This window comes from Sander lucioperca, chromosome 8 (assembly GCF_008315115.2).
Source record: "Sander lucioperca isolate FBNREF2018 chromosome 8, SLUC_FBN_1.2, whole genome shotgun sequence".
NCBI lineage: Eukaryota > Metazoa > Chordata > Actinopteri > Perciformes > Percidae > Sander > Sander lucioperca.
In genome coordinates, this window is record NC_050180.1 from 12,047,919 (window position 1) to 12,192,097 (window position 144,179).

General features: G+C 39.6%; 5 protein-coding genes and 2 long non-coding RNA genes across 9 annotated transcripts; 4 read left to right on the forward strand and 3 right to left on the reverse strand.

The window, feature by feature from the left end:
* Positions 1 to 34,815: 34,815 nt before the first annotated feature.
* On the reverse strand, positions 34,816 to 38,433 carry LOC116037716. The gene is made up of 3 exons (XR_004101936.2): positions 38,146 to 38,433; positions 36,208 to 36,279; positions 34,816 to 35,510 (listed from the first exon to the last, which is right to left on the reverse strand). It is a non-coding gene; the product is annotated as an uncharacterized LOC116037716 (long non-coding RNA).
* On the forward strand, positions 38,399 to 40,541 carry cxcr4b (chemokine (C-X-C motif), receptor 4b). Its single transcript, XM_031281694.2, has 2 exons — positions 38,399 to 38,498; positions 38,861 to 40,541. The coding sequence occupies exons 1-2, from the start codon at positions 38,415 to 38,417 to the stop codon at positions 39,980 to 39,982; spliced, it is 1,206 nt and encodes a 401-aa protein (XP_031137554.1). The 5' UTR covers positions 38,399 to 38,414; the 3' UTR covers positions 39,983 to 40,541.
* Positions 40,542 to 44,002: 3,461 nt separating this feature from the next.
* dars1 (aspartyl-tRNA synthetase 1) lies at positions 44,003 to 72,444 on the forward strand. Its single transcript, XM_031281692.2, has 18 exons — positions 44,003 to 44,192; positions 46,615 to 46,717; positions 49,305 to 49,334; positions 49,695 to 49,752; positions 52,491 to 52,583; positions 53,833 to 53,935; positions 58,456 to 58,558; positions 59,095 to 59,175; positions 61,605 to 61,664; positions 64,153 to 64,264; positions 65,831 to 65,965; positions 67,406 to 67,553; positions 69,044 to 69,190; positions 69,460 to 69,502; positions 70,083 to 70,163; positions 71,311 to 71,422; positions 71,618 to 71,689; positions 71,891 to 72,444. Exons 1-18 carry the CDS (start codon positions 44,170 to 44,172, stop codon positions 71,980 to 71,982), a joined length of 1,596 nt encoding a protein of 531 aa, XP_031137552.1. The 5' UTR covers positions 44,003 to 44,169; the 3' UTR covers positions 71,983 to 72,444.
* On the reverse strand, positions 70,073 to 71,412 carry LOC118495578. Its single transcript, XR_004898033.1, has 2 exons — positions 71,198 to 71,412; positions 70,073 to 70,669 (listed from the first exon to the last, which is right to left on the reverse strand). It is a non-coding gene; the product is annotated as an uncharacterized LOC118495578 (long non-coding RNA).
* Positions 72,130 to 77,107, reverse strand: LOC116037715 (protein lifeguard 3-like). The gene is made up of 12 exons (XM_031281695.2): positions 76,920 to 77,107; positions 76,286 to 76,567; positions 76,122 to 76,189; positions 75,916 to 75,980; positions 75,755 to 75,808; positions 75,529 to 75,579; positions 75,343 to 75,382; positions 75,107 to 75,144; positions 74,893 to 74,980; positions 74,442 to 74,537; positions 74,267 to 74,320; positions 72,130 to 73,013 (listed from the first exon to the last, which is right to left on the reverse strand). Exons 2-12 carry the CDS (start codon positions 76,557 to 76,559, stop codon positions 72,864 to 72,866), a joined length of 978 nt encoding a protein of 325 aa, XP_031137555.1. The 5' UTR covers positions 76,560 to 76,567; positions 76,920 to 77,107; the 3' UTR covers positions 72,130 to 72,863.
* A 1,703-nt stretch (positions 77,108 to 78,810) lies between these two features.
* Positions 78,811 to 86,673, forward strand: pnkd (PNKD metallo-beta-lactamase domain containing). Its single transcript, XM_031281773.2, has 9 exons — positions 78,811 to 79,003; positions 79,567 to 79,682; positions 79,980 to 80,092; positions 81,678 to 81,736; positions 82,130 to 82,222; positions 82,737 to 82,900; positions 83,376 to 83,462; positions 83,693 to 83,808; positions 84,786 to 86,673. The coding sequence occupies exons 1-9, from the start codon at positions 78,852 to 78,854 to the stop codon at positions 84,957 to 84,959; spliced, it is 1,074 nt and encodes a 357-aa protein (XP_031137633.1). The 5' UTR covers positions 78,811 to 78,851; the 3' UTR covers positions 84,960 to 86,673.
* A 1,484-nt stretch (positions 86,674 to 88,157) lies between these two features.
* Positions 88,158 to 98,647, forward strand: gmppaa (GDP-mannose pyrophosphorylase Aa). 3 transcript variants are annotated; one of them, XR_004101944.2, is made up of 14 exons: positions 88,158 to 88,393; positions 89,070 to 89,167; positions 89,512 to 89,615; positions 89,947 to 90,139; positions 90,685 to 90,744; positions 90,831 to 90,961; positions 91,094 to 91,108; positions 94,831 to 94,965; positions 95,240 to 95,337; positions 95,423 to 95,469; positions 95,548 to 95,640; positions 96,463 to 96,631; positions 96,931 to 98,023; positions 98,242 to 98,647. XR_004101944.2 is itself a non-coding variant. In XM_031281755.2 (13 exons), exons 1-13 carry the CDS (start codon positions 88,354 to 88,356, stop codon positions 97,029 to 97,031), a joined length of 1,284 nt encoding a protein of 427 aa, XP_031137615.1. In that variant the 5' UTR covers positions 88,158 to 88,353; the 3' UTR covers positions 97,032 to 98,645. The 3 variants fall into 3 exon arrangements, 2 of the variants coding, with proteins under 2 accessions (XP_031137615.1, XP_031137616.1); XM_031281755.2 differs by having other exon boundaries at positions 96,931 to 98,645; XM_031281756.2 differs by lacking the exon at positions 91,094 to 91,108 and having other exon boundaries at positions 96,931 to 98,645.
* The last annotated feature ends 45,532 nt before the right edge of the window (positions 98,648 to 144,179 follow it).

Genomic DNA, 144,179 nt, shown 5'->3' on the forward strand with positions numbered 1-144,179 from the left:
AAGCCTACACATCTTCCGCCGAAGGCTGAAAACACATCTCTTCCGACTACACCTTGGATAAAAAACAAAAAGAAAATCCTTTAACCTGCACTTTCACATGTCTCTTTGCTTATTTAAAGCTAATGTACTTGCACTTACTACTTGTCTGGAGTTTGAACCTTCAGTTGAGAGGGCTTAATTGTAAGTCGCTTTGGATAAAAGCGTCAACTAAATGACATGTAATGAGATACAAATATTTCATCATGTTAAATAATGCACACAAAAAAACATGCTCTGGCCAGCCTTACGTTTCTTACAAGGCATAATAGCAAAGACAATTTAGTTGCAAATTAGGAAACCGGCTTGAATTGCAAAGATCTGAGATCTTGTTCCAAAAAACTGGTTCAATACATTTTCACATTACTCCATGTTGTGTTTTACCCATCCAGATTATCCAAATGACTCAGTAAAACTGCTTCTTGAAGCAGGAAGCATACTCTTAAAAAGGAGAAGAAAAGATTTATCCTTCAGGATTTTGTGATTGGACACAAACACACCTTTTCCAATCTCTCCAAATTGAAATGTTACATATGTGATGTGCCTTCTGGTCTATGGAGTGGCTGAAAAAGTGTCCACTTTTTTCTTGACAAGTACATTTCATAAAAATCGAAATATTTGTTGATTGATGTGATTGCATTCACTTCAGCCCCAATGTCAAGGCAACTTTTTTTTTTTTAGAGAGATACAAGCTGATTGTCACAGCTGGTGCGAAAGGCAGGACCCAAATGCAGTTTAAAGAGTTTTATTAAAAGATAAGCAAAAACTTACTGGAGCAATAATCAATACATCAGGGAAATCCACGACAGGGAATGCAGAAACAAAAACGGAACGCACAGCAAAAAGACGAGACGATCCAACAAGAGACAAGGGAAAACCGAGGCTAAATACACAAGGTAATGAGGGAACGAGAGGCAGGTGACACAACAGGTGGAACAAATCAAAAAAGGTGGGAAACAAAGACAGGAAGAAAGCTAGACAAGACAAGGGAGACAAGACAGACTACAAAATAAAACAGGAAACCAAGCAAAACAGAAACAAGACTACACAATAAAACAGAACAAAATACCAAAAGTACGGCCACCAGATACTCTGGTGGCCGTACTGGACATTGAGGGCACACAGGCGGCCAGGCAGGACGTCGAGGGCAGCGCCCCTCCGGGGGCCGATCAGGTCGGCCAAGGCGGAGCCCCTTGGGAGGCTGCGCAGGCGAAGGGTCAGCTGGGCTGGAGTCAGGCGAAGGGTCAGCTGGGCTGGGGCCAGACGGCCAGGCAACCGGGGCAGAGGTTGACTGGGGTGCCCACAGGACACGAGGGGCAGGAGTCAGCCTGACCACCACAGGCAAAGTCTCATGGGGGCAGAACAAAGGCAAAGTCACTAGGAAGGTCTCTGGGACGCCAGAGACTGACAAGGCCTCAGGGGCAGTCACTGGGACGCCGGAGACCGGCAAGGCTTCAGGGGCAGTCTCTGGGACGCCGGAGACCGGCAAGGCTTCAGGGGCAGTCTCTGGGACGCCGGAGACTGGCAAGGCCTCAGGGGCAGTCTCTGGGACGCCGGTGACTGGCGAAGTCACTGGCTTACCTGTAGACGAACCCTCTGGGAGAGCGGTTGACGTAGACTCTAGGAGGTCTGTCAACGTAGACTCTGGGAGAGTGGTCATCGGAGACTCTGGACGACTGGAAGATTCTAGCAGAGCGGTCATCGGAGACTCTGGACGACTAGAAGACTCTAGCAGAGCGGTCATCGGAGACTCTGGACGGCTGCACGTCAGCGGCGGTTCTGGAAGGCTGCACGTCAGCGGCGGTTCTGGAAGGCTGCTAGCAGGCTGAGGTTCTGGAGGGCTGCTAACCAGCTGGGGGATCTAAGAGGCTGCTAGCCAGCCGGGGTTCAGAGAAGCTGCTAGCCAGCCGAAGCTCAGGGCGGCTGCTAGCCAGCCAGGATTCTGGGAAGCTGCTAGCCAGCCGGGAATCTGGGATCAAGGACAACCTGGTGACACGAGGGAACTCGGAAACTCTAGGAAACTTGGGGAAGCTAGGAAGCTCGGGGAAGCTGGGCAGTGCTGGGACACTGGGCAGCTTGGGGACACTAGGAAGGCTGCTAGCAAGCCTGGAATCTGGGAGAGTGCTAACTAGCCTGGACTCTGGGAGGTTGCTAGCTAGCTTGAATTCAGGAGGGCTGCTAGCTAGCTTGGGCTCAAGGGGGCTGCTAGCCAGCCGGGGCTCAAGAAGGGTGCTAGCTAGCCTGGATTCAGGGGAGATGCTAGCTGGCGGGGAATCAAGAAGGTTGCTAGCTAGCCTGGATTTAGGGAGGTTGCTAGCTAGCCGGGGCTCAGGGATGTTGCTAGCTAGCCCGGATTCAGGGAGGTTGCTAGCTAGCTGGGGCTCTGAGAGGCTGCTAGCTAGCCTAGTTTCAGGGGGGTTGCTAGCTAGCCTGAATTTAGGGAGGTTGCTAGCTAGCCCAAGGTCAGGAGAGCTGCACGCTAGCTCAAGGTCAGGAGAGCTGCACGCCAGCTCAGCAGAGCTGCACGTCAGCCCGGGGTCAGGAGAGCCGCACGTCAACCCGGGATCAGGAGAGCCGCACGCCAGCCCGGGAACAGAAGGGTTGCACGTCAGCTCGGGAACAGAAGGGTTGCACGTCAGCTCAGGCTCAGATACACAGGTTAGCTCAGGCTCAGATACACAGGTTAGCCCAGGCTCAGGTACACAGGTTAGCTCAGGTACACAGGTTAGCTCAGGTACACAGGTTAGCTCAGGTACACAGGTTAGCTCAGGTACACAGGTTAGCTCAGGTACACAGGTTAGCTCAGGTACACAGGTTAGCTCAGGTACACAGGTTAGCTCAGGTACACAGGTTAGCTCAGGCTCAGGACAAAAAACAGGCATGGAGACGGGGAAGCGAAACTCCTGTGCTGTGGCCTGCCAACGCACCTCCATAAGGTGCCTAGCGAAGGTGGGGGTCCTCCTCATGCAGGGAGCGGAAAAACCCGATCAAAAGTTCCCCATCAGAGTCCAACGGATGAAAAACTGGCAAAAACTCCATAACTACTGGGTCCCTAGAATGGTCAGATCGTACTGTCACGGCTGGTGCAAAAGGCAGGCAAGGTAGGACCCAAATGCAGTTTAAAGAGTTCTATTAAAAGATAAGCAAAAACTTACTGGAGCAATAATCCAATACGTCAGGGAAATACACGACAGGGAATGCAGAAACAAAAACAGACCACACAGCAAAAAGACGAGACGATCCAACAAGCGACAAGGGAAAACAGAGAGGCTAAATACACAAGGTAATGAGGGAACGAGAGGCAGGTGACACAACAGGTGGAACAAATCAAAAAAGGCGGGAAACAAACAAAGACAGGAAGAAAGCTAGACAAGACAAGGGAGACAAGACAGACTACAAAATAAAACAGGAAACTAAGCAAAACAGAGAAACAAGACTACACAATAAAACAGAACAAAATACCAAAACCCTGACACTGATGTGATAAGTCTCTTCTCAGTTACTCAAATAAATGTTTAACATTCACCATCTCTACATGAAAAGCAAGTGCTGTGTTAAGACAAAGCTCCCTGGGGGATGACTCATGATTTATTTTGCAGACAACCTGAAGGAGATTCTGCAACTCTGGGAAATGCCTTCAAATTCAGCTTTAACTCTCGCAAGTTGCCACAAACAAAAGGCTTCTCAGATCAATAGAGTATAGTAATATAGATATTTATGTGAATGATCAAAATAGTATCCCCCCGACTTAGATTTGAGATATCTAAGCTATATTTAAACACTGTAGAGAAAGATGTAATGACAAGACTTTATACACCATGCAGCTGAATGAATGACACCTGAGCTGGTGGAGATTTTCAGGAGAGTATTAGGAGCTGCTGCACTTTGGCCTCTTGAGAAATTGAGGAAACAGGAAAGACAAACTTTTGACTGAAAAAAGTGTAAAAAGCTATTAAGGGATCTCAACTTCATCAAACACTGTCCAGGTGTGTTAAATAAAGCTTTGCACTCAAGGCAAAGCGGTGGCATCTCCTGTGTCTGTAAGCACATTAGCGGTCAATGAAATCAATGTGAAGCTGTACCCCTACAGTAGGTGAGACAACCCATACCATTGTGGCAAGAAGGTCACAATTTCCAGCTCCCTCCCCTTAAAAGTCAATGTGTCTGTGTGAGTGTTTGATAGAAAACCCAAAGCTGCTTCAGGTCTATCAAAAAGCCCACCATGTCCTCTGAATTGTGGTTATATTGCATTCTCAGAGGAATATGCAAAGCCAGTGTCTTATTTCACTATATTTGTAACATAGTAGCTGAAAGCTCAAAACTCCCAGTCTGCCCCATTTTAGTATTTCTTTCCCGCCAGGCACTGATCAGAGTTTTATACATCAGTGAGTTATGACGGCTTCTACTTCGGTACAGTCTGCAAGATTAATAGTGTATTAATAATTATGATTCTGAATCTAAGCCACATTGTTTCAGAGAGAAAAGTCATTCTTTAACCTACTGATAGATATGAATTGCTGGTGTTCACTACAGGAACAAACAGGCATCCTTGTGGTTGCAAGCTTGGCTCCCACACAAAATATCTGAAGCAGGCAGCTAGAAGTCTTGGCGTAATACTTGTCTGTGTTGGTGCTCAAGTAAAGACAGTTGTTGTTGTTCAGTCATGCTTCTTTAAGCTAAAAATAATCTCTAAAATCTGATATTGTTTGTCTCCTTCCAGTTTTCATAAGATTATATGCTTTTATTCTCCCCTGGACTACTGTAATGTACTTTATGCTGGTATCAGCCAGAGCTCCCTTCACCCACTCCAACTGGTGCAGATCTTTGCCGCCCGAATTGTAACAGACACTAAGAGATGCGAACACATTACTGCCGTACTGACCAACTTAAACTGGCTGGCTGTAATTTATCGTATTAACTAAACTTGTTGGGTTAAATTTAGGAAAGATTATGGTTTGGGTTAAAATAATTAAGTTTGTTATGTAACTTAAAGCTTTAATGCGTAACTTTTTTATAATAATGAACGTCTGTTACATTCAAGCCATTGCCAAATGAGTTGATACAAAGCTAATTAAGACTATCATCTCCACAAAACAAAACTGTATTTCTTAGCATGGCTGTGTTTAGAACATGTTGTCGTCCAGCGAATTTCGCGCGCAGAAACTCGAGTAAAGGTTACCTCTTCTGAAGAGTCCATCATGTTTTTTAAATCCTCCGTGTCTCCTTGGCTACGTACCAACTGCGTGGAGGAGGGGTGGGGGTGGTGCGCGATCACAGAAGGCTTTTATCATGTGGATGCACCGACAGAATTGTTGTCATTACTTACAGAAACTACGGACTATAGCTTAAATTAGGTACCTGAGTTAGGTACATAAGTTAAGCATGTTATGTACTTAATGTAAGTTACGTGCGTAACATAAGTTAACATAACTTTTTTTTCCCTCTGGTTTTTATGTTTTTGTAATCTCTCTGTTTGTATTTTATTCTATTGTGTTTTGGTTTGTATCTGCTGTTTTTCTGAAAATCACTTTGTAACCTTTTTAAGATAAATGCTATATAAATATAGTTTATTATACTATTATTTTTTTTTTTACCCCAAGGTTAATGCCATGTAACTGCATTAGTGAGTGTTAAATTTGTCCTTTGTCACATGTCAACCAGCTGTCTTTGACAACTTGGCAAAGGAAATTCCTAAACATATCTAAAACAAACTGTATTATGGATTCAATTTGTATCTACGTTTGCAACCCAATGGAAACTTCCCCTGTCTAGGAGGAGTCTCCTGAAGAGACAAACAGGGACAGTTCAAAGTATTCTTATGTTAAAAGTCAAATCTTCAAAGTGTGTTTAAATCATCCCTAGGCTGAACAAAGTAACAAGGGAGTTTCATGCGGAGTCAGAAAAATAGAACGCCTTTAAGCACAGTCCCTTACTCTCCTTGACAGGTGCGTGTTTGTTTTCGTTTGGAACAGATTGTGTTTATGGAGCTCCTTTAAAAAGAAATGAGCCTTATACTCCACTTTTTGCCATATGCACCATTACAGAATCCAATTTTCACATTGCTGCCATACTCATATTGTTGTATTGCTTGTCATCATCTCAGCAGTAGATTTGCTGATGGCTGTTTTGGAAACTGAGCACAAAGTGTGTCCAAATTGGTCCAGCACTGTCTTACCAGGCAGAAACATTAATCTATGACAGCTTTCGTACTATTTGCAGGTCTCAGTATTTCCTCGTGCCGTCAAGCTCGTTCCTGAATCATTGACTTCAACCCACAGCCTTGACCTCACTGCTCCAAAGACCTGAAACCAAACAGCAGAGAGCAACATGGCAGAATTGATTAGAAACACTACCACAAGTACCACTAGTTTTGTAAAACAAAATCATTAAAAATGATAATAACCAAATAATTAAATAATTAAATCCTGAAGCAATAGTATGAAATTATTATCTCTTTATTCTGGTTGTTTGCCTACATTTCTCTGTAAGGTTTATTTTGCATGGAGAGCTAATAAATCTGACATTTACTTCTTAAAGCAACTGCTGAGAAGAAGACATTTTGACAAGTTTGAAGTCAGAGCTGAGCCAAGCTGCATGGAAGATCTATCGAAGATGTAGATTTGACAGTTCAACAGTGGCAGATGATTCGGCAGAGTTGAGGGGGGCGGGGGTTCATTATCTCCTAATTACAAAAGATAGTGCAGAGGCTTACTGAGCCGGAGTAGGAAAACACCTGCAGACCCAAGTGTGTCTCCCCAGATTTCAGCACCAAGCCTGTAAAATGCTGCATAGTAACCAAAGGACTATAGGATATACAGGATATTGCCAGGCACCTTTGGAGATGAGCAAATGAGAAGCTAAAACCAGAAGAGAAAGGGAAGGTGGTGATGTATGTCGTCAATTGTAACTGGAAAATTAATTTAGCCAGTCTAATCAGTAATTGAATCCACCTGTTTTTGCTTTTTTTTTATTTATTTATATCTTTCCCCTTTGACCAAAACCAAATTGTCCACCAAACAGATTCAGCCTGTGCAATTATGACCATGAAACATCTGCTCTATGGTCATGGTCTATGAGAAAGTGTTAGACACATCTGGCAAAGAAATAGCCACAGGACACAGTGAACCCTACCAGCTTGAGTAGATGCCATGCTGCATTGTTAACAAGGAAAGGTTGTTTGTTTCTGGGGCCAGCCATATTAAAGTAGAATGAAAAGTTTTTTTTTTCCCCCAGCAAATTCATACAGCAGGACCATGCTTCTGTGAGTGGCTGACACTGTGACAAGGATAATATAATTTGGTGGAGCTAAAAGTCTGAGGGGAATAACGCAATGTGGCAGCTTGTTCCAGATGTTTGTATTAATGCACCCAGTCACCTACAGAGATAGAAGTGTACAGGAAAGTGCTCTCTGTGTGAAATGTCTGACTTTGCCTGCATTACTTCTGCAGCATGCTCTCTGGCCTCAGTAAGCAACAGCTATGACAAGCTCCCTCCTCTCTGCTACACACCAACCTTTAACAAAAAGAGCACAAAAGCAGTCTCAATCTGAGCTGACCTGGAGAAAAAAAACTGACTCATCAGTTGTCCATTGCAATAATTATTTGATTGATCTTTTTTTAAGTGGGATCTGGTTATGATAGAGACCGCATGGTGACAGAATGATTCTTCATCCACAAGTAAGATTGGAAGAACTAAGTCAGCTGTACAAAAGGTTTAAAATTGGATTGCAGTGTCTCATGTGGATATGGGCTCCTGTCACTGAATTGAGAGCAGCCCCTCCTCTGCTACTGCTGCATAATGAGAAGATACTGTGCCATCTAGTGGGGGGCTGGAGAACAACACCTTATAACACTTTCAAAGGAGTAAACAAGAAGCTGTGTGCATCCAAGCATTGCATTTATTTGCCAGCCACTTCTATAAAACACATCTGCCTCTCTAAACAACACTAAATGATACAGCTGACAGGTGTAATGAGGCAGGACCAGAGGACAGGAGCACAGTACTTAATCAGAGTGTGTTACTACTCTACTACTTTAAAAATTTGAATTGTTTTCTAGTATTTTCTTAAACCTGTTTTTCTGTACCAACCTAAAAGAGAAGGAGATGGATAGACTTCCAAAGAATAGCTCCACTCATCACAGAGCAATACATATTGCTTACCAATAGAGCATTTCCTTGATCCAACAATATCAGCCAACCTCCAGTTATGCTGCTTTCTGCACTACATAGCTCAAGCATTCTTGATTTGATTGCGTTTACAGGGCTGGGTAAAGGAATTAACTAAACTCCTTTTTCTGTACTACAAACAGAAACACATGAGGTTTTATACAGAGGTATATGGTAGGACATTGACATCAAAATTCCTGCACCCAAGGGTGGTAGGCAATTCATTTGGTTTAATACCAGGCTAGTTCACAGAGTGAAATTACATATCATGTCAGCGCTGTAGCGGGACCTATTCTCTATCGCTTAGTGTTTATTGCATAAGCGCCACAAGTAAAGCACCAGAAGCTATAGAATAACAAGAGAAGTATAACAGTGCACACTTTCTGCCAGATATTTCCTCTTTATACATAACCACAGTGGATTTCATCCCATGAGAGGCAAATGGGAAACAGCAGACAGACCATGGCCACAGAAATAGACAGTGACCCCGGCCTGATCGGTACATCCAATTAGCAATCATGGCAAAGCCACAGCCTGAGGCTAATGGAAATGTAGATAAGATCGTGTACAAATTGGAGGTAGGATATAATAAGGGACTGGCAGATGGAGACCAGGAGCTTTAAGATGCTATCTGACACACATGCCGGCTGGCCCTGCTTCTGCTGACCAAGCATTAACAGCAGCCCTCACCCACAGAGCAAGAAGAAAGAGAGATAATATAATGATGTCATATAATAATGCATTACACTGGTACCAGTTCAGAGGATTGTAGATAGTGTTCGTCAGCACACCAATTGCTTTGTATGGCTTCCAATTTGGTTGAGTCAAATAAAACCCTGGCAGTGGGGAATCTATTCATATGTGCTCTTCTTTTTCCTGCACAGAGGAATGAGGAATAATCAGAGAGGTGTAAGTCTCTGGGTGCCAACTCTTTTCCATTACAATGTCTAAATTCAAGCCGCTTCGGCACTCAAGTGGAGACCAAACTTTCTGCCTTCTGTGTTGTGTCTCAGAGCAGCATGCATATTTCATGTTAATTCCTTTCTAATTGCATCATTGAGCATGAAATGGAGAATTGCATGCGGCTTGTGTGACTACAGGGCAGGAGTTAAAACATGCAGCATCCTGCTCAGCAGAGTAGATCCTAGATCGCTGAGACCGACTCCCTGACTAATAAAGCTCTGGGCGGCTCAGCTCGGGGAGGGTGGGTTCACTCTGCATGCAGTCATAGGTGATTTGTCAGTATGTTGAGAATGTAGGAATATATAAGTGTGGGGGCGGATCGGTCTCTGTGTGTGTCTGTGAGTGAAGATGGTTTTCTTTTAATTTCATCACCTCTTATTATCCTTTGTGTTTCTTTGCTTTCTTTTTTGTTGTTGTTGTTGTTGTTGCATGTATACAAATAAATGATTTTCCTTTTTATTGTTGGCTGATGAAGGTTTCTTGTGTGTTTGCTTAGTTTCCAGAATAGTAAGGTGTCCTTAGAGTATCGATTCAGTCACTACAAAATCACTCCTCATAGCCAGTTTGCTAAACTAGGATGACTGTCGGGATCTAAATACAGTGTTAGTTCTGTAATGATCGAGATGTGGGCACTGTAACCTCAAACAAGCTAATGAGTCCCTATACCTGTACCTTGCATTTCAATACACAATTAGAAACTTTTTCGTTTCATTTGACTGGGATAAACTGCAAAATGTGTAAGTAGAGTGTTACATCTAATGAAGGTAATTAAACAATACGAATTAAGCTTCCTAAACAAACAGCTAATTACCTTAACTCCAGCTTCTGTGAGAAAAAAGAGTTGCTTCATCATGAGCGACTGAGGTGAGGTGGAAAGATTAGCCAATTTCTTCTGGTTTGATGCAGCCTGCATATTCCACACTCAGCCGCCCAGCTGCCTTATAATTAGAGAACATCACAGACACGACACAGCTAAGGCAGATATTTACTTCAAGCAGCTTTTCATTTAGCCATGTCTGAGCTGCATTTAAATATTTTCCGAGACTCTTTGTTGCCAAGCAACATGAACCTGAGGTACTTTATGACATTCTAGTTAGAGAGTTTTCCCTTCAGGCTTTGACAATTCACATTTGAGATATACACTGACATCCCCGTCTTTTGACCTCAACAAAGTCAATCTTCAAAATTAGAATCCTGCTCTGAGATGTGCTGCTGATAACAGTGGCGCATGAAGGATTTCCTGTGATTCTCATATGTAGGGTATCTTTTCCTTTTTTTCCTTATAATTGGAAATGCATCGAAAGGAAAGAGGTTGTGAAATCATGTTCAACAGAAAAGTACAAGTCAATGAAACTAGGTTGATATCTCCCAGGTAGAATATTATATTCAAAACATCTCCCTCTCTTTCTGACAATATAAATACTCAAGAAAAGGTTCCCCTAAAAGAAAAAAGAAAAACGTTTATGTATTTTTACCCTCGCTGCTGAGGTTCCTGTTGCTTTCCGTTGGCATGCCACTAAATTCAAGCTCAGGGAATTTGGCAGTGAGCCAGGCGACATGGACGAGGTCAGATAGTGTGACTGTCACGCAGAACTGTGTTGAAAAGTGACAGTTTGGTCAAGACTCTCTCTCTCATGGGGTGAGAGATGAACCGAAGTGGGCCTCTCACATTTTTGGAAGCTGTCCAGATTAATTAGAAGACATCTGAGAATACAGAGTGCTAACCCCGCCACAGCTGGCTTTTCATCTGGCAGGGATGCCATCCCGACTGGATATCTATGTGGGGATCTTGGGGAGCAGGAGGGCTGCATGATTTATCAGGAATAATTTTGCAGCCTACCTGCTGAATTTATAAACAACATTGATCAATTTGACGTAGCTTTTACAAATGGCTGCAGCTTCTAAAAATGACAGATCATTACAATAAAGGTGCAGGGGCAGGACGGTTGCTAATATGGATCATGGCCTGGAGATAAACTTAGATAGATTCTGAACAGCATCATTGATTTCCCATGCATCAAGAGGACCAACAGCACGAAGATAAACAACACAGATCTTTACAAAGGGGAGAGGCTAGAAAAATAGTGTTGGAAAAGGTACACTGGAACAAACCACAGCCACTGCGACAAAGACAGCACATAAACCTTTTGTGATTAAACAGAAAATGCCTCACTCTTTGTGTTTTATAGCACCGGCTCCGTGACAAGCATCTAGCCCACAGTGCTTCTGCTCAATTCTCTTCTCTGCATGTCAACTCCTTAATCTTTGAATTTTAGTACTGCGTGGTGTTGAAGTGCAAACTCATTACACCGTCTGCACAGATGTAAAGGCTGATATTTCGGGTGTCTCTTTTCTGCTTGAGAGAGATCTTTTGCTGAAGAACTACATTTTTCTTTCGGGCTTTGATTCAGAATAGAAAAATATGACCAGACGGGGCTACACACGTATGGAATAGAATAGAATGAAATGGAATAGAATAGATCCTTTTTAAGTACAATGTGTCTTCAACCCTGAAGAGAGTTGAAGAGTCTGAGAAGTGGGGCAATGCAGTTTCCCTTGCATGCAGCCAAATGAACTGTAATTGCCTGGGGAGCTGGGAGTCAGACTCTAGGGTACAGAGAGGAAGGCAAAGCTCATTCAGTACTCTGATCAGCAGTGATGACTGGCAGTTCATTGTTAACATTGAGAAAACAAACAACTCCTGCATAAAGAACCAACAAACAATGAGCTGGAAGACACCAGGGACCAATGATATAACCGCGAATGAGTAACTAAGCGATGGGCAAGAGATTTAAGATTATTTTCATAATGGAAATGCTTTGGGCTTGTAATTAGAAAGAGAAAAGTGTGATATTAAAATGTGCTTGGATGATCACAGAAATATAATTGTGCATTAGAGTTTAAGACAGCATATGTAAGATTCAGCTTGAGATATTTTAAGTAGGTCAAAGACATGGAAGAATTAATTTATGATCTATCAAATCCCCGTTTGCTCTGTATTTAGCTCAGCGTATTATATCTGGGTGGTAAAGCAACAGCTCCTTTCCTATGCTGGCAGCCACGATATACACCCAGACTCAAACAGCCATATTCACTTCACAGCTGCATTAATGGATTTTTGGCAACTTAGGGGCAGCGCAACAGCCTGTAAACACAACACTAACAATATCACCTTAAAAAGTTGATGTGCCAAGCACGTCAGCAAACAACAGTCTAATATTCACCCAGCTTTTACTTCTGTTTTCATCTACAACTCCTGAAATAAATATCTTTCTATTTAGCTAAATGCTACACTGTGGTCACCAGCTAGCTGCTAACTGTGCCTATCTGCTATTTGGTGCTGGGCAGGTAGTGAGTTATTTTTTCTCATTGAAAACAGCTCCCTGCTGAAGACCAGGTTGATGAGAGTGAGCCAAAACAGAAAAGATCATAAAACCCAAACAATGAGCTGAGAGACGCTAAAATGCTCCACAGAGCTGAGGTAGACTGTAGAGTCAGGTGATAATTATCTGTGGGTTTGACAGCTTTTACATTACACATAGCCATTTTCATTGATAGTAGAACAATATTGGTTAGTGTAGCTTTAAGTCAATATAATGACAGGTGAAAACATTTTGGAAATTGAAAAACATCATGGTGTCAGACATTTTGCATTGTACTGTTTGACTCTGCAGGGTACGTATCTTCTGAAGAAACATTGAAAAATGTAACCGCTTTCCTTCTTCTAATATAGGTTGTTATAATGAGGTGAGAATTGTTTTTTATATACGATCCTCTGAGAGAATGTTGATTTGTGTTTTTTCTCTCAAGCAGCCTGATCCAAGAATGCCGATATTGTGTCAGTCGGAAATTTGTTGAATTGTCCATTCATCCAATAGTCAGGTTCAGAGGAAGATGTCTTACCAAGTATCACTTAGAGTACTGTATGATTTGCTATGGGTATGCACGGTCCACACAGGGTGATTTCTTCTTATTACAGTGACCTACTGACTTTTCCTCTACATCCACCTTCGGGCCAAATGTTCCACTTGTACACCTCTCAAAATCTAATGGGCAGATTAGTGAAATTTACTGAACTTTTTCAGCCAGCGAGTGTCATCAGGTGCCCCAGTTAAGTAGCCGGCTGTTGGCATTAAGAGTGCACACCGACCTCTTCATAATATTTTGTGTCTATGATGCTGTAAACATTTAATATGCAAATAAACAGAGAGCTGTGTGGATGGAACTGGCTCTCCTGAGTGCTGCATTTGTTGACCTGCCGGGTTAAGTGCTAAAACATGCTGCATGTGTGTGTGTGTGTGTGTGTGTGTGTGTGTGTGTGTGTGTGTGTGTGTGTGTGTGTGTGTGTGTGTGTGTGTGTGTGTGTGTGTGTGTGTGTGTGTCATTTGGGAAGGGTATTGAGGCAGGCTGTGTTTAAATTCATTTGGCTTCATTAATGAGCTGAACACATTAATTTTAAATGTGGCTGAGAAGCTACATGGAGCATAAGGAGTCCCCAGTTACTAGATATCTATTAGTGCTGAACAAAAAAACAAACAAAAGGATAACCTTTAAAAACATTCATCAGCGAGTCTGCAGTGGTGCATTTCGGCTCCCAGTGAACTAAACCTCCGACTCCGAGTTCGGCAGAAGCTCTTTCCAACTAGTTGCCTTTTCCCTCCTACCCACACATGCAAGCTTAGCTCTCTCAGTGTAGCCTCAGTGCAGAGACAAATGGCTTCTGTAAATTACCTAAACACGCACTGCCAATAATGGCAGAGTAAGCATTGCAAGAATGATTCACTGTAGGCTAAATTAATCTGAACAATACTGTTAGAGTGGCAAACTTTTCTATTACTATTTTCAGTTTTTTCCTCAGTGCTTGTCATTTATTACTTGACTTAACATACAGTAGTGGTAGTCCTGAATGCTGGCGATGCATCACCTTTGTTTATTTGGATTTTCAGGTTTACATATAATCTGTATGCTGATTTCTGGCTGTTATGTTTCTCTTATCCTAACCATGTGCTTTGTGTTGTCTAAAGATAGCTATAAAAAACATAATCATGCTGAGAGGTGACAGCAGATAATGTAATAAAAAAACAATGAAAGATGTGTTCAACATACAAATCACAACACAAGACACACACACACACACACACACACGTTTATCCTAGTGTTACATTTACAACAAAGCATCTGATCCCATGCAAATTAAGCTCAATGGTGTTTTAAGCCCCCAACGTCGACTTCAAGGCAGCACTGCGACCGTTGACTTAAAGGCACCTAACCCTAACCTTAACCCTAACCATAACCATTGCCTAATCCTAGTGCCTCCCAGGCAGCGCTGCGACGTTGGGGGCTTAAAACACCAAACACCACAAATTAAGTGAAATGTAATTTTTAGGAGACAGGGTTGCTCGTTGACGGATGGACAGTCAGACCTGGGAAAAGGTATGAGCTTTAAAAAAGAATAGGGTAGTTTTCCCCCAGTGGACCTCATCGCATTTCAGGATGTCTTCTGGAATCGTTTCAACAGGAACCTCCGTCACATTCTCATCTTCTCCTAGATAAATTGGCTGCCAGCCAGCTGGTCTGGATCATTCGGGTCTAAATGAAGAGTGAGACAGAATAGACAGTCTTGTCAATTTGTTCCCAATATCCTGGCTCACAGGGCTCCCCGACCTGCCCACTTCAATCCTCCACACTATTAAGAGCATCTCAATCCTTGCAGAAAGGAGTGGAGCTATTAAAGCAAAGTCGTGTCAAGACATTCAGCTTTAATTATTACCATATCAAAATTAAAATCTGATGTTCAGTACCAGTGATGCCAGTTGCAGTCATTTATTAGATGCGATGGAGTGACTTTATTATACAGCAAACTGTGATGCATGGTTTACTACACAGTGGCTTTGGCATATACCTGTCAGAAGATTTTCCATTTCATTCAGATAAATGCTCATGCAGGTCCTCCAGCAGCTTGTCTTCATCACTTTATTCTCCTTTTGGAGACTTTATGGCAGAGTAGCAAATGGAGGCAGCAGCCAGACAGGATTTAGAGCAGGAGAAATGAGCGCCATTTCACCAACAACAACTGATATAAATGCTGACAATGTAATTTAAATGCTTGTGTAACCTTTGACAGAACAGTTTGGTAAGACAACTGGTCCCCAAATAGCTTTGCTGACATTAGGAAAAACAATCTGCATTTACCTTGATTTGTGTAAACCCATTTTTGTGGACAAACTGCCTGTACCAAAAGATTAATGAGTTAATCCAAGCCATTCACTTATCCTCTCTGTGAATAAAGGGAGTAAATTACCATGACTGTGGGTGTCATTGTGTACTTGGGGTCTTTAGTTCTCAGGATGCTGAGTAAAATTAGGGAACTTTATCTCAATTGTGGCTGATCAATTCTCAATTGGATTACTGAGTGTGTCAGTGGTCCACTTACAGTAGCCACTTAAGGTTTATTGATGTTTCAGATGGAGCTGGGTAATACTTCATCATAATGTGCTGTAAATTCTTAACAAATAATGCGTCACTTGGCCGTTGTGAAGTTATAAATACGAAACTAAACTGAAAATGTAGCAACTGCATTTTGTTTTCATGTGTGGAAAAAGTGATATATCATGATATGGTTCAAAACCATGCAAAAGATATGAACAATAGCTGCCAATATTACAATTTTCATTTGCCAGTTCAATTTCCTGTCCTCCTAATAATACAACCCTGTCTGCAAATTGCTTTAGGATTTCAGTTTATTATCATAATCGCATGATGCCATAATGAAATGGAAATACAAATTCAAATAGCCAATTGATATCTTATTTTAAAGTTTTGTTCACAAGAGTGTCAATAATCTTATTCAGCCCCAATTTCATGATTACGGTTGCATGGCTGTTTATCTACACTGCCAAAAATCAAGTAGATAAGGAAATTCTCCCTTTGCATTCTTATTTTCAAACAGGGTGGTAAATCAAACTGTGTAGGCGGAGATGTGCTATTCAGTTCTTGTTTATCCCAGTCACGTTAGCCTGAGAAGCTTTACATGAGCTGTAGCAAAGGGCAAAACAAGCAGAAGGATCAGAGAGAAGAGAGAATACAGTATAAGGAGGACAATGACAGATTGCAGCAAGTAGAGTTCACACCGGTTTTTGGATTTAGTCTGCGACTATCAGGCTTTTTCATATAAAAATGTGGTCAGAGAACAAATCTGTGGTCATACTAGTCTACTTGTCATTTTAATTCCGTCATGTGTTACTTACTAATATAGTAAGTAAGTAGTCTTGTAGCTTCGAGGAACAGCAACCAGAACCTCCGAGCAAGCAAGCTAACGTTGCACGCTGAAAATGGCAAGTTTTTATGAAAATTTGGATTGTGCAACAAGGCAGGCCTGCTTGGTTCTTTCGGGGAATGATTATGAAGATTTACAAAGAATATGTTTACGGCATTGACTCTCTAACTGGGACGTTTTGGGACCTATTGGCGGGGATTTACTCAAGAGAGTAAGCGAGCCTCAACAAAGCGTACCTCCTATGGAGCCATTTTGATGCTATCAAGCCATCACCTGCCGTTAGCATCCCATTGACTGCCATTCATTTTGGCGTCACTTTGACAGCGAATAACTTTACATCTGAAGCGTTTAAAGACTCCATTTGTCCATTGTTTATTTCTAAAGAAACACGACAATGTATAAAAGGCTCCATTACCTTGTATTTCACATTATGGCTCCGCAGCAGGTGTTTTTGTAAAAATAGGCTAACGATTGTGTCATAACCACGCGACTTACTGTCGCATAGTAGAGGAATTACGTACAGTAGAGGAGAAGCTCGCAGGCAGTTTTTACTTACATTAGCTGTTTAAGTTTAATTACTAATGTTAACTAGTATTTTAGTTAGCAATAATTAGCCTGTGCCTATGTTATCTCCTTACATATACCTACGCTCTCCGTCTCTGCAAGATTCGGAATGATTGAGATTTCTCTTGGCACAGCTACAGAAGACTTACAACTTTCAGACAGGTTGCTCATGTCACATCTACGTCGTTAAGCTCAGTTGGAGGCTGCGCAGTAACGTTCAGCCCTCACTGGAAAAGTGCTTCTAATATACTTCACTGCTCTCTGTTGCAAGTCTATGGCGTCGCTTTGTCCATGTCTATGGATTTGCTATAGACAAAATACACACGTCAATAAACTGTAAGAGCAAATTACATTTAACCATGTATCCAGCTAATTTAAATAGCTCACACTACTGTAATGTGTAAACAGGTAACTTCATTTGATATTTTATGTGACATTTTCTTTGGCGGGGTGCAAATGTTCCACCAAAACAAGTTCCTTCCTGAGACCATTTTACAGATCCCCCTTTTTTGCGACTGGAGCTTAGCACTGCCCAACACGATTAGGATTGGTTTAAAGAAATGCAAACAACCCCTGACCGTTTTTTCTCCTATCCAGATGTGTATGTGTGGAGGGGCCAGACCTTCCTCCGCAGCGCTGTGGAGATAGGTCTGGCAATGTGAGACTATTTTCGGTGTGCTATTTAGACAACACTGCTCTTTTTCAGTCAACTACATTCACTGTAGTCTAATTGAAGGAATGAAGGTAGATCATGTAACAATTCCTGTTATTGTTACAATCTAGAGCCTGCCCGCACTTTTTCCTAAGAATGCCTGTCAACATTGCCTTTCACTGCTGTGTGTTCCTCTGAAACTCAACAAGGTTGGCACTTTACTATTGTTCTGCTTACAAGCAGAGCATTTGCTAGGTTTGGGCAGTGTAAGGGCAACGTAAGTTGCGTAAGTTCCCTAATTTTAATGATACAGCGCCTTACCCAGCAGTAGCAGATCATTTTAGGCTGAACAATTGAGACATTTTTACAATGGGTATTTTTGTGATATGCTGAAGAAAACGTTATCTGCATGTTTTGGTAACACTTCATAATAATGGTACATGAATTATCATGAATTCATGCATGACTTCATGCATGAAAAACCGTGCATTCATTCATGTAGTACTTCATGAATTATCAGTAATGTACAAGGATTACTGGTATCTCATGCATGACTTACATACATTAATTTATGCATTAATTAATGTATTTGAATAATCATGACTTCTGATTTATTAATGATGTTCATGTCTTCTTCATAAAAAAAACTGACCAGTCACAGAAGTGTACATATATTCTGAAAATTGTTATTGTTGTAATCACTGTTAACTAAACATTACTTCTTCATTACTTCATCATGTTTGTGGAAATACCTTAATTGATGCATTAATTAACATATTGTTCCTATATTAAGTCCTTGAAGTCATGCATGAATTCATGATAATTCATGTACCATTATTATAAAGTGTTACCCATGTTCCCCCCAAAAAATTAATGGGCTAATGTGACAACTTGGAGCCAGGGTTGCGGTACTCTACTAACGTCTAGCCTTCGATGATACCATGTTTTTACCGTTGGAATGCTTTTGTTTTTCCAACAATCTATTAACTGGCTAGCTAATAATAATACACACAAGAACTTTCTGGCCTCTTAGTTTGTTTACGTACCCTGGTCCTGAAGAAATAATATGAACTGGCAGAGAGCAAGTTTTGTGTTCTCCAACTGGACCTGGAAACTACACCGAAAAATCACTGTGCTGTGGATGAATGACTCATCTGCTAAAATAGTTAGAAAAATAAACTTGAATAATTTTTTTATTTTAAAATGTATGTATGCATAGGAAATGTAATTCAAACAATTAACACCCTTGTAATATTCAAAAGCATGCATGATGCACTGGATACAATGGACTGCATTAGCATATGAGTAATTTTTCTGTTTTTTAGTGTTTATTTTGTTCTTTCTTACAATGCTAGTGTATCAGTCCATGTCATTGTTGTCATTGTCATTTCTTAAACAATATATGGTACAGAAAATGGTATTATTTTACCACTATCTTTAAATAGTCACTCTGTTGCTCAATCTGTTGGTCCTTAATTTGTGTGTCAAACCTGCGTATTGTAATTAAATTGGCCCACCCACAAAATTGTGTGGTAGACACTAGGCAGTCTCTTTATAAGGTTAGCAGGACTCACACATATGTGTTTTTTGTTTTCTCTGAATTTGATATTGTGCCCAGGAAAGAGTGACAATTAGGCTATCAACAGCAGCCATCTAAACCAATCACTTTACATTCATCTTAACCTCATTTATTTCCAACAAACAATTAAAAACCATTATCCCCTTTAAATGTGAGTGGAAATTATTGGACACAGTTACAACAACAACAATGGACTATTTTCTCATTTGTGGAATAGTTCATCTGTTGCTTTTTACTGAACAATCACTGATTCACAAAGGGGGTAATCTGATATAATGAATGACTACATTTGAGCAACCATCCACATGGAACTGTGTTGGAAAGTGAAATAAGTGACTGTACATCTGTGGGACAATTCATCTGTGTAATGACGCACATGTTTCCACTAGATGGCCCTTGCACCCAGCTGTGCTGCCTCTTCAGGAGTCATGTTTCATTAGCACTTGATCTGATTGCTCAATTCTTGCCATAGAAAAGGAGAACAACTGACAATAACATGTCACTTTTCCATTAAGTTACCTAGAATCCATATTTTAACTTAAAAATATTAATATGTAAATATGTAAACATTAACAACTTAGATGTATTCTATAGTGTTATTTCTCATTATTACCACAAAGTATGTTGCATAAGGGATGCTTTTTATCCTGCTTCATGCATGAAAGCATTACAAACTACGTAGTAAGTCAGAAATAGCCCTCTTCATTGAAAAACAACAACACTGTTATACAGAGTACATTATGTTCTAACCATTTGAGGAAGTGGTTTGCTCACTAGACTGTGTCACACGCAATCCTCATTTGATGCTTGATATTGAAAGTGTTTTCACTAAGCAACTTGTAATTCACGAGCTAAATAACCAACTGCAATTGTCTACCCAAATGAACAATGGCCTGTGCAGTGGCTGACAAATTCAGTGCACTAAAGCTAAGAAAGTCTCTTTGTAGGATGGGAGATGTCAGTCACTATCTCATGTTAGACATAAATTGCTCTCTCCGCAATGAGGGATCTCCCTCTCAAGGCCTCTCATAAACATCTCAGAGCTGGACGGCTTTTTTTCAGCCTGTGGGCTCTCACTCACAATATTACAAGGTTTCTTTTGTTTCTTCTGGCAGCATGGCACCCTAGGATCCATCCTCAGTGGCCCACATGGGGATACTGGGTGTCAAAGGACTGCTCAGCCTTGACGTGGCTTCAAGGCACAAGCTGAGCTGTACTGGTGTAGCTGGTACCGTTCCTCTGGGTGATTTATGGTCCGGACAGGATGATAAAATAATGTGGAGGCCCAGATATTTTTCTATAGGAAACAGTAGACAGCTCTGTGAGTGAGAGAGGGATGATATATATTAGGTGGGGGTGTTCAAAGCCAAAAAGTAATCGACCAGAGGGCAGGGCGTGAATGGGTGTGTGTGCAGGTGGTGTGTGTGGGCTGTCCGGCAGTTATCCTTGCTGGGTCAGTTTACCTCTCTGTCCCCAAACACACTGACCCTTTACTATAGGATATACCTCCTCTCCTTTCACCCCAGCTTTTATGGCCCCATGTAAATCTCTCTCCGGTAACACAAGCTTGTCAGTCCTCCTCTAGCCCCTTTCTTTTCAACACATTTATCCTCATGGAGAATTCAAAGAGGCACTGCTGCAGGGAGGTGGTATGTGGGCCTACTCAACTTGGGATGATCAAAAAGGAGAAAGTCCAGAGCGAAACCTTAGACATGGGAACTGCTGGACACTCGAGTGGGCAAGAAAGCCCAACTCAGATGAAAGGCAGTCGTCCATCAATAAGTCATTAAAGCAGACATGTGGACCCAGAAACAAGAACGCTGACAATCACGGCTGTCTCCGCTCCAAGTGTGAGCTCGCATGCAGGGAGATTGCAAGGTGAGACTAATGCTTGTCCTGAAATAAATAAAAGATTATATGAAAACGGAGAATGATTCAAATGAGGAAGTGATGAGCACCATCTGGTGGATTTTGTTTTTATGGCCTTGATTGCCCTGTATTCACTCTGCGTGTGATGAGGAAGACGCCTACGAGCTCCAGGGGCTTTCTTTTTGTAATCAGTCTCTATTGCAACATTGGAAAGTCAGTGCAAAGAGGTCACTAACTGCTCAGACAGGACTCCCTTTAACAACATGATGCTTGGCAATAAAATACCACCCAGAGCAGTCTGTCAGCTTTACGTCTTCAGGGCTGTTTGTGCTCTGTTCATAGAAAGGGAGAAATACATGGATGGAGAAGCAAACCAAAACACTCGATGTATGACAGACTGCTTTCTCCAGCTGGCGAAGGCTTACATTATTTCATTAATGTGCAATTATTTGTGTATGTGTTCGAGTGACCCTGTGATGTCAAAGTAAGACAGCAACCTTTTAGGGGCTATAATTGTATCACTGAAGGTCCAAACAAGCATGTCTGACCCTGATCTGTCTTAGTTAACTTATAAGAGATATAATAGTCTGACAGGGGTCACAGCAGGACTTAGTCATGCTGCAAATGTCACATGTTGAAACCAGGAAGCTTCTGGAGAGCATATATCAAAATTTAATAGGCAGTAAATTCAGCTACTTTAGTGATAGTGACAGCACAATGTTGGGTTTATGCCATAAAATCTGTGTGCTGGCAGGGTAAAACCGTAGTAAAGGCGCAGCAGTTGCTATACCATACCAAAACATAGTTGATGATGTTTCTCACCTGATATGATTGCATTTTCCTCAGCTATTTCAGTAACAATGTGCAATATCAACCTCAGGACGCCTTAATAATTTAAATAGTTTTGTAGCTGCTGAGTGTTGTTCACATCACCTTTCCAAATTGCTTTGTATTTTCTCAGTGTGACTGCCGTGAGGTGTTACGCATGACTTCAAAATTACAGAGAAATAACTGCACTCAATAGGGCTGTGCGCCGAATCCTAATCATCTGATAGACTTCAGCTCTAAGCCAAGTAACGATTTGGAATGGCTTTGTTGCCCTGATTGTGTGAAAGACTCATGACCAAACAAAGTCATTGTACAAATGTGTCCCCCTTTCAGCCATTAGTTGTGTGTCACTTTACAGGTCTTTCATGGCTCTGTTCTTGTTAGGTCTTTAATGACTTGAAATTCCCTGAATAAACACAGAGTCAGGGAAGAGGTCACACAGCTCTCCTTTCACTCTTTCACGGCAGGTTCGGTTTTGTTTGTTAGTTTGAAGGGTTCTTACCAATTTGACACAGAAACATTTGCCTAATTCTGGATTAGGGGCCTCAAATAAGCCAAAGCTCCCATAATGTCATACTATGACTTCCAAGTCTTTGGAAAATCTCTTATATTCAATACATTCATAGGGAAAATAATAGAACAATGAGTGATACGACTCAAGATATACATCTGATCTGTGGCACTGTATTTGGTCATCATTATGAGTTATGTGATGTAGATGACCTGACCAAGCTTAAGTAAATAAATGCTCAGGTCACTGACCTTTCACCTGTGAACAAAATGGGTTGTTGTGCCATTTAGTGAAAAACTCTTCTTTGTTTCTGAAATGGCACCAAGCAGGGTGCTAGAGACTATTCAATACTGAAGTTTTTTTTTTTTTGCCAACGGCAGTGGCAAGCATTGTGCAAGAACACAAACACAGTCAAACCAAGCAATGGTGAAATGATGACTTTATTTTTATTTTTTTTAAAGGGAATAAAGGGTCTGTACTCAACATACAGAACATTGATATAGCAGCAAACACTTGTTGTGTAAAGATATAGTGAAGTAATGGCGGCCTAAGCAGAGAATGAAACCACACTCCCTCTGTGTTTGTTCTTATCTGAGCTTCTCTGTTAATTGTTTGTCGGTATCAGACGATGGTTTTTTTATGTGGCCGTTTTTTCATTTTAATGACGATGGCCAATGTTAAGAGAACAAATTGCTAACTGTGGACAGAAAACATTTAACATGGATACAGTTCGTTCATCCATACATTGGTGTGGACGTTGTGTGTGTTAAGTGATGCATCATGAAGGACTGACAGTAGGACAGCGCTGGTCTTTTCCTGCCTAGTGAGCAGCTAATGGTGCAGAGAGCATATCCCGGTGGGGGAGACAAACACTGTGGCCCTGCTACGATGCCAGATGTGCTGTCAACTCAGTATTGTCTGCAGCAACAAAGCACACACACCGGTCTCTGCGCTCGTAGGGTATTCACATTCGGAATAAGATACTCTGCCATTAACGTTTCTGCTGCTTGCGCCTTCCCGCCTACTCTAAGCACTACCAATCTGTCATTTATTCTCATTTTCAGCTTTTCTTTTTCTTAAAACAAGTGTCAGTGACATAAATCCACTTTTTTTTTTTGGTGCAGTTTCCCTCATTTCAGAAATGTACAAGTAGTGAGTGTAACAGCCTGGACAGAATATGGCAAATCAATGCATTGGTATCAATTAAATTACACATAATTAGAGACATCTCTCGAATAAGTTGATTTGTGTTGAAAACAGGTGAAATGATCTGATCTTTTTTTCACCTGTTTTGATAAGAAAGATCTTAAGTCTCAATAAATGAACAAGTTAAGATGGAGGTTTATTTTTGCAGTGAACTGAAGTGACCACACACACACACACACACACACACACACACACAAAAAGAATATGTTATGAGACATACACACAAAACATACACACAGACATGACACACCCAAGCACACCCAAGCACACACACACACACACACACACACACACACACACACACAGATACAGACACACAAAGAAACATAAATACTGAGACATACACACACACACACACACACACACACACACCCTCCCCCATTACTGAGGGAGGGGCAGCCATCTGCCCTCAGCAGCAGCACCACCACCACAATGAACAGATCAGAGGAATCCACTAATGAGCACGACTTTTCTGCTGTTAAAAATTCATTTGGTGCTTCTTGCTGTCAAACAACCTGCAGCCTCTGCAACCACATTACCCACTACATTACATTACACATTCATCTGAGGAGGTTGTGCTGTTTGTCTCCTAAGCACTGGCTTAGTCATTGCTGATAACTGAATCACCTGTGGCTTTTTTTAAGCAACACATCACAAAGGTCAACTCAGTGCTAAGACTTGAAATTGTTTGTTGCGTAAGATTTCATGACAAAACACTCTGTAGTCGTGTCGACAAGAGAGAGCTGGTGTTTTGACACAGTCTGACGCCAGCATGGCAGCATGAGGAGACAAAAACAAGGCTCTCTGCAGCAGTCGATAGTTCATCTTTCCAAACCACTCACGCAATCCGAGATGAGGGAAGTGCGACTGGGGCAGACGATGGCTGCTGTATTGTCCCGTGATCCGTGGCAGAGTGGGGGTGGAGGTGCGGGAGGTTATTGATCTCACTGTGGACATCTGTAGCATCTAACAGGAGGGCTGTCAGTCATCAGAGAGGGGAAGTGAGGGCAGAGTGGAGTGGTTTTATGTGCGTAGCCTACGTGGGATGAAGCAGGTAGACAACAGTGGTGAGACAAACAGGTTCACCCAGAGTTCTCCCTGTTTCTATACCAGTCTGACATAAGCATCTTGTTTTAGCTTCTCTGTCATATTTCTGTTTATTTCCACTTGTCTCTCGCTGCAGTCCTCCCTCTCTACCGCCATGTCTCCATTGCTGAAACTTTTTGTAATAGAGAGTTTACATGCACACAAGGAGTTAAAAATATGTGTTGTATTAAAAAGCCAGCAGTAAGAGAGATAAGCGGAGTATCTGCAGCTTCCATTTAATTATCAAGGCAGTGGAAAATGGGCTTGCTTGGGCCAAAATTCATAGATGGTGCCAACACAATGTAGTACTGAGTTAATGCTTCACATTCTTTGGAGATACAGCCAAGCCCGCTGGCTACATATGCGTTTGTAAAAGATTTTGTCCAGACGTTTGCCTGAAGTTAGAGAGATTATCTGCATTATCTGAAGAGAAAAATGTTGCAACATCAGTAACAGCAGTACTGACACTAAAAATATAGTTCAAATACTTCTCCTCTTTGCTGTGCACATGTTTGTGTTAGGTTTAGAGATGTTTTGAGGGCTCAGAATGAACGCATGTTATGTGAAACCACATCACATTATTAAAGGACAGAATAGAGACAGCTGGAAGACGGATCAAACACACTTCTCAGAGATTTGCATTATAAAAACATGATTTATGACATTTTGCTGCCTCGGTGTTACAAAGCCGGTGTATTGTCATTATCTATGTGGGAGAAATAGAAAAGCCCCGCAGATGATTTAGAAACTTGATGATGGGAGAAACTATCTTTCTCAACCTATTATGATGGCAGCCAGCCGCTGGGCATTCAAACACAGTAAATGTAATGAATCATGGAGGATGAGAAAAGGAGACCTATAAGGAAAAGTAGCTGTGTATGATGCCGGGACAGGGAAAAGGTAGAGAACAGTGGGTGTTGCATGAGTCATCATTACTGGAGCCTTGTCAGAGACTAGAGTCAATGTTAGGTGAGTAAGACTAATAATAAGTCTGAACAACAGAAAGGTGACTGAGCTCAAGTTACAGGTGCAGGAGAAAGTCTGATGTTTTATGTTTACCTTGACAATTCGTGCCTGTGGATACATGCATGGACTAAGGTCCTGTTAAACTGCTTGCGTGATAAAGTGTGATTACATTTCCATATTAAACCAGTTAATATCTCTTTCTGCCAACCCAGACATAACAAAGAAACCAACACCTTGTCTCTGTTATTAATAATGAATCACAAATCAACCAGGACCATATTCTTGAAGGAATGTGATGGTTTAACATTTTGGAAAATATGCTAATTTTCCTCCGCCGACAGTTAGATGAGAGGATCAATACCGTTCTCGGTTCTACACGTTAATTATGGAGCCAGGAGACAATTAGCTTAGCACGAAGAGTGGAAGCAGGGGTAAAACAGCTAGCCTGGGGGTATAGATCTTTTCACCTAACTCTTGGCAAGAAAATAAGAATAAGCTTATTTTCCAAAATGTCAGATTATTCCTTGAAGAATTCAAACTTTAAACATGCAATAACCAATTTTGATTCTATTTTTTTTTCATTAATTTGTTGCCACTTGTGGGCCTCGGTAACACATTGTTATTATAAAATATCAGCCGAATCGCCAAATATATAGCCGCTTTAAGTTTTTAAATACAGATTTACAAACACAGGAAAGGTGAAAGTCTTTTTGTTTCCCAATTGAGAGAGTTGTTATGGTAAGAGCTGATTCAATCCAGAAAAGCCACAGAAGTTAACTTCAGGGCTTCCATCTCTATGTCCTTTAGCCATAAAACCCTCATTTATTAGAGGGAAAGGACATTTTGCTGTCCCCAAATTCCTTGTTTCAGCAACAAACAAAAGGCAGGTGTTTCTGACTGACTGAAAGATTTTGGTTCTGTAATGGTTCAGTAATACAGTCCCTGTATTTTGTGTTACTTGCTTGTAAAACTTTGGATGGAACACAGCATTTGTTAAAAGTAAACACAGAACCTAACCTCCCTTAGCCTTGTTATTTCACTTTTTTAGAAAATGAGTTTGTGTGTGGTTTTCTTGGGATAGTATGTGTGTGGTAGATGTATGGCTAAAGACAGTGTCTTTATGATCATCTGTAAAACTGATATATGCTGCATTGATATTTCACCGGAAAAAAAACATTTATATAAAAAACAGCTAACTGATGTCACATGTCATCTGATCTTGTGACATTCCCCATGTACATGGAAATGTGTCGATGAAAGGAAACAGGAACTTGTGTTTTTGTTTTTGCTAATAAAATGTTGGGTGTGACTGAAGTGCCATGTCTACAGTTTTTCCAACAATAGAACCTGCAAACAGCAGCAGAAGACTCAAAGTCACAGGACGGACATGAGGGGTATTACAAAAATCATCATCTCTAGTGCTCAGCTAAGAAGGCACTTTTCTGAGTGCCCCAGACGACAAGTCTCTAGACATTTATTTCCCCTAAGACGCTCAGGATATTCAAAGCTTAATTTACAGAGCATCCTGTCTCAACATCTGCTAATACATATATGTGTCAAAGTCTCCTAATTTTGTCAGATAACATAAAACCAGATGGAAAGCTCCCAAGGGGGACAGGGCCCCTCTTTAATTATATTACTTTGTGTGCACACACACACATACTCTCACACACACACACCCATACACACACATACACACACACACACACACACACACACAAACACATCAGTCCAAGACATATGCAGCTAGTGAAAACCACAGAGAGTAGTTCTTACAGATCCGAAGCTGCCCTGAAGGCAAGAGGCCCATGATGGATCAGACATTGATTTGATTTGAAGTGAGTGTGAAAGCCGTCGTCCGTGCCCTCTGCCAGAGAGGTGAACCATGATTGAGCAATGGCTGTCTGGAGGGTTCACTCAGGAAACTGTAAGTGGACAGGCTGGACCTGCTGCTAACAATCACCTTTTGTACAAATCGGCTGGAAATGAATTGTTGATTCACAGAGTGGAAACAAAAAACGAGTCCCAGCTGCCAGCTATTCAACCACCCTATCTCTGAGCTGTTACTTCTTCTTGGAGACACAAATAGACACATGCAATATATATGTATCCATTTTTTTTAAGATTCTTTGTTTGAGCTTTTCCACCTTTAATTTTTGACAGGACAGCGAGATGAGAAAGGAGGGGAAGACATGCAGGAAACCATCACAGGTCAGATTCAAACCCTGGACCTCTGCGTCGAGGCATAAACCTCTCAGTACATGTGCGCCTGCTCTACCCACTGTGCCAACAAGGCCACATATGAATCCGTTTTATAGCATGCAAGTCATTCAAGCTGTACTTAGCAAGAGTTTAATCTCAAAGTACAAAATATTTTTACAGTTAGCTCACATGAGAGAAGAGGGCCCTATATATGAAATTCTTCTGTTTATATATAATAAAGTCCTTGTGTCATCTGGGTTATTTGTCTGAAATCTTGGCCACCTACACAAAGTGATGAATCACAACAAAAATGTGTCTAAACAGAACTAAGCAGAGAAAAACGAACCTGTACCTGCTACAGTTAGAGCTGTTGCCTCTCTTGTCCCTCTCCTTTTCACATAAAGCATCACAGACAAATTAGTAACATCCTGTACGCAGTGGTGAATGAAGTATTCAAATAAATTATTTAAGAAAAGCATCCGTGCCGCTCTACAAAATGCTTTGTGCAATACTACATGCAACATTTTGTATGTTTAATCTGAAGATGATTAAAGCTATTCATGATAAGTAAATAAATGTAGTGAGTAAAAGTAGAACTAGTAGAGAAGACATAGTAGCAGTAAAATGGGAATACTCCGGTCTCTTAATATCGTACCTAAGTACAGTAGTTGAGTAAATGTTTAGCCGCTTTGTGATCGCAGGAATTTTTCCCAGGGACCTTTTAAGGAACTCGTTTCATTTCAACAGAGGGACCAGTGTCTAAATTAAGTTCTAAGGACATTTTCCAGGGACATTTTACCCTCCAAAAAATACCTGCTCAGGAGGTAATACTTCCTCCTGAGCTTCTCGGGATGTTGTGTGCAAGGATGACTGTCGCTGATTGGTCAAACACAAACAGCGCTGTTTCTTCACGTTGTGCAGTGCTTCATGCATAAAACAAGAAAATAGAATAGTATAAATTGAGGACCTTTTTAGGATGAGGAATGAACATTTCTCTTTGTTTGATGACATTAAAACAAATAAGGCTTTGCTGTCGGCTTACAGACTTATTTTTAAAAAGAGAAAAAGAGAGAGATCGTGCGAGCAAGCTGAAAGAGAGACAGAGATAGAAAGAGAAATAGAGTGCGGTGATGCTGTGAATGAAAGAATTAAACGTTTTCTGATTGTTTCACAGCAGTTACATTCTAAATAAATAGGAATAAATAACCATCAAACACCCAACAGATGATTAACTGTGGAGACAGACACTCTTGGTTTAATTTTCCTCCTCTGCATTTCATTTTCATTTCAGAAAAAAACCTTTTTAGATGAAAAGGGCGGGCACACTAAACTGCAGGCTGCAGAGTGTTTTTTACCCACCGGACCACTAGCAGCCCTTGTCCCGTCATTTTGCTTTTTCATGCGTCAGCAGAATTATTTGCCATTCTTCACGCGTCTTAACCCTTGTGTTGTCTTCACTGTTGTCCATGAACGTGTCATTCCGGGAAAAATGTAAAAATGCGCTTTGTTTGGAACTTTTTGCGACTTTTTTATGCTTTTTTTTAAAGTCTTTTGCCGCTTTTTTAAACTTTTCTATCTCTCTTTTAAACGCTTTTTTTTTTAAATTCATTGTCAATAAACCTAATAAAATGACATTATACCTAATTTTTGAGTTTTAAAAAAAGCAGATATTATGAATTATTTTGACTAATAGAATAGTTAAGATCAGAGGATGTTGAGTGAATCACAGACTGGTTTATTTCAAAGTTTGGTTGGGATGCTGTTTTGAAACATTTTTTTTTTCAAAAGTCATGAAATAAAATAAAACAACCAAAATTCAATGGAAGTAATCAATAATTTTACCTGCGAAGAACATGGATACATGGATGTATATGTTGTATGGGTTCCCTACAATGTACATGCATGCGTCCAAGTTATTTTGGGGCAATTTGGATGTAAGAAACCCATATTTCTGATATAATAACTTTGAAAACGGGTCAAATTTGACCCGAAGACAACACAAGGGTTAAGAATGCTGTGAAAACGCATGAAACAATGAGCTGAAGGGACCTTTTAGTTCCTTACAAAGTAGTTTTAGGGACTTTTAAGTCCGAGGAACTTTGGGATGAAACTGTTACATTCAACCACTGGTTTCCTGACGTCATGTAACTAGACCAAATTACACATTTCCTGACTGCTTCTAATTTACTAAGTTAACCTTTCATGCGTCCAGTTGATGTGTTAAGTACTTTGCATTTTCTTTCTACAAATGAATCAGTTTTTTGTTTATCTCACTTGCCATAACAATGACTCAACCTGCAACCAGTTCACAAAAGCTTTAATATTTACAGTTTGAATAACCTCAGGAAAACCCCTGTGATGCACAGGAAATGATGTGCTTTGCACCTGAAATTTGTCTGACAAAACCCGAGAAGAACAGAAACTAAATCTTCTTCGGCAGAAAACATTCTGACACAAGAATCATCCCGGTACTGTCCGTACAGTTTGATTGACAGGTGATCTCTGGTACAGAGCAGAAACACAGCAGCAATGTGGAGATTTCAATGACTGGCCTGTGGAGGAAGTAGGGCATGACGGTTGCTAGTTAGTGTGCAGTTAACACTTCAAAATACACAAGGTTTACCTAGGTACAAGAGAAAAATAAACAGTAAATCACAGCGGAGCACAGCGCTGACTGAAACACAAACACTGCTCTCGCTGTCATACTCATTGTTTTTCAAAAGAGAGTGTGTTTTGACCCATTCGGCCTGCTGAGGCTGAAGGGAGAGCACAGTATCATTTCCAGAGGCATAATGAGAACAAAGCACAGCAGAAATAAGACTCAAAACGAACAGTGAAACAAACAGCACCTGTCATATCCTGATCAATAGGCTTTCCTGTGGGAATACAGTGCTATTGGTATGCCGACAGAGTGACCAGCGCCCGTCCTATTTCCTGTCATAAACAACTCTAAAGCATGGGCCTGCTAAATAATCAAAAAGCTAGAAAACCGGATGCTGGTGTAGGCACAACAAATCCAGATGTATTATTTACTCCGCATCTTTGTTTACACAAAAACACAATAATCCTCACAGATTTGGAGCAGTGGGGGGTAGGAAAGGCAACACTCCGAATCAGCGGAGGGATCTACAGTCTTTGCAGTAGAAAAGAAAAGCATTCAATTGTGTAGAGAAAATAAAGCCAAAGGCAGCCGAGTACAAAGGGCCGCGGGTCCCAAGCGAGCGCCTTTAGGATTCGACCGAAGAGTTGACTCAAGGAGGAAATCATAGGGCTGAGGGAGCACAGAGGGTTGGTTTGTTTAGCTATAAATCCTGGTATTTTTTAATTCACAGGGGGCACTTCCTGTCTGCCTCGATACAAACATGAGGAGAAACAATCCGAGACTTCTTTTCATTGGCATTGTGGTGTTCTTCTTTTTGAAATAATACACATTTCAGACTAAGAGTTTCCTTTGTTTCCACATTCCCCGTTTTGCTGAAAAGCTACAGCATCACTGGCAAAGGACAAGACATTCAGCAAAATAATGAGTGTATCTGCATTTACTCCAGGTAAAACAGAAAGTTGGCACATCATTTGAATTGCTTCACAATAGGCTCCAGCTTGATGAGCAGACTATGATTAACTCATGTGACTCATCAACTGAGGACAGAAAAACAAAAAGAATTGTGTTAAAAGACATTGATGTGTTTTTACTACCCACTGCCCTTTCCTCGCAACTGTAGGAAGAGGAAAATAAACTATTTGTTTTCTGTAAGCTCCAGGCAGTCAGTGTAGACGGTGTAGACGGTGTCATCTTTCAGACAAGGAGGCACCACAGGGGCGATAAAGCGTCCCTTTGGCCAGGGCTGATAAATGTTCCTTAGCCTTATGTCACTCGTCACAGGAAGCTCCGTCCATCGACGAGGATGCTCATATACACAAGTCCAGCTTGTCGTTTTTCCATCACAGTGTTTGAATAATGAATAAAGTCTGTCTTCTTGTGCTGAGTGGTGCCATAAATCAGCACTAAAAGCAAAGTGCCGAAGGCGATAGTTTTATTTTACGCACGGATCCTCTCTGAAAAGGTTCAAATGTTTAAGTTTACTTGAATAATCTGACACTGAGAGGTAATGCAAGTGTTGCCATGTTTACTCTGGTGCTCCTCAGAAAAAGATGCTGAGTAGCAGAATGATATAAACTTCTTTACCCTTTTCTGCTAAAGTATTCTATGAAACAGTCTCTTATCTCATGAGCATGATTTTTTTTTTAAAGCCACCACTTTTCTAAAATAAATCCAAGATGAAGTTAAAGCACATTATTCAAACGCATACCGTCACTAAATTGCAGATTGAAATACAACTAATCATACATGTGCCTGATTCTCAAATCATATTCATGATTAACACATAAGGTGTAAAAAATAATGCTTTGTGCTGGCCATCGTTTGTGAGAAAAACTGCTGCTGACAGGTCATTTTAAAAGATTCTCTGTCAGGACTCTTGAGGGTGGAAGTAATGAGTCTAAAAAGTAATGTCTGGCTTGGCAGCAGGTTTATTTCCCTCTCTCCGTCCTCTGGTCATTTGACTCTGGAAAGCTTATCTGCTGTCATCTGGCCCATTGTCCCCGTTATCTGAGGGGATCAGGGCTGAGCTGAGCCTCTCTTTGCGTTTGAGTCTCCTCCACCACTGTCCACACAGGACAGATGGAGGAGGACCTCCACCTGCAGAGAGCCTAAAAGAACACTTACTGTGATCTTCTGTCGTATACAAATGCAGCAGAGGGATCTCCCAGTGTCTGGAGAAAACTCATTCAGAACGTGATTGAAAACACTGTGACAGTTATATAACCTTGTTGCTTTGGGAAAACCTGAAAAGAACAGGGTTATTTAGTGAACATTTGAACTGCCATGCAAAGAATACATTCAAATCATCAAAGCAGGGCAGTTTGCATTGCATTTGTATAATGTATATACACCCAACAGATAACCCTCCACGGGGCACTGCAGGCCGTTTGCCAGTGTTTTAATACTGTTGCAAGGTGAAACCACAATGGAGACGTTGGTGAAAAAGGAAAAGGAACTCCAGTTGCATTTATCATGGACTCACAGAAAACACCCTTCCTATGCAACAAGCTGCATTTCTCAACCGGCCTTGTGGCTTGCTTTGGATCTTTGCCACATGTGGATATATATTTCTCCAGTAACTGCTCGAGGGCAGTGTCACCCATTTCATTTTTATTGGTACATGCCCTCGTTGTCTAAGTCTGCAGGGACTCCATGTCAGGACAGGCAGCAGTAGGATTCAGGGTAATCAGCATGAAAATATTCAGGAGTAAAAAAAAAATCTCCTCTTTCCAGTTGTTGCCCACCAACGTTGTCAGACGTCAGAGTAGGCTTGCTAGTATTCCAGTAAGAATAAATACAAATAAACCACTTCTATATTGCTATCCTACTGGCACACAAAAATAACTTTAGCACTACAGTTTGTCAGAATGATGCACTTACGGGCGCCTGGATAGCACACCTGGCAGAGCAGGCGCATATATATATATATATATATATATATATATATATATATATATATATATATATATATATATAGAGGTTTACTCTTCAATGCAGTGGCTGTAGGTTCCACTCCGACCTGTGGCCCTTTGCTGCGTGTCATTCCCCCTCTCTCTCCCTTTTCATGTTTTCAGCTGTCCCATATAAATAATGGCCTAAAATGACCCAAAAAATGATCTTAAAAAAAGAATGATGCACTTATTTTAATCTGACTATGGACCATCAGAAACAGATATTTAACAATATCCACTAAGTTAGATACTCTACAAACTCTTTCTGTAATTGAAGACTCCAATACATCTTTGCTCAAATGAGTTTAGGTGTCATTCCTTGGCGCACAAAACTATTGCAAAGACTTTGTTCAGTGCACCCTGGCAAGTTAACTCTTCATGGACAAATTTGAAGTCAAATTATCTTCAGGGAAGTAACTCATGCATCCATCCAACTTGTTTAATGCAATTCTTATACATTTTTCATTGAAGAAAATTGCTTGAAAAGCTAGATGATTAGAGCTTATGTCAGTAATATTAATGTAATTTCTGTTGAGCACACAGGCTGTTTCTGCACACCCTTTCGCATGTCATACTGAATTCACTGGGGTATTGTGAGCTTGATTGAGGTCGAGGAAAGAGTTTTTAAAAGGGCCAAGAGCACATGCAGCAACGCAGCAAAGGAAGTTTATTACAAGAGGGTGCCTTCCAAAGATAAGGCGCAAGCTTTGTCTTTAAAGTGGGTCTATTGTTCCAATTCAAGCTCTTTTTTCAAACACAAACATTTAAGCAAGCAAGCCGGATGCTTTTACAAATATTTCTTTCTGTGTGGAAATATAATCATTAATATTTGTTTGTGCCAACTTTGCAAAGAAAAAAAATAGTTTCCAGTGGTACTGACAGCTTCTACGTGCCACTTAAATCAAGCCTCTTTGTGAGATTATGGTCACTTCTTCACAATATTTGCATTTATGATTAAAGTTGTGTGATAAATTGTGTATTATTAGAGAATTGTTTGTCCAATGTCATGTTTTACTCGCTGAGGCTTGATGCATCTTGACAGAAGACAAAACCCAAACACAGATCGGAGAGAATGAAGGATGAATATCTCACCTTGGCTAAGGACCGGCGACCCCCCTACCAACCTTCTTCCCTGAATAGACCTCACAAACCAACCATGGTGAGATTGAAAAACAAAAGCACCCTGATAGAACCTTGACTGATAGATAGATAAAGAAGTTATGCATTCCAGTGTGAATAATGAACATGACTCTATGCACAAAAATGCAGGAACTTTCAGATCATCTTCAGTCATTTAAAAACAACAAAATCCACACCTCAACCCCCCTACTACGTTACAGAGCTCAGGATGCAAAATATATGCCACAAAGTAGATTTAATACTTACAGTACCACAGATTCAGTGTGAATAATAGCAATGGGCTTGCAATATGAGATGAAACAAACACTACTTTAGTAAATAGAGGATGTTTTAGTGCTGCCTGTCAGTGAAAAGGAGCACTACAAATATATAAATATTACAACAAAAAACTGTCACACTCCCACAAATGTCTGTCTACAATAGATTGGCAAGCACATACAGTTCTTCTGTGCATAGCTGAAATACACAAACCACTTTTCAGTGCTCAGACAAGAGATTACTTTTAAGAGATTAATGGTATTTAAGTTACCCAAAAAACGTGTGTGCATGGGCAACACCCAAAGTCAGCTTCTACAACAAAGGCTGGATTTTTTTGAAAAAAAGAAAGAAAAGTAGGTGATATTTGAACAGAGGTATCATTATGAAAAATGATCCCGTGCTGACTTGCTGAGGGGGCCTGGGATGAGTTGGAACTGGAGGACTTGGTGTTGACTGAACAGCGCTGCTCATTCTTCTCTTTATCTCTCTGGCATTCTTCTGCCTCATTTCAATAGCCATTCTTCACTGAAGAGCCCCCTTCGCTGCCGTTCACACTTCTTGTGATTTGTATTCAAAGTAGCTCACAGATCTTTTGTATTCCGAGCCGATAGCAATCTGAATCCTCACACTGACAGTGGAGGCTGCAGATATCCTGCTAAAGCAAGAAAAAAAAGTTCTTATTTATTATGAGGAATGAAATCTCCTTTGTTAAAATCCTACAAAACGATAAGCTGCATGTACACACAGACTCTGCAGATGATGAAAGGTGCATTGCGAAAGCAGATTGATTGCAGTGCACTGATTACACCTAAAACGCTACAAGACAGGGCACAGATGTGGCACTGGAAATGGTGTGGAAAATCACCATATTTAATTCCATGAATATGAGAAAACATTCATAACTTTTGTGTCACCAAAGTCCCAGTATTTTGATGATCTGGGCTTTTTATGTTGAAATTCCAATTCCAATTTCGGCATTTTCCTAAATGTTTCTAAACATTCAATAAGTTTTGATTCATGCACTCTTTGGACGTTCTTTAAATAACTTCATAAATAAGAAATTACAACAATGAATTGATTGAATATTTTCTCATTTCACATTTTGCTCACAAATGTATGTTTCATGTAAGGGTGGCAAATTGATCCAATACCATGCAACTGCACCATTTCAGTGACCTCACAACCCCAAACACATAATGTTGAATTCAAAAACAGCCATCAGGAATTTGAGGGAAAAAAGTATGAATGCTTCAGATGAACATTCTGAAAATGTAAAAAAAAATAAGTTGTGCTTGCAGACAGATAACAGAGAAATTGTCTGTGTCTGAATGACGTTGATAAGAGCATCATACCAATACAGTGGCCTTTCTCTGAGCTGCAGATTCCCCCTGTTCCTCTCCTCAGGAGTCCAACTGCAGGAGGATCTGAAGAAGACACACACAGGATTAGTCTACAACCATCTGTGTGTGAATGCTGCTGTATAATTGCTGATTTTTAAATTAACAATTCATTTATGTTTTCTTATTATATTAAAGTAATAATCACTGAGCTGCTAATTTGTTTTTTGTCTGCATTTTTTCTACTAAGCGCTCCTATTGGTGTGGTGTTTCAACACTGCATTTTCAACTGATTGCTTGTAAATTAAACTGTTTCTTTGATTTACTGCAGGTGCTTCACATGCTAACTACCCTTATTCTAAAAGAAAATTAAAAATACATAGTTTCCTTCACAAATCCTTCATGAAGGTGCGACAGATTGAATCACTTTGTCAATATGATGGAGAGGAGCAAAACGGCTCCATCAAATTGAGTGACAGAGTTAAACATGTTTCAGTCATTTGAAACTATTCTGCATTGGAGATTATATTTTGGGTTCGTCGGTCATTTTTAGTGGTACTCAGTACAGTCACAACACAATTGACTGTGGTTTTTATTCCTCATTTTTATAAGCACCCTATTGTTCAATTTTTATCACACCTCACTGTTGATGATGATGATTGAAACACAACTGGGAACTGTGGTGAGTTTTGGGGGGGTTTTCAGGCTACGACCAGAGTGGTTTACAGTTGCTAACTCTCCATTACTAACCTCTGATACAGCCAGGTGAGAAAAGTTTTCAGTGCTGATATGCACAATATGGGCGTTCCGTCTGACAAATCCAAGAAAAAAAAGCATGCAACCTAGATGCACATAAATTAAATTTAGATAAGAAAAAAATACTGTTTATGTTTTCTGAAAATGTGCTGATCTTTCCAAATGGTATGGGATGCTGCAGCTCTAAGAATAGCTCTTTTTACACAAGGAGGATACATCAATGGAATCAATGGTGCAGATTGACTCATTGCATCTATCACTGCTCTTATATATCAAAGGCATGAAATAGTATTTGCATGCCACATGGAGGAGATTCCGTTTCAGACATTAGACATCCGTCCGCTCCGTCTGAGAGGAGGGCGGGGAGTTTCGTGTGGCCTGGCCCTGTCATCGCTACCTAAACTGAAATCAGAGAGGGTTGGTAAAAGCTGTGAGAAAATGAATGTTCTACACTCTGAGGCTCGATAGCCGTTTGATAGAAATCCCACATTATAGGGTGTGTGTGGTTCTTTTCAAATCCACTGGGGGTGATTTAGCACTTGGCAGCACAGACATAACAGCACTTGAGAAGAGACAGGGTGTGTATAAAGGTGAGGATGGATTCAGACCTTCGCTGATGAAAACTGTCATCAGTGTAAAGTGTGTAAAATGATTTGTAGAGAGAAATATGAGGCATAGAGAAGTCCCTGAACGACCAATCTAAATGTCAATCCTTGATTTGCGCAGAATGAAGAGGGAGGTGCAAAATGTGAGGCTGCTGAGCTGATGATATATTACCAGAAAAGCATGTGTAATTCTAAAATTGCCCTAATTTTCTAACAGCTCTCCTGTAGGGAAATCTGTAATATAGTATTAATTACTACTGACATTGTTGAACTTTACAGCATGTCTATCTCCTGTGGTAATGTTGTAACATTCCTATACTCTTGTGGCTCTTCAGGGCACTTAATATAAGTTAATAATCATATTATCACACTGTTATCAATTCTATTTTCTTATTATGGGCTACTCCAATACATTTCCAAAATATCATAGGATTAGTAGCCTATAGTTCTTGTTTGTACATGTCATTACTTCCTATCGCATGAAAAAACAACTCAGCATAAAGGAAGTCTGAGCTGAGAGCAAAAATCACCAGAAATCAATTCAAAATAATCTAAGCCTTATGTCATTATATAATTGTCACAGTGGCCAAACTCTCACACAACAGTCCTTTTCCACGTTGTCCCCAGAGACTTCAACGGTTCAACGGTTGTTGTTGTGCGTTTTTTTTAAGTTGACGACATAACAGACACTTTTGGACAAAACGTTTCACAAACTGACGCCCTCACCACAGTCACAGTAGTTAGTTTTATAGTCGACCTGTTTTTGGAGACGAGCGTAACCTGCTGCTCCTCCCCCCGGGGAGGGAGGGGTCAGGAGCCCCGGCGGCGTGTGTAGAGCCTATATATATGTAGCCATTAGAGATGTTTGCTTACAGACAAACAACTGATCACACTGCTACACGCACTGGTCCTAACGAACCTTATCAACGAGTGGTAAACATGGAGGTGAGTTTCTTTATTGGCATCTTTGTAAACTAATATGTGGCAGTTAGGTTGGTAGGTTAGGTTTAAGTTGTTTTATTGCTATTAATGAAAATCTATTTTTAACATTTTCCACGCGTGTTTACACTGGTTTAATTCACTATACTCGATTTATTGTTTTCTCATTTTAAATAAATAAATGAAATGATAAAATGAGTAACTTGGAGAAAAGCACAATTTAAACTTTTAGACAACTCCAACTTTGGAAACAAGTTAGCAGAATTTACTTTTTTTTTTTTTTTTTTTTTAAGAAATTGTGTTAAGTAATGTTAACAACAGCCTGGATCTCAACTGTTTTCTATTGTTTTCTATATGTTTTCTTTCAGCTTGATATTACATACACCTTTGACAACAGTACTGACAACATGTCAGAGGAGTCTGGAGACTTTGACCTGGACTTCCAGGAGCCATGTGGCAGAGTGCTCAGCAGCGAATTCAACAAGATCTTCCTACCAACAGTTTACGGAATTATATTTTTTCTGGGAGTCATTGGCAATGGATTAGTCGTTGTTGTCATGGGCTACCAGAAAAAGGTCAAGACAATGACGGACAAGTACCGGCTCCATCTCTCCGTGGCTGACCTCCTGTTCGTCCTCACCCTGCCCTTCTGGGCCGTTGATGCCGCCAAATCCTGGTACTTTGGGGGTTTCCTCTGTGTGTCTGTGCACATGATCTACACAGTGAACCTGTACAGCAGTGTGTTGATCCTGGCCTTCATCAGTCTGGACAGATACTTGGCAGTTGTGCGAGCCACCAACAGCCAAGCGACAAGGAAGCTGCTTGCAAGCAGAGTGATCTATGTGGGTGTGTGGCTTCCTGCCGCTGTGCTGACTGTACCTGACCTGGTGTTTGCCAGGGTGCAGGACAAAGGCTCTTCAAACTTCCACTTTTTCGATGAAAGCATGGAGACTGGAGACTCCAGGATCATCTGCCAGCGCATCTACCCGCAGGAAACCAGTCTCATATGGACAGTCGTTTTCCGCTTCCAGCACATCCTGGTGGGCTTCATACTGCCCGGTCTGGTCATCCTTGTCTGCTACTGCATCATCATTGCCAAGCTGTCGCAAGGCGCCAAGGGCCAGGCTCTGAAGAAGAAAGCGCTGAAGACCACGGTCATCCTCATCCTTTGTTTTTTCTCCTGCTGGCTGCCCTACTGTGTTGGCATCTTTTTGGACAACCTGATGATGCTGAATGTGGTCTCTCAGTCTTGCGAATTGCAACAAGCGGTGGAGACGTGGATTTCTATCACAGAGGCGCTGGCCTATTTTCATTGCTGCCTCAACCCCATCCTCTATGCCTTCCTGGGAGTTAAGTTCAAGAAATCAGCAAAGAGTGCACTGACAGCCGGCAGCAGATCAAGTCAGAAAGTGACTCTCATGACAAAAAAGAGAGGGCAAATTTCATCGGTGTCAACTGAGTCCGAGTCCTCAAGTGTTTTGTCAAGTTAACAAACATTCAAACTCAGAGTCTGTGACTTGATAACATGAGGAGAGAAACAAAAAAACTAAGCTTCAATTTCAAAGAACTTACTACATTTTGTACAGATGTAAAAAAAAAGAAGAGTTTTTTTATACTTTTTCATTTGTTTGCCTTGTTTACTGCAATTGTGTGTCGTCTGATGTTTTTTATTGCAATTTCAGCAACTTCAATGTTCCTCAAAGCAGATTGTGTCCTCAGGCAGTGCCTCATTTTCACTCATTCAGCTTCTCAATCAAGATCCATTTTCTCTGTTTTCATCTTTACAATCTGTGTTGCTGCATCAAAGCTCAGGCATACAATGTCCTATTCTGTTTTCATGGATGGTATCTGCTCTTGGAAACCTGTACATAGTTTGTAGCATTTGTGTGTTCGCACTTAAGTTGTGTGATTTTCTGAAAACTATTATTTATTGCTGTCATTCACACTGGAAGTTCTGTAAAAGAAAGAAACTGCATGCTGCTTTTTTTTTTACCATTTTAAATGTGTGTTTTTGTATGTAAAAAATAAAAAACTCAATGCTTCTCATAATGACTGTGTGGTGTACATTTTCACCTAAAACCAGCTCCTCCTTCCCTCAGGGGGTGGGGGATGAGGTGTGTGTTGGAGGGGGGGGTCTCTTAACACAAATGTCTCCACCTGATCTGGCTAGAAAGCAGAGGGAGGACTGAGCAGGCAGGCCCTGTAATTGCAAGAACATCTGTGCACTTTTACATCTTAAGCAGCCATGACACAAAAGCTCAAATCTTTGGTTATAATTAGCGCCCATATGGCTCTTTAACAAAGAAAATAGCATGTGAAGTTTCCTTTTGACTCATTTTCTTTATTTTCAGGTTGCAAGATATACTGCCTTCATTATGTTTGGCTTGTAAACAAGTGTTATACTCATTCACTTCACAGAGTGGGTCAATGGGTCAATTTAGCTATTTCCCAGCTCACAAAACAAAATATAATAGTATTCAGGACACAGGTTATATATTCTGAAGATGCAAATAGGCAGGCATAGTCTTTGTTGAGCTATCATGCAATATATCATTGGCAGTAAATCTGTTGGAATTATATAGTGACAAGATAAGACATATAAATGACAAGTTTTGAACACACGGTGACATCAATCTTTCTGTGGGCTTTTCTATCTTCAGCACAAACAGTACAAGAGATTTAATCTGGGTGGACTGGTGGGAAGGTGATGTATAAATTGGAGACCAAAGGAAGCTGGCAACAATAGATGTCAAGGAGAATGAAGTCGTCAAATAGCCGCAGTGCAATATAATGCTGGCATCCATTCCGGACTCCAATGGAGACACATTTCCATTTCTTTACATGTAAAAAAGGTGCGAAGTGCTCCCATCAAGCCACAAGGTTAATGGATATTTTGGGGCTCTGGTCTCTCACAGTGAAACAAGATAAAACAAAAGGAGCTGTTTTCAGTTGGAAATGATCCCACATGATTCAGAATTAGCATAAGAGCTACGCTGCCTCAGCCTGTGCAGGGACAGATCTGTGGTTAACACTTCAAGTGTTCAGATGCATCCTCTTCATTTGTTTCTTTCACTGTCATCAGTAAAGGTTGGAAGGCTTTAGGATCATATCAACTCTACCATATATACAGAATTGTTCTTGATGTGCAGATTTTAGGGTTACAAAGTAAACTGACGTGGGGATAATATTGACCTATATCGCATGTAAGATATCCCAAAAAAAAATATTTTAAACAAGGAAATGGTTCAAATATACCGATATTATGACAAAATCTTAACGGTTGCCAACTTCAATCCAACAACAGGGTTTAAAGATTATACAGACTAAACTAAACCTAAAATTTCTCAACAAAGTCCCTCGTGATAAATAAAGTTTATCTTATGATTTCAATACTTTTACATACTTTACTCAAAACAGAGGCTATGCAGCCACAGGAAGAACATGGTTCACAAATACACAAGATGAACATTCTTTGAATACTACATGACCTGAGAGTTCACAAAAAAAGTGTTTGATGAATTGTACGGATTGTTTGGCTCCCATGGTATATTGCATACCATTTTCAAAATACTTAACCATTATTACCATAACAAAACATAATGCTTTTATCCAAAATGTCCAAAGTGCCCACTTAGGTGCACCAACAGCACTCAGGGCCCCTTTGGGAATAAACCCTCGGGTGCAAGAAGGTGTCCTTTCATTCATAATTAAAGCTTTTGCTCTCTCTGTGTGATGAGAAAATATACACTGCTCAACAACATACACATCTAAATCCATATACTGCCTCTTCTGTACAATCAACAATCAAGAAGTGTTTATTTTAGATTGACTAGGCTTTTCTAACATGATAACATTCTCATGATACTGTAGCCATCATATCTTGCAACACATCACTATCAACTTCCTGTGCAATGTTTCAAAAATCCAACCTTCTGACGTCTATTATATTAGTTAAAACAAACTCATGTGTGTATGCTGAAGTAGTGAAGAGTTCCTTGTTTGCTTTATGGGTTAAAGGGCAAAGCCGTTGAAATGGACAGGAAATACCTTGGACTGGTGATTCATTACCACTGTGCATCTAAGTTTCTGCAACTTGACACCATTGCCATTATGTGTAGGGCCTCATTTAAGTTTTGCTGTTGAGATGTATTAAACTAATGAGTGACAGTAAGTACCAGTAAGTGCAGATATGATTTTAAAGGGCTATTGCAAACTAAGATTGAAAGGAACACAAATACCACAGGTTCCTTTTGGGCAGTGGCCTGCTCCATTATTGGTCACATTGTTTTGGTTGGAAAAGTGAGCAGGGGGGAGGCTGTTTCCTGCATCAGGAGCTCCTATGGTCAACAGCCTGAGAAAAGCTTTGATGACCCCCCACTGTATTCAAACCACTATCCCTCGCTGTGCTTGACCATTCTTGCAAAGGTCACTGGCTACCTGGATGCACTCAGTGCACTCAACCAAAGGCGTGAAAGTAATTTCATGGAGAGTGTCACTTTTAGTGTCCATGTGGTCATGTAAAAACTACCACATGACCACACATGGTGGTGGATGTGTGCATGTTGTTGTAGTTGTGAAATGTTGATTTATTTACTTCAGATACTTTAAAATGTAATTTTCTTCATCTTGTACACACCCATTCATATTGTTGTGTGTAAAGCATATAGTTATAAGGGGTTTCTGGATTAAGGAACCTTCTAATCAAAATATTTTAGACCACACACTACAATTTGCATAAAGTGATGGTGAACTAATAGCTCATCCTAATATTTTATTGGCATGCATCTCTGTATCTGAAACATAAATACCCACCCAATACTGTACCTCTATTTACACTGCCATAGGGTGCATCTCAGTCTACAGTACATCATTTATTATCATGCATTACAGTTTTACATTTTTATTCAATTCACATGCAGTCTGGGCACATGATTTGGCCTTTCTGGTTTTTTAATGCTATTTAGAAATTGCATTTATCAAAGTAGCGTACTTATTTCTAATTGGCATAATATAAGATAAGATGATAAGATAATATAATCCCTTATTAGTCCCAAAGCGGGTAAAGATATAAAAACACATACGTAAACAGTAAAAAAACAAACAAACAAAAAAACCCCGTAAAAAACAAACAGTAAAAAAGCAGTAAACACTAATGCAAAAAAATATAATAAGTAAACAGACTAAAAAGTTGAATACACAGTATTTAAAGTATTGCACGGAGGAAATATTGTTATTGATATTGCACAGTTAAGTAAACATCGATATTGTATTTAAGTGAGTTGTCAGTTTTGGAATGTAGTCTACTTTGAGCAGTGTTGATTGTAAAGTCCGACAGCAGCAGGAAGAAAGGACCTGAGGTATTTCTGATTTATCCCATTTCGTAGCAGTATGTATAATTATGAACAAGTTGATCCTTGACTCAAAGCCATTTTCCATTAGGTGTTTCCATTATTTTTGTTTACTTCTATTTTGCAGACTTACAACACAATAAGTCAGTCGGAACTACACTCCATGTCATTTGTTTCTAGCCGGAACCCAAAGCATCCGGTTTTTGGTGCTCCGTCAAAACAAGTCCTTCCTTCCTATGCCCGTCCATGCTTTGAACAGCTGATGGTGCTTCTCTCTACCAGACAGCCACGAAACGTTTTGTCCTCATTCTCCAAGAATATAGCTCGACATGACTAAAGAGGAAGTCCAGGGGTAAGAATAGTGTGAAAGTTGTGCGTGTCATAACTAACGTCTAACAGCAAAGCTATAACTAGCGTGTGCTAGCAGCAGTAACGTTGCGGATAGCAACTAACGTTAACGTTAGCCAGCATTACCTAAATATGCAGCAGATTGCATCATCAGACATACATAGCTACATAATAAAGTTTTACCCGTGTGAACAAAATGTTTAAATAGCAGCAATATAAGGCTAAACACAAGATAAGCCCATATACTGGCTAATTGAGTAACGTTACATCAAAGAATCGCTCAGTTTATGATGACCTTGCTTAATATGCGATTTACATAGCTATAAATATGTGACAAGATGTTACATGTCTATTAGGTGTCTGGTGAATTCGTCGTGTAATAACTTAGTTAATTTGAAGAAAAAAAGTCAGCCTTTATACTTGGTCCAATCTGGCTTTTTATGGATCGGATAAAATGTTGAGTCCTCTTCCTCCACACTACTGGTTCACAACATACAACAACCCAGCCTGCCAGGTCGTGTTCATGTACATTCCACTGCGTCTGGTCATGGGCCTACCCTGTCAACAACAACGCTTCATACTTCTTTGTTAAAGTAAATTGTAAAATTGTAGGACTCCTGCATTGAATTATTTTAATGTAAATAGCTTTCAAATGCAATTTAGGATGACTAAGCCTCATATAAGGACTGATAACAGGGTCTTTTTAATGTGCAACTGTTCTAGCCATTTATTGTCTTTTATGATACATCTGTTGGACATATGCCATTATGACAAAAGAAAGGCAGTTTATTGTTTTTTTGTCAGTTTTCCAAACGGTATTAGCTGTTTATGTTTAACTTTGCAACATATAATCATTTGTTTGGAATTAAATTTGCAGCAAAAAGTATGGACAGCTGCAAAGCTTGTCTGTGTATTATTAAACAGTAGATTGTAGGCGTCTGTTGACAGCTGCTCCAGACAGCCAGACTCATCTCACTTGCCTAAGGGTTAAAAAGATTGTTGTTCCAGTTTAACAAAACCAGCTGGTTGGTGGGCATATTATAAATATCAGCCAGAGTGCATTATTAATCTACTTCCTTAGTCTACCTGTAGTCCAGGTTCATAACACTGCTATAACACAAGGTAGCATTAGGCTACTCGTATGTTTTAGGTTGTTTGTTAAAGAAATGCAGAACCTTAGCTCTTTTAAAACAATGAAGGAGCAGAACCATTACAAAAAAATAACCCAAATTTTGTTTTAGATGTTAGAGATAAATATGGGTCCTTAATGCAGTGCAGCAATTTATATATAAATTAAAAATGATTAATTTGAATGGAAATCATGAAAGATTTGCAGGTCGTTGGAACAGTGTTAGTTTTACATTTGGCAGTAAGGGAAGTATAACACCTGTTCTGAAGTCCCCTTGGAAGACAAGGTCATCATCATCTGTTGTGATTTTTGTTTCTTGTTTAGACTTTATTTGTTATATATAGTTGGTCTTTGCTCCTTGTTATTTCCTGTGACTAAATAGGAGCAGCTCCCGTTTTGCATCAGACATCTGGTCATTGGGGAGACCAAACAGCCTTCTCTCATTCACCTGCAATCTTAGCACACTTTTATAACCGTGAATAATGCAAGTCTGATTTGAGGAAGTGCAAAGTTCAGACTGTTTATAATATCACAATCACATGATTTATTGCAGCTTTTTTCTTTTACAGCCTTTTATTATTTGACCTTAAATATTGGCATATCACTTCCTGAGTAAACCCCAGACACTGCCTTACTGTTGCACTAATGTAGGCCAGCATAAATCACTTGCACTAGTTTTCAGTTTAAAAAGCAGTATTTATTAACTAAATATAAAGGTAAACATTTTTCAAATCAACTACATTAGATCCATGCTTATTTCTGCATTTTGTATTGTGACCTATTTATTTACATGTGTAGTGTTGTATTTAGTCTACTGTCCCGTTGCTGCAACAAAACAAACTTTACTTTACAGGCAAATGTCACACACTTAGCACTGACGTGGTGCTGTGCTGTGTAGTCTGGCATTAATTTAGCAAATAAAGACACCTCTACTTTCAGATAAAACTAAATGTTATCATAATCGGATAATCGGCATTCTTCACAAATTCTGTAATGGATTAGAAAGTGCTGCTGAGACTAAGTATATTTTTAAAGCTGTAGTGTTTATCTAGCTAATCTTACTTTCTGACATCTCTGCTTTTAGCCGCTCTCCTAACTCCCATCCATTCACACAGGCTACAGCTGTTTTGTTTGAAGTAACAATGGGATTAAAGGCAGCACAGACTTAGAAGCTGGAGGTGGCGATGGCTCAGAATTCATTTTCCCAGGCGGTCAACAACTTCCTGATGGGATGCAGGAGAAATAGAAGGTGGAAGTTGACTTAAATGTTTATGTTGTGTACCTCTTCCTGTTTCAGGGCGACGGAGGAGGAGCAGCAGGCTCAGTCAAAGAAAGGCCTGAAGAAACAGCAGAAGGAAGCGGAGAAAGCGGCAAAGAAGGCTGAGAAACAGGCCAAGCTGGTCAGTGTTGTTTTTTTTTTTTTTCTGGGTTGTTGTTTCACATCCGTCGTCCCCTCTTACAGCTGGTAAGGCTGTGACGTGCGGTTCTGCAGGGCATTGTGGGTCCAGGAGGGTCGGTTAGCCGCAGGGGGGGCAAGAGTATCCATTGTTTAAGTATTCCTGTCATTTTGGCTTTGTTTATGTCCACCCAAACAAAGTGCTATTTTCCTCTACACTGAGTGCACGACATGGACGTTAAACATTTTAAACAGTAAGGGTCACACTCACTACAACGTTCTTGTTGTGTCGGGTCATAATCTATGATGGTGAAATAACTAAAAATCCCACCAAATTTGTACACACTTTATTATTAATGTTTTGGTCGTCAGACCATTATCGGGTAAAATTGAATCTGATGTATTATTGTCATTAAAAAGGATTCTCTGGTCCTTTGGTACAGTAAAGATCTCAAAGAGTCCTTCAGGACCCCATCTGTAATAGACGCGACAGGGTTATCGCCAACAATGTTTGCAAACTGAGTAGTACTACTTTCTTTATATCCAACTAAGGATTTGGATCAGTTGCCAGTACCAGTTTGGCTTATCCCACACTAATTAGACACCCTGTGCATTGGTCTGTCATGATTAAACAGGTGAAAGAAACAAAGTTTTCCAGCTGAATTCATCCAGTCAGCATGTTTCATGGAAGAAGCAGGTGTTGTCAGTGTTTTAGACGATAGTTACTGCTACCTATATCAGTGTGGCAGAAGGGGCTTTCCGACCGGAGGGATTTTTGCAGTTCTTAGAACTAAACGTTCCTAGAACACTTTTTTCGTCGTGTTCCGACAGGAAAAATGTGGGGATTTTTAAGTTCCTCTGGCCTCAGTAGCGTACTTTTTTAGCTCCTACTTCAGAGCAGGGTCTTTTCCCTTTTCCCTTTTCCTAGGTGTACTTGATTGGTCGAACTTATAAGTCACGCCCACTGCCAACTCAGGAACTTGCAGATAGAGCAACAACCAACAACGGGACAATTTTAACAATTTCACCATCTTATTCATCATTAAATTCACTTCTGACAATGTTTTAGGCGAGAAATTAACTGTTTAGATTTCGAATATAGGCAGTCTTGCGAAAATTGATGCCAAATTGACAATTTGCTTCAAAGTTTTCGGAGTTCAGAAGCTCCATCAAGTGAGGCGACAGCCAGCAAGCGCCTGCCCCGGCTTCTAGCTCATCGCTCGGCTAGTCTTGCTCAGACACCTCGCTGTAAGATGGAGGTCTCTCAGACCGCTCTAGTGAATAAGAGGCTTTTATTTCGCTGTTGACGGTTTGTTTGTTTAAATATCACAACACATGTCCATCATAAGATTAATGGAAACCTGTGGTTAACTGTCTTTTCGGAGTTAAACTCCACAAGCGTGTCCTGCAGCTCGCCGGCCGTCACACACACACACACACACACACACACACACACACACACACACACACACACACACACACACACACACACACACACACACACACACACACACACACACACACACACACACACACACACACACACACACACACACACACACACACACACACACACACGTCCACAGCTCAGAGGCGGGGTCTGTTCCGAGTATAATAAAGCCCCGTCTGTGTTGAGCAAAACATTACGTGAATTACTACGAGAATGGACGTGCATTTAATATAGGAAAAGTGCACAAGTATTAGCATAATTTGTTGTTGTTGTATGTGGCGCTAAGGTCTAGTGACGATGCTATAAAGACCGTTGCCGTGCTTGCGTCGCTCCCTTACCCCTCCTACCAGTCCCTATGGCCACCTGGGGGCCAGTGGGAATGCAAACAGGGAAAAAAGATTTTGGGGGAGAGTAGTTCTTAGAACTGCTTAGAAGTGTACTTTTCCTCTAAAAAGTGCAAGTACTATCCGATCGGAAAGCACCTAGCCGAGGGGAAGACCTGAAAGCTGAGTTGAATGTTCATTGTGTGACTGTTAGTTTTGTTATTGGCCGCTGTGCGCTTTTTGTGCAGACACTTGTCACGTCGGTTGCTTCACGGCTGTAGCAGTTCTATATCCATCAGCTGCAATATCATCCATCATGTGACTGGATTATCATATCAAGGATGGGCGATTGCAATTCACTCCCCCGCCACAAGCCATTTCCGTACACCAATATCAATTTGCATAGGAAATGGAATTGTAACTTTGCCAAGACTCGATCTCATCGCACTCTGGGAGTCATTTGCCTAGAATTCAGTGCAGAGATAAATAATCTGTCCACTTAGACTTTTTCTATTACAAAGCAATACCTCCTCCTGCCATTACTGATTGTCTATGATGTGTTGGGCAATGGGAGCTGTGCAAGGATCTAAAGCTTGGCTCCACGAGCTATGATTTATTAATTGTATTCAAATCCCTGATAGCACAAGATGAAAACACAATTTACATGACTGCTGTAGCAAAATGTTTTCAGTTGCTCCATTTGAAGTTAAATGGTTTTGAACATTTTTAATGTTTGAATTTAATAGATAGTCCTCTTGTTGTTACTTCCTGGCTTTTTGCAATGCCCTTTAAATCCCTGTCGCCGGTTTGTGTTTCAGGCTGCTGAACAGCAAAGCACAGAAGAAGATGTAAGTATCCCCTACATACCACAGTACTCATCCTCCAAGACCAGTTCTGTCTGACTTTGATTCTACCTCTGCTTTCACACGTTTGCAGCAGTTTGTATGCAAATGTCTGCATGCTCAACTCCATTTGTCTTTTCCTTTCGACAATTTTCTCCGAAGATCGTGATAAGCCTCATTATCTGTTCTGTCTGTTATCTCAGATGTGGTAGACAGTCTGACGCTTATGAAATCAAAGTAGAAGAGTTGCCTTTAAGAACAATAGAGAGTTGGCACACATGCGCTACAAGTGGTGTGATGTTTTGTTTAGCTGTGTGATGAAATGGCTGATATCAACTGCTAAAATTCATGCTTTTGTTCTTTCAGGACTTTGCCAAAGACAGATATGGTGTGTCGGCTATGGTCCAGTCCCAACAAAAACTGGGTTAGTATGAAAGTTACTTCAACACCCTCTCATTGCTGAAAACACAGAAAAGGTTTCTGCTCTTAGAGTAGTTGAATATAGTTTCATTTTGGCCTGCCCTTGTAACAATTCATCACATTTGACTGATCACTCTCTTTAGATATTTTATATTCGATATCAGAGTTGAGTGTTTGTTTGTTTTTCTAATCTACAGTGAGGAAAATAAGTATTTGAACACCTTGCTATTTTGCAAGTTCTCCCACTTAGAAATCATGGAGGGGTCTGAAATTGTCATCGTAGGTGCATGTCCACTGTGAGAGACATAATCTAAAAAAAAAAAATCCAGAAATCACTATATGATTTTTTAACTATTTATTTGTATGATACAGCTGCAAATAAGTATTTGAACACCTGTCTATCAGCTAGAATTCTGACCCTCAAAGACCTGCTAGTCTGCCTTTAAAATGTCCACCTCCACTCCATTTATTATCCTAAATTAGATGCCCCTGTTTGAGGTCGTTAGCTGCATAAAGACACCTGTCCACCCCATACAATCAGTAAGAATCCAACTACTAACATGGCCAAGACCAAAGAGCTGTCCAAAGACACTAGAGACAAAATTGTACACCTCCACAAGGCTGGAAAGGGCTACGGGGAAATTGCCAAGCAGCTTGGTGAAAAAAGGTCCACTGTTGGAGTAATCATTAGAAAATGGAAGAAGCTAAACATGACTGTCAGTCTCCCTCAACTGAGGCTCCATGCAAGATCTCACCTCGTGGGGTCTCAATGATCCTAAGAAAGGTGAGAAATCAGCCCAGAACTACACGGGAGGAGCTGGTCAATGACCTGAAAAGAGCTGGGACCACCGTTTCCAAGGTTACTGTTGGTAATACACTAAGACGTCATGGTTTGAAATCATGCATGGCACGGAAGGTTCCCCTGCTTAAACCAGCACATGTCAAGGCCCGTCTTAAGTTTGCCAATGACCATTTGGATGATCCAGAGGAGTCATGGGAGAAAGTCATGTGGTCAGATGAGACCAAAATAGAACTTTTTGGTCATAATTCCACTAACCGTGTTTGGAGGAAGAAGAATGATGAGTACCATCCCAAGAACACCATCCCTACTGTGAAGCATGGGGGTGGTAGCATCATCTCCGTGTTTCTCAGTGACAGCCCAGAAACCTGACTGATCTAGAGAAGATCTGTGTGGAGGAATGGGCCAAAATCCCTCCTGCAGTGTGTGCAAACCTGGTGAAAAATTACAGGAAACGTTTGACCTCTGTGATTGCAAACAAAGGCTACTGTACCAAATATTAACATTGATTTTCTCAGGTGTTCAAATACTTATTTGCAGCTGTATCATACAAATAAATAGTTAAAAAATCATACATTGTGATTTCTGGATTTTTTTTTTAGATTATGTCTCTCACAGTGGACATGCACCTACGATGACAATTTCAGACCCCTCCATGATTTCTAAGTGGGAGAACTTGCAAAATAGCAGGGTGTTCAAATACATATTTTCCTCACTGTATGTGCTGCATTATTCTCAATTTCCTGTCAATCGTCTGACACCTACCAGAAGTGGAAGTCTCTTAAAAACTCACAGTTCCACAAGCTGCTGTGTCTTTTTATTTTTTATCTATTTGGCTCTGCCTTACCTAGGATAGTCCTTAATTTAAAGATTTAACTAACAATGTACTTTATTTATTTGAAATTGAGTTAATGTCTTAGAGCTAGGGTGGCAAAGTCGAATCAAGATCACTCCTTCCTTCTCCTTGGGGTAAAGGCAAAGGGACATGGCAAGTCAGTAATATAAAAGTCACACATGCGTCAGCCCCGTTTTGGGAAACGCAGGTTGAATGTAGATACTTTGGTGCAAAGGGTTAAAAGGCATATTTGACCTGAACGTCTACACTCGAGGTGAGGAAATAAACATTATAAGAAAATATGGCATCCTCCTGGAATGGAGAACGTGCAGCAACTCTCAAATGATATGTTTTGATACAAGAAGACACCCTGATTCAGAACTTCTCAGATTACCTTAGTCTGGCTGTCAAAAGTTACCGATAACACGATTACAACTGATAAACATCATGAAAAATGCTTGTGGTCTCGTCTCTCAGCACCATTGCAGCAGCGATAGTTGCAGTAACTAATAGTGTGTGATAGCTCCCGGATGAAAGTAGCAGCAGACGGACCTGTCGAGATCGTCCATCTGTCTGGAGGCTCTTTTAGCTCCAGTGGCAGCAAACAAACTAGGGCCCCCCTCACCTGCATGCCGAGCCTAGCCATTGGGACGGGGTGTGGCGGTTGGGGGGGAGGGTGGTGGTGAGGGTAAAGGGCTTTCATGTGGGTTGACGCCGAATTCTCAGCCAAAAGGGCGACTCTGTTTTCTCTGGTGTAGCCTCAGTGTCTGCTTCTTCTGCTCACTGATAATAAGGAGAAAGCATGCCTCTGAGTGACACAGGTGAAACTAGAGTCAATTTGTCATATAGCCCACAGAGAATGGGTGAGTTAGACAGCTTTTCAGCAGCCCTCCTAGTGTGTCTTATTTATTAGGCACGTCTGTAATTTGAGCATTTTATTGTGTGTACGTCTATACACGCACATACTTGCTTATTCATATTTCTTTCTGCCTTTGGGAGTGTGCAGGGGGGAGTAGGAGGGGTAGATTCTTTACACAGAGGTGAGGATAGAGGCAAAAAAAGTCCTTTGAAGTAATAAATTGTGTGTGTCTGTGTCTGTGTGAGCCAGACAGGGTGTTGGTGCGTGTCCAAGACCTTACTCCTGAGAATGCTGACCAGCTGATCTGGCTGCGTGCCCGAGTCCACACCAGCAGAGCCAAAGGTGAGATCACCTTCCCATCTTTGTTCACCTTTTTTCAGCTTAGAGCCACTTTCTTTGTGCAAAAAGCACAAACAGCCAAGATTAGATGACCCCTGTTCTAATCCTTGATGTACTGCAGTGAAATGTCTAAAACTTCTGCCCTTGGGCCAGTTCTTCACATCACTCCCTTTCTCTTCAAGACCAAACCGCAATGCTGATTGCCTTTGACTTGCTTTTAGATTTTCCATGACCTAGCTGACTGATATTACTCTCTTAAGGCTGATCAACACTGAAGTTCAGAAACTACAAAGAGACAAGGCAGCTTTTATTGCGAAAATCAATAATAAACTGTACCCCCGTATGAATAAACAAACAAGATCTTCCCCCATTTTTTGCAATATTATTCCTCTGTGGGATTGTGCAGACACTTGCAGAGCAGTTTTCCCCCCATTCCTTCCATGTTAAGCAAAGTTTGACAACCTGCGGTTGTTTTTGATATCATTGTCAGACTGGCATGTCACCGCCAAGTGGAAGCTCAGATAACCTCTATTTGCTGGGTTCCAGCTACTTGCAGCCACAAAGTTGCTCTATTTGAATACAATGAACCTACTCAGCCTTGCCAGGTTATTACATCTCTGTATGAAAAACAAAGCCTTTTTTGCTGCTGTACTAAACTTGTGATTGCAAACAAACTGAAGGTCTCAATGATTATCTTCTAGTCATTTCCCTTCAAGATAACTTCCAGAGTCAAGAGTCACTTCCCCTCCACTCACGTCTTCATTCTCTCTGCTCGCTGTAAGGATTTCCGTGTGAGCACAACAATATCCTCATTTGGTCTAGGATGAGATGCATCTGTTGGTGGGATTTTGGCATTGCTATTATCCCCACCACCCACCCCCTTCTCACAGGCAACAAACATCAAAGTACCTGGGTGGTCTGCTGCCCTGAGTTTTTGTTGGCTAACTTGTTTACACTCTTCCTAGGTGTGCGTGCCTGTGTGTGTTTGTTAGGAAGGTAGCAATCACCCTTTCTCCACACAGTGCTCTTCAAAGAGAAGACTCCGTTCACAAATGTTTGACACTTTACCTGTAGATGACGTCCTTACAGCTGGGGGAAACCTTCTTCATCTGGAGTCACACGTAGACTTTTGACTGGACAAATGCACATTGCGTCAGAGAAGAGCGCCCAAGCTTTTATTGTGACAAGCCTGTTAAGCTTGCATTAAAAAGATCTTAACAGCCCGGCACTATCGGTTTTGTTTTGTTTTCAGGGAAGCAATGCTTCTTGGTCCTGCGTCAACAGCAGTTCAACGTGCAGGCACTGGTCGCAGTGGGAGATCGTGCCAGCAAGCAGATGGTCAAGTTCGCCGCAAAGTGAGTACCGAGACTGCTCTTCCTGTCAGAGAGGGCACAAACAATGGTGGGAAAATCCTGGGCCCTAATCGTCCACCGATCCATTTTCACACATTCTGAGTGAGGTGGAGGGTGGTGGAATCAATCATTTTTCACTTGACAACAAAAGCTGGCTGTTAACAGGGCGGGATACAGCAGCGTTTTAATGGAACGGTTCCTGTCGAGATGGCAGATACAGCAGCTAGGATCAGATGAGGAAGAAATGCTTAAGAGCCAAGCATCATTATTCATGTTAGCAGCCAAATTGTAGCCCATTACTGGTAGTCTATGAATGAACACGACTATCAGCGGATATGCACTTTATTAAAAGGGCTAAAGGGGGAGGGCTGATAATAATGCCACTTTAGGCTGACATTTGATGTTCACAAGGGGGCTCTTTTGTAAAATAATTCTAAAATTGGACTTTAGGTATAACATAACATTATTCATGTAATGTAAAATGCTCATCAGATGGTTGGAAGCATCTGTTTTCCATTACTACCATTGTTCGATGAATTTAATATATTTGTAAATGGGGAAGACGATAATGATCATGTATTACTTAACAGGCACCTCTGCAGACATTGCTAAATTAGGCAAAGGGCAACACCCACAAGTGTAATCTGCCACACCAAAATGGCAGTTAAGACATTGAATAATAAAGAAGCAATGCAATGTTAAGCAATGCAGACATTGCAGCTGTATTTACAACAAGCCTCTTATAAAGTAGCAGCTATAATAGCCTTATAGCCTCACAAAAAGCTAACATTAAGACTGAAGATGACACAAGTGTCTGCGGTCCTCCCAGAGAATCTCACAAAACGTTGAAAGAAATTGGTTTGATTAAAACTATTAACTTAATGGCACATCACTGACAAAGCAGTGTCAAACATCATTGGGATGTGTCAGGCTCCGTTATTGTTCCAGACAGTGACCTCATACCTAGCGCCGAGGGCACTGTGGGTTGACGAGTGTCCCCAGCTTCTCACTTCCCCTGATCATTTAGGACTGAGCGACAAAACGGGTATATTAGATAGCATCTACAGCTAGACATAGTACAGCCAGATTCATTCAAAAACATGAAGGACTTGTGGCCGGGTTGGTTCAGTGGGTAGAGCAGGCGCACATATACTTCGAGGCTTATGCCTCGACGCAGAGGTCCAGGGTTCGAGTCCGACCTGTGACGATTTCCTGCATGTCTTCCCCCTCTCTTTCCTCTTTCTCACCTAGCTGTCCTATTGATTAAAGGCAGGAAAGCCCAACAAAATAATCTCAAAAAAACAAAACATGAAGGACTTAATAAAATAAGTAACTGATGAATGATGGAGTTTATGTACACACCTGCTTGAGTCATATGTAAACAAGTCAGAGCTACTAAATTTGATGAATACTCAAAGGCGCATAAATTACCATTTTACACACATTCATTCTGCTCATGTTTCGTCAATGAGACCCTAGGAGCCTCTTGGCGGTTTGTTGCAGTATGTTGTTTACAGGAAACTCAACCAAAACACAGGTACACGTTTCTAATGAGGGCGAGGTCACTGCTGCTCAGACCCGAGTCTTGACCTCTGCTGCCTGAACACACTGACCCCACTTTGTTAGAAGTGTGAGAATCCCCTGACCGCGCCGTAGTTCCCCTCAGTCATTCAGCTGACCTGCTCCCAGCCGGTTTTGAGATTCAGCTTCAGTTTCTGTTATCCTGCAGTTCTTTGTAGCTTCAACACAGCCGTAGAAAGGACCATTGATTTCAAGTTGCGTGTTGTTTAACATTGTAGAAAAGTTGCAGGATATTTTGTTTAGGACATCGTACATACATTTCAATATATTTTTGTTTCTCAATCTGGTTCTGCAATGTTACGGTTGGGCAGTTAGATTGTTGTGCAATTCATTGTAACAACGGAGTAAGTGAAAGTGATGACACGCTTGTCAAGGCAACATGGTCTTAGAACAAAACACAAAAACAGCTCACGCTAGTCACGCTAACGATTTACCAAAAGGTTTTTCTGAGCGTTGCTGTTAGGATCAAAATGTTATGTGCTTTTTATATTTAAATCTTTCAGAACAGATGGCATTGTCAGTTCCTGTGGCTTTCTGGCTCACGTCTGGTTTCACACACTTTGGTGCAATGATTGACAAGCTGAGTAAGACCCTGGATTACAAGTAAATCCTCTCATAATCACGCCGAGGGCAGTGATGACATTGCTGGGGAAGTCTTCTTTCATATATTGTACGCCAAAGTCATCCTCCTCTCACTCACACAATTCAATTAAGGGATCTTCAGGCTCTGCAACCTTTACTCCACTTAAGTACCTCAGGAGTGTCGAGTGTAAAGCACAAGGGAGCTGTGGCCGATTTGGCTCCTAAAACTGGAATGGCAATAAACATGTCTGATTGTAAGAAGTTTGTAGGTTTGATTCAATCCTGACTCACCTGATTCAGTCCAAGCGTCTTAAAGAATTTGATGATTTGGATGACCCGTTTGAAATAATAGCACGCCCTGTGGTGTTTGTCTGTGTGTGTGTCCGAGACCATCACTAGTCAGTGAGAGCAGCAGCCCTACCACTGCATAACATGTAAGTAGTTTAAAAGGTTGATTCACCCATATTTAAAATTAGAAAAACATGTAGTCTCACTTACCTCTACTGGAATGTAGCCATGCAGATTTGTTGTTTATGTGGAGATTTTGAGATATCTGGCTCCACTCCAACACAATGGAGGTCAATGAAATGTCATAGCTGCTGCTCACTTTGTTTAGAAATTGCATTCAAAAGACTCAATAGCAACATATCTTTTTTGGAAGACAGTCATGATGTTGGTCTGCAGAAGGCCTGTTTTTGCAGCCTTGGTTTCTTGTGATTCTTTAATCTTTGTCTGTCTTTTTGTTTGCCTCAGCGATAAAGCAGTCAAACGTCTTGCTGGGTAATGAGAGTTTGAGTATGATCTCAGGTTCTGAGGGTAATGTTGGCACCGGTACTTGTTTGTGGGCTTCAAGGACCAAAAGCGACAGGATGGTGAAAACATACATGTGTAGCGTCTTTCATCTTTTGAAATTGGAAAGTCAGTCTAGTGAGCTCTGCTTGCCAATTATGTAATGTAGTGATGCATTAGCAGCTGAAGTCATGGCTGTAGGTGTCTTTCATGGCCAGAGTGTTGTGTTCCTGGGACATTGATTCAGTATGAAAGCAGTCTCTCTCCCTTTTTCTTGTATTTCTCGAGGTAATCACTCTGTCTCCCTCAGTGTGTGCTAAACGTTTTGTCGCCAGCCTCTGGGCCATGCAGCGGAGGTTATTAATATGGAGGTTTATTTATCTAACTGATCTCCTACTTGGGGGGGGGGAAGGACTATGGCGGCAGATGTCGTGGGGCTAAAGGGACAGCAGGACCCCAGTGTTCAGGCCCTCATTACTGCTTTTTAATGAGGAGGAGCGAAGGATTACAGTGGGTTTCCCATCTGGCCTTGAGTGGTTGCGCATGTCAGTGTTGTTCCTCTTATCTCTTCTGGGTTTCAGTGAGAAACTTGTGTAGGAAGATGCTGCATTGTTTAGAAAAAACCATGGTGACAAAATAAGAAATGGGTCCCCTGGGCATGCTGTAGTTAACTTTATAAACAGTATAACTGGGGGAATTCTTACCTCTGGGCTCAATCTCAAACTGTTTTTGTAGTACAGTAGAGCTTGGTACTTTCCGGTAGCTGTAAAATTATGTAAGCTGCAACTCTTTTGCAAAACGTTTTCTAAAAACTCAACAATCACCCTCTTAACTTGGCTGTTTCTGTTTATTTACATCTCCTTTTTGACTGATATAAAATTAATAAGGTGAACCATGTGATTATGCACATTGCTGTAATGTATCATGTTTTGTGCCTTAAAATTAGCTGGTGCTAATTTAATTGCACACACCCCATTTGATAGACAGTTGGGTCAAGTAGGGCCTTTATACCTCTTAAAATCCTAGTGTGATGCCACCATCAGATTTATCTAAAAGCAAAAACTAAAATGGGCTCCTTTTTGAAATAATAATATGGTGACAGGAATCATTTTAGGGTTCCAGAGTAAAATTGTGGCGGTCTAAAATGAATGTGAGGAGACAGATTTTCTACCCTGCTGCATCCTGTTTATTTGAGCCTAACGTAAGTAGAGGCACATTTGTGTCAAGCAGAGAAATGAGGATACAGTTTTCTTTTGAAAGCCACAAGCTTGTGGTATCTCAACTTGCCCCTTTCCCCGTTAGCTAATGTCATGTATTTTTAGAATTTGTAGTGATTTTGGAAGAAAAACAGCTTCTCGTTGTCGCCCCACCACCCAACTCAAAACCACTCAACCCTATCCTACACTACCCCCTGCACGTCACAGCGTGAAAAATGAAAATGCTTGTCTAAATGCATCAGTCACAGTTTAATGGAAATATTGTTCTCAGGCAGTTAGCCTCCCACACAAATGAGTTTGTTTTCTAAGTGCTATCCGTTGTTTACACTCCACCATCCCAACTGTCTCCACCAGCATTACCAAGGAAAGCATTGTAGACGTGGAGGCGTTGGTGAGGAAAGTGGAGCAGAAGATCGAGAGCTGTTCCCAGCAGGACGTGGAGCTGCACATCGAGAGGGTGGGCATACTTTTCACTACATTTATCAAACACGCACGGAGTTCTTAACGCACACGTAAACTCTTCACTCAACACAGTTCAGTTTTTTTTTTTTTTTTCTTTTTTTTTTTGTTGCCTTTATTTGATAGGACAGTTAAAGCTTTAGTGCGTAACTTTTTGATATTATTGAACGTCCATTACGTTCAAGCCATTGTCAAATGAGTTGCTACAAAGCACGCTCCACCAGGTGTACTACCCGGGCACCCTGCAACACCACAAACTTTGACATTGTCTTTAAGACATTGTCAATATGTAAGTATTGCAGGGCTCAGTGAATGTATCGACCAACTGTACATGATCCTTAGCAGCAGGTAAACACACATAGTCAATCACACATAAATGTGGTTTTAACAGATGAGGCTGTCAGTGTCTTTCACTTTGGTTTTTATGCCTGTATGTGGAGTCCAGGTACTTTCCATTGTCACAACATCTAATGGAAATGTTTGTGGTTTGTCACCCTCTGAATTTTTTTACTTTTTGTTTCTTTCCCCTCTCAGATTTTTGTCATCAGCCAGGCAGAGCCTCGTCTCCCCCTGCAGTTGGAGGATGCCGTCAGGCCTGACGGAGAGGGGGAAGAGGTGAGGATGAACGTATGGATGGATGGATGAAAGGGCATGGAAAGCATACTTGGCCCAGAATTCTCCCTACTGACACTCCAGTGCTATTTTCTTTACTGTGCCTACTAATGTGAATTATTGGCTGACACCCAAGGCTGATCTTATTCGTTCTTTTCAATGAAGCAATTCACACTGATTGTATGACATTAGGTAGGTGATTAATGGAAGGTCCACTATGTGTTGTGGTTTAGCTGAAAAAGAGGACACTTGGAATGGAATAGTGTGGTACATTCTCAAGGTGAAAAGAATCAGCATGTAATGCCAATAAGACTGCTCCGTCTCAACCAGACAAAAAACACAGACCCTGTTGACTCTCCTCCAAACTGTGCTTTAATTAAAAAAAAAAAAACTTACATCAACTTTTCAGTGTTAGAAACAGGAACTGACTGTGAGAGAGTCCACTGTAAGCCTTAATGCATCGGTATACTTTATATTGAAAGCCAAATTCTAGCATATCCATGCGTGAACTTTGTCCGGTCACAGAGAGAAGACGTTGTCAGTAAGAATAGAGATTTGTGTTTTTGGCAGGGTCAAGGATTGGGTAATTAAACCTGGTACAATAAAGCAAGATGATGAGCAGAATGGCTCGCACTGAGTAACATCACATTCAGTGAGTAACATCACCTTGTTTGACTCGCCCCTCAAGTGGTGTTTATAAGAGCTGGCAGCCAGGGTTTAGGGTGCCCACTGAATTCCAATTAAGGAGATTAGTGCATCGATGCTGAATAATTTTAGAGAACCGTGGTGCATTTAAGAAGTCATTAAATTTTCCACCCACAGTTGAGCTGGTTATTAAACTTTAAGGCTGCTGTTTTTGGAGTGTGAAACGCTGGCTTAACAACGAGTCGGTTGGATACAAGTGTGATTGGTTGGTGATTCAACTCAAGAAACTTTGTTTTTTTTCTTTTGAATTCAGTTTTGTTTATTTTGAAACCAGTATGTGTAATCAAAAAATGTATAACCGTTAGACAATTATAGATCTGTGCAAATACCTACTACAGTACGCTCTGTGTCTTGTCAAACATGTTGACAACATTGGCAGGTTAGGAGAATTAGCTGCCGAAGTTGCCAGTGGAAATGATGTGTCCCTTAAACAGGTGGTTGGATGCTTTAGTAGTCTTTCCGCAGTACATGAGTGCAGCTTTATCAACTTTACATACAGCAGAAATGTCATGAAGCTGTCCATCGTTCTTTGGGAAACTGAAATGTTGCTATAATTCTGACTTATGGTCGGAGAAACATAAAACATGTGGTCGCTCTCATTGGCTGACATGCTTGCTACTAAAATGCAGCATCTGTTACGTTAAATTCTGGCATAGTGACTGTGTAAACAAAAATAGCTGATGACAGATATTGAGCTGCATTTGAGGGAAAATACATATTTTTCTCAAGAATCTTCATTTGCTCAATTCAAATTGTTACATAGTGATTAACAATAATGTTGCAAGCACAGCAGCAAACCTTTCTATCCACAGGTTGAAGCTGCCGAATCAACATCATTTTAAATAGATGCAGTGAAAGCATTGCCACACCCCAGTAGCTATTGTTTTTCTGTATCTGTGGATCTATCTTATTCAAGTTCAAATGTTATATTATCATATTACTTTATACATGTATCATGAGCAAATCAATATATGGGTCTCACTATACCAGTGACGGCTGAGAGCCGGTCCGTGTTTATCCAGTAAGCCGATCTCTGCAGCTGCAGCAGCATCCCAGGTGCTTTCTGCTGGGATTTAGCATGTCAGTCACACACTGGTAGCAGCACCTGTCTTCCCCAGAGACACGGGCCTTAACAGGTCTGTCTACCCGACTGTATGCCCGTCTAACCTTTTGTCTCCCTGCATGGGGCTGTTTGGAGCAGGATGTGGCTACACAGGCTATTAGCTCAAACCCCAGCGGGTCCTAAGGGAAGTCTGACATCCATGACCCTGGAAGCAGTGGTTCCTCCCGTGATGAAACATTTATTCTTTCATTTGTTTTTTATTCTTTTCTTTTCTGTTTTTATTGCCCTGCTGTCCCACGTTGCAGACTTCCTTTGTTGCAGTTGACCCAGTAATAGTTGCTGCAAGGAACAAAGCAACTGTAAATTGTTTACTTCTTGGTTTAAACTGTATAAGGATTGTCGTCATAAAGTGTTTCATTAGGTAAAATAAATAGCATGTGGATTATTGGTTTTGCAGGCTGATATTCTGGCAATAGTTGATTGATAGTTGTGTACTAGGAATTTTATACAGAAAAGGACCGTCTTCCTTTTGAGATTTTAAAAGCCTCTTAAAAGCATTTACACTGGTCACAAACACAAAGAACAAAACAGGAACTGGGCAGTTACATTACATTTCATAGTCTGAGGGGTTTTTGGTGATGTGGTGTTTTTTGTTTGCCCCCAGGAAGGCAGAGCCACAGTCAACCAGGACACCAAGCTGGACAACAGGGTGATTGATCTCAGGGTAAGTTGCTACCAGAGCTGAGGAAAAACAAGTGGAAAAAACACTGAATTTGTGACACAGCCTGCGGAGGATCTGTCTCAATGTATCTAATCTCGCAAGCGACATGTTCACATTTGAGGCTTGAGTGGTTGGCTGGTGGGATGAAAAATATATATATAGATATATGAAGCCACACTTGTTTAAATAAGCCTTTTCAGGGCTAGTATTTCTGTCCATTTCTTTAGTTTTATTAATCCTTTTTTTAAATTTACAAATGTTACAAAGTCAATCAAATTGTATCTAGTAATATAGTAAACTTGTAAGAGATGTAAAGCATTTTTCCACATTAAAGGGACCTTATAAGCTACTATCAGCATTTCAAAATGCAAAGCAAACCACTTCACCTGTAAAATGAAAAAGAGATGGTCTGTGATTTAGTGGGCTGGTGCTACCCATCTTGCAGTGGGGGAGATGTGCTAAACCAATGCCAGCAGAAGTAGCGACTGAGCCACAAAGCGTCTCATTGTTTTGATCAGTGCCTCCCATGTGCGTGATGCAGCAGGCAGGAAGGCGCTAACACCACAGCACAGAGCCGCGTAGCTCACAAGCCTCACAACAACACCTGTTTCTGTAACACTGTGCACTTTGAGCTCAGTGACTCGGGTCTGTCATCAGTTTCGCACTTTAGAGCCCAGTGAAGCTATAAAGTGGTTCCCACACTGGCTGACAGACACTCCAAAAGATAACCGTAACCCCTCCCCTAATAATAATTTCGTGCTTACGGAACTCCCCTTGTAACCTGAGCACTAAAACACAGTATAAAAGTTACATTGAATTTAGTTTGCATAAGACAGCTGGACTCACAGGTAGAATATTTTGGGAAGTCACCCCAACTAGTTAATTGGTGTTGAATAGAGTTGAGGCAAATCCCCAGAAGTGCCAAGGGTTTTTATGTTTAAAAAAAGGATCTTACTCTTTAACAGAAAGGTCGACCTCCTTAGAAATCCTTTCCATAATGTTGTCAGACACTTAGAATATTAATCTGAGCCTGTCAGTGGGCACTGTCCAACGAGCACTTTTGTGAAGGTAAATACAAGCTGGACAATTGCCCTATGAACTTACATTGTAGCTTGTTTCGCCGCTGCCGACTGCAGCGATCTCGCTTAATACTGGACCAATGTCAAAGATTGTTGTTCCCATCAGTCACTTAGACACAAAAACAAAGGGTTGGAAAAAAAAACAAACAGTAGTTACCCTTTAAGTTATGCCATATCACCACTGTTAATGACTTTGTATTCACATTAGACAATCAGAGAAGCTTGACACTCAAATCGTTCAACTGTTGTTTTACCAAATGGACGTATTACTAAAAAGAATACAGGTGAGCCCAGGAGTGAAACCAGGCAAATATTTGAAACTGCTTTTGAAACCTGCCTGTGGTGGATCATCACCACAGGCAGGTTTTAAGCTAGCAATATGTGCCACTGAGAGGTATGTCAGGTTTAGGTCTGTTTCATAAAGGTCCCACACTAGAAGGACACCATCAGATGAAGTGCCAGTTTGGGAGTACACTAACCGCTACCCACCCACCAATTTTCACACCTACTCACTACAGACACACTGCAGGAAGTGCTTTCTAATTTTTGAACACGGTCATCCACGGACTGGTTTTAAGTTGGGGTTCCCAGGTTTAACATGGGCCACAGCCCCAATGTGTAATACGGTACATGACACAAATGAGTCATGTGAGATTAGCTTGGTTCATTTGGTTCACTGCTTTTTTAAAGGTTTGGGCAAAGGATGTTTTCAAGCAGAAAAGTTTTACGTATTTTCCCACTTCTTCTTTTTTCTAAAGTTTTTAGATTGGAACTGAAGGAAAAGTTCTAGCCAGACAGCCCTGAAGCATTGTGTGCAGATTAATGAGCTTGCCAGTATTTGGACATTATCACCTTTCCATTCTGCAAACTGGTAGTCAGACAAGGCCTATTCAGGACTGGACAGCCTCTAGTAATTGAAATAAGGGAGGAATGAAACCTTGTAATTAACGCAGACCTGTGCATACTGTTGAAAGGACCAGGGTCTGTCTTCATTAAGGTGTATAATAACTAAAGTTTAAAGCCAGTAAAGCTCAATTGTAGAAATCGTGTGGTCATTTCAGATGAGTCAGTCAAATGAAGGGAGTGTTCCCTGTTGCAGTTTTGGGGCTTAGGTTTTTACCGTAATCTCTTTGTTTAGTTTGAGCTATTTCTCTCCCCGCCTTTGTTTCAGCATTTACATTTATAATGACAGGTTTAAAGTACCTGGGGCTCTCGCTGGCTTTGAATGCATGTCTTGCCCTTGCCAGCAAATTAGAGGTTTCACCCTTCATGTTGAGAGGAGTTGCATGAACAGAAATTGGCAGTCTTGTTTTCACACATCTGTTATGATGATAATGTGTAATAAATCCAATGGATCACGCTAAGTGTGGAAATGTCTCTCTGTGTGTGGCTGCGTGTTTATCCTCCCAAAGACGACCACCAGCCAGGCCATATTTCGCCTGCAGTCCGGAGTGTGCCAGCTCTTCAGAGAAACCCTCACCAAAAAGGGCTTTGTGGAGATCCAGACACCTAAAATCATATCAGGTACACACACTCTCTGTCCCGTTGATTCTGCCCCACGGGAAAACTAAGACTAACGCGGCATTGAATCATACTCGATTAGATGTTTCAGTAGAGACACGCTTGTTTCCATATCAACCACCCACAGGTGTCCTGTGAGTCATCATGTGACTTTTTTTTTTTTGGGGCTACAAAACGGTTTCAGTGAGTAACGGAGAGTTTCTGAACCCAAACAGTCACTTGCATCTATGTTCAAGCAAACAACAGACAAGAAGGTATAAAAAAAAGAGTTTTACTGTTTTCAACCTATCAAGAATTGAATCCAGCCCTCTGGGAATTTTGATGCATCGACCAATTCTCACATCAGCTCCTCTACTCTCACATTTCCACACAATGCCTTTTTAACTTGACAGGGGAGGCCTTCCTTAAGCTTGCTCCCAAAAGACCTTATCCCACATCAGTAAAAGAAGGGAGGACTGGAAGAAAAAAACCTCTTCCCACTGACATTTAAAAGACAGCTATTTTGAGCTTTTCCTTGCAACGTGTCTCTCTTATCCTGGTATCTTTTTCTCAACATCAGGTGTGAGAGATGACTTGGTATTGTACAGGTTTACAATTTACCTTGTGAAAAACCCTTTCCACTTTTCAGCTGGAATTTAATTTATTGTATACAGCCTTGAGAAAATGCTCAGGAAGGTATATCTTTTATAATGAAAGCTGTACATAAGTGAATAGGAACGGGGTTTGATCTAAAAACATCAATTTACAGTAAGCTTGAGTCAAAATAGATTTAGAGTTTTTCTTCCAGCAAAGTACATTGTCTTGTACACGGATCTCCCGTCCTCGGCCTCCCACGTGCCTCTGAGATCTGAAATGAAGTGTGGCGAAACCTGTGACGCTCTCACTTCCTCTTTTCTTCAAGGGCCAATGATATCGCAGTTGCCTGGCACGACTAAATTCAAAACTACCGCTCTTTTGTTTTGGCGGCATGTAAACCAACACTGTGCTTTTTGCAAAAACCGCATTTTCCTGCCTGCCAACACCCAAAGTACAGTTTGTGCTGTTTGAACCCCCACCCTACTATTGACGAAATGAGAATATCATATAGTGCCCTATGACGTGTTTGTGTGAAATAGGGAACCGCAGATGTGTTCTCTAAGTCTGGCTGGAGTGAGGCCTGTGTTTGTTTTTTTAAAAACGTGCGAGGCAACTGTCTGTGGTTTTTATCAGATGATAAAAAAATTAATACTTTTATTGACTATTGTCAGCATCCAAAAATGTGCCATCAAAAAGTCTGTGGCATAGTTTCTGTTGTTGCTAACCAGTCATATGTACAATTATTATTTTAAAAAAAGAGAGAAAAATGACACTAAGTTGGCTAATTAGATTTCCAACTGAAATGTCTACTGAACAGGCAGTATATGTATCATCATTAGGTGGAGGGTGTCTGAGTTTGTGAAGTGAGAAACCCCAGTTTCCTGCTAAATGTGTGTTTGTGATAACTTATATCTGCCTTTGCAGTTAATGGCCATTTTGTGCTATGGGGCAGTAAAAACCTCACTTCTAAAAGGTGTCTTTGTCCACTTCTAGCTGCCAGCGAAGGTGGAGCGAATGTCTTCACTGTATCTTACTTTAAAACCAGCGCCTACCTGGCCCAGTCTCCCCAGCTCTACAAGCAGATGTGCATCTGTGCTGACTTTGACAAGGTCTTCTGTGTGGGTCCAGGTAAGAATGCCTCCCGACCGTCCACTCACACATTTTCATTCACTTTTGGCCAACAGCGAAATGAGCAGCTAGAGTGTCGTGAAAACCGTAGACCCTATTAACTGAGATGACAGTTTGATAATAACTGCAAATGCATTTAGACTGTTAAAGTTTAAGAGACCTTCCTCTGTTGCTTTCACTGTGAGCTTAGTGTGTTAGTGACACAATGGGACTTGTAATAGACTTTATAGTGCTGTGCTAAGTTCTCTTTCCCCCCCAGCTCTTTAGGTAAGCAAACACTGCCACCATCTGATTGAATACACGCAGTATGCAACAACACGCATAAATACAGAAAACCCTATACACAGCCTTCCTTTTTAATTTGCTACTTACATGTGATTTTAAGATGGAACACGATTCTCCAACAAAATAAATTAAACATTTGAGAGAAGGATGCTCATTCAGTATTCTACAGACTGGACCGAGGTCTTTGTTTGCTTCTCTGTAGCTCCACCGGCGAAATCAAAGGGCTTAAGGTCATCAGTGCTTCTAAGGAAACATTGTACTCACCACTGTTACCTTAGTTACGGTCGCACCAATTCAGCAAGTAAGGAGAATTGGGATCAACTCTCTCTCGAAATGCCAGCAGCCAGAAGTACTGTCTTTTTCAATGTTGCTTCCACGGCTGTGGGTGCCAATATCTGAAATCATCTAAAGAGGCTCATCAGCGGGCAAACAGATGTAAACACTAGGCTTAAGTATAGAGCAGCAGATGTCGTGTTAGCTATGTTTGGAGTGGTTTCGGTAAATGTATGCAGGGGTCAGATGCATACAACTGTGTGTAGGTTCTAGACTAAAACTCTTTGTGCATACAAAAGCATAAATATGCATATACCGATTTATAAAGCCATACATATGCATGTATGTCTTTTGTAAATCTCAATCATTGTGAAATTGTGTGCATGTGCGCATACCTGACTTCCATTCCATTCAGCCATATGAGGGATGTAGACACACCTTTAATGAACTGCTTACAGCCTGAAGACCTGTCAAATAGAAGAACGGAAAGAATCATTAGTTAGGCACTCCAATTCAGAACAACCATAATGAACACAGCTCTTGCTAATTATATGTAGCGCGCATGTCATTTATTTCTCATACAAGTATCTGCGATCAGTGATGATTTAGTGTCTAGCACTCATCACACAGAGTTAACAGAGTGCTTCACAATAAAGGAAACAATGAAATGAGATTAGCATTATAACCGCATTACTAGTAAAATATTACAGGTTTTAATTGAGATGAATGTACTTCTGGCTTGTGACCTAATCAGGTGCACATTTAAGGACTCAGTGCTCCCTGGATAAGATGACACGAAATAAAAGGTGTTGCCACCTGTCACTTTTCCTCTACTTACGTTTACTTTGTTTAGACGTTGATATAAAATCTGCATCATTTCAGTTTTCAGGGCGGAGGACTCCAACACCCACCGTCACTTGACTGAGTTTGTGGGTCTGGATATTGAGATGGCCTTCAGCTACCATTACCACGAAGTCATTGACTCTATCACTGACACCATGGTGCAGATCTTCAAGGGCCTGCGAGACAAGTAAGATTAGGATTCATATAGTAAAGCTCAAACTAAGAGGTTGACATTCTTCTTTGACTCTACAAATTGTCATGGTAATTTGTTACTCAAACTTTCTCTGAGGTAAGGTGAAGTGAAGTGAGGTGAGGTGAGGTGACGTTGGCACCAGCAATTAATGCAAATTACATCCCATAGAGGCTCAAGTCTTGTTTTCCTACACAAGAGGTGAATTTTGACAGGATCTATTCCTGAGTTGGAAATTCAGTGGATGGTAAAAATATAAAAAAATACTGTGTTTCTTAGTAAAACTATTTTAGCTGTTGAATCCATATTAAGTGGCGTCAGCCACTGCTGCTGTTGAACGTCTGTTGATGTGGCCTTATTGCCACCTAGTGGTGTGAATCAGTGCAGCATGTGTAGAGAGCTGTTGAATCAGAAAGAATGAATAAATAAAAACTGGGTAAAGCTCTTCTGGCGTGCCTGTAGTTTTTCTTTTGTTTTGTTCCAACCCACCATCGTGGCAGCACTGCTGAAGAACAGCATTGTCTGAAAATGACATCGAGCAGGGAGAGCCTTCTTAGCTGCTATACATGATGGATTTTAAAACTTATTCTGCATTTCAGTTTATCCTTATCCATTTTTAATTGTTAACATGCTGAGGATTCTGTAGCTATACTTGTATTGTTGTTGTTTTCTGTCCTGTAAGCAGTTGGCATGGATGGAAGATAAACATTCAGGGGGATTTGGCTGATGTGCTAGAACATTTATTATAAGAAAAGAAAAAGAGGCTTCACGTTGGATAGACACAGGGCTCAACTCAATTTATTTACCACTTCATTAAAAAACAAAAAAAACAAGCCCCCTTTATAATGTAAATGTCAGTCGCTGTTCGTTAGTTTCAACAACAACCGCTGTTCCTCTTTCTCAGGGCAGTTTGACTGTTTATCTTTTCTCACGACTTTCCACACTGTCCCTCCTTGACGTAATAAATTAATTTGCATGTACGTTTGACTGATGTTCCAGCACGTCATGCAAAGATGACCTGGCTTCCGTGGAGATTTGTTAGATGTCTCATATTGCTTCAATTCATTATAAAAGTATCTGAATACTTGTTGGATGTCTTTTAAAAAATGTTAAATAATGCTCTGTGACATTCAGTCAAATATCATTGTAGTAATGTTTCTAATTGTGAATTAGTTAGCATTGTCACTTTTGCATTTAAATGTATTTTTTCTGCCTCCATGAGCTCTGCTTCACTCTGTTTATAGTAAGAGAACATATAGGGTGGCCAGCAGGCACAACAAAACTGTAAGAGAGGCCTAACTTATATTACCATACAAAGTTACTGACCAGTGTGGGCTCTGGTCTTGTCAGGTTAACTACCAAAGGCACATTTGTGTGGCATCTGGCTGTGTGTGGGCAGGAACTGCGAACTTTGGTTAGTAGTTTTTAATGTGTGTGTGTGTGTGTGTGTGTGTGTGTGTCTGTGTCTGTGTCTGTGTCTGCATCAGCTTTCAGACAGAGATCCAGACGGTGAACAAGCAGTACCCCAGTGAGCCTTTCAAATTCCTGGAGCCCACTCTGAGGCTGGAGTACACCGAGGCCTTGGCCATGCTGCACGAGGCCGGGGTGGAGATGGGTGACGAGGACGACCTCAGGTCAGAATACATCCTACTCGTTTTGTCAGATGATTTCATTTGACAAAAGCGGAAATACATTTAGACATTCATATTGAAGTAATTCCTGTGATCAGTGCTGTTTTATTGAACTATTTACACAGTTGGGAAATGCATAGAAACAGTTCTTTGTCATGCTGTTGGTGTAAAACCACGACAAGATAATTAAATAATGTTATATAATATTCACTTTCAGGCAAGTTACAGGTAACAATGTGACACAATGTAATGTATTTTTGGTTGTTCTGTAGCACACCCAATGAAAAGCTGCTTGGACGTCTTGTCAAGGAAAAGGTATGTCCAAATGTTGGTTGGTTTTCATTTAATGTATAATTTAGTGTAAAGATATTTGAAAATTGGTGGTTGGACATTGACTGTAGAACATGGCGTGATTTGGATCTGTGTGTTTGGATTAAAAGTATTAAAAAGCCATCATTTGATGGGTTGCAACATTAAAATCAGCACTTATCAGCTGCCTTCATCAGTGTTCCAAAAACATCTAATCATCAACACCTGAGCCACAGTGAGCGTTCCCAGAATTTTCCCCTCTAAGTGGAGTTAAAAATACTAAAGATACACGGCACATGATAGAAAGAACCCAGCAGTGTTGGCAAAGGCAGACAGATTTTACAGAACTTTTAAAAGTAACAGAAACATCAGAACCCTTTTATCCTGTAGTGTGGAGGAAGATGTTATAATGCAGAACTTACAACTATAACAGAAAGTATCTCAAGGTGCAATGTTACATTATATAAAGAAAAGGAAAGATATAATTGTGTTGAATGATACATGTGTACCTGTTGTATCCATAAAGTGTATTTATAAAACAACTATTGATTTGTTTGCATCAACTCTTTTCAACTCTTTTCCTCAGTATGACACTGACTTCTATGTGCTGGATAAGTACCCACTGGCTGTTAGACCCTTCTACACAATGCCTGATCCAAACAACCCTGTAAGTCTCTCACTTACTCATACCCACATACTGTATACACAGTTACTGGCTACATAGTAACACATGTACAGTGACAAATGTTATGTAGATTTATGCAAATTAGTTTTGTGGTTGACCTGTGGTTAAACTTGCATTGCGGCCAGAGAACAGCTTTATACTAACCCAAAGACTTTTCAGCTGTGTCCTATGCTGGATGTACTGGCTGATAAACACCACAGTGGATTTTGTTGCACAAGTAAAGCTCCCTAAAGTGTAATCATGAAGAGTTTAACTTGCATCATTAGAAACCTGCTAGCAGTGTCACAGAAAAGCCACTGCACTGCTAATTTAAGTTTTTTTCTTTTCTTGTTGCTGCGTAACCTATATGTCTAGTACGAGTTTGTCAACCAGTTTAGGTGGACAGATTCAACTTCAGTCTTAACATGGTTTCTGCTGTTTCTGGAGTCCCAAAGTAGTCCTGTGTTGATGCAGCAGTCTAAAAGTTAAAAGAAAGGACCACAGCAGTCCTTTCTTTTAAAGGTCCAGTGTGTAACGTGTTTAGTTGTTCATTATCAAAATCTGTGTTGCCCGTTCACAAACTGGTCCTTTTTCATGAATATTTACCACCACCATCAATTCAAAGTATTCCTTTGAAATTTTACATTTGCATTTGCATGAACTGGGGTAGACGCTCCAAATTTATGCGCCATCTTGAAATGCGTTAGCCGGTAAGGCACATACAGGACATACTGCTCTGCCTTTCGCGTTTTCGCTGTCACATGATAAACTCACTGGTGCTGCTAATGGGTATCGTAGCTTCCCGGCCCCGGCAAGTTTGAAGAAGGAAACATGGAGGACCGCACATATTCAAAATCAGAACAGGAGTTTTCTTCGCCCAGAAAAAGAAAAAGAATATTGAAAAGAGCAAAAGACCGGCTTTTTATAGCGTGAAGGCTACCGTAGCTGTAATACGTACTTTGAACTGCGTGGTGCGAGAGCGTTGACTGCGATATATGATCTCAACACTAGATGGGAGAAATTCCTACACATTGGACCTTTAACTTTCAACTTCCCAAGTCTTTATGTTTTGTCTGTCATGGTCTTTCCTCTCCCTTTCATTTAACAGATTCTTGACCTCATAGGTGATGTTTTTTGTTTTTTTGTCCAGAAATACTCCAACTCATATGACATGTTCATGAGGGGAGAGGAGATCCTGTCTGGAGCTCAGAGAGTCCACGACGCTCAGATGCTGACTGACAGGGCCATCCATCACCAGATTGGTAAGTGGAGAGAGCGAGAGTGTAGAGATGCTTCCGATAAAGGGGCATTGAGTAATTTACACATAATATCTGTCTCCCTCTATTTGTGACTAGTTTGCAATACAACGCCAGCAAATGTATTGGCTCGATGGTTTGTAAAAAGTTAATAAGGCTTTTTATTTTAGCAACCTCTTTTTATTTTTTACAAAACTACAGATCTGGAGAAGATCAAGGCATACATCGACTCCTTCCGGTATGGAGCCCCCCCACATGGTGGTGGAGGCATTGGTAAGGAATATCTGTGTTTTTTTTTTTGTTGTTGTTTTTTTTTTGGGGGGGGGAGAACACAGGAGACAGAACATTTTCTGTTTTACTGAACTTGTTTTAAAAGAGTATTATCAGAACATACTGTATGTGAACATGGTTCTAAGTAGTTTTTTTTAATGGCAAATATAATTTGTTGAGTGTCTGGACCGTCTTTCCTTCCAGGCCTGGAGAGAGTCTGCATGCTGTACCTGGGGCTCCACAACGTGCGTCAGACCTCCATGTTCCCACGTGACCCGAAGCGCCTGACGCCTTGAACCTTCCACCACGTAGACAAAGCAGATGCTGGTGATGGGGAAACAATACTAATCCACAATCCAGAAAGGGGGAGAGTATAGGAGCTAGTGCCACTCTATGACTCTAACGTGCCACTATGATTAACCATAAAGATGAGAGAATGAAGCTTTTGCAACAGTAGGGTTTACTTTATTGATTGGTGTATAACATACATAACAGGGAAAAGGGAGTTGGCCAGGGATTTAAGGACGTTCCTGTAAAGCTGCCCGCACCTAATCCATGTTTTAATAGAGTCAGTGTTCGTCTTAAGTTCTTTTCTACGGAGATGTTAAAAAACAAACTATCTTAATACAGATCTGAGTCCCTCCTACTACCAGCACAGACTAAAGACTATTGATTGTGGTCTCCAGCAGTAACTACAGGTGTTTGTATATCATTAGAGGACTAAACACAAACAATAATAAAAACTTCTAAAACAATCACTTACTTGTTTCCCATTGTTTGAATGATGTAATTTGTGTTTGTACTGCTTCTAAATTCATTACTGATAACGTTTGATACAAGTTATCGTTCACAGACTAATGCATTGTTTAAACATGCACATTTTGTATCACTGCCAGTATAGGCTCAATGTAATCTCTCATGGCTACATGATCTACTAAAATACCACTTGCTGAAACAAAAAGGCAAGACAAAATATTAAAAAAACAACCGTAAATATGCTTTAGTTTCTCTCCTCATTCACAGTTGGGTAAGTGAAAGACTTAATTCACTGCCCTGCTTCATACATTGCAAGAAGAAATCAAAGTGCTCAAGTGTTACCAACTTAAAAACATATATATATAGTTAAATGAATAGTTTGGAATATCTGAATTTTCAGAGAACAAGATGTGGTCTGGACTTAATCCGTAGCAGCTCCACTGACTTGAAGGATGAAGAGGAAGATGTGAACAATGTCAATGTAGAGAGAGAGAGCTCCGTAGATGTACTCCTCTGGGCTGATGGCCAACTCCCTATTTCCAATAAGAAGCTGGGTGTTGTATACTAAAAACTAACACGGAGAAAGAGAAGGCAGATCAAAGTAAAGTCATATAAAGAAGAGATATGGGTTAGTCTGATTCAGTTGTCTTTGTTGAGTGCAGGATGGAGATTTTGACAACAGCTGGCAAAACTGTCATATACTTTTTTCCCCCGATAACCTCAAACATAGTCACAAACATTAAGTTACATTCAAAAATCATGTGTAGATATGTAGCTGTTTTAGCACTGTTGCCGAATGAATCCTAATGTTATTGTGACCCTTGACATTTCCTTGAGTACTATCAGGCCAAAGTTTCCACCTGTACACAAAGAAGAGTCTACCGCCACACTAGTGCCTCTGTGAGGCAGTGCTAACATGCTAATGTTTACTATGTTTACCATTTAAGCGTGTACGCATACTTATATTTGCTAGTACACAAAGTACACCTAAGTCTGATGGGAATGCCGTTATTTTTAAAGGTATTTGGTCATAAACCGTAGGCCTATTGAATAAATAAACATTTGACATGATGGTGCTAGAGAAAAAGTCAGAGGATCACCAAAGTTATTACAAATCATCATGAGGGTAACACAAATGGCATGGCAACACATCCAATATTTGTTGAGACATTTCACTTAAAACCACCACTAAAGTGAACCACAAGTCAAGAGACCACCACATGTAGATACGTCCTCTGGGAACATTGACATGACATGTCTTTTTGTGCTAACCAATAAACTGGATGTTGAGATCTTTTACTGAACTGTCATTTGGGATACACTGCTCAGGAACCTTAAATGTCTGTTCAAAATTTGACAGCAATCCATCCAATAGTTGTTGAGCTATTGCATTCTGGACCAAAGTGGTGGACAGAGCGACAACACCCCTAGAGCCATGCCTCAAACACGGCTAAAAAATATCAAAGTCCAGTAGTAAATTTGCCATTAAATGTACTGATCATGTTCAATATCCCCAGAGATTCAACCCTTTCCATTTTACACCACTATGAGACCAAAAAATAGGCAGATTGCTGTGACATTTCCTGAGCACCTTCATGGTCCTATGGCAATAAACCATTTCACTGTCACTGATGGCCTTTCCTCTTGTGCCAACATCAAAACAAACCTGATGGATACAAATATCAAATTATGTTGCTAGGTCTAGCGAACAACTACGTATTTCTGGGTGTAAGGACCATTACGCCTCTTGTTATTCGACAATAACCTTGTCATAAATACCAGGCTCAAATGCTCTCCTTAAAATTCATGTGAGAGTAGACTCACCAGAGTGTAAACGATGGCTCCAATTGCAGCGTAGAGCATATGCAGCCAAGGGATCTGTTAAGTGACACAAAGAAAGGCCTCTGAATGTGAAATCAGTCACAAAGAGCTGCTACTCCTTGCACTGAGAAACACCAGTAGAGAGAGAGAATCAATTAAATTAAAGAAGAGTCCTCACATAGTGGAAGGAGAGGACGATGGCCGTAACAATTCCAATGATCATGAGCACAACGGAAGCAATGCAGAGAAGTCCCCCGCAGGAGGTGAAGTCCACCTGTGATGAGAAACAAGTCATTAGTGGGATGAAAGTGAAGTTAATATGCTTCAAAGCACATGAAAGAGCAGTCAAGATAATTTGAAAGAGAATCAGAATGAGGTAAAAAAAAAAAAAGAAAGTTGGGTAAATGTGTCATCTTCCAGCCAAAACATTTAACATATTCATGTTGAGTTGCATCAGACAGAGAAGTTGGATTCACTTCTTATCCCAAAATGTTATAAATATTTAAAGGAACTCAGTGCACCATTGTAATGCGAGACAAAGGCGTTCTTTTCCACTGACAACAAAGACATCCACTGACAAGCCACAGGCTACAGAGCTACAAAGACACACAATGTATGTCTCCATCTACCTTGGTTTGGAAGCAGAAGATTGTGACAGCTATACAAACTAATGCTGTTATTCCCATGGCGAGCAACACTGCTTTTGTTTCATAATAGCTGTAAAAGATACATAGAGTGATTAAAACAAAAACATAAATGATCATAGGGTGTAATACATCTTCATGAAAATGTACTATATTTCTGTATTGTGGTGTATTGCCTAAGTTGGAGTCAAAAACACACCTCGAAATTGTTCCAGACATGTAAGACAAGGCGACAGTCTGCAAGATAAAACATGAAAACAATAAGGGTTTGAACCATTTTCATTTTTTTTTTTTTTTAATCTTTATTACTGGCTGTCTTTGTTTTGTTTTTATTATTCCTTACAATATGTTCTCAGTTTGGCCATATGGATCTAGTGGATCATACCCAATATTGGCTACTGACCCATGCAGTACTCTAACGGAAAGAATACTTACAAATACTCCTAGCAGCACAAGATTCCATGGGAAACGCCTCCTGAACACAAATTACAAATTGTGATGAGTATTTTAAAATGTATACAAACAGAAGTATCATTACTGGTTATGAATATTTACATAAGACATAACATCAATAGTAAAACTGTTTTCTAATTTATTCAGAAAGGCCAGGGCCATGCTTACCTCGGCTCTTTGCAGCAGACAAGAATGCAGTAAACCACAAAATAAACCACACTATGGAAAGATAAATCACAATGATTGTTACTGTTTATAACAGCATGCCATGAGAATAATGGCACTAAGAATATTGTGGATTCTGTCTGGTTTTTTGTTTTTGTTTTTGTTTTTTTTAATCTAATTGCACTGAAAATATGTTTTTGTTTTGTTCTAGTCCTAGTGTGCAACTCACAAAGATGCCCAGTAGATGCCAGGGTATCTGATGACAAACAGCCTCACTGGTTCACTATGAAAGCACAGACAAAAGGGATCACTTGGAGTAAACTGTTCCTCACCCTCCATCAGATACATTAAGCTATGGAATATTAGACTGGGATGAACAGGGACACTTACACAAATGTAAAGACAGCAACAACTGAAAAGGTGACGGCAAGCTGTGCTGTTAAAATTAAGTAAACCTGCCCACAAAAACAAAACCAAGCAGTTCTGTTGAGCACACAAGTATACGTTTCAGTGACTGTACAGGATTGTCATTAGCATGTTGAACAACAAAAAGACACACAGTAAAAGTCTGTGTGACCAATGATGAAAATCCTTACCTTTCGAATGAAGGCATGCCGAACAGATGTGCTTTCCCACTGGGTGCTCAAAAAGTCTTCCATGACTCCTGCACAATTGGGAATAGCGAAGTGATAATTAAAACTTATTGCACTTGGAAGCTAATCTAAATATATTTGCAAGTCTTGTATCATTTCCTCAGAACCTTGGTTGGATGCAGGCACTCCAGCAGACAAAGTGGGTATTGTGGTGGGCATCCCAGATGGAGAGAAGCCAGGGGCTGCCCACATCCCAGCTTGCGGGTAGACACTCTCATGGCCCCAGTAGCCAGGCGGGCCGGCGCACATGCCCGGACTGGGGCTGTAAGATGGAGGTGGTGGAAGAGGGAAGCCATGTTGTGGCTGGTGGGGGTAGTTTTCATACTTAGGATGGTGCAGTGCATCCTCGTAGGGTGGAGGATTATCAGTTTTAGACGTCATGATCTTACCTTAAAGAGAGGACAAGTGGTGATGAGCTACATTAGACTAATTAAACTATACATGTACTGACATGACAAACATTGACAAGATAACACATATGAAAGGTAAACATACTCAGAACATCTACATACAACATACACAGTTACCCAATTACTAAATAAAATCTGGTTGTGCAAAAACTACAATTAAAACCACCTTGTAATAAAGGTAACAATCCAAATTTCTATATTAGTTGTCTGCTGGAAAAAGCTATGTCTGTGCACAAATGAATACACCATAAAAAATAACCTAGTCTAGAAATGTCTGAACAATGACAGAAATAAGAACATTACCAAAAACAAAGAAAGAAATTGTACTCACCCGGTGGCTTTAGCCTGAGATGGGAGCACTGTTGATCCCTTCTGTCCTCTCTCTTTGGAGGTTTTGCAGACTTACACCACAGGAGGATGTCATCCTTGTAATAGGATATGTTCACTGAAACTTACACTGGTACTGTCTCAGAAAACATGTAGGCTACTCTGGTTGCTAAGGGCAGGCGCCTATTTAAAATTATAAAAAAAATACAATTGAAAAACAAACCCAACAGACTGTTGTGTCACACATTTAGTTAGATGTTAGGTACTACTTCCAACATTGAGTTGATTTTATTTTTTTAAGCAGTCATTCTGAGAATATTTAATTTTCTAAGGCCTGTTAAATCTCCCTCTAAATTGACCCATATGTTATTATTATACAGCCTATATTGTCTCACTTTTAGCTATAGCTATAGCCTAATGTCAATCAATGTCCCCGCAGGACAGTTAGACGTCGCTAAATTATTTAGATTATTATTTATTTAGAATTCTCCATTGAAACTCGGCTTTATTCCATTTTGACCTTGACGCCATATATATAATTATAAATTAAGGTGGAATTAAGTCGTAGGCCTACATGACACATAGATAAATCAGGGTACAACTTATGAATTTGTTTTTGCGGTGTAATTAACTTTGAATGGGAATAATTTGAGCTTAAAATAATGTCTAAACCTAAAATGAAGTTAAATTCAAGCCATAAAACTAATTTTATTGACACAAAATTTTAAGATTACATTTTTCTTTTTTTTTACACACAAACATTTCTTGTTTATAACATTTATACACGTTTCTTGTTTATACACACACACACACACACACACACACACACACACACACACACACACACACACACATATATATATATATATATATATATATATATATATATACATACATACATACATACACTACCGGTCAAAAGTTTGGGGTCACTTAGAAATGTCCATTCTACTCCATTACAGACAGAATACCTATAGCTGAGATCAGTTGCATTGTTTTTTTAACCAGGGCAACAGTTTTCAGATTACATTATGTGTTTACATAATTGCAAAAGGGTTCTCCAATGTTGTAGACAGAAATCCATGCATTTTGGTCTAAACGTCATACCCAAATTAAAAGTGGTAGGCCTAACAGCTCCCATATGCGTTGACACTCTGGGGTGTGCCTGATATCATTGGAAAGGTAACACTCTCAAGTTTTTGTTACAAGGGTCAGGGTGATTCTAGGCCTTACTGACACAGAGTTACAGAGGCTAGAATGGAGTTTTTTTATTTCCGTCCAAGTCATACATCTGTAAAATGATTAGAATACACTGCTGTAAACACATCTGGTGAGATGCAGACAACACAAGGCCATAGCCACATGTCTCAGCTTACTAGAGAAATAATCCAGAAGCCAAAAGACTCAAAAATGGATTTTATATGAATTCTTTTCTACAGATATGTCTGTGTGTTTTTTTATTTCCATTTGAAAAGTGCAAAGAAAAAAGCCAAAAAACTATAAAATACAACACTTCTCAAATACACAAACACACCCACATCAATCACCTTTCCAATGATATCAGGCTCACCCCAGAGTGTCAAAGTATATGGGAGCTGTACCACTTTTAATTTGGGTATGACGTTTAGACCAAAAAGCATGGATTTCAAGCGTTTCTTCAGCCACTTCTGTCTACAACAGTCGAGAACCCTTTTGCAATTATGTAAACACATAATGTAATCTGAAAACTGCTGCCCTGGTTAAAAAAACAATGCAACTGATCTCAGCTGGTAGTCTGTCTGTAATGGAGTGGAATGGACATTTCTAAGTGACCCCAAACTTTTGACCGGTAGTGTATATATCATGGCTGTATTAAGAGAATATATATATAGATAGATAGATAGATATATACCTCGCTTCCGGGATTGCTACGTCATTACGTTCCGCTGCAGAGGCTATGGCGCTTCCTGAGTCGATGATAACGCTGGTTGCCACCGCATCTTTCTTCTGTTTCTTCTGTTTATGTGTTCGCTACAGACGCAAAGTGCTCTGGAGAAAATTGTTGAGCAAAATAATGGCCCGCACGGAGAAGCCGTTGTTCCGAATCGCGTGAGTATATGACCTTCCTTAATCAAACAAGATTGTGTTGTCATAGCGGTGATTCTCGATAGCTGAACAACATCTATCCATTCGTATTAAGAGAGGCCGTCCCACCAAACTGTGTTCAAATATCTTCCAATTTTAAGTTGCTTTGCTAGTCGACAAAAGTACTACCCCTGACATTTTGGTCTAAAGCCTTTCTTAAAACGATAATAGTCACTGTTTTATTCGACATACACATACGAGCCAAACACGTATATTTTGACGACCAGTTTATTTTACGAGACGTTGTTGTTAATAATGGCATGATGCCATTAACCAACTAATTGTGTAATACAATTATCTCATAATTAGTGCTGCTTGGTGGAACACATTATCCGAATCGAAAAAAAGCTTTGATCTGTCGTGGTATTTTAGCCAGTGTAGTAGCACTTTGGCCATGTTAAATTTGCAGATGTTACACTTGAGGAGGCGTGACCCCCTTTGGAAGATGGTGACTACATGGTGGGGTTAACATTATCAACCTCTGCTACCACACATAATGTTTCCTAGCCTTTTGAATTGTTTCCCAGGTACACACTCTACACGAGGACCAGACTTGGCTACATGTTCTACAAGAGACAAATGCGAAAAGCGAGAGAAAATTTCCCTGCTGGACATTCCACAGCTCAGGCCATGGAGTTCAATGGTATGGGTTTTACCATTGTTCATACAGTGTTGCTCAATGGCTCCTCTGTTATTGTGGGGTGATGCTGAGTGCCATCCATACAAACCGAGTCCCTGTTGGTTGGGTCAAACATGCATATGTGCATATGTTGTACAGAAGTAATGTTTGTATTGTTATTACCATCATTGCAAAGGTGCTATCATCTCAAGACATACTTTTCCATTACCTTTAATACTACATGTCTACTTATACCATTCTGAATGAAAAGTGCAATATTTTCCTGAGTCATTCATTTTATAATTCTTTGTCTGCCCACAGGTATTAAAATAATTCCCATCCCGGTACTGTCTGACAACTACAGCTATCTTGTAATTGACACAGCCTCCAGTGTTGCAGTTGTTGTAGACCCTGCAGACCCTCAAACAGTTCAGGTGAATGCCTCTATTGTCAGTTGTGTGTGTGTGTGTGTGTGTGTGTGTGTGTGTGTGTGTGTGTGTGTGTGTGTGTGTGTCTACATATCTTTTCGTTTCGATATTTTTTGTTCAGATCTATGTTACTATGCGGATAATGTGCAATTAGCCCTCTTTGTTGCAAGAGGGGATAGCTTGACTTGGCTTGTTCAACAACACATTGCTGCAAAAAAAGTTGAGACACGCCAAATATTTGCCAGATCTCTTTGCACCACATAAACATAAATGGTTGCTTTGACTCTATTTCAGTAACATTTTGTAGGTGTCCCACGCCGCTAAAGTGCTGCCAATGGTTGGATATCAATTTTACCTGAAATAGACCAAATATAAACTAATATCAATATGTGAGACAATATAAGATGATGAGATATGGCATGGTCCCATGGATGCTCTATCAATTCAGTTATATTTCAAAAAAATGGTTTGTTGAAAAGGACTCCTAACACAGTGCAAGTAGATAGGTACAGTAAGAATGGAAAATTGGCGTTACGTGTGTGTGATTGTCATTCTTGACCACAAACCACTTTTATCAAGCTCACAAACCCAAAGTGACTCCGTGACAATTATGCCTTTCTCTTATTTAGTCAGGTATCGTAAAATGACTCCTTATCTTTCAGCATCACTTTCATTGCACTTCCATTTTATATTGCCCTACAATTGTATGTATTTTGCAGCTCAATGGGCTTTTGTCCAACTATTTTTTTTTTTGTCGAACTTTTTAAATACATGACCTCCGTTAAACAGGCAAAGGTGAACGAAGGATACGTGAAATGCATGTCAAAATCCCCACCCACCCACAAACCAACCCAGATCAGGTCCGAACCAGACGGGGACAGACAACACAGACCCACACACACACAGACAGACACACACCAGCAAGGGCGCACAACATCCAACAACAAAAAATAAACAGATAAACAAGTACATGAACAAATTAAGATAAAAAAAAGTTCATAAAGTTCTCCAACTCAGTCCTCCAAGTCGGGAAATAAGCTGAGGGAGTCAACTAATTCTAGGAAAGGGTTTCATGTCTCTAGGAATGTCGAGATGGATCCTTTCAGAGATGATCTGAGCTTCTCAAGCTTCAAATTGTCGAGCAACTCTTTAATCCAACGGTCGTGTGTAGGGGGGCGGGGGAGCTTCCAGTTGAGCAAGATCAGTCTCTGGGCTAGCAGAGATGTAAATGCCAGGTTCCGCCTCAGTGCAACAGGGAGGTCAGCGTCAGGGGAAATGCCAAAAATGGACAAAGGGTTAGGGGGGATAGTGTGATCATAGGCTCTGCTCATGGTGCCAAAAATGATCATCCAGAAATTTGTTAATTTAGGGCAAGACCAGAACATGTGAGTATGGTTGGCAGGAGACTGGTTACACCTGTTACAGGCATCCCAGACAGTGGAGTATATTTTAAGACAATTTTGCGTTTGTGTAGTGGACTTTATGATGGTTTGGAAAGTGGGGGAATCTCAATGGGTTTTTGAATAAAATGCTGCTGAAGTGTTGTTTTATATGGAGATTGATAGTTGTAACAGCACTTGTACATTTTCAGGAAGTTGTCAGGGAAGAGGGAGTGACTTTAGAAGCAATACTCTGTACACACAAGCATTGGTGAGTTTTTTTTAGTTTTTATACATGTATATTATGTTGATGTGTGGTTTGTTATTACATTTTTATGTATAAAAAACATGAGGAGATGTCACTAAATATACCAAGTATGACAGATTATAAGAACTACTGTGTGAAGTGAATATAGTTAAACATGGTGTTCTCATGCACACAATTGCTTGTGTTCCTATTTTAACATATGTTGTACCTAATCTAAGAGAAACACCCACAGTAATGTGAATACATTTGAAAATTACATTTATACTTCAGATATTCTTTCCAGACTTAAACTCAAATGAAGAGCATGTGGTTGAAAATGCTGAGGCCAAAACAAATGCGCAATTTTCTAATGTGTCCACAATACTTGCAAGCCTCTACTTTCTGTTGCATTTACAGGGATCACAGCGGGGGAAACAAAGGGTTGAAAAGACTTCACAGCTCATGCAGAGTTTATGGAAACGCAACTGATAACATTCCTGGCCTCACGCAGTAAGTCACTGCTCGCACAGTATAGCACACTGCTTCACACAGAGTCAGTCTGACTGTACTGAGTCCTGTCTAGTTCCCTCTGTCAGCAATAGTAGCAGCTGACTGCATGGTACATTATCATGGTATGATAAACTGTTCCAATGTGCCTCGGGGGGATTATGGCCTAAGAACGGGGCCATCCTAAGCTAGACATCATCCAAACCACTGGACTAAAGTCTATTTTCCAAAATGTTGACGATCGACATTACAACTTAAACCAGAAAACTAGTTGTTGCCCCATTTGTTTAGATTGGAAAGTACATTTCAAGATCAACATCATTTTAAAGAAGGGGTGTCTTTTAGGGATACTGCACACATATATCAAAATTCATTTTTTTAAGATCTATTTTTGTTCAGAATACATTAGTTAGCTCCAAGTTCAGCCATTTACTTCCCAATGCCCCTTTCTGCATATTAGGTAACCTGCTGTCATAAAAACTCTACATCTTACATTCTCCTTTTTGTGTGTACCCAGCCCTCTCTCACACAAGGACTCAGTCACAGTTGGCTGTATGCACTTCAAGGCCCTCTTCACTCCTGGACACACAGTGGGCCACATGATCTACCTTCTGGATGGCCAGGCGGTCGACGCCCCCTCCAGCCTCTTCTCTGGTGACCTGGTGTTCCTCTCGGGTTGTGGTGAGTTACAACAGAACGGGCACTATAGAAATTATCATATAGAACTGACATGTGGTTCAAAGCAACTATTGCTTAAACAAAGAAGACACAGAAAATACACAACAACCGAGACCTCTGTGATGTGTCATGTGAAGTCATTCTAGACATAACGTTGGTCTTTGTACCCCCTAAGCCTGCATTCACACTGCCTGCGTAAGCCATCAGACACTGCGGCAAAAACGCAGGTCTGCCCATTCATTTTGAATGGGGGTAGTGCATTTAGGCTGCAGCAGGGGGGTGCTAATGTGCCTTTTCTTTTACTTCTCATGTACAATATGATGTAATGACTTCCATGACCTCTGAATCAGAAATGGGTTGTATTTCTTAGCAATTGACCACTTTAATGTATTTTAATTTAATATTTAATAATTTATTTTTACCTTCTAGAACTTGCAGATATCCAGAGTTGAGTAAAACCTGTTCTTGTTGTTTTCAGGGAGGGTGTTTGAAGGCAATGCTACAACAATGCTGTCCTCTCTGGACACAGTCGCCTCCCTAAGTGATGATACTTTATTATGGCCTGGTAGGAAAATCGTCACAGTTTTTAGAGTCAAACAATGTGTGTCAGTGTTGTGTGATGTTGATGTGGTGGTGGTATGAATGTGTTGCTGTGGCTTGATTTATGTACTTTGATAGACATACTGCAGCAGCGAAGTCTTATAAGAGGGGACTTCTATAGAGTGTACGCCTTTTAAGTGAGGTTATGCGTGTGAACATGCTTTCTTATTTTTGTTCCCACTGGCTATCCATCAGGTCATGAGTATGCAGAGGACAACCTACTGTTTGCTGCTGAGGTTGAGCCTCGCAACGCTGCCAGGGAAAGTAAATCTCAGTGGGTGCTGCAGCAGCGAGGCCAGAAGCTGTGCACGGTGAGAAATTATATATCTCTATTGTTATGCCTCTGTAGCACGCCATTCCAGAGAGGATTCATGTTGTCCAGCACCTGGGAAGAAGGGTTTATCACCTGCCTACAGTGAATGCGTTGTCAGTGCCCAAGCGCTCCTCTTCCAGGCTCTCACAGTCGAGTCTCATCTGTGATACAGTCTGCAGCAGAGCAAAGGTTCACTGTTGAGTGAAGTGCCTATCCAGAATTTAGATGAGTTTTTATCTGCCATCTATACAACATGGCACTAGAGCCAGTTTCACACATTTGCAACAATAGGCCTTTTTTACAACATATATTTTGACTAGTCATAGCAGGAAAAGCACAGGTGTTACTGATAACATTAACAATAGCTCTGTTCTATTCTACTACTCTGTTCTAAGTGTCCCAGTAAGCAGTGACAGTGTGACACTCATAGATATATATGTTTTATATCCATTGTAACAGTGAGCCAGCATGCACAGTACCAGGACACTGAAACGGAAGCAGCTAAATGGAAGTCAGCCATTATTAGTTTTATTATTTACACCTGTGTTTTCCCCCCCGCAGTGACATGTTTAAGCAAATTAGCAACTATAGTGGTTTATGTGGCTTGCTGTGATACTACCTCAGCTAGCTCTTTGATTCACATTCACACTTGAACTTCTTGTTTTAGCTGCTTTTAAATTCTGTGGTACAGGGGTTTGACGTCTGGATTGGCAATCACTGTGGATTTTGCCCAATTAAATGCATGAAACTAGCTAAAAGGGGATTTATTGTTGACGATGAGACGTTTTGCAACATTTCAATTGGGGCAGAGATGCAGAAGTTCAATGCCGTGCTGGTTTAAGTTGGCAGAAATCACTTGTTACCCACAATTCTGTTCCGCAAATGAAGGGCATGTGTATCACTGTGACTGCTAGAGTGAGACTGTTTACATCAACTTTGAGGAGGGCTGCGTTTTGACGTGCTCTTCATTTTCAGTGTCCCTCCACTGTCGGAGAAGAGAGGCAGTACAATCCTTTCCTGCGTAGCCACTCTGCGGAGCTCCATCTGGCCCTGGGTGTCGAGCAGTTCCAGGATGAAGACTGGACCCAGTTCAGGGCTCGGGTGCTGGAGGAGCTGCGAAAACGCAAAGACCTCTTTAATAGGAGATAGTACTGGAAACACTTAGGCCAGCTAAACACTGGAAAACAGAGGAGTGAGCTCACTTGTACTGGACAGTGGTACATTGTAAAACAAAGATGAGCAGAGCTTTTAGGTACGAAATGAAAGTCTGTTCAAAGAAACCGGTTTTGTAAAAAAGGGGTATTAAGTCATTTTTGACCATTAGGAACATAGTGGCAACTTCATTATTACATGATACTGATCAATAAGCCTATTACCTCTCCACATACTGTAGAGTATATCATGCTCATTTTATTAATAAATTATTGCCTCTTTAACTTAGAGACATAAACAATAACATAGATCTGCATGTGTAACTTTCTGTTATTTTAGGTACAAGCTAATTTCTGATCCTGGTGTGTGAAACAGAACAGGTCTGCATACTACATGGGTTAATTTAGCATGTTGGGTACTGTATTTTTATTGCATAGTCTGGTTCATTGTTAAGGTAAGTAATACATTGTTTTAAAAACTTAAGACTTGAAAATCTTTGGTATGCTGGATTTACTTTTACAGTGTTGCTGAAGAGGAATTAACTTCTCCATGGAAGTTGTGATTTTTGGACTTGAGTAATTGATTGTAAATATTTGATTTTGTTATATTCTTTTCAACAATATATTAGAACGATAATTTAACAAATCACAAACACTCTTCGCTGTCCGTACTTTGTGTTAGCACAATGTATGGGGGAAAGTCTGTACACTAAGCCTTTCATGTGGATTTTTATTTGCTGAATCTAAGAGCCAATCAAGTATTGATGTAAAAGAGATTTTGCTTACATTAGTTCTTTGCGATGCATGTGATTGGGCCCGGTTTTGCTTTTTCTCAACAAGTTTCATTTTGTAATTCACTTTATCATTTTTTGATTCACTGGGACCCACAGGTATTGGAGGTGGAACACAACATTTGTTCTACTATTTTTCAAGTGTTAGTAGTTGCACAGCGTGAACGTGAACAGCAACACGTGTGAAGAATTAGACTGGTAGCGCATCGCCATGTATGAAACGTGACTGAATTGCTGTTGAAGGGATGATGGAAATAATTTAACGACGTACAGGGTGATGTTGAATCAAGCAATCTGAATGCATACACTATGTTTTGCAATTACGTTTTACTTTTGTTTAAAATGTGTAATATTTAAGAGTAAGATGGTGATGGAAATATTTCAATTTTTTTTTTCTAATATGAGAATACAATGTGACATTGACTGCAGTACTCTTTAAAATTTCAGAAAGAATGTTTTATAGCCAATTTGAAAACTTTGGAAACCAAAATTGTATATTTTTTTAATATATTGAAGAATTTATTCTACTGTGACAATACAAAGGACGCACATTATTTCAGTATAATAAAAAAATATTCTTCCCACGCACATATGAAAAGTTTTTTGTGTATGTGTTCATGCAAAGGAAATGTAATGCAGATGGAGATGGGCCAGAATGCAAAGGAATAAACCTTTAAACTGCTGAGGAGCTATGAACACTCTTCAGATTCCTCCATTGCTCCTGCAGTAGGGCTTGTATCAAAGCACCTTATCCCCTGGTGGTTGTTGACTAAAATGTTATTCTGTTTGTTTGATGCAGATTCTCGTCTTATTTGCATATGTTTGAGTTATGAATACCACCACATGGGAGACATGTTTTGTGATGTTTTACTTCAGGTTACGTTTTAATGAGGAAATGTGAAAGTAAACTTTCATTCATTAGAGCTGTGTATGTGTTATTTGTTGTATTTATAAGTGTTCAAAACTGACAGCTGAGTTATTTTTCCAACTGCTAGAACTTCACTAAACTCAAATAAGAGAGTAACCTACTTTATGAACATGCAAAGGATTCTCTACAAGACAAGAAAAAGGTGAACTGAACTTTGTGTTGACATAGCAGTGTAATAAAACAGAACAAGCAGTAGGATTACAAACCAATTTGTTGTGTCTTGGGTCCACCTCAGGTGCTAGATTTTAAGTCTTCTGTATAAATCAGAGGAGAATTTTTTTCCAACATTATAATGCTTCCATTCCATTTAACTGCAATCAGAGCAATCGTTAATGTTAGTAACACCTGTGCTTTTATGTCATTACGAGTCAAAACGGCTGCTGTGAAAAAGGCCTATTACAGATGCACTTTTTTTTTTTTTAAATCAACAACATCATGATCATAAATAACTGTACAAAGGATAGGACAAACATATATAATTTGACAACTCAACTCAAAACTATTAATGGCAATTTCAATAAGGGATTGTTTTGTTGTAATCTTAAAAAAAAAATCTTAGATAAAAAAAAAAAAGAAAGCAAAATATAATAGTTTCAGTAATCAAGTTATCACACCTCCAATACGTGTTCAGAGCATTTTTCACAGGACCACATTCAGTAGCTATAAACAAGACCATGGTTATCCTAATATCATTGGTCTTTTTATATGTTAAGCATAATCAATCTGATTGGTTGTTCCATAAGGTTTTAAAAATAAAAGGGGAAAATTTAAAATTACCTTTTAAAAACAATATTGATAAATTCATTCAGCTTTTTGTTTTGTATTATCAATTCACCTGGATAGTTCTCATGGTGGTTTCGTCTGATAGTTAAGTCTCCTTTTTAGACTACATTTGTTTTGCATTGATATTTTCATTTGGGATGCCTTTGCTGACTATTTTATTGATCGTAAAATACAGATTGATACAGCATATCCCTTAAATCAGGGATCTTCAACAGGGGGTCCAGGACCCCTAGGTGCTCCCCAGAGTCAAGGCAGAGGGGCCTCCAAATTATTGTTCATTTTTGAAAGTTTTTTTCAAAAATTAAAAAGTCTTAACATGAATTCGAAATAGTATTAGCAAATATAAATCCCCACTGCTTACTGGCCTATAGGTAAGGTTAGGTAGTCACTAACATCCACAGATACACTCTAAGGATTCACTGTTTTAATATTAAAAGATGATTTATAAAATCACACAATTATTAGGCTATTTTTAATAGCTTAATATTCTATGCAGTAAAAGGTAGGCCTATGTATAAAGGCTTTGGGCTGCCCTACACTTTATTGTAGGCCCAGTTTAATATGCAACTTCATTTTATACAATATATGTAGTAGGGGGGTCCCTGATCCGTCTGTCTTTCAGTTAAAGGGTCCTTGGCTTAAAAAACGTTGAAGACCCCTGCCTTACATAACACCCACTGCGATGCGTGTTCTTGTATCATGTCAGAGCCACGTCCTTATACTCTCCTCCACTCCGCTTCACTAGCTGCACTCCGCTCCGTGTTTTTATTCTGATCTGGTCTACGTCACAAGTAGGAAGTGGATACGGAAATACTTAAACAGCTACAGGTGAGGTGTAGCTAGTATTCAAGCCGGACCTGCCCGTCACAAATTACAGCTTTTCGGTCAAGATGTTGAAGGCGGTTATTTTAATTGGAGGCCCCCAGAAAGGTGAGAATAAAGTGTATCCTTGTCATGTTTTCAGAGTCAGATGTGCTTGGTTAAAGCGGAGCTAGGTTGCTAACGCTAACAACACTTCTAAAGACCCGCTGAACTTGTTTATAAAACTGACGTGGCATAATGAGGGGACACCACACAAACAAATGAAAACAAGAACATTTAAGACTTAATTTTATGACCATAACACTAAATGACAACTTGTAAATAACAGGTAGTGTTAACAGTTCTATAACTGTTTTTAACCTGCCTATTATTGGCTCATTTAATTACCTATTAGACCCAATTTCTCTCGTATCAAGTAAACGTACCTCAATTGAAAAAAATAGATGTTTTAAGATGCTTGTACATTAACTACAGGAATAAGTTAAGTAATACGTTTAATCGTGGCGTGAGGACACACTCTTCAGTTCGGCATCTATCAGTCCACGATGCAGTTCATAAATATGATCACTTAGGCTATATGCTTAATGTACCCCTAGCTAGTGCTTTGTTAAACAATTGCTTGTCCATAAAATACCAAATTTCTGAAATGACTTTTCTTTTTATATAAGAGATCACCTATAATAATGTAGGGGTGTGTTTAGTTTTAGTGCACACTAGAAACATGAGGAAAAAGTGATCTGCATTGTAATCTGGTTTGCAAGTAATCACTGACATTGCTTTGCAGGCACAAGGTTCAGACCGCTGTCATTTGAAGTACCCAAACCCTTGTTTCCAGTAGCTGGTGTGCCCATGCTGCAGCATCACATCGAAGCATGTGCCAAGGTGAGTGTCGCTGCAATACTATCATTTTGCAGCCGAGTATTAGAAAATGTAGTATACAGTGTAGGTCAATTGTGGAAGCTGAAGTAGATTGTTTAAAGGTAACATCAAGTTAGAGATTGTATTTAGTTAGTAAACCGGTCTTAGTTTAAACTTGAATCAATCCAAAAAGAAATTTAATTTAAGTTTAATTAGTCTGTACTAGCCTAACGTGGTATTAAAATAGTTAAGAGCATGTCGGCCCAGTTTGCTGGTTGGTGTTCATAATTTCTTTCCCTGTGTGTAGTGGTGCAGACAATAGCCCTTCATGAAATCAGTCCAATAATGAACATATTTTGTGTTACAAGGTACCAAATATGAAGGAGATTTTGCTCATCGGCTTTTATCAGCCAAATGAAGAACTGACCAGATTCCTGTTTAATGCACAGCAGGAGTTCAAAATTTCCATCAGGTAAACAGCAGAGCTCATAGCTACCTCACTAAACAACTACAGACATACTATAATGACATTTTCACAGTACAATAAATTCTTTCTTTTCTTAATTACACATCATTCAGTAAAGAATAGACACTAGTTGTAAAATTGGTTCTATTTCTTAGATGCCCAGAACTGTGATCATATTTGAAAACCTTTCTTTGTTGAACGTGTTATTCACAGAAATACTTAATATATTGCTTCATCTTTTTAAGTTAATGTTAAGTGGTGATACTTTTCCTGCTGTGGTGCACTGCCACTGCTGACTGACTGCAGGTATACTGTTCTTCCTGACTCTGCACCACAGGTATTTGCAGGAGTATGCAGCCCTGGGCACCGGAGGGGGCATCTATCACTTCAGAGATCAGATTGTGTCCGGCAGTCCAGAGGCTTTCTTTGTTCTGAATGCTGATGTTTGCTCAGCGTTTCCTCTCGCAGAGATGCTCAGCTTCCAGAAGGAACACGGAGAACCAAACAGCTTTGTTATCCTTGGGACAACGGTGAGATGTCACTAGTAGTAGTAGTAGTAGTAGTCAAAGTAAAACTCCAAGAAGTTTATTGTGTTTAGCGTTCAATATCCTAATCGCAGGGGGGAGGCAATATTTGTTAAAGGCAACATATGTGTCACACCATTCTGAATTTAGTATTGTGGTGCTCCAGAAACGTCCCAGTCGTATACTACAGACTAAAGAAAAAATGTTTGTTTGGTACAGATCCTCGCATAAATCACACTTTTGCATTTTTTAAATTGTAATATTTTTCAATGAAAATGAGTGATACAAAAATGATCATTCCTTCCAATATCGTGAATCATATCGCACTCGCACTATCAGTCACAATAATGGCAATTATATATTTTCTCTCATATCGTGTATATATATATATATATATATATATATATATATATATATATATATATATATATATATATATATATATATATATATATATATAGCCCTATTGCTGAATATAAATATCAGGTCTCAGTTCTTTAATGTCAAAATTTGATGTATCTTAAACTGTACTGCTATTTTTCTCTTATCAGGCAAACCGAAAGCAATCCATGAATTACGGCTGTATTGTTGAAAACGAGGAAACAAATGAGGTATTTCACTTTTCCTATCTTATTTCCCTAAATAGTCACAAATTACTATTTCACCTTGAAATAACAACTGCTGTTTTTTTATCCAGGTCTTGCATTATGTGGAAAAGCCAAGCACATTTGTGAGCGATATCATAAACTGCGGAATATACCTCTTTAAACCAGACATCTTCCAGCATATCGGTGCCGTCTTCCAGAAGAACCAACAGGACATGTTGCTGTGAGTTGAAGCTCTTTCTCACGGGAATGCATGTGAATACCATTTATTCCATTTCTTTGGTTCTCTTCATTTGTCCTTTTTCCTTCCCTTCTCATCCCTGCCATGTTTTCTGTTTGCTCGCACAATCATCAGAAATCCATACGATGGGTAAGTCGGTACATTTAGGCTGCACGGTGTAGTTATAGAGCACTTAGTGTATGGTGTGAGCTGTAGAACGATAACCCATGATAAGGCTGGAATTGCTCAGGCTGCTTTGTGAATGTTGCCTGTGCCCTTTTTCCGACAAATTATGCACCTCCTGTGTTGCAAAAAGCTTGTTTATATTTATTTATTTATTTTATGCATTTATTTATTTATTCCGCTAATGGCAAATGATGTCCTTGAAACGGGCACTACAGGGTCTTTGTCAGAGATTAAATGAATCGTTTAACATTTTGGCAAACATGCTTATTTACTATGGAGGATATATTTATTCATAATTCAAATTGAAAGTCCAAAGAGAAAATGAAGCGAGATCAAATTTAAAAATATTATTTTACTACTAGGAAAAATCATGCCATAATTGAATTGAAAAAGCAAAATTGAAATGTAAAATGATAATTTGAAAATGTAAAGTGCAGTGTAAAAAGTCAAATTTAAATGCATCTTAAATATTAAACTGAAATCTTTTATTGATTGGAAATAAGAAAAGAGAAACATCAAATATGAAACTCAAAATGTGAAATGGAAAAGCTTAAATGGAAATACTTAAATTAAAATCTCAAATAGAAAAAAAGACATTTTATTTTAGCCTTTGCACAAAATTTTCAATTTGAAATTTTATCTTTTGAATTTTCCATTTGGCAATTGCCCTTTGGCATTTTAAGATTCACCTTTTCCATTTCGATTTAACATTTGGCTTTTCTATTTGGACTTGACAGATGTCAAAAGCGTATGTAACTGAGGAGGCGTGGCCCAAAGGCTGGTGGGAGGGTCTGAAATGAAAGGGGTGCAGAGGCACCTTATGGACAGCAGGGGGAGCTGACTGCTGGGAAACACATTGAGTTGAGGAGCATCTCGCTGCAGCCCACGGGAAGGCGGGGCTTGACATCAAGCCAGCCTGGTAGCGAAGCTGATATAGCCTCTTGTTTCACATTAGATGATAGAAACTGATGATGTAGGCTAAACACAAACGACATTTCACGCAACAGTGAAGTTTTCATGTAGTTACTGTAATTGGGCCCGTGTACTTTTTCGTTCATTTGATTTCCGATTTTGAAACGATATCCAAATTTGAAAAATTGTTCATTTTAAACCTTGTTAATATTGATGAGAATGTGTTCAAACAGAAAATGAGCCATATTTCAGGAAATAAACTTGTCCATGATTCTGTTGAGAGACTTCCAGCTGACAGCGGGGTCTGTGAGCATCACCGGCCGGCCGGCAAGCAGGCGATCTCGGCCGCCACCATCTGGCTGTCACGTCAGACTGGAGCTTCTCAAGTCCGACAGCATCGGAGCAAATGTGCAATTGGGCATCAGTTTTTGTAAAACTGCCCAAATTCAAACTCTACCCAGTTGATTTCTCGCGTAAAAAAGTCTCAGAAGTGAATTTAGTGGTGAAATAGCAGACGAAAATTGTAAAAAAGCAATTGATTCTAGAATCTAAATCAGGAGTTTGCCGTAGTAGCAGCAGCCAACAACTGGAAACTTTTTACAATTTCCGTCTGCTATTTCAGTCTTTGAAATAGCTAGCTTGCCTTTGACCAAAGGTAACAAAATCCACCTACCAGGGCCTCTATCGCCCACTCATTCACACTTGTTTGTTTATTCTGTATAAAAACCGAGGAGTACAAACATTTTGCTATTTTACGGTGGGTTATGTTCTGGACTATTTCTTGGTTGTCTGGCAACTGCTCAGAGCCAAGAAACCGTCCGTCACATAACCTGCTCTTGTTTTTTCACTTCAGTCTTTGTACAGATTAAACCAATGAAATATAGTATGTTAATTAGTGAACTTTAGAGGTGATTGTAGTTGGATTTTGTTCTGTTTCCGGTCTTTGTGCTACATTAGGCTAACTGGCTGTAGCTTCATATTTAATGGACAGATATGAAAGAAAGTTATGAATCTTCTCATCTAACTCTGCCAGAAAGTGAATACAATTTGCCCCAAAATGTCAAAATTTGCCTTAAGACCTAAAGGAAAGACAAAACTCAATTGAGATAACATATATGTAGGTAAATAAACATTGTTTGTCTGGTATTAGGTTCAATTTTTGTGCAGAAAAATCGTCCCAATCGTAGCTTGCTCTCCTGAGTGTCAAACACTGCATTCTGCAATTGTTTGCAATGGTCTGTTTATCTTCTTCAGGGCAAGCACTTAACTGTCTTCCTCACGTCTGTTACTTTGAAGTTGTCCCTGTTGTTTCTTTAGGTTAGCTAGCAAAGACCAATTGGGTAGCTTGCAGTTGGTGAAACTTTGTTACACAGTTACCAGTGAGAATATAAAAGTGTATTGTGTCTTATCTTGTGTACAGTATCTTGTATTTTGTATTCTCTAATTCTTGCTCTTTTTGTTATTTAGTTGTTAGTTTCTCCATTAACATTCAACATTAGAAAAAGCTTCCTGTCTCATCATGGCCTATAAATATGCACATGGAGAGACTGCACCCTGGTCACTCACAGAAGCCTTGGGATAACTATATGGATTTTTCTTTCTATCTTTTACATTTTTGGAGATTTAACACATTTTTCACTTTTTGTGTTTTCAAATGTTCACTGTAGCAGACCCAACATTTGGCACCCCAAGGACACTTGAAATGTATTACCAAAGGTCAAACCATGCTTTGCATAATTCACCTGCGAACATCAATAGCACTTAAATCAAGCTGGGCACTGAATCAGCAAAACTGTTGAACACATCCGAGATACTTGATAGAAATGAGATGGGTTATACTGCAAAATCTCTAGGGGAGCACTTTGCCTCAAACCACATCCTCTCCGTTTTGGTCAAATTTCGATTATGGGTGCAACCCTTTAAAATATTCTTTTCATCAATATTTAACACTCTGTTTCATCTTGGGGCTCTCACAATACACTATGCCAGAGACCCTGATTAATATGGAACACATATACTCTTCTACTTAAGTTTTAGATCACTACTAGGTAATCAGCCTTGGTTTAAACCAAGCACTGATACCATCAAAGTTAGTAACATTGATGCGTTTTAAACCACTGCTCTCATTTTATTCTAGGGGCTGGGTTGTAGGGCGATAAATTCATGGTTTTTTTTGGCTTTAAGAAAACTTTGGAGGTAATGAACTTCAATTAACTGGATTAATTTTGCAATTTTAAAGTGTGGCAAAGAACGCATCCTCAATTCTTCGATTTAGTTTCCTTTTTCTGGCACAATTTCTAGTACAAGGAAATTATAATATACAACACATTCTGTATATTTAAATTGCTCATTAGGTAGTTGGGACTGTCAGTGTTCTTGGTTGCAGAGGGAGAACCCATGCCTACAGTGTCTCATCATCTGCTTAGTATTTAGATTATCATATAGTACACCCACTTTAGGGCCATGCCTTTTGGGAAATTGGTTGCCTCATTTAAAAAAAAAAGTTATGTTTCACTTGGGTCTTCAAAAAAATAGGGAAAGAGAAAATATTGATGTAATGACAACCATACCCCGATAGAGGCGGAGTTTAGTTTTGATGTTGCAGTGAAAATTGAACTAAATAAATGCCATTTTCAGTTTTGCTGTTTATATCCTAACTTTGTCATGGAGTTCATTCTAACCCCTAACTTTGTGCACAAGATTGTATTTTAATAAATGAGGGCCCTGGCCCTGGTTTGTAACTGGGCCATAAACGGATGATCTGTCTCTTGCAGAGAGGAGCCAACCAACGGCTGGCACCGAGCAGAGGCCATCAGGCTGGAGCAGGACATTTTCACTGCCCTGGCAGGACAGGGCAAACTCTACGTCTATAAAACCCTCAGCTTTTGGAGCCAGATTAAATCTGCGGGGTGAGTGCACATGTCATACATTGTCACATTCAACTGGACATACACTTATCTTAGTGACAACTCTGTAGCCTGTAGAAAGGTTGAAGGAGAGGAGAGACATTGAACTGTTCAGATTAAACACAGTTGGACACACTTCACATTCTTTCGCAAAACAAACCTCAATTAACATTTAAAATGTGCTTTGAACATCAAAACCATACATTACTGCAAAAATAAACTGTGTTATATTGATGGTATAGATATCAATCCTATAATCCTGTAATCTTTTCCTCAGGTCTGCAATTTATGCCAGTCGGTTGTACCTCAACCAGTATCACACAACTCATCCTGAAAGACTGGCCTCAAATAAGGAGGGAAGGCCCAAAATAAGTGGTAAGATTTATTAGTTTTCTGTAGCTTCTTTGTTCCATTTTTATATTGGAGACACATCCATTCATACTTTGTCTTATCTCCCTAGGTAATGTCTATATTCATCCTACAGCCAACATTGACCCCACTGCTATGGTAAGCATCTTTTCCTATTGTGTTGGACTTTACAAATGTGTTACAAACTACTACAGATATATCTTACTTTTGTTCCAGTTGGGTCCCAATGTCTCTATTGGCACTGGAGTTACTATTGGTGCTGGGGTCAGAGTTCGAGAATCCATCATCCTTCATGGTGCAACTCTACAGGTGAGCCCCTGTGAAACCACTTTCTATCACTGCCAAAAACAAAAGGACCAGCCAGGGCTTGTTGCAACACAGAGCTCCCATTTTATACGCAAGCTAGAGCCAGCAAGTTGCACTATAATGCACAGTATACTGTCTGACATGAATTGATAATGCCATTTTCAACGGATTGCCACATAAATAGGTGAAGTGTTAAATGTAAGGTAGTTTCAAGGTTTTGTTAAGTAAGAGCAGCCTTTGCTGAGATTATTAACTTCACTCACAGTGTTATAACCTCTAAATTTGGAATTAAACTGGAACTCAAACTGAGTAAGCTGAAGGCAAATGTATCTGCCTATTCACTGCTGGTGACATCTTAACATTTTATTAGAAACATTATCCACACTTTAATAGTGACTTGTCTAGAATTTATCTTTAAGCTCTACTGTCACACCAGAAATAGTGTTGCCTGTGCCTCTCACAAAGATGTCATTTTTAACGGTTTGGAGGCTGTCATAATTTAATCCCATGTCTCCAGTGATGACTTGGTGCCTCCAAAATGAATTTAGATTGTGGGTGACTTATTGGCTTTCATTGCATACTGCCTACAAGGACAATTTGTTAGATGAGCTATACTTCTTAATAAAAACACTACCTGTTTTTAATGTGAAGTTTATAAGTAATGTGATTTGGCCATGCTCATTGTGTTTTCTTATGTAGGAACAGTATCTAACACAGCACATATGGATACCTGGAGCCCTTTGATTTCTACAGTCATTGTACAGTTATCTACTGCTGTAAACGTTTAACTTCAGATGTTTTTTGTCATGTCGTTTTTTTCTATAGGATCACTGTTGTGTTTTGAACAGCATTGTGGGATGGGACAGCACCATTGGCAAGTGGGCAAGAGTAGAAGGAACCCCAAGTGACCCAAACCCCAACGATCCCTTCGCAAAGATTGACAGCGAGACCCTCTTTAGAGAAGGAAAACTCACACCTTCAATTACTATTCTCGGTAAGCGTGCTCTGACCTTAAGTGAAACTTGCAATCCTCAGATGCATTGTTAAATATTCATTATATTCAATATCGTAATTGTATTTTTCTCATGAGCATTGCTTTTTTAAAGTTCTTCTCTGAAATTAAGTTAGTTGATTAATGAGGGAAATTATGCCATTTTCTAATATTTGGTTGCTTAGATAAGGGTTTTTTATAGCTTTATATTACAATTTTTTATAACTGAAATATAATGTATTGTGTCCTCTGTACTGTACTACACTGTACAGACTAAATACAGCCTTGCTTTTTCTCCTCAGGTTGTAACGTGACCATCCCCTCCGAGGTGATTATACTCAACTCGATCGTCCTCCCACACAAAGACCTCAACCGCAGCTTCAAAAACCAAATTATTCTCTAGTTAATCTTCCTCGCGCTTCTGTCCACTTACTGTCACTGATAAAGGATGCAGCTGGGCGCACGCCGGCACTGCCTCTGAGTTACTGTATATAAGATGTCAAAAATGAAGAAGTGCGGCATTCATTAAATAGTTTTGAAAGATAGATTTTTATATATTATTCCTCAAGCCTTTATGCATCGTTGGGTGTCAGCAACATTAGAGAGAGGCTAATCACGCATGTTGATTCACCTTGAAAAGTGCTGTCATGCCAGAGGTTTATATTGTTTTTTTTATTAACTTTACCGAACTGTAAAATTACTGCAGACACTAGTGTAATATATTTGGTTGGATGTAATATGACGTAAAAAAAACCCCCTGTTTTCTCAAGGGCATCCTTGACGAGGGTTGAGACCTGTAACTTCAGCGTGAGAAGAGGAGTTATTAGAAAATAAAAAAATCCCTGGATAATGAGTGCTGTTAATTTTTTAGTGCTGATTATTTGTGTGGAGCTCTGATTGAAACCGTTAAGCATCTTCCCTGTTAGTCTCAAAAATTGACTACCACCAAAATCAGCGGGCTTGAGATTTACATTGCAATCAAGTAATGTTGCCTTTTTAAAATGTGAACCTAGCAGGGGGGCCTTGAGACCGTGCCATACAAGCAGCAACAGCAGATGCTTAAATTGTGCATTTGCAATCACTGGAGGAACTGTTCCAATTTATGGATACAGCACATTAACATTTACTTATTAAGCCCTCGAGCACTCATGATCACTTCAGCACTTTTGTTCCAATTATTGCAAAGAGAGTGTCTATTAAGTTGTGATGTAAATTGTCATACAGGAACTGCAGCATAATATATTGTAATCAAGTCTCTTCAATGCTACCTTCCAGTGCAATGGGAAAACAAGTTTATGTACATCTTTTTTAATATAGTTTATTTCAGGTTTTACATGTAGGTGCCTGTGCCATTGTTGATTCAGGTGCCTTTTCAAAAGAACTGCCTCATGGCCTGTCATTACAGTGTTTTTATCCTCTTGGTGGGATGTTCATCAATTGGGCCTCCCCCTACGCTCGTCACACGAAAGGCAATCCTAAAATTCATTAGAAGAAATATGCGTTCCACTCATAGATTTTAGTGTCTCTGCTCCTTTAGTTTTTGTTAAAGCTTTTCTTGTTTTGTGTTTGTTTGTTTGTTTTTCGGAAAGGTTTCATCGATTTCCTAATTGTAGGTTGTCTGTATGTTACATTCGTTGTTTTCACCTGACAACATTTAGAGGTTCACTGAAACAGTTATTAATTAATATTATCATTTGAAATAAAAATAAGTCTTTACAGTGTGACATAACAGTGGTGCAAGGCTATGTCTTGACAAGCTTGAATAATAGTAATAATCAGGGAAGTAGAAAGGTTGAATTTCTTATGAGTATTTATACATATTAACAGTATAGGCAATGGTAACAAACCTCTTTGTAATGTGAAGTCACCAGCTGATGGAAAATGAAAAGAAATGTCATACTTCTACGCAGTGTTTATCTAATTAAACTGTGTTGTACATGATGTCAGGTGATGTAAGGTTAGGATGTCAAAGAAATATCTGAATCCAGAGTGGACGCATAATAAAAGTTCAAAACCCCATTTGTGCTGTTATTATCGTGATATCCTTATTTCCCCTACATTAGATTTTTTTGTGTAATGTGTTACAGAGCTGGTCGCTACGCATCTGCACAGGAAACATGTTAAACTGAGACGCAATCGACTCAATAAAATGCTCCTGAGATGTTGCAGTTCAGCAACATTCAAAAACAAATGCAAATTGTTGGGCCCCCTGTGCTACTTCCGCAAACGACTCAATCATCTTTATTCTCTGATATACAAACTTGGGTCACTTGCACACTGTACTCTCAGAGGTAAAATTGGATGGAACTAGTCAACATCCAACAAACTACACAGCAAGTGAAAGACCTCACTGATGCTGAAGCCTTTCTGCAGAGATTTTCCAGGCAACATCCAAATGGTGTTGGATTAAATATATTGCTCATTCATAGTTCAAAGATTATTGTTTGTGTCTCTAACAATGAAACCCATAGAAGACTCCTTTAGTTGCACAAGGGGAGTCTGGTCTATTTGACACACAAAACCACACCATTTGTATAAAAAGCTATAAAAAAAAAAAGCATTTGTTGAAGGGCAACTGGATCAGGCTGAATTATACTGAAGGTGTTGTATTCCCATGACATTAGCTCCTCATTTCAGGCTTTTGCACTAACCGCTTCAATAATCTGACAAGTCATTGTTATGCCAGGGGTTGTGTTTAACACAGGGCAGTCAGTACAATATAACAGGTCTTGTGTAAATGAAGCGTGAGAAAAGCCAAAGTGTCTATATTATCCTCTGGAAAGTCCCTAGTGGCTGGATGCGTTCGGTTTTTAACAGGAATCCCTGGTGAGGACACATGTTATAGTTATGAACAGAGGGCAATAAGGTATGACAGGCATTCTGTAACTATGGGAAATGAAGGTACCGAGCTAGCCAAGGTGCTTGTTAATTTTCACATCAGTGCCAATTTAGTAAACAAGCTGCTGAACATGTCAGGGTGTAGTCCTACAATGATGGAAAAACATACACATCAACATAGGATAAGTCAAAGCATGCACATACATTGGCTACCAGGGTTAGTGTATACATGCAAAATGTTCTTGCTCAAACTTATCATGCTATAGGAATGCCAATATGTAGGGAAACACTGAATTTTGATTGATTGAGTTGCATCTACTGAATTGTGACATTTTAAACAGGAAATAATCTTAAAGGATGACATTAAGTACGTCAATTACCATCAACTGGGCTCTCCATTTCAAGGCAAAAAGTCGAAAAATTTTCAATAGCAACTCCCACCCTTGTATCTAGTTTCCAATAGATTTGAAATCTTGTTCAACCAATTACTGTATAAGGACTCACTACAAATCGCTTTGAGGCCATGTGGATCCGGTGTTGAAAGTTGTTGGCCGCTGAGAGGCTAAAGTTCCTCTGAAGGCTGTAAGATACTATATCCAAAAAGGGCTTGGTGTTTGACTGTCAAATTAGGATACCAAGGCATAGATAAGGGTATGTTTATATTAATAGACAGGTCTCTTGAGCTTCAGCTTTGAGCTCTTCTGTTTGCCACTTGCTAGCTCCACCTTTCCACCTTTCCACCATTCCACTTCTTTTTACATTTGCCCAAAATGTTTTTTTTTTTTTTTTTGCTCCAACCCCTGAAAATATTGAGGTTGCTGGTGAACTTAAATTCCAGGCTTCAAAAAGTCTCATCAAAAATATATGCAGACATTAATCACTGTCATTGTTGTATTTGCTCTTGATGATTGTTTAAAATGGGCTGTGAGGCAGTTCTGGTGCTTCATTCTCCACGTGGGAGTGAGGTGATTAGACAGCCTAAAAGCTTTTTGTAATCAAAATTGAAAATCTGTACTCTTTTTGTGTGTGCTTTGACATCTTAAGTCTGTGATGAGAGGCTCCTGTAGAATCTCTAAAGCAATCCTTGCCAAAGCCACATAAAACAGAAGTCCACTTTTCCGAGCATAAACAATATGCCTCATTCCTCAGCTGCTCCCCTTGAGATTCTCTGTGAACTCTTTCCTCAAATATATGGCATGGGGACAAGGAACAGGTGGAGATCAAACACTATAATAGTTCTCATACTTTAAATCTAACCTCTTCTTGATTTTATTCACACATTCACCTATCAAGAGAGGACCTGCCACTTTTGGCATATCTCTTTGAGTATAATCAAACACTGTTATAATGACAGTAATGCTAATCTCATCATCTCCAGTTGTTAATCTTCTTTCTTTTCAAATATTTACAGTCCAGTCCTGGACTTGAGATTCTTTATTTCCTTGTAGAAAAAAGGTAAAACATCCCAGTCAGTTGCTCGTCACACTCCAGTTCATGATGGGACGTTAAACTAATTTTCTCTCTTTAACAGTAAATAAATGGTGATACTAACTTGCAAGCTTTCAGAAGCACTAAAAATCAAACACTAATATGTGAAAAAAAAGTTGTATAAAGCCTTTTGTGGCTCCAGAGGAAGCTGAGTGAAGTCTGATAAATTTGTCGGCAGCATAGTAGCAGACTTCAAATATGAAAATTAAAAGAACTCTGGGGGTGTGGAGTTACCAGAGTTACCATCAAGAAGGGGTGTTACCAGACCCCTGTAGCCTGCTTCTCTGCATGAGGCTACATTAGCCACTGTTACTAACCGATCTGTACCAGATTTGTTTTAAACTATTTCCTGGTGGCTTGTGGCTTGGAGGTAGAATGGTCACCCCATAACCATAAGGTTGGCGGATCACTCCTAGGCTAAATGTCGGCCACATGTCAAAGTGTCCCTGAGCAAGAAAGTGAATCCCAAGTTACTCCCCAGACGCTGGATATACATCCTAATACTTAGGATGGGCTAAATGCAGTAATAGAATAAGTGATGAATAAGAAATAAAGTTTATAAGTTTGACTAATGGGCTATCCTGACCCTAACCATTCCAAATCATTGCCTAATCTCAACCACTTTCGCACATGCATAGAACAAATCGGATCTTTATCTGATAACATCAGTGGAGTACTCCTGTCTGGTGTTGTGATCAGCCAAACAAACAGACACTATCACAGGCCTCCATATCTTTCCTGCCTTGGTAGCTTGAATGCAGAGATGTTGACAATGGTGTGTGTGTGTGTGTGTGTGTGTGTGTGTGTGTGTGTGTGTGTGTGTGCGTGCGTGCGCGTGCGTGTGTGTGCCCAGTGTAAGTGTGTGTGGAGGTCTGGCAGCACAGGCCAGACTGACTACAGGCGACGGTCCAGGGATGTTTCCACGTGAGAGGACAAGGAGGGTTTGTACACCAAAGGGATGATGCCTTCTAGAAGCCTAAAGGACTGACAAATGACCTGTCAAATAGAAACTGACATCTCACACTGCACAGATTCTTACGGTAAAGAAAAATAGCATTTTGTCTGTCATGCATCACCAGTGAATACTAATGTGCTAAACTGTGCTCTGAAACATCTTAGTGCCAGTTCCCTAGTTCCCCATAGAGGTGTAAAGCTGGTGTTTTTGTTCCTCACTCAGCAGATGTGCTGTGTTCCAGAAATGTAAGTCAGACTTTTTGACTTCTGACTTTAAAAAATGCAACGTAATGCCCCCTGAAACAGAAACGCCTACTAGACGACAAACTTGTCTCAACACTGAGGATTTTTAAGTTGCATTTATGCCACCAACACGGCAGCACGGCAGCACATTCTGTCACCACTGTGCAGAAATATGTATTTTAACTTGTTTATGAGCCTTAATATACAGGTTAACTTTTACCTGACATATATAAAAATCTGTGTTTTCTTTTACTGTATCTTTGAGGTGTCAGTATATGTGTTTGGAGTGGAAAGGACATTACTTTACATAAATCATTTTCCATGATCTGAGAAGAAAACTTGTATAGCAAAAAAGTATTGTATTATTGTATCATAAATGTGAAGTTGCAAACAATAAGCAACTTAAATAAGTCTGAAAAAAATATAAGACAATTTATTGACATATAAATTGTCTTATATTTTTTATTCACAAGATTATGTATATTAGCACCATCTGCATTTCAGCCACTGCCGACCATACTGAGTCAAGATTTAGCAAGATAAATACAGCACTGACACATTTTTGAATATGGACAATCTGACTAATATCGCTGTGAATTTAAAACTTCATAGCATTAAATACCAGCTTTTAAAAAAAAAAAAAAAAAACCTGTGTGCGTTTGTAGTGATTCTACCAGTTGGCAGTTTTCATCTGACTTTGAATGTAGCATTAGTTACAGTTCTTGAAATATGAAGTTATGAAGTTGCCATGCAGTTTGATTAAAACCCAATTTTTGTGTTTTGTACCTCCATTTGTGTTTTTGTGCCTTTCACTGTATGCTTTGGCAAGTTTAATACTGAGGAGCTAAGCCAAGTCAGCATCCCCGCATTGAAAACAGTCTTAGTTCCACTTCTCAGCAGACTGAACTTCAGCTGCTCTCTCTCTGGTCAAATACGTCTTAGCACAGGATTTAACACAAACAATGAGAGAAATCATTAAATGTGGAGCAGTACGACTGCATGAACGTGAAATTGTGTAAACTTTTTTTAAATTGAAATGCAGCATGCTGTGATAAACTGTAGTTTGTCACCTCTGCTCCTTTTGAAACTGCTGCCTAGGGCTCCTAGAAATATCGTACGATTCATAAGCGGACAAACTAATATAGGTTAGGGTTAGATGCTCCTAAAAACTGTACAGTAAATCAGGAAATCAAATGACGGTTTAATTTCCAACACTTCACACAACAATGTAATGGCAGTGGTTAAGGTTTTAGAGCAGCTGCTTTAATTGCTGATATTACATTATACTCTGGTGATTAGAATCAACCTACATATCCGCATTTGCTACTGGACTACAAAGTACAGAGGGAATTAATGTCTGTAATTTGGCAAATTCCAAAGTCGTCTTGTAATATCAATCATATGTCAACACATACAATAGTAATTTAGAACTCCTCCAAGCTTATTTTTTTGTATTTAAATGGAATTCAATGTAGTACTGGAAATCAACACATCAGTCTGCAGCTTGGTGCAGCTCAGAGTTGCCATTTATTTCCTATGTAGTTGAATCCCACCCTCCTCTGATATTAAAAACATAGCTGCTCCTGGGAACATGTTTGTGCAAGCAGAGTTCACTGTGTACAATTTCAAACAGTGGAGAATCAGAGTAAACCACTGGCTGATGAAGAGAGTCATCTCATCTCAACATTTAGCTGGTCATGATATTTTCCACAAAAGGTGGTGGATCAAAGAGCCAAAACAGCAATTATCCTTAGACTAATGTTTGACAGATACATGTAGCTGGAGATACCACTCAAATAGGATGTTTGTGTTGTTTCTGTAAGTAAGTAAGTAAGTCAAAAAAGCACTCGGGAAGTCAATAGTATACACAGGCTCTTTTGCTGTGCATTTGGTCTCAACTCACTGTGCCCTAAAGCAAATGATGCAACTTAAAGAAGGTATTCTTATTTTTTCCTGCATTTATTCCTCATCAGTTTGGAAGGTGTATCCTGTGGATTCCCTGTTTCACAATATAATGTAGACCTTTGTTCTGTGCTTTTTTCATTTCCCTCTAATTGGATAAATGTTTTCTTGGCCTGTAAAGCCCACTGATACATTGTATGTGCTACTGTAGCTTGATTCAAGACCTCTGAATCATTGGCATCTCAGATAGTATATCCACCTATTATTTAATATATGGCATAATAATTAAGTGAAATGAAATGGCAGTTTAGTCTGGTTGTATCAGGCCTTGTGATAATGAGCTATCAATTATGGTGTTGTTCTACTTTACATACAGTTTGTGTGGCATAATGCTGCTTATCCTCTATTCCCAGGTTTTGAATATGTGTCCAGGTCCAATTTAAATAGAAATCAGAAGTAGAGTAATTTAATCCTGTTGATGCATAATGACATCTTGCTTACTATAATATGTCTTGGTGTCTATGCAATAATTATTGTATTCTAGGAACATAATCATGTCTGTTGCTGATAAAAAAGAACTCATGAGTGACTGACAACCAGTTGGAAAAAATAGACATTTCAGTAATTAATCACAAAGGGCATTTGATGGGTTTTTTTTGCAAGAGGGCAATGAATCTATTACAGTTTACTGCTCTTGTGCAGAATGAAATCAACTCCCTTCTGATTAGCCAATGGAGACTTCTGCCCATCATTCAGACAAGCGATGTATTTACAGTCATGGACCAGAAACCACACATCAGCTGCATCTACAATTGTTGGAAAACCAAGAGGGTGCCAAAGTTTTAGCCTGCCCTCAGGTTAAAAATACTCAGATTGCCTACTTCTACTTGAATGATGAAGTTTTTAACTATAGACTAGCACACATCAAGCAGTGATGCAGTGCAAAAATGATGGAAAATGACACGACACACCAGAAGATGACAGCTGAATTCTGGTCTACTGCCATATTAGCTTTGTCAATATTATGTTTCAACTGACTTCTTACCCCGGAGGGAAAAAAAAGTTAACTTCATATACTTCTCTACTTTTGATAAATAATAATAAATCCAATCCAATAGTCTAGCCCTGCAGAAATGTGATGTAAGAGCATACAGTACAGGTGAAAACCAGCTTTGCTATCTGACAGCCTCACCATGATAGCCTGACTGCCTCAGTTTTGAAGTAGCCTACTTTTTAATATCCACATCCACCTGGTTGTGGGTTACTGCTGGGCCTATACTCACCCCTCATCCCCCTCTCTGCCCAACTCCCATTTTTTCCCTAAATAAAACTAAATTATTGATGACTTTGCATTGACTTTGACTGAGTCGAAATTGTTGGTGATTTTGACATTCATGTTGACTCCCAGGAAAATCAGCTCTAAAAAACTGTGTTCTCGATAAATCTATGGACTGACTCAGCATGTGACAGAGCCAATGAGGGGCACACTTTGGACACAGACCTTGTTTGCTAGTGTTTACAGGATGATATTCCCTCCCGTGTCAGTAGGCTATCCTCTGAACTTCTATGCACTACTAAGTCATGCAATGAATTTGCCTCCTGCTTCACACACACAATTCTGACAATTATACAAGCCGTCAGTACCTTGAATTTCATTCACTTAAAACCAATTAGCATGACACCATTTGATCCGATCAACTATGAAACCTTGGAAGAAATTGTGCAACATCCAAAAACCTACAGGCTTTTTCAAAAGTGTTTTCAATTGCATGGCATCATATCCTCTGCAAATAGCCAACAATTCTCTACTGTCAAGCTAGTTATTTCCACAGGCCCAGAAGACTAGGCTACTCTTAAAAGATTGGCGCTGTATTTGACTTTATCAAATGTATAGATGCCCCTTCCGTGCTATCTTAAACGTGCAAAATAAATAAATAAAATATAAGTTTTATTTTATACATTATGAGAAACTTTCACAACTACTAGGAATTTGCATTAAAAAAAACCCTTAGTTTTGGGTAAAGTGTGATTAAATGTTATGTTTTGAGTATCAAACACACTTCTTCACTCAAGTTTTTAAGTTGCTCCTTTACAAGCGTCTTAATAACGTCCCGTTAGCCTAGCCCCAGTGTGTTTCTTTCACATAGCAAACCACGTTTTTTACATTTCAGACGTGTGCACTGATGGTGTGCAGCAGAAGGAATCATCTCACCCGAATAAAGGATGTTCCTAAGGCAAAGTAAGTGTTGTCAAACGACGACTTGTGAGTTGTTTTTCCAGAGTTGGGCATTGAGAAAGCCTTTGTGACTGCATATAAAATCAATGGAAACATTCCCAGCGTAAAATTAAAAATGACGATTTTGATGTTAGCATCAGGGAGAGAGATAATTGTAGAGTGCTAACAACCACATACAAACACATAGGCTAGCTACTGATATAAATACAGGTATACTTATTAAACGGCACGGTCTCTTTAACTAAAAATGTGACCAAAAACATTTGTCTGCAGCAGTTGTGATTTAACTAGTTAGTAAAAAGTAAAAAATAACTTCAAAGACTGTTTTGTGTTGATAAAAAAAACTCTAATTAGCTTACTGTAATTCGGTGTTGTTAAACAGGTAACATATGTCATAGCGTAAACACAGGTGTAATTTACATCATTACTAATTGGCTCTGGTATTGATCTCACTGGCTAACGGGGACTAATGTTATTTGTTACACCTGTGCTTTTTTTTTGCTGTGACAAATTATGCTGCCATGAAAAAGGCAGATACATCATTTTGAAATGTATTGTAGGCTATAGCTTAGCGGTTTGTGTCTTATTAAATAGGTTTTAACCAGCTCATTTTGAAAGAAGGAGAGCATTTGGTGGAAAAAGGTAAATAAAAGTGAAATGTTATATAGCATCCAGTTAACCAGCTTGTCAGCAGTTATGATGAAGTATATAAAGTAATGGGGTAAAGTCAATTATTTTGAAAATTACAAACATTTTATGGGGGAGGACCTCAAGTCCCTATACCCATAGCTATTCTACTCATTAACTCATTAACTTACTCTTATGTAGGCTACTTGATAAAAGCGAATCAAAAATTAAACAGACTACACATTGAACTTCATGTAGTGTGGTGTAGTCCCCAATCCATAGAAAGTGTAGACAAACATGGGGTTATAGTCACACAGATGGTTATTATGAGTAACCACTGACAGTTGCTGGAGAGCAGAAGGGCAAAGCGGCCATGCAGCTAAGCGAAGCCTTGATAATGCGGGGCTGGAAAGCTTCTTGATTTATGCAGTGGGGTAGATGGTCCAAATGTATCCTCCTGCAATATTTATTAGACATGCACACCATCACTCTGCATTCTGAATGCAATCGTGGTAGGTGGACAGAGCACTATGCGTTGCATTGCATAATGCAGGGCTGTCACATACCCATAATGGAGGATGGCAGTGTGATTATTTGCATCGTTTCCATAAGATCATAATTTTGCACATTCTGTACATCTAAGATTAAAGTGTCTGAGGAACACCCTGTCCTGGGGGGTGTTTGCTTCTGCTGTGCTGGCAGCATCTGTCAGACAGCTACTGCATTAAAATAGACTTATGTATATTGATGTCTTGTCAAAGTATAGTTATGTTCACTAACACATCAGCTTCCTTTCCTCTGAGTGAGCTGGTTACTCAACTAGAATGGACCACACATTGTGCAGTCAGAATATGTTCTTTGCTATTGCCTAATGCCTACCAGTAGTGTGTGTTATTACTTACTGTATTTTGTTGAATATTCCATTATGTCTGAAAAATATAAATACCAGTGTTTTTAACTACTTGTCTTATTGAATTAAACTAGAATTATCTGTGACTATAAAAGTGTTTTAACGGTCTGACTTCTGGAATAGAAAAAAACCTCCAGATGAGGTTTGGTTTGCTCCAAACTAGAGCAGGCAAGTGTAATGCACACTATCCAAAACTTGCCAACATTAAGCGCAGGCTGAAGTTAATTCCCCAACATTGTCTGCTGAAACAGACTCACCCAAACACATCAACTAGTTAGTAATGGGGGTCCTGCGGTAGCTGTCTGTGTAGTACTTAAGTCCAACCATAGTACATTTTACATGACTGCACAAACTGAGATTTGCTGATAAACCAATATTACAACAATATTTCCTACTGAACTCTGTTGAGATTGCTTTTAAAAAAAAGTATACTATAAATGTATAAAATAAATTAGATTGCCTTGTTTTATTTTTATTTTTTGTTTTTTGAACAGATCTCCAGAGGCTCACCATCCAGTTAAGTTCTACACCAATTTCTCAGTGTGGCTGAGGCACAGGGCAGTGCAATTACAGGTAGGAAGAAAATTTCATTTTTTATTGATGTGAACACCTGTTTCCTAAACTGGGACTCCTGTTCAGCATCACTCTAGTCAAAGATGACGTTGAAGGGTGCATTTCCCTGTCCCCAGTAGAGGGCACTGTGGGTATTTATTAAGGCCAGACATGTCTTGTGTGTCTGTGTGTGACACCCCCCCCACAGTGATTACAGTGTTTGAGCAAAGCTATTGTATTTGGTTGACTTTATGGCACTCGGTAAATAAGATGCAGGGTAGCATTAGAGGTTTTTCCCCCTTTACTTACTTCTAAGTTCTAGCATTCCCTGTGCACCTGTAAGGTCAGCAAAACGCACAAAATTAAAATAAATCACAATTCTTATTGCTCTAACAAACCTTTGCAGCAGATTAGAAGGTTGGGATCCCACTGCTAGATGCAGATGCATGCCCAAGCCTAAAAGCAGTTGTTTGTTTAGTGTAATATTCATGACGACATTTAGTTTTACCACTGGGATGTTGCTTCAGACATGTAAACTTAAATATCTCATCATGACTCATGCTACTGGCTTTTCTAAGAAAATATGCAGTTTTGTGCCATTCAAGCTCAGATACAAACAATAACATAGCAAACATTTGTTTAAACATTTCTATACAAAATTTAAATGTATAGTAAGTCTACCTACTGTGATGAAAATGAGAATTGATACATCAGAGAAAAAGAATGCTTTGAAATTTTGCAGGTGAGTCTACATTCTACTAACACTTCCATCATCCAGTCTCTATAATGCTGTCTGTTGGACTGAGAAACGGAGAGTTATATTAATGGATCCTTTTGGATCCTTTGTGTAGAGTCATTTCTGATTCTCTGATACACACGCACACGCACGCACACACACACACACACACACACACACACACACACACACACACACACACACACACACACACACACACACACACACTTTTTTAATTATTGGTGTCCTCTCCAGTCTCCTCATCTGTCGTTTCCTGTGTATTTAATCCTACCGTAATTATAGAAATAGTTTTGCTCTCTAAATTAAATGCTGTTGCCGAGGCTTGTTGATTTAAAAAGAAATTTGGATGGGGACAGTCGTGCAGAATCTGTTACGCTCTTGGCTGTACAAAACATTGTGTATAAAACACTCAAAATTCTCAGCAGGCAGCAATAAGACATTCTATTTACTTGGCACGTTCATTTAAATGAAATGGGGTTTATCTATATGAGACGTAAACTGACAGTGCTGTTAATTGTCCTCTTTATTGCAGTTAAGTCTTGATAGAAAAATATTTGTTCACAAATTGGTTTACTCTGCATCTTTACCAGAGACTGTAAACTGGTAATCAGATAATTGACGTCCTGTTGGCTGTATTATCTTGCCTCATATTACGAAGATGACATTAATCTTTAGTTGTTTTTACATTAGGGCAGCCTTGCACACAGGTTCCTTAATTTTTTTTAAAGATGCCCTTACTTTGTTTATTGGACTCTCAAAGGAGAATCACAATGGCAAATTTACAAGAATACGTAATCTGTAAGATCTGTGTGCTGATAGTTTTTTGTGCTGATAGTTGTGTTGATTCACCACAATGAAAAAAGACACTCTGTGACACATGGTCTTGGGAGCTCCTGTGTTTCACCTGCTTTCAGTGAGCTTCACCAGAAAAGCTTTCCCCTCTCTATTCCCCTCGCAAGTGCCCCCACCAATGCAGTAGGCAAACACAGAACATAAGCCCTGGCTGGATTCCCAACCGTGAACACGACCAGTCACAGCTACCACAACCAGGATTTAAACCCTTGATGGTGGGTGCCCCCTCCACCAAATGTTTTTGACTTGTAGAGATTCACTTTTAAAGGTCTCAATGTCAGAGAAATATCTTAGAAATTCAGTTATTCAGATATTCAGTTTTCTTCTTTTTCATTTTTTTAAAGCTATGTGCTAAGGCTGGCAGCATGGTAATTACTCATGATCTTAAATTGGTATCTTCTTTTTCTTTTTAACTGAACAGTAAACATGGCGCAATTGTAATAAAGTGTAAAGACAGGGCATGGTAACATTCAGCACTGCTAGAAAACAGATTACAACCACAGTAATTGTGATAAAATGCTGTTCAGCCTACCAGCCAGTCAGCCCTCAGGTGACTCATGCCTTTACCTTAAAACATTTTCAGTTAAATTCCTTACCAACACATTGTGCAGGTGACTGTTAATGGCAGCCTACACTTGTAGAGTGTGACATTATTTCACAAGACAAAAAGGCCTTTGGGAGTGAATTCATTGAAAATCATCAGTGAAATCATATTGGTTTTCCTGCTGAAAACTCTTTATTTCCTAAAATCATTAAATTTGATCTAGTCTGATCTGATTTAGAGTGAATCTGGGCAATCCACCACAGGTTATATGGTCCTTGTAGTCTGGTATGGGATAAAATAACCCTTAAAATATTACATTACATTTAGCTGACGCTTTTATCCAACGCGACTTCCAATTGCTATATATGTCAGAGGTCACGCTCCTCTGGAGCAACTAGGGGTTAAGTGTCTTGCTCAGAGACACATTGGTTGATGTATCGCAGTGGGATTTGAACCCGGGTCTCCCACACCAAAGGAATGTGTCATATCCACTGCGCCATCACCACCCAAATATAGTAGATAACTTCATACTTTACTTGAAAGATGTAGACAGAAACAAGTAGGGACAAAATTCCCAGGGTCCAGATCCAAAACTGACTAAAACTGTCACAGGACCTCCTCTGAGGAATGCAACTCAGTGAGCGTTTAAGACTGTTTAACAATAGCATAATGGGTCACATCAAACTCAATTTAGGACCAAAGGCTTTTTTGAACACAAAAACACTGCACTTTGCCAACAGAAATTGACTTAGTACAGTACTTTGTTAAACACTGCAAGTCCTTGAAACATTGATTTGTGTGTGTGTGTGTGTGTGTGTGTGTGTGTGTGTGTGTGTGTGTGTGTGTGTGTGTGTGTGTGTGTGTGTGCGTGTGTGTGTGTGTGTGTGTGTGTGTGTGTGTTTGTGTGTGTGTGCATGCATCTTGAATTGTTTGCAGCACTATTATGAAGGCAGTGGGTTATAAGCAGTGAGGTGAAAGTGTGGCACTCCAGATTCCTCTGGGAGCCATTACTGGCATCGCTGATGCAGGAAATAGATTCAATGTAGAAAATAATACCCTTGAATAATTAATTAGATGAGTTTTAAATCAACAGCAAACACACTGACTGCACAAAGGGAGCAGGTAAAATAAATTCCAACTGTTCTTTAAGAATACTGTTAGATGCTTGTGAAACTTAGACAATCAATAAAAAGATGAGGGTATGTGGTTAAGCTTAATGGTACATTTTTAAAGTCTATAATTCATGTTCCCTACTGCATTTGCTTCACAGTAAAGGTCATAGCTATTCACCAAAAATAAGCTCCTTGTGCATTTAGAGGTCCAACAATATTAAGTTTTGAGTTACAGGAAATAAGCAGGTTAAACGTAAAACTAAAACTTAAAATAGTATATCTTTCTTAAAACTAAAATGCACATTTCTCTTTGATCTCTTCCCTTTTCCTCCTTTGTCTTTTTCCATTCAGTGAAAGAAAGTAGCTTATTTTAGTTATGCTAATAATTTGAATCTCTGATTCAGTACAACTGCTGTTTATTTTTTTGTATCATGCATATAACATGCATTATTAATTTAGCTGGCTATGCTAAACCTAACTTTGATCCCAGAACAATGCAGGTTATCAGCTGTCTCTGGAAGTCCTACATTTTTCAATTCAGATGAATCACATTAAACAGCCAAATGTTTAAATGAACTGCTAATCTCATGTACAGTATCAGACAGACAGACAAGAGGAGTGCATTTAAAGGGATACATTGCAAATATTTATCCAACTTTGTATCATAATAATGTTGTTGGGAACTATGTTTAAACTTCCCTCCATTTTACCAGTGCCCAGATCTCCCTACTTGCAGGCTAGCAGAAAAACTTCCAAGTGACACGTTTAACACAAAACGTTAAAAACAAACAAAAATAGTTTATATTTTAACATCACACACCCTGCAACTAGTCAGTAAGGCTGTCCAAAAATGTACAAATAAAATCCACTGAATTAAGCAATGGAGTATTTTTTCCCACTCATCATAGCTTCATCACTTCTGTTGAGTAGTGAGGAAACACTCAACATTTTTTTTTTTTTTTTTTTTAAAGATTATTTTTTGGGCTTTTCCACCTTTAATTTTTGACAGGACAGCTAGGTGAGAAAGGGAAGAGAGAGGGGGAAGACATGCAGGAAATCGTCACAGGTCAGATTCGAACCCTGGACCTCTGCGTTGAGGCATAAACCTCTCAGTACATGTGCGCCTGCTATACCACTGAGCCAACCCGGCCACGAAGCACTCAAAATTTAATCAAGTGCTGTTATATTTATTATTATACACCTATTGCGTTTGTTGAATACATATGTTTTAGATTTTACTACCCAGATAAAATGAAACTGGACATATGATCACTCTATGTTTGATAGAACACTGAAAGACTTTGAAGGTCAAACTGAATCAGTCAGTCCCCTCCGGAGATTTTCATGCTTTACTACATCTCTTTGTTCATCTGAGATGTTTCTCTTGAGAATAAAAAAAGTAATCTTTGCAATACCAGTTCTCAGTGATTAGGGACAGGGAGGTTCAGTGGGGTTGGGGATTGAATGAAGAAAACAACTGGACTGAATGACCAGCAGCTTGAGAAACGGTTGTAATCTTTGTTGAATACTGATGGTACGTATATTAATGATTTATGAGAATAGTCAGTTTGGCAGTATTCTGAGGCAGTCACATCTACTTACACAGTAGTATTTTAGTGCTTTATATATACTATATGAATGTGATTGATGACAGTGATTAATGACATTTACAATAAACAATACCAAGAAAATGGAATACATCTTATTCCAAAATATACCATGGCATATAGAATCACCGTGGCGACGCGTTAACACAAAAATCACTTCCGGATAGACAAATGACAGTTGATTTGAATTGCTGAGATATGTGAATTCGGCAAACTTGTTTATTTCTGTTGTCATTGTGAGCTGTCCCTGTAACGTTTAAAGATATAGAGTTAAACACAGAGGTCCGACCTATTTGATGTTTCTGCTGTGCTTATATTTTGTACTGTGTTGCTTTGCTAGCGTCTTTGATAAACCAAATCTAGTGTTACGAACAGCGACATCTCACTGCTGGTCGGACTGACGACTAGTTTGGGTGGCGTCCTTTTCTTTAGTCTGTGGCCCAACAGGTAAATTAGGTCTCCAACCTAATGTTAGTGAAAGTGTTGACATATGAAAGCATCAAACATGCATTTTAGATGAATGAGATGAAAGTATATCCAGTTGTTCCTTGTCCGTTTTCTCAGCGCTGTTAAACTGAATGTACGGGACTCAAGGGGTTTCTACCCAGAAATGATTGTAAACAAACATTGTGATTGGGTCTACACAAGTACAATCTGTCCACACAAATACATTACTTCAGTTTTTGTATTGTAGAGCTATTCTTTTCCAGCTTTGGATGAGTGTTGGCTTGTGATATAATTATGGTTTGGTGTAGTCCAGTGCAGATGCAACACTACAGTGTCGGTCTTGTAGTCTTTAGACACCTCTCCATGTATAGCCTACTGCAATGAACTCTCAAGACTCTCAAGAATCTGCTAACTTTTTTAGAGGTCATGTAGGTCATTTAGATGTATAAGTTAGGATTCTGACTAGGGATGTCACAATACCAAAAATCTACTAGTCGGTACCAATACCACCAAAAGTACACGATACTCAATACCAAAGTCGATATCACAATGTGTAAAAAAATAATAATAAAAAGGTAATTGATACCAATACCAGTGAAATTTCATGATTCTTGATATCCAATTTGATACCACGATAAAAAACAAAACAATAAATCCCATGTCCCCCTCTATTAAAACGTGTATTTTAGGATAACAAGATGTCACTCTTTTTTTCAGTGTCTTTCTCTCAACTTTCTGTTACTGTTTTGGTGTGGAGTGGAGGGGGCAAGGAGAGCAAGATTTACATGTAATCTGGAGAAAACGTCAGTCTTCTGGACCCACTGTCTGCTGCTTTGAAGCCTGGCATCACCACACAGCCAGCGTACAGTAATGTCTTCCACGAGCCCAGACAGCAAGCATGTTTAGTTAGTCTGTTTCTCTCTGCCATTGTTGTTTTTCACATAGAACCGTGCTGGTCAAAATTAACTAAACCAACATTATAGAGGTCCGCTAAAGTTAGCTAATGTCAGCTATCAGAGCTAACGTTGGACTGTAAAAGACAACAGTAGAGAGAAACAGATTTACTTTCTATTTGGGAGTTCCAGGTGAAGTCGTGAAAGCCGTTGCTGTAGATGTACGGTAAAGCCAGAGGCTGACTGCGGTCGGGTCAAGCCATCAGTGAGCAACATGCACGGACATGAGGCGCTCTGTTTTTCTGTGCTGGTCGGTTTCTTCTTCTCCAGCATTTAGCGGCAAACTAGAACACGTAGGCGTAATCTGCCCCCGTCAGGTCCGGAAGGATTGCATCCCTCGGTACCTAAGGTACTGTAGAAAAATGAGTACCTTCACATTTTCAGAATTTTGGTACCGAAGTACCGGTTCTCGTGACATCCCTAATCCTGACTAGCCAAGCCATAGGACATTTTCTTCTAGCATGTAATTCACAAATAATGGCAGATATACTACCGATACCTAGTGATGGAGATAGGAACTCATCCTTCCATGGTTTTCAACCCTCATTCCTAATTTACAATTATAACAAGGTTCTACAGTATTTCCTCACCAAGACATCTATTGCAATAAAATCTCAATTGGCTTTAATTTGGTACCATAGGCAATATGGCTGGGACGATATGGTTTTGTCCCGAGTCGATTCTTTTACGATACATGGGTGCCTATTCGATTTGTATTGCAATTTTCATTTATTGCGATTCTAGAAGTATTGCATTTTGATAGCATTAAGTATTGTGATTTTCTTTTCCTTCTTTAACAAAATCAAAAGTTGAATACTACAGTTCTAGAGACAACATATCATGAGACATTTCTAAAAACGTATTGTTCTCTAAAAAGAATGCACATCAGTACGCAGCACATCAATGCACATCAGTCAGTCAGTCTAATAATTTGTAAAGAAGCACGTAACGTTTTTTCTGCTTTCGTTCTGTTTTGCTGGAAACTCATATGATGTAGTTGCCGTCAGCGGTACCATATAAACAGAAAATATTAGGGGAATCATTGGTAAAAAATTTATAAAAATAAAAATCGATTCTAGGAAAAATAATTGCTTTTAAAAAAACGTTTTTCTCCACCCCTAATAGGCAATTAAAGTCAAGAATGTTATGATTACACTATAATGCTATTAAACTTCCACAACTAATACAATTTTGATAAACTTAGTACCAGGGATGCACGATTTGGAGAAAAAGTCACAATATTGCGATATAATCGTATGAGTCTACTTGCTTGATTATTGAGGAAAATGCACAAAATTCAAATTTTTTTAAATGTATTTCTTAACTTGAACATAAAAAAGTTAAACAAGCATACAAAGAAATACATAAACCAAAAATGTGCAATACTTTTTTAAAATAACTTAATATTTTACAAAATAAATCTTTTTTGCTCAACAGTACAAATTGAATAAATAGAACAATAGATAAGAAAAATGCAAATTCTTATTAAAATAATACATTTTGTATTCCATTATAAACAATGACATTTAAGTTGGGTGTTATATAATGACTAGTTATTAAGTTACAAGATATGAATTGTGAAACCTCTTCTTGTAGTCTGTATGTTTTGAAACCCTCTACACTTCTGATACTCACGTGACCATACGTGACACACGTGCTACTGCCTAAACAGACTGACTGGTCATGTCTTTTGTGGACGTTGTTACGAGGGTAACACTTACATCCATGGGGAAGCGTAATTCAGAGGGCAGATTCAACGTATAGATTCAACACAGAGCTATAAATAGGGCATTAGTGAAAGCGAGAATGGCAGGTGCTGATGATTGACGTAAGTGTCTGAGTGGTGAGACGAGAAGAGGGCGATCGCCGTGAGCGGTGTTGGACTTAGCATAGTGGCTGTGTAAGGGAAAAGCGAGGAAAAAGAGACAGCTAAGACGATGGAAAGTAAACAATAAAACAACAAGCTTCTTAAGACACGGTGGCTTCATCTGTTAATACTGTCGGTAAAGTGAAGGCTGTTACAACGTGGAGACTGCAGTGCACACAGACGAGTGTCACACACACAGTCCATCTTTTTGTTAACTTAAATTGCACAAATTTTGCGGTTATGTAATTGCACAGAGTGACATCGCGATTGTGATTAGATTAGTAATGCAGCCCTACTTAGTACACATGCCAAATTCACATTTTCTTGGCTGGTTTTTGTAAATCTGTTTTTTCTCAGGGGCTTTTTGTTAATTTGTTTATTTCGATACATATCTAGATGGACTTGACATATACCTTGTAATTAATATTTTAGTTAAACAGTAATAAACATGTCTGAGTCAATACACATTAGGGCTGTTGGAATGAATTCCGAAAGTTGAATATAATTGGAATAGTAAAAAAATCAATACTATTCAAATGCTGAAATTACTAATCGAATGTGATTTTTTTTTTTTTATATAAATAGGTTGACTAATGTTAGCTAATCTCCGTCTTCTCATGTCATGTCTGATGAACAATAAGTTACAGGAGTGAGAAACACAAGGCGTGGTGAGCTAACGTTACGTACCGAGTAGGGTTGGGTATCGTTTTTTTTTTTTTTTGATACTGGTGCTAAAACAATACTTTCAAAATGGTGCTGGTTCCTAAATGGTGCCTGAACCGATACTTTTAAAAAGATTTTAAAAAATATGTATATATTTCAAAAAGAAAAAAGGAGCACAAAATGACATTCGGCGACATTTAAGAACGGCTTGTTTATTGCTAAGGCCACATGGTCAAAATTAAATGATTTATTAAAAATGGAATAACAATAACTTATAACAATAACTTATTTCACCAGTAAATTGCTTGTAAATGACAAAAACAACCACTAGCTGGAAAAAGGGTATTTTACAATAACTTTGAATGCAGCATGAGGCTGGCGAGGTGAGTTTCAAGTGAACGCACCGTCTGTGTTGTTTTTTATGTTTAATCCAGCTGCTAGCTAACGTTACCTGCTGCCAAGTGTATTATGTTAACTAGCGTCACATGCAGCGATGCTTCTGTTGCCTCTAATGTCTGTTTTGGAGCATCAGAGGGCAGCGCTGGCATTTCAGTAGCACCGACATGAAGCACCGAAATCCGCGTTACTATTCGGTCCGGTAGATACCGGTTGTTAAGACACCGGTGCCGTATAAGCACCGGGTTTCGGTACCCAACCCTAGTACTGAGTAACGTTAGTACAGGGGGGAGTGACAGGCTGCGGCTGGAAATCAGGAGAAAGATGAAAAATAGTTTTAATATGACTTTAAAATCAACATCCACCGAGCCAAAATGCTTATGTTATCAATAGTTAGCTCGTTCTGGTTTCCTAACTGCGTTGGGAATTATAGGAGCTTAGCTGGGAACTTCATGAAGACAGCTAGTTAAAGTTAATGTTAGCTGCCCTACAGCTGTCAGAGTTAGCTTCGACTTCATATTACCTTCTAATAGCTGTATTCTCAGTAACGTGACAATCTGCAAAAACGGGTTGCTTATAAATCACTAAAATAGTAGTGGCAGCACTAGGGCTGCAACTAACGATTATTTTAATAATCGATTAATCTGTCGATTATTTTTTCGATTAATCGATGAATCGGATAAAAAAAAACAAAAAAGCATTAATTTACATCAACTCAATACATACTTACATACATACTTGTTGTTTTAGTTAATAGTTGTATAAAGGTAAGTAACCCAAAGAACACACACACACACACACACACACACACACACACACACACACACACACACGTTCACTTGAAGCTTATTCATTAAATTATTACCATCATTGTGGTAAGTGTGAGTTAAGTTCATTTGTACACCACATTTAAACACAGCTTAAGATGACCAGGTGCTATAAAATAACTTTAAAATGAAATTAAAAAGTACAACACACACAACTATATTTGTCAACAATAACAATATGTGATATGGGACAAAGCACAGAATATATACATGATGAAAATTAATGGGCCAAAAAAGGCGAGTGAATAAAAACGTGTCTTTAGTCCTGCTTTACTGCTGTTATTAACGAGCTAATGCTAGCTTGTCATGCTTGTCAAGCTGGATAACGAGTAAATACCACACCAGCACCAGAAGAGGGACGTTACGTTCCTCACTTTAAAACGGAACAAAAGTAGGATTCTGTAGTGACTTTACCCTGCTGATGAACTCCCCTCCTCTTCATCAAGGACTCCAACATGTTTACGTTTTAGGTGCTGCATCATCACCGTGCCATGCCGTGTCGCTTTTGCTTATCTTGCAATTAACATGTTTTCGATTTATGTAGTGTGAAATGCTCCCACACGTTGGATGACTTAGGTCGTACTGATTTCTCTGCCTCCGCCATGTGTTTCAGAACAACGTTAAGGGTCTCTCCGGTCTCTCTCCGTATTTCCTCTACCCCCGCTCTGCTCTTTTTTCTTTTCTTTCGCTCCGCGCCGCTCCGCACGGCACTCAACTCAATTGCTTTTATCTCCGCGACTGAGTGGCGTGTCGCCATGACGTAGGCCCCCTTCAAGGCCAGGCTGATGTTGGAAGTCCCTCTAGTGGACAGAATGTGCAACAAAAACCGCATGCTTATAGTAGCATTGACAATGCATAAGTCAGAGTAGTGTAGTACATATTTATAACAGGCTGCATTTGAGCATTACATATTCAAATATTATTTGAATATTTAAAATAAAAATACACATTACAGTGGATGTAGCTCAATACTTTTTACTTACTTTACTAATTTGCCATAGTGACATTTCAGTGGCAGTGTGAAAATACTATTCACATAGCCCCATAGGATACCTTAATTAAGACAATAAGTGCAAAAGGCAATTTGACATCTAATATAATGCCTCTATGGGGGCTTGTGGTGGCGTTGGGACTGTTCAGAGAGGTCAAACATTAAATGAGATCTAAACATTTGATGTTTGACACAATGTGAAAAAAACACTAGAACAAAAACACTTGTATAGTTTTGCCTGCTTTTGGTAAGTTCTAATGCATCCAACGAATCAATGTGCCATTTTAGTCATAGTGGAGGTTATCCAGTTTTCCATACAGCAAGTCAGTGCGGCTGCATACAGATGGTGGTGCAGTTTAATGAGTGAGGGACCTCCGTATCATGGATATATGAGTCCTCCACTCACAAAGCACAAGAAATAACTAAAGCTGACAGATTTAAAGCTACAGTGGGTAGAATGCAGAAAAACGAACCCAAAAATAAAGTGCCTACCATGGCTTTAACTGATAAGACCTGAATACAAATCTAGAGGTAGCATTTTTGGAAAAAGACTAAGGAAACAGGAAAGTACATTGCCAACATTACTACCTATGACACCACCGTTTTGTTATCTAAAATAAGCCATAGATGTGGGTTGTAGGAAATACTATTGTATTTGTATTCATCATGTTTTGCGCATCCAGTAACTTATAGGTTTCAATAGAGTCTTTACCATGAAAGTACATGGAAAGCAAATTCATGAATATATTTTCAAATAATTTTGACCTTCTTAAATGGTCTCAAAATGTGCCTCTCTTTGCAGATATTTATAGTATTTTAAACTTAGTCTTGCAGGGGGCAATGTAATTCATCAAATACATCATTTCATTACTGTGAATAGACATGAAAATATTAATTAGCTGGGTGTTAACATTTTGTGAAACTAATTACATACACAGAACATGGTTTTTCAGTCTATTTGGGATGATAAGAGGTAAAACCATGATTGCTTCTGCTCAGCTACTTCAGGGTAATTTTGGAGCATTATTGAAAACTCAAATCAAGTGAGATTAAAAAAATCATTATCACTGTTTAATGAGCATCCATTGTCATCCTGTGATTTTAATATTTATACATTGCAGCAATAATAAACAACCACTAAGACATTACAGATGATTATTTTTCTCTATTTTGCTGCCTTGTCTAACAGACTGTTATAGTGCATGACATGACTGACCACTGATAGCTTAACATTATTGAATAACTGATACAATGGAATGTAATAATGTAGCTGCACATACTGTCTATTCACAGATATGCTGTGATGTGACTAACTTGCCTCCGGAAAAAAAGAAGTGATAATCATGTTGGTGAATAAGCTGATATCAGTAATGGCATGGCAGTGATGCAGCTGTCAGTCAAGTGACACGTAATATAAATAAATAATGATAATTAAAAAGTTTTAAGTGAAATTATTTATCATAGACTTTTAACATGTTTTAAGACTCACTGATTTGGTCTGAAAGAGAGCCTATCCCTAAAAAAGAATTGACATGTCATCTAGATGTAAGTGGGCGGTTCAGTTGGTGTTTGTAGGCAAGAGAGTTAAATCCCTAATCTGTGATGACACTAAGAGATAGCCTGGGGCTTTATCAGGAGCAATTAGAAGGAGACTGAACTTTCTTAACTCAATTAACAACTCTGAAATTAGTACAGCAGAAAATGTATTTTCACAAATTTAGTTAACATACCAAGATAAATTGTTTGAACTGCATGTGGATGTTTCAGTTTTATTGTTTTAAAGGAAACTGTAAAAGGTGATTATGTAGGGATTTGGGGAATTTAAAAATAATTTACTCAAAACGTGCTCTGGACATTGAAGTTATGTTGATTATTTTCAAGGCAACAATGACCAGTGAAGTAGGAAGCACGCCTTGTTACTGCATTCACTTCACTTTGTTGCAAGTTCTTTCAAGACATATGGATAGTTCGGATTTCTGGAAGTGGGGTAGTATGAGGTACTTATCGATAGTCTGTGTATTACCTTCAGTATGTGGCAGTCAGCACGGCTCAGTTTGAAGAAGCAGGCAGGAGGACGGGCACAGAAGTGTCAGTTTTAGTAAACGCTATACAGTATTTAGCATATTTTGAAAGCTTAACCTTGCCGTCAACAGCCCTGTTTAAGTTTACATGGGGGAAACTAAAGCTGTTTACTATGCTTTTGTCAAGCCACCAGACTCCATTGACAAAAATAGTAATTGTACCTTGCAGAACACAGGAGGTGCTGGTCTACCGCTGCCTCGATCGGTTAGTTTGTTTTAGTATTGTTAGTTTCAGTCACACCATAACACAAACTAACTAACTGTGCATTACGTGGCTGTGCTCCCTTTTCTGTAGTATTTACATGTGGCCTTGTCATGTCTTTTGGCTCATCGCTTTTGTCGGCTTTGGCATAGTTTTAGTTTTCTGTAAGATTGCCTGCAGCGAAGACGAGATGCGGAACAGGAGCGGGTCTTAAGGGTCTTATAATACATCATTACACTGAAGCTAATGTTGCCCCCCAAAGAAATGTAGCAAGCTAAGCTATAGCAGCATGGCAAAAGTTGTTCACTATATCAAAGCTATTTTTTTTTCACACATCAATGTACACCACATACATGTCTTTCTATGACAGTGGCATCACTGGTCCTTAGCAGGTAATTTCAGACCACAGCAGAAGGCTCCGCTGCACTTGACACAAATTTTTGAGGAAATGTAGCTTATGTGGATGATACCGCACTACTTAATCAAAATAAAAGCTAAGCTACTGAAAAGCTTTACATTCAGAAAACAGCAACAGTGCTGAGAAATGTAGTTAAAGTAGTAACGCCACTGTAGCGCCTTACTGCCCAACACTGCTATGCAATAGGCCACAAATTTGATTTAGCACTGTGATGCCATCTGCCATCGTCAGCACAGGTTGATGATGTAGGCTACTTTTTAATTTGCTAGAATGCGTCATAATGACATGCTTATGACAATGCTGCTTCAGCCGGTTTGCATAAAATCACACCAGTTTAAGCTCGTAGACAGGACCAGCAAAACCGTAAATTGATCCTTTACTAAGTGACTTGGCAATATACACACCCAGATACTTGTATGAGTTGACCGGAGTTATAACTGGCTTGTACAATGGCTTGTAATCTCAGGGTCAAAAACCATCTCCAGTTTTCTTTACATTCGACACGTTAGTTTGCATCCCACCTGTGCACTTGTTTCTCAACTTCAAAACCATAAGCTGGTGCATCATCATCATAATGAAATAGTCCCAAAAATGGCTCACCACCAGTAGGGTCAGTTGTTCCCTTTAGTAAATATTATTATTAATAATAATAATAATAATAATAATAATAATAATAATAACTATTTGATATAGCACTTTTTACAGACAGAGTCACAAAGTGCTTCACACAATAAACATTTGTTAAAATACAGTAGGATCCAAAACAGAAAATAAACAAGCAAAAACAAATACAATACCAATGAAGGTAAAAGATTAAAAGACTAAAAACCCAAAATTACAAACATGAGACAAAAGCGAGTTGAAACGAGTGTGTCTTCAGATGCTTTCTAAAAGCGTTAACCGAGACTGAAGAACAATAGGAAGGGCGTTCCACAGAGTCGGAGCTACCACTTCAAAGGAACGGTCACCTTTAGTTTTCAAATGAGTGTGTGGGACCACCAGTAGTCCCTGGTTAGAAGCCCTGAGGGACCTGTTAGTAGTGTATGGATGGAGCAGGTCAGAGCTATAAACAGGTGCCTGACCATGCAATGCTTTGTACGAACAAGAACTTTAAATTGGATCCTTAACTTGATCGGAAGCCAACGTAACAAGGATAAAACATGAGTGATGTGCAACATCCTGCTGGACCTGGTCAACAGCCTTCAGCAGAGTTCTGGACCAGTTGTAGACGGTCCTGGGACGACTTGCTGAGACAGGTGAAAACGGAGCACTTTGCAATGGAAGCTGATAGTATGTGGGGTCTCCATCTGCAAAAGATTGCCAGAAATGGACATGTTACAACATTGTAGGTTTTACTCTCACTGATTATCTTTGTAAGAAACATGCTTTCAAATAGCACGTGTTAGTGTACCACTAAATAAATCTGTTCTAGTGTAAGCATTGCTCTGCCACTGACGCTGTGTATTATTCAGGAGTGCTGTCACAGTTACTGCTCCCATTTGTCCCTACCGCCTGAGTTGAGTGTGGCTTTGGATTAAGTGTGGCCATAGCAACCGCAGGAACCATACTGGGGAAAACTACTACTTCTACTACTGCTGACATACATTTAGGAGTACCCTGTATTATATAACACTTCTTTACCAGTGCAGCTCTAAACATCAGTAAAAAGACCTCTGCCTTTAAGCAAAATAACTTAAAAGTTGAGTTCTCTGGTAAATTTTTTTCAGTGAGGACATTTTGACATGTCAAGTAAGACGGGCACAAGTTTCAGCCTATCAAGCTGTCATGGCTTTGATATCATTAATTTATCAAAACTTGTTACCTTTCAATGTCAAAATTACATATTAGCATGAATGTTATATTGACATTGCCTGCCAGTGAAAAACAAAAACACCAGCAATGTTAGTGTGTAATGTGTAATGTGGTAGAGTGGTAGAGTAATTGGTAGCCACCCAATGTCTCAAAGCACCTTCACCTCTATATATCTCCCTGACATCCTCTTCAGTCCCTCTATGTTCATTAATTCATCTTATGAGGTTTAATGCTTGCAGGGTAACTGGGAATGGAGAATGGTGTCTGTTCCAGATTGCATCAATAAACACCCTGAACAGGTTGTCACCTTATGCCTGAGACTAGGGCTTAGCAACTAATATTGTTTATATTTAAGTCACAATTTTAAAGAGTGCAATTTTTAACAACCCGTAAAAACGATAAGTGAAGTACAGTTGTACAGTGACCGTTGTTTTTGCCAGTTATAAAGATAGTGTTGCAAGTTTTAAATTTCAATAGCAGTGTTCACAGAAAAATCACAGTCAGATATTTTCCTCAAATCATTTGGCCCCAGCATAGACTGTCATTACCTCAACTAATATGTTAGTTAACCACCAACCAACTAAGATTGTCAGTCTAGGTTGGCAACTGATAATGGGAGCAGTGTTTCTCAGTGTCCTGAATGACTATGTTGATCTTGGTTACTTGTTAGTAGTTGTATAGTCTCGATCAACTGAAATACATGTCCAGTATAATTGTTTGACATCCAACTTGTGATATCCCTTACCTTCCACGCTGTGTGTTGCCATTCTAAAACTTCCTTCGATTCGGGAAACGACAACAAACTTCTTTCAGGGAATGATTGTAAAGATTTACAAAGAATATGTTTACGGCATTAACGCTCTAACTGGGACGTTTTGAGACCGATCGGTGGGTAGGGTTCAGCGTTAAGGTAAATTCTACTTGCCCGTAGTCCTTTTTTACTGGCCCCTAAACAAATCATTTTTTTTATTAGTGGTTATCAAATAATGACAAAATCTGAAGTCAGTTGTTATAGTAAATCTTAATTTACAATGTATAAACACTACATGGACAGTGTCATAGATGAGTTAAAGTTCATTTTAAAATATATAAAATCTAATAGGTACCATTTTAGGTACCCTCATTTCTAATAAAGCTCTAGCATTAATAGCTTCACTGTAGGTAGGCAACATTAATACAAAATATTGTAGGTGTTATGGGTCCTTCGTGTGGATGCAGATTATGCTAAAAGTTGTCAACAGTAACGTTATCTAACTGTGTTGTTCCATTGCAAATATTCTTAAAAGCACCCTCTTCAGCTCAAGATATTGTGCCCTTTCTCTGACAGAAAGAGTTATATTTCAGTCATTGGACCAGAATAAAAATCGGTTTTACTACTGTAAGTCCATTCAGCTTGACAGATATGACACAGAGCTATACACAATTCCAGATACATTTTGCAATGTGCATCATAGATCACATTTTCACTCACTATGACCACTTCTACTGTCATTACCAAATATTCAGCCAAAATATGAACAATAACGTTGCCATCAGTGGGCTGAATTGCTAGCTAACCACTGCTGAGGGAAATTCCAGCAAATAGACTATGCCTTAAAATGTTACTTGAAAGAGGTAATATAACATCACCGCTCATTTTACATACAGTTTAGCAACAAAACTAAATGCTGAGGGGACATTAATAAAAAAAAAAGAATGTCATGTTGGTTTTGAGCGCAATGCACTTGCCTGTACGGGCCAGTGGGTTGTTATATTTACTTGCCCGACGTGGCGTTTTACTTGCCCCAGGCCATCGGGCATTCCTTATTGTTTTTATTATCTTATAATTATAATATATATAATATTATATAATTATTATAATTATCTATTTTAAATTTTCACACCAAATGACATACAACAGAGGCCATGGCGAACAAAACATTGTCAAAACATTATGTCAATTCTCCTCAATTCCCCTACCCACCCGCAAACCCACCCAGTTCAGGTCCAAAACAGACCCATGCACACAGACAAACACACACCAGTAAGGACATACAACATCCAAGAGCTAAAATAAAAAAGATTTAAAAAAAAGGGCATTCCTTATTGTTGAGCCCTGGTAGGGATTGCTATGGACGAAGTACACACTAGCGATACACTGGTAAGAGCAAATTACATTTAACCATGTATCCAGCTAATTTAAATAGCTCTCGCACTGTATTGTGTGAACAGTTAAATTCATTTATTTTATGTGGCCTTTTCTTTTGCGGGGTGCAAATGTTTAACCAAAACAAGACCATTTTACAAAGCCGCTGCGTCTGAAGCTTAGCACCACCCAAGATGATTGTGATGGGTTTAAAGAAATGCAAACAACCCAGAGCAAATCTATTTTTTTTTTTTTTCTCTCATATTCCAGAGTGTATGTGTGGTGTAACCAGACCTTACTCCACAATACTGTGGATGGATGAAAATTTGAGACTAGGAGACATTTAGCAAACATTGTAAACCAACTTTTAGTATTGTGTCGCTTAAGTTGCTTAACTGCAGTGTTCCCCTAGAAGGTGCCTGCATGCACGCACGCACACACGCACGCACGCACGCACGCACGCACGCACGCACGCACGCACGCACGCACGCAGACATTGGTGTTTTTTTTGTATGCATTTTTAGTACTCTACACTATCAAGCCAGAGTTATACTGTCATTGTTTCAGAGTAAACAATTACATCACAAATTTGTTTTGCTGCAGTGCTTTCAAGCTAAAACTATTTTGAATCCTCTAAAATGTATTGCTGCCGTGGCAGAGAAATTAAACTTAATTGTAGATCAGTGAACCTTTGTCGTGCCTTTTTTTTATTAGGACCAATGGAAACAAGTTTCATTAGAAATTCCTCACTCTCACTCAGACAAAAAAGCTTTTAATGGGAGCTTTCATTTACTTCAATTTTGCATGAGTTTGCTTTTATGTTTTCATAATGGTCTACATAGATTTGAACTTGGCTTCCTGTTTGTGTGAGATGGATTGTTGATAAAAAAGGTTTTGTTATAGATAAAGGTAATGTATTTGAATTCTCTCCTCCTACCTGGTTTCTTACCCATTGTTTTCTATAAAAGCCCTTAGATTCCATTTTAGTTTTGTTAGATGATTATGTGCTGCACAATAACGTGTGGCCTGGGGTGAAACTGACCCAGTGTCACCCCCTGCCTCAGCCATTCCCTTACTAATCCAAAGGAAGGGAGTTTGCAGCAGTTTGGGTTAGTTAGTTTATTGCATGTTGTCAACAAGGGATCCTCTCGAGTCCAGCAGGACCTTTGCTTTCATTGGGTGTCTCAACTTCATCATCTACCATAGCATTAGTATATAAATCCTCTTAGAAAGTCTACACTCACTGCCTGTGACATAGAATATCTGAGGATGATATAGCATATACCTGCAGAGCATACAGAGAACATCACAAGTCCTATGTTTGAGGTGAATAGGAAAAGTTTCAAATACCTCAATAGGACCAAAGCAGAGCTACCATGCTGTGGCCAGTTTGACTGGAAAAGGCTGTACGACCGTTCAGCTAACCGCCTGTGGGACATGGTGAAGTCTTGTCGCTTTAAGAAGGCCCACTGCACGGCTGAAGACTTTGAGTCTGTGAGTAATTTTCTCGCTTGCCTTTGAACTTAATCCTTTCAGCAGAGGTTTTGGCCTTAAGGCTCTGACAGTTGTATGGGAGATATGAATAAACCAAGAAATATGCATATAAACCACAGTGTATTGAAGAATCAAAGACTTCCTCCCTTATATCTTTTTTTACCTGGTTTCAGAGTGTGATTGGTTTCATAGGAGATGGACAATGGAGTTTTATATATTTATATATATATATATATATTTAATTATTCTCCTAGTTTGCACATTGCCTCATTTTGGAAAAAATCATTAGGAACTATTTAATCTATGAAGACGTTTTCTATTTGATGTCCATGCCTTACTGATGAATTTCTGCATCAATTCATTGTATGTTTAGCTAGTGGTCTCACACATGTATGTGCGTATCTGTGCTTTTAGTTTATTTTAGTGTATCATAGTTACTTAGCAAACTTACCTTTTTTTTAACTAGCTTTTTTTTTGCTTCATGCATTCTGTGCTGAGAGATGTGCATGATAGTTATCAAACCTGGGAGTGCAATTCGCTGGTCATCTGTGGCACATCTTTCATGAAATCACTAAAATGCCCTTCTATTCTCTATGTTTAAATCTGGGCAACTGAAACAATTTGGAAATGTTCATGTGTAGGAAGATTTATCTTTTACACTTAGTATGGCAGTCAATGAGAGACTAACAGTGAACTAATTTAAACCAATTCATCTTGATTATTGATCTTATATGAGCTTATATATATTATATATAATATAATGGAATTGCACTATATCAGAGTTGCATTCTAAATAAATATCCACATTTTACTTATTGTTTTGCATTATGCTGTGTAGCCTGATGTGTATTAACAAATATTCTTATTTGTGATTTGTTTTGTAGATCTTTTTGTTAGAGTATAGGAAAGCTTTGGATGGAGAATAGCAAATTACTAAATTACCTACCAGACTGAAAGAGCAAATTGCAATTTTAGACTAAATGGAAGATGCGGTGCCACTTAGCGCTGCGCTTCTATGTAAAATTTGGTCTGATGTTGTCAGAAGTATTTACTACACATACTGTATGTTAAAAAAAAAGAAGTATTTTTCTGTTTATAAATGCCAGAAGTCATCTGACAGAGTTGGGAAGATTATTCTGTAGTATTTACAATTTCTTCGTATTTGATTAGAGATCTAAGCATCAATGCAGATTAACTCTGCCCCTATGGTGTAAATAACCTCACCAATCTCTTCATATCCATGGCAGCATCTCACAAGGCATTAAGTTGTGAAAACTTTATCGATAGCTCTTGTGTTTGGGGGTTTAATTAAAACCCTACTCACTCAGAAGGCAGTGTCACTGCACTGAGATATATTCCACAAAAAAGGTCATGTGTTATCATAATGTTTGTCAGAACCTGGTGTTAATATCATATTGACAGCCATATCTTAGAAATATTGCACTAAGAAAACACGTCGCATCCAATATTCTGCCAGTGAGCAAACACTGAAGTTTCACTAAAACCCTACTGAGTTTCTGGCATACTTTCCCAAATTAGGATAATAATGTGACTGAAGTTTGAGCAACACAGTACCATCAGCAGATGGTCAAGACCAGCTTGTACATTGATGTGCTGAGGTATCTTGAGGCTGTCCAGTATTAGGTAGAAAACTTGAAGTGATTGGTTTCCTCTAGAATTTACACCTATATGTGGCCCTGGGGTTAGAGGGAGCATGCTGCTCGACACTTCCCATGTTCCAAAGAGTTTGCTTCTCTGACCACGTGGTCCAAAAAAGTGTAATTGCATTATTAATGTAAATTACTATTCTATTCATTAAGCTCATCATATAAATAATGCATGGAAAAAACTAGTGTTTACCAATTAAAATGATGAAGTTCTACAAACAATATTTGTAATTGCATTTAAAATTGCATTTTCTGTGCCGCATTAGGGGACATATATAATGGACTTTGAAAGTTTTGTCAATTGTTGCCTTCTGCTCTTTGTGTTAATCTCTGGTACTGCCAATCACTTGGCTACAGAATCCTTGTTGAAATGACAAGGTGCTCACATTTATTGAGCAAAGATGGTATGATTATTTTATTGACAGTCAATAACGATTCTTTAGTGATAATTTAATCTCATTCTTATGTCTGTGAAGCTGAATGAATTGTTGTCTGTAATCTGCGTTACATGATATCTTGGAGTATGTCTTAAACTGCTCACTAGTTGAGTTGGTAGTGAATAGCTACACAATGACATAAATTCAGTTACATTGGGTCACTGATGAGTTACTGAAGACTTGTAACACAATTTAGGGATTAACACCTGGGGAGGTTTACCTCTAAGAAATATGCAACACTAGGAATTGTAATTTACTACATAATAAATTACTTAAAACGATGCTAGCTCGCCCCTCCCTCCTCCTCATCCCGTCCCCACCCCCTCCCTTCTATGCTTCCGCACACTAACCCCCCCAACCCCACCCCCAAATCCTTCTTGTCGGTTATTGGATGGAACTCTGTTATGTTTCGTGGTGCAGGTTGGCACAGCTTGTTTTTGTTGGCGTTTATGGAGCCTGGGCTGTCTACAGAGACTTACTTAGAGGAGATGTTTGCTGTATGTGACAAAAAATGTTGTAGCCTAAAAAACGCGTGACATCGCTTAGAGCACCTTTTAATGTTTACTTCCAGTATTGAAGGTTTCGGAAATCTATGTTCCAAATACTCAAAAGCATTTATAACTTCTCATCTGAATGTTAAGATATTCAGTGAGTATATGGAGCAAACATTCTGAGGATTTTTCACAGAGCTGAACATCTGTTGTACTGGAACAGTTTTGGCACTGGTAAAAATCTCTGACCCCCTGGGCGTGTACTAAGTGGGCAGTGGATTGAGACATGCACTTGATTTTGAAGTTACTTAAAACAATGACCTCCACAAACATGAAAAAGTGGCAAGTGAAGTCTCAAAGCTTGCGTCATCAGCCTTTTTTTGCTTTTGGTTTTGCTATCATAGGTTGTGGCTTTGTTGATTGGGAAATTTTGTTACTCACTAGGGATGCTAATTTAGACTTTTAGATTCAAAACGTGCAATACATAGGCATTTAATACAAGACAAACAAAGCAATTAAATGGGGGATATTAATGTGAATGGTAGGGATGCAAATTTGGATTTTTTTCTTACTGATAGCCAACCCGAGTTAACTGATCGATAACTGTTAACCAACAAGCAGACAACTGAGTCCCAGTTCACATGTCCGGGAGGCTCGGGCAATTTCGTGTTCAGCGTCCGCTGACAGCTACAGACTTTTACCAGTTGTTCAGCCACGATGTTGCCTGCATTGTCGTGGAAAAATGGAGCCACTTTCCCACTATGGAACTGCTTGCGCGTCCGGTTGCTACTAGACTGCAGCTGTCTGGACACTGAATGTATGTCCATGCCTGTCTCCATCACATCAATTAGTGTAGCAGAGATGTTGTCAGCTGTGTGTCTGCCTGGCATACTCTGTGTATAGGATGGCTGATTTAAAGGTCCCATGGCATGAAAATTTCACTTTAGGAGGTTTTTTAACATTAATATGCGTTCCCCCAGCCTGCCTATTCCCCCAGTGGCTAGAAATGGTGATAAGTGTAAACCGAGCCTTTGAGAAAATGAAAGCTCAGATGGGCCGATTTTGAATCGATACCTCCCCTTTCTCTGCTTTGCCCGCCCAGAGAATTTGAGAGAGAGACATCATGGCTTTCAAATGAGCAAAGTGGCAGTTGGTCAAGGCCACACCCCCACCTTCCACGTTGCCCCCCCCTCTCTCCTCCTCAATAGCTACAGACACAGAAATGGCACATACTAAGTTTTAGTCATCTGAAATCTTTTAGTCTTAGTCTAGTTTTAGTCGACTAAATATCATAAGAGTTTTAGTCTTAGTCTAGTCTTAAGTCTTTTAGTCTTAGTCTAGTTTTAGTAGACCAAATATTAGCAGATTTTAGTCGACTAAATCTACAGTGGATTTAGTTGACTAAATGTTTCTCCAGAATTTTTGGTCATTGGAAGTATCCATCAGTCTGTTATGGAATGGTATTAAGGTTTGAATATGCAATACAGACACAGATTTAACGGTTCGTCCTAGACCTAGCTCTGACATTTCTGTTGTTCATGAGACATGTCATTGCCCTCGGACCGGGTGCACTGCAAAACGTTAGCGTGTTGCTAACGAGCGAAGTCAACTGAAATCAGCCAAAGCTGTGTAACTAAGACTGTGCAACTAAACACAACTAAGTATAATGTAAACAACCTTACTGTTGTAAAAACGTCCTCGAAACTGTGCAAAGTTCTGCAAACTCGTCCTCCTGTGTAACTGCTGCGTTTGTTTAGCTGTTGCGTCTGCATTTGCCGCGGCTTTTTAAAATGGCTCTGCTGCTTCCGCATAAATCAACCTACCCTCAAAGAGTCGCTCTGATTGGATTTCTTCCCAACTTGTCCCACAAAAAAGAATGGTTCTGATTGGATCTCTTCTCCATTCATCCCTCCCGAACATTTTGGTCTCATTTTTATTTGTTGACTAAGGTGTCTGTTATATTTCGTCACAGTCTTCGTCATCATATCTGACTTTTTATTTAGTTTTTATTTAGTTTTCGTCCGTGAAAAAGGTTCGTTGACGAATATTTTTCGTCATAGTCTTCGTCAACGAAATTAACACTGCTAACAAGTTAACTAGCAGCTAAGAACTAGATTGTATAGCTTATTTTTCTTTTTACCATGCAACAAATGCTTTTTTAAATATTGTTTTTAACTGTTTAAATGACAGCATTAATGGGTCAAAAATGTATTGTCAGTTAATGGTTAAACTGTTAATTTTCAACATCCCAATTACTCACAGTGACCAGAACTTCAGTGCATTTAACTATAAATTAACTGGATTAACACATAGCTTTGCTTTACATTATGTTCTTATCCTAACTGGAGAACCTGGCAGTAAAAATCGCATGTCTTCTGTGCAATTATATACAATAACACAAAGTGAAATATCCTGCAATTCAACTAGTTTATCTTGTAGGATATTTAGGAGAAATTCATGAGTCCAACTTTATCCACAGGCAAACAGAGATGTAATGAATACATTTAAGATGTTGTCATGTAGGGTAAGCATCTCCATTTCCTGCTCAGCAAGTATCCATGGCAACTCCAATTGTGCAGGTAGGGCCAGATCACTGGTGGTAATTGCTTCAAACCAATGCATACTTTTACCAAATTGACCTTTACAAAACCTTGAGCCATATTAATCATTTGTTTAGTCTCCTTTTAGGCTGTGTTCTAACTTTGTCGAGTCATATTGATTTATAAAGCCGTCTGCGTGGAGGCACCAGACAACAGCTTTCCAAATAGGGCTGAAGGCGCCATTTCATACTGTATGTCAGGGTGAAAAGATACATAAATCTGTAACATCATAACAGACTTTACTATAACGGTTTTGCTGTGTCGCTTTAAGTCATACAGGCTCCGCGGACTTCACATGGTGGCCATTTGGCTACCCCTTTCATTTTCTCCCCATTTGTTTTCTGAGACATTGTCAGCTCAGACGAAAGTTGAGTCATCAGGGATCTTGGAAGAAAGTTGGGAACACAATGTGCTTAGCCAGCTATGCTATGGTAGACATACACACTAATACCACTGGTTATACAGAATGAAATCTTTGATCTTGTTTTGGAAATGCAGAGAGTGGAAGAACAGTAGAACAATTACATTTTTGTTTTAAAGATGCATGTCACATGAGCTCATTTTAAACTCAGACATTGTGGCGCTATGCATTATCTTTCCATTCAAGGTGCATGGCCATGAAGATCTTTACTCATTTGCATGTAACTATGCCTTGCTCTGTAACTATATTGTTTAATTGCTTAACACGAATCACTGGTTTGCATTGCACAGCTCATTGGATGTTCTAATTTAGTAATTTTTTTTTTTTTTTAACCCGGGAGATGCATCTTCTCAAAAGCACAAAGCAGACCATCCAATGTCCACTGCTGTACTCTGTGTATAATTAGATTCAAATCCTGTTCTCTGATCGTTGACAACACATTATCCTCTCTCATTCCCACTAGCCCCATTAGGGTGAGTGGCCTTGCTTCATTTGCCTGTCTTTTTTTTCTTCGTCTTTAGCTGTGACCCCAAAGCTGTTTGCTGAGCAGAGGAATCAAGAAAGGATTCACTTAGATGAAATGACAGGCTAATAGCATTTAATAAGCTGTTTCTGTTCTGTTTTCTGCATGAGGTCGTCCTCCCGAGCTTGTTTGCAGAGCAAGGCTATCTGACACTGCCCATCTGCAACCTCCAACTGTGTGTATGTGCATCTCTAGCAAACATCTGTGGCTTTGTATGTGTTGGTGCTATGTTTTTGTGTATGTGTGTGGCTGTGATCAGAGAGGGACAGGGTGACACAACTAATGGAGAGAGATGTACAGTAGGCAGACCTGGCAGCGCACAAGGGGCTTTCAGCTCCTTAGCCTTGATTCAGAAACTCAGGAAGAGTGATGGTTTGAGAAGACCCCAGCTATACTAAAATCCCTGGCAGGATAAGAGCTCTAAATGTGTTTCCAAGAGGAAAGATGTCATTTGAGTGGGATAGTTATTAACCAAGATGAGAAGCAAACCTCCCACACGTATCCCAGCAAAAGCCCAGCAAGTGCCTAGAGGTCTTTAAACTTGGGATATGCATATGTACCGTACTACTGAAAGATCCAATTCTTATCTTAAATGGATGATCAGTCATTTTTCACACAAGGCACAACGACTGTACAGGTTTGTGTGCATTTTCAATTCAAGAGTTTTCCATTTAAATGACAAATCATCAACTGGTCATAAAAAATGGCAGCTTACAAAGATTCTGTGAAAGTACACTGCTAGTTTCAGAGAGCGAGGTGGACAAAGTTTTTAGATCAGATTTCGGAAATTGATAGGCCCTGATGGAATTCCATCCCAGGTCTTAGATGCGTGCTATAGATCAGCTGTTATAGTGGTTTACTGGCATTTTTTTTTTCACAAGATACTGACATTTTCTTTGAAGAACTATTCTTGTACCTGTATCCAATAAAACACCAGTAGCATGTCTAAATGATTATAAGCCAATTGTGCTGGTATCTGTGCTAACGAAATTCTTTGAGAGACTTGCAGTTTAATATCTGCTTCCAGAGTAGGGATATACCGATAATCTGCCCTGGCTGATTATCGGGGTGTTTTTTTGGCAGTGTGCAGATGATCTGTTTTTTTATTTGCCTGATAACAGATGAATGAGCCAAATCTTAATTTTGACTTAAAGATTTTCATTCTCTATGTAAATGCACATTGGTTATTGGTTTTATTAACTACTAATAATCAGTATCGGTTTCGGCCTTGAAAATCCAGTATCAGTTGATCCCTATTCCACAGAGCCACTACACATTGCCTATCACCTAATAGGTCAGTTGAAGATGCAGTTTTCTTGTCCTGTACAGTGTTCTTGAACACCTTGACGGGAGGAATGCCTCTGTCAGATTTCAGTTAATTGATTTTAGCTCTACCTTTTAATACCAATGTGCCAACAAAACTGGTGTTTAAACTCAGATTTGTTTTCCACCCCATCTGTGCTTGGTTGTATGCTTTCAATAGGCAGAGTCAGAACAGTAAGGTTGGGAGAAAATCATTCATACACTATCATCCTTAACTCAAATGTACCTCAGGGATTTTGCCTTAGGCCTTTACTCTTTTATAGCATGTTCGCTCATGATTGTATCACTACAAATTATAATAGCCAAATTGTCAATTTTGCAAATAATAAGTATGAGCTATGACAACAGTATGGATGGCTATAGGACAGAGTTGAGATAAATGTCACTGTGGTGGAGAGATAACAATGTATCAGTGTAGACAAAACTAAATAGATTATTGAGGGTACAGCTGTTGAGACTGTGACTTGTTCTAAATTTTTACAAATACAGATCTCCAACTTACTGTCTTACTTGGTTTGAAAACTCTGTTTACACTCCAAGCAAAGCTCAGCAAAAGGCTTTACAGTACTTACCCTGATGTCTTCAAAAGTTTAGTATATCTGAAAAGTCTGGTTTGCTTCCGTTTACTTTCTAAATTACTTGATGAAACTACTATAATTGTAAAGGGTAATAATAACAGGCTCTCTTTCCTTATCCTATCCTAAGATGGCTTTACAAAAAAAAAAAAAAACTCTACCTAAAGCACTGTGTAATAATTGTTGATTATAGTGTTTACAATATAAATGTTGTTGGAGAATATTAAGTCCAAGGATAAAGATGGGCAGATAAAGACTCTTTATTTGACCTTAAGGGTATGTATAAACATACTGTTTTTCAGGCAGATTCTGCACAGTTAAGAAAAAAAAAAAAAACTGTGGGATGGTGAGCCACAGTACATAGAGCAGGAGTGGCTACACACTGGTAAAAGTTTCTGCCTTTAAGAAACAAGTAACAATTTTATGCCGTTTGAAGTACATACGGGAAACATTCAGGCTAATTTGACTTTCAGTCCTGAAAAAGACAAGACCCGGTTACAGTAAATGGTTATGCACTGAATATGAATGAATTTCTCATCTGCAGTAAACATTCACTGATTAAGCTTGAGGTGCCGTGGACCTCGCTGAGCGTGCAACACTCAACAGCAACCCTCAGTGTTACGGTATAAAAAATGATAATAATGCAGTGTTGGTGTTTTATATTAGTTTATCTACTGGGATAATTCTGTTTGTCATGCATTTAAGGAAGTCGTGCATACCTAAATGTTACAGAAAGGTATGCTCACTGCTTAAAATTAATTTCCACAACCACAGTGAACTTTGAATTTAATAAGCTATTATCACATAATCTGTATTATAGTTAAATGCAATAACTACTGCAGACGCACACTCACAAAAGGAAAGCCTAATGAGGTTTGCATGACTTATTGTCTGTCTTGCAGTCAGCTTCATTTATAGCCATGCTAAATTGATTTGGAAAATATTATTAAACCTACTGAACCGTCCTTTCTCTAATTATTACAGCGCAACCTCAACATTTATATTACTATATATACACACACAGTGAACCTGTTTCTTTCTGCAACTCAAACTAAACCTTTTGAGCCCCACTCTCTCATCTCTGTGCTGCTGCATGCCCAGAATGTTAAACTGCTAAAGAATACAGCCTATTTCTAAGACTTCCTCCTACCTTGTGTTTAAACTGGAAAATCACCATACACCCACCTTTGGTTGATGTCTATGTGTTGAGCAGCTAAAGAAATAAAGTCCTGCAGCTTAGACATCCAGTGCCATTATGATATTTTTTCTTTTGCAAGACTGTCCAAAAAGAAGAATTATGACATTTTGATGCATAGATTAATCTTGTTTTTTTTTTTGTTGCAATGTGTTCAATCTTGACACTCTGCCCTGTGGCCTCTTGAGCTTGATATTTAATATGTTGTAATTGTAAGCAAACTCCATCACTCCATCATCATAATTTCATCACCACTGTTCACAAAGAGGTGTAAACCTCTAGAGGGGTTGGTAACTTGGTATCAGATTACCAGATTACTCCTGGTCGAATGATAGGTGTATTGTATCCTCCTATTTTAGTTGAACTAGACTTTGTGGTCGTGGTGCGCTGATAATGACAGATAAGGCACAGGTTGGCTCAGTAATTCAAGAGGATGGACGCTAATTTACGCTAAAAGACACAAGCTGTGATTTTTTTCCTCTTATCTATATGGATGGCTGTCTGCATGTTGTGCACTATAACTGGCGCTGCTGCCATCATTACCGCTGCTATGGAGACAGGAGGGCGGACAGGGTCTCATCCAAATCCATCAGCAAGTCTGAGTTATTCAGACCTGCCCTGCTCTGGACAGGCTCATACGTAGAGTTCATACCAAGGGAGGGGCGTGAGGGCTGCTAAATCATTCTACACCAGACGGCAGCTTTAGAAAATCAATGCTTCTTCGTTTTTTCCTGCAGACAGAAGTGCATGGGGTGAGGAGAGGATGATGCAGAGTAGAGAAGGAATAGTGTCTGTCTGTGTGCAAAGGGTGGATATCAACCTAATGTTAATGAAGATAAAGGGGTCATGGAGGCAGTCGCGGTAAGCAGGAGCCAAGTACAGATAGCTAAGGCCTCATCAGCAGGGGCTACTGTACCATGTAGTAATAGTACACACAGTGATCACACAGGGACGGCATCACATCGAGCCACATGCTTCATAAAGCAAGCCCAGTGCGGTCACAGTTACATGAGTGGGGTCATGCTGAGCCAAGCCTGAACTATGACCTTGGAGCCAATGGAAAAAGCAATACAGCCTGTTGTGTGGCTTAAAACACCCACCTGTCCACATCTACTCACCAGCTAAGGATGAAGTGGAAGCCTGTGACACTGAGACTAATTGACAAATGTTTTCTTATTTTTTTTATTGAATTTGACCTCAAAAGTAAATAACCGAAACAAATAGATAAACATGAGCTGAGCACACGTACCTGAAAGTGTAGGTAAATCACTTTTGATCTTAAATAAGATGTGCATTCCTGGCAATGTATCTATAAATGGCAAAATAATCCTATATGAGGGCAGCATTCCTCCATCCCATCGGTGCACATAAACAGAGCCAGTCACCAGCTCCAAACTGTATGTGTGGAAGTTTAAAAGAAGTAGTTTGATTTGAAACGAAAAACGGTAAACATCTGTCAGCTGCCAGGCATAGAGGGGCCGTGGGAGGGGACAGGCAGTTCCCGAACAACTGAAATGGATGAGTGCATTGGATCTGTAATTGGAGAGACTGGACTTTTGGCCCTGCAGTCTGAAGTGTCACAGGACAGTGAACTGTAGGCACAGGAGAACATACCACTACGGCCCGACATTCATGCATATAGACTACGAGACGTTTTTAATCGGTCATGAAACTGTCTCAATGTAACACTGATGCCGTCAGACAGCAGTCTGAGCCCTGGCCCATCAGCAGCTGCTTCTCGCTGCGCTGCTGGTCTCCAGGGCAGCGAGGTCACCGGGAGAGTGCTGTACAGCCTCCCTTTGCTAACAGAGATCCCATTAGGGCTAGCTTCACAGCGGAGCGTTCAGTTCCAATCAAAACAATGCAGCTTAGCTGGCATATCGGCGCCGGCCGCACGTGTAAAACATAGCAGCTATAGATGAGAGAGAGACAGTTGAAAATCAGACATTTTGGCGTTTTGTCATTTTCCTTTGGCGCTGGCTATAAACCTCTTTAGGGTGCACCAAAACTTTCTCTATGCAGGAAAAACCCTGATTTTATTCTTTTAAACTATTTCTATGAACTAAAACAAAGCGGTTTATTTACTGCTGCTCATCGTTACATTTTTGCGTTACTAATGTCAAGAAAATTTCCAATTGGTATGATTTAGACAATAGGTAATGTTTCTAAGCTTAATGACACATATTTTAAAAACAAAAAAATCTTAAAAAGCAAGTAACACTATTAGAATATTTTATTATTTGCATTATTTACTATTATTTTGAATATCCGTTCAGCACATGCTTAAAAACTTCAGTGATTGCATTATGTGTGTTACAAGTTGTGTGCCGTCCATTTCACAGATAAGCGTTCTTAAAACATATAAGAACTTTATAGATGTCTGAAGTGTTGGAAACACTTTCCACCATTACCTGTTCTCTCAGTCCTGTGTTATTAGTATCACATCGCTCACCTTGTCTGCCACAGCTCAGTAGTAGATTTATATCCTTGGTTTGGTGCTCAGGCCTTCTCAGGTGAGTGAAGGTATTGGCTATAGTCTTAGTAGTGGAGGCAGTAAGCAAGAGAAATAATGGACTGGAAATGGTTTTCTGCATCAGATCATGAGTGATGGCACTTATTCACTGGATAGACAGGCCTCTACAGTGGCTTTCATATAGGGGTGCAAGATATACCGACTCAATATCGTTATTGCAATCGAAAGTGTTGCAATAAGTATGCAATATTTTGTTTATTTTGTGGAGGGCTGTGTCCCGTCCGTGGGCTGTGTGACTTAGTTGTGTTTGATTTAGAGTCCGCTTGAAACGCTATAATGGTGGCCAGGTTAGCTCAGTTGGTAGAGCAGGCGCACATATATAGAGGTTTACTCCTCGATGCAGGGGCCGTGGGTTTGACTCCGACCTGCGGCCCTTTGCTGCATGTCATTCCCCCTCTCTCTCCCCTTTCATGTCTTCAGCTGTCCTATGGAAATAAAGGCCTAAAATGCCTGAAAAAATAATCTTAAAAAAAAAAAAAACGCTATAATGATCGTGTTTCATTGGCCAGTTACCGTGCCACTTGCACATGTTAGCGCACGTCAGCGCACAGGTCCACTACGTGATAAACCCTATGGAGCGTACCACATATGTGCATATTTCGACAGTGTAAGTGAAGAAATAGATAGAGACAACAAAATGGAACGAATCAGAGAAGCGAAAGAAAAGTTGTGTCCCGTTCTCTTTCTTTCTTTATTTTATACTGTCCAACCAGTAAAACATGTACTTTTCTGTAGACGTGGTCCTTATTTACTTATTTATTTATTCATGTTGTACCAGTCCAATATGACCGTCAGTTGAAATAAACCTTGTGTTGTAAGAAAACTTGTTATGAATCTATTTTGATGCGTTTTCCCGTAACTTTTATAATTTTACATATGTTTAAAAATATTGAAATTAATATTGATAGCGCAATATTCATAATCGATATCCCAATATCACATTTTGTCAATATCGTGCATCCCTACTTTTATACTAATTGTTCTTGTTGAAATCTGTCTAAAAGCAATCGTGTTAAATTTTCCATGTGATCCAAAAGAGGTGTCTGAGTGCATACTACTTTAATCTAATAGAAACATTTGATCAAGCATCTGCAGGGATCTCTTTAACTTTGAAAAATGTTGGTCAGTTGACTGGAGAGTTTCACAAGGAGCTACAGTAAAACTTACCGCATTTGCTTACACACTTTCCATTTCCATGCTCTTTTCACTTCAACAGACTAACTGGATGGATGAGCAGTGCTTTTAGCAAGTCCTGGATCAAGTCAAATGTGTAGGATATCACAGACAATGTCTGTTTGAACATTAATACCAACACCACAGTCAGTATCTCCAGCTGAGCTGTGTTTCAAGTTATGCACTTAATGGAAGTTGTTTGTACTTCACATCAAGAACATATTTCAGTACTCATTTCTCGTATATGAAAAGTCCCTCTAATGCCTCTAGTGTATATTCTCTCTCAAGATATTTTGTTATTAATTGTGTAAACAATGCATTTGCATTGACTTTTAAAAGAGTTGGACTAGAGGTGATGGTTGATTTGTATATACCTCCAAATTGGAGGGAAAAACTAATTCTTTATCTGAAGTGTTACTAAACATGCTGATCTTCTTTGTTCTTTTTTTAAATACCAGTCAATAAAATCAAAAAGTCATTATCCAGCTAATTTGCATTAGAAATAGCATGCTTGCATATTGATACTTGAAATTCAGGGCCCTCTGAACCCTCATGGCTTGCATATACAGTGAATGCTTTATAGTTAATGCATGTAACAAATCGCTTCTCTGGTGACCTCATCACCTCACTCAGATTTCTAAGCTTTTCTGAAGCCCATCTGAGCAGCAATGTATAATTATCTCAACAAGTCACCTCTTCAGTTGGGTGTTTTATTTAGCAGCAGAACGGATGGGAAGTAATGCACATGTTGAAACTTGAAGGAATCTGTAATAATTGCATTAATATTTCACAGAATGCTGTGTACATATGCTTTCCCCGTTATTTTATCTGGAATCAAACATTTTTATTTTTAATACCACAATATAATACCACACAATAGTGCGTATATATCTACAGATTTTTGTTCCCGGGTGTGAAGAAATCTTGAGGCTTTAATTTACAGCGAAAGGGGCAGTGATTTCCACGAAATGGCATGCCAGCTGGTTTAAGGCAGACGAGATAGCAGGAAAATTCACATCTGCACACAAACCCACAACTTTCATATAGCAGGATGTAAATATCAGCCTATTTTGAAACCTCACAAATCAACTCATCAATTGGTCACAGACTGAGCAACCTTTTAAAAAAAATTGACTTGTTTTTGACAGTTGACAGTTGTTTCCCCATATAGAATGTTTTATCATGGTGGCCTGCCACAATTATAAATGATCTGTCACTGCAAAATTGGTTTCAAAATTTTCTAAGATTAAAATGATCTCACTTGGTACTTTTGCCTGTGTTGTGGACCTTTTGGAGCATCCGTGACACAATTATTGGCCTCATAAAACTTGTCTTACAGACCCCTTTTTTGCTCCTTCCTGTTGAGTGTATCAGCTGTGTGGAAGCTCCAGACTCCTGCAATACAGGCGTGTCTTTGATTTTATTAGATCAGACTGCTATCCATCAAAAAAATGAATAGGAAAGTGAGGTTATTTTTCACTGATTAACTGTGATCAAAGTTAGCTTTAAAAAAAAAAAAAAACCCAGCAATGATCTGACAGCAGGGGTAGACTGGCCATCTGGAGTAGTGGGATTTCCTCTGTAGGCTGGTTGACCTGTGGGTCGACAGTGAATCTGGCAGCACTGACACGAACAGAAAATTGTCACTAAGTGTTTTATAGTCCTGCATCAGACTGGTGGGTGGCTTCATATACTTAGAGTACTAAAGAAGTAATTTAGATGGTCTTTTAAAAAAAAAACTGGGCTGTCTATGCAGTAGAATAGTGCTAACATTTTTCAAATTGCTCCTACATGACCAAAGAACACAGAAAAGAAGCTATGAAATTCTCTTTTGCTCAAAAGATAGAAAACCACCAACTACCAGAAAGCACTGCGCCGTACAGGACCAATAAATAACGTGGGTGACGTAATCAGTGGTGGCAGGAGTATTCAGATCCTTTACTTAAGTAAAAGTGCTAATACTACATTGTAAACATACTCTGTTACAAGTAAAAGTTCTGCATTGAAAATGTTACTTAAGTGAAAGTATTAAAAGTAAAAGTACTCAATGCAGAAAGATCCTTACACTTTAGAAACTGGGAAACCATCGGAACAGTTCTATCAATCAACTAAGTGTTTAATTCTTTCATTTCAGCTGTACTAGATACAGGCCTAGATATTGTTGGGTAGTTTAATTTATAATAAAACATCGTATTTTATCAACTACATGTGGTAAACTGAAATATGTTTCTGAAAACATTTTAGGTGAGAAATAGGCAATACAGTAACCGAATCTTGGTTTGTATTTTATGTTTATATTTTCGTCACTGCCTTGTTTTACAGTTTCGTCTGAGTTTGAGGAAGAGAGAGAGGGGCGGCTGTCTCTCTGTAGTTAAAGCAACAGCCCTTGGCCAGCAGCAAACCTGCAAGTGGCGCGTTTTGCGTCAAATGCGTCACTTGGAGGTTTTTCTTCTGGCCTGTGAGTAGGGAGATCTAGGCACTGCTAAGGTGGAGGGAAGTGCAACATAGTTCAATAACATGGACTACTAACATTATTAGGATACAAAGCTGGTTGAACATTGGCAGTGTATCCCTTCAACTTTACCAGGTTTTAACACTGTCAAAAGCACTGGCATAGACTCACTTCCCCTCAGCAAGGCTTCTGGGCAACAGAGGAGAAGAGCATAAGTCACTCGTGCATAACATTGTCATCAAGGTCAAAGGTCACAAAATGAAAAAGACAACAAAAGATCGCACAAATTATATGCAGAGACAGCACCATGTATAAATATGGTAACTAGATATATACAGAAATGAAAGAGGGATTTCTGCAGTTCTGCTCATAAAGCGCAAGCTGTATAACATGGAGCTGTTTCTGTATCAGACGTACTCTACAGGCAGTGTATGATACTCAAAAGATGGGTAAATACTATAGTTAGTATACAGCAAATTAGGCTTAATTATTTAAAAAAACTTAACATGTCAGTGGATGACCACAGCTCACATACTGTATACTACATTGTCTCTTCCCTTTCCCTTTCTGGTCAACACATGTCTTTTGGTTCCCTCCAGAGCTGCTGGGCTGATGGGGGATACTGTGGTGTTAGAACATTATCCGTCCCCCAGCTTTGCCCCAACCCTCAACCTCTGTCACATTGACAGATGTTTACATAAGTCAAATGTGAGGGAGTACATTGGGCCAGAAACCCAGCCTGTCGCCACACACCTCCCATGATCACAGCCTTATTTACAGTCATCTCCCACAAGCCTTGATTGATAGCAGCCATCTCATTAACGCCATAGCAGTCCAAGGCCTCCTAAGATGTCCAATCGGCACGTCCTCCCTCACTCAGGCTGCTGCACTGCAATTAAAAGTCCCCTGGAAACCAACTGTACTCCAGAGAAAGAGAAATGAACCACACTGTAGCTATTACTTTGCAGCTTTGATATGGTTTGAGAAAGCAGGAGAGAAAATGCAAAGAGGCAAGTGCGGAATGGGGCAAAGGAGAGAGTTTGGAAGGAGGGTTGTGGGTGTGATGTGAATGATTTATTAGTGTAGCTGGACACTTAATAATTACTTAACACACACACACATAGATCACCTTTACAGTATTTCTGTCAGGCGACGGTGCGAGAATGGAAATGATATGTGATTGATACCAGGAGGCATAGGCACAGCCCAAGGGGAAAGCAGTGCAAGGTCTTACTTATAAAAACATCAATCAGAGAGCATGGT

What these genes read in the sequence shown, in the direction of transcription:
- LOC116037715 (XM_031281695.2), bottom strand. Translation starts at nt 76,559, where the DNA reads ATGACGTCTAAAACTGATAATCCTCCACCCTACGAGGATGCACTGCAC. An exon ending in TTGTGCTGCTAGGAGTATTT is followed by an intron (nt 75,145 to 75,342) that starts GTAAGTATTCTT and finishes TTTATCTTGCAG; the next exon opens with ACTGTCGCCTTGTCTTACAT. An exon ending in GAGCCATCGTTTACACTCTG is followed by an intron (nt 73,014 to 74,266) that starts GTGAGTCTACTC and finishes TCTCCGTGTTAG; the next exon opens with TTTTTAGTATACAACACCCA.
- dars1 (XM_031281692.2), top strand. Translation starts at nt 44,170, where the DNA reads ATGACTAAAGAGGAAGTCCAGGG. An exon ending in GGTCTTCTGTGTGGGTCCAG is followed by an intron (nt 65,966 to 67,405) that starts GTAAGAATGCCT and finishes GCATCATTTCAG; the next exon opens with TTTTCAGGGCGGAGGACTCC. An exon ending in TGCCTGATCCAAACAACCCT is followed by an intron (nt 70,164 to 71,310) that starts GTAAGTCTCTCA and finishes TTTTTTGTCCAG; the next exon opens with AAATACTCCAACTCATATGA.
- gmppaa (XM_031281755.2), top strand. Translation starts at nt 88,354, where the DNA reads ATGTTGAAGGCGGTTATTTTAATTGGAGGCCCCCAGAAAG. An exon ending in AATTGGAGGCCCCCAGAAAG is followed by an intron (nt 88,394 to 89,069) that starts GTGAGAATAAAG and finishes ATTGCTTTGCAG; the next exon opens with GCACAAGGTTCAGACCGCTG. An exon ending in AAAACGAGGAAACAAATGAG is followed by an intron (nt 90,745 to 90,830) that starts GTATTTCACTTT and finishes TTTTTTATCCAG; the next exon opens with GTCTTGCATTATGTGGAAAA.
- pnkd (XM_031281773.2), top strand. Translation starts at nt 78,852, where the DNA reads ATGGCGCTTCCTGAGTCGATGATAACGCTGGTTGCCACCGCATCTTTC. An exon ending in CAGACCCTCAAACAGTTCAG is followed by an intron (nt 80,093 to 81,677) that starts GTGAATGCCTCT and finishes GTACATTTTCAG; the next exon opens with GAAGTTGTCAGGGAAGAGGG. An exon ending in GGTGTTCCTCTCGGGTTGTG is followed by an intron (nt 82,901 to 83,375) that starts GTGAGTTACAAC and finishes TGTTGTTTTCAG; the next exon opens with GGAGGGTGTTTGAAGGCAAT.
- cxcr4b (XM_031281694.2), top strand. Translation starts at nt 38,415, where the DNA reads ATGTTTGCTTACAGACAAACAACTGATCACACTGCTACACGCACTGGT. An exon ending in AACGAGTGGTAAACATGGAG is followed by an intron (nt 38,499 to 38,860) that starts GTGAGTTTCTTT and finishes GTTTTCTTTCAG; the next exon opens with CTTGATATTACATACACCTT.